The 132,809-nt window shown below is 40.8% G+C and overlaps 2 protein-coding genes and 1 long non-coding RNA gene across 7 annotated transcripts; all 3 read right to left on the reverse strand.

The window, feature by feature from the left end:
* Positions 1-13,967: 13,967 nt before the first annotated feature.
* On the reverse strand, positions 13,968-21,291 carry LOC135310440 (uncharacterized). Its single transcript, XR_010370498.1, has 2 exons — positions 15,389-21,291; positions 13,968-14,352 (listed from the first exon to the last, which is right to left on the reverse strand). It is a non-coding gene; the product is annotated as an uncharacterized LOC135310440 (long non-coding RNA).
* Positions 21,292-24,949: 3,658 nt separating this feature from the next.
* On the reverse strand, positions 24,950-74,381 carry CMYA5 (cardiomyopathy associated 5). Its single transcript, XM_064437922.1, has 13 exons — positions 74,153-74,381; positions 53,699-65,063; positions 51,318-51,413; positions 50,425-50,658; positions 48,337-48,359; positions 46,304-46,422; positions 41,627-41,776; positions 40,444-40,590; positions 37,125-37,269; positions 28,463-28,596; positions 27,610-27,709; positions 26,507-26,683; positions 24,950-25,583 (listed from the first exon to the last, which is right to left on the reverse strand). Exons 1-13 carry the CDS (start codon positions 74,308-74,310, stop codon positions 25,331-25,333), a joined length of 13,101 nt encoding a protein of 4,366 aa, XP_064293992.1. The 5' UTR covers positions 74,311-74,381; the 3' UTR covers positions 24,950-25,330.
* An 8,102-nt stretch (positions 74,382-82,483) lies between these two features.
* Positions 82,484-123,218, reverse strand: TENT2 (terminal nucleotidyltransferase 2). Of its 5 annotated transcripts, XM_064438660.1 has the most exons (16): positions 123,067-123,177; positions 122,237-122,276; positions 120,344-120,527; positions 119,594-119,719; positions 117,066-117,315; positions 115,827-115,941; positions 115,615-115,706; positions 114,370-114,436; positions 108,051-108,120; positions 105,253-105,329; positions 102,366-102,494; positions 98,864-98,907; positions 95,036-95,172; positions 88,714-88,805; positions 84,858-84,937; positions 82,484-82,920 (listed from the first exon to the last, which is right to left on the reverse strand). In XM_064438660.1, exons 3-16 carry the CDS (start codon positions 120,493-120,495, stop codon positions 82,846-82,848), a joined length of 1,506 nt encoding a protein of 501 aa, XP_064294730.1. In that variant the 5' UTR covers positions 120,496-120,527; positions 122,237-122,276; positions 123,067-123,177; the 3' UTR covers positions 82,484-82,845. The 5 variants fall into 5 exon arrangements, with proteins under 5 accessions (XP_064294730.1, XP_064294731.1, XP_064294733.1 ...); XM_064438661.1 differs by lacking the exons at positions 122,237-122,276; positions 123,067-123,177 and adding an exon at positions 123,198-123,218; XM_064438663.1 differs by lacking the exon at positions 122,237-122,276 and having other exon boundaries at positions 119,594-119,710; positions 123,067-123,204.
* Between the last annotated feature and the right edge of the window lie 9,591 nt (positions 123,219-132,809).

A 132,809-nucleotide genomic window follows, 5' to 3' on the forward strand; every position in this document is an offset into this window, starting at 1 on the left:
ATTCTGTTTTTACTGGTTCGGCTGATTTGGCTCTTCCAGGGCTCTTGGTTGCCCATACAAAAGGGGTTACAGTGCCTTCTATCTCCAAAAAGGTGTTGCCTGGTCCCTCCTCACTGTCTTCTGCTGTCTCAAGTAATTCCTGTAATACATAATTTGTGCTTCCCAGGCATTATTTTGCAGGATATGGACTCTTATTTTGTTTTTGTCAAAGGTTATCTGCACTCTTAATTTATTTATCAAGTCCCTTCCCGTTAGAGGTATTGGGCATTCAGGCATGTATAAAATTCATATTCAAACATCTTGTTGCCCATTTTATTTTTAATTGGTTGGAAAAAGGGTCTAACCTCCCACTTTCCCATTGTACCAGCCACAGCCATAGAATATTTAGTCACAGGTCCCTTGCAACCCTTCAATACAAAGTAGGTTGTTCCTGTGTCAACTAGAAATTTAACTACATCGTTTTCCAGCTTAACATCAACCAGGGGTTCAGCTGGGGATTTAATTTCCTCAACCTCTGGTCCCCGTCAGTCTGAATCCTCTTCCATGATCCCAATCAATTCCCCAGGTACCCTGGGGATCCTCCCTTCTGGACATTCATTTTTCCAATGTCCCTTTTCCTTGCAAAGAGCACACTGATCTTTTTCCAATGGTATTCTAACTCCTGATCCTCTCCCTGTACCTTAACCCCTTCCTTGTCCTGGTCCCCTCTTGAAACCTCAACCTCTAACTGGAGCCTGTGCCTCAACAAAGGCAGCTTCCAATATTGCTGCATTCTGGTTCCTAGCTTTTAATTTTTCTTTTTCACTTTCTTTCTTTTCAACTTCCTTCCTACCATCATAGACCTTATATGCCATTTCAATTAACCAAGATGTGGGCACTCCTGACATTCCATCTACTTTCTGCATTTTCCTCCTAATAGCAGGTGCTGATTGTCCTACAAACAAGGTGGTAAAAGTAATTCTATGTGCTTCATCTTCAGGGTCCAGATCTGTCCATTGCTGAGATACTTCACAGAACTGCTTGTAGAAGGTTGAGGGTTTTTCTGTTTTACCTTGTATTACTTGGTACAATTTGGCAAGATTCTTTGGTTTTGATATCCCATTTTTTTATTCCATACAAAACCAGTTGCTGATATTGCTTAATCATTAATCTCCCTGTACTTAAATTCTGGTTCTAATTGGGTTCCTGAGTCAGCATAAACCGCTTAGGTCCATCCCTGGTATTTAGCTGCTCGTTTCGTTCCCTTGCTTTTTCTATAACCATTCTTCTATAACCGATACATGCTGTCAGGATTATCCCAGTAGGATCCAGCAGACTCCTTCCAATTCATCAAATCTGATGTAGAAAAAGGCACTTTTACATGTACTGGGGAACCATCTGGACCCACTGCCTGATGAAGGGGAGCCTGTATTACAGGGTGATGATGTGCTCGAGTTCTCCCTACTACTGGGCTAAAGGTCTCACTGCCCCATCTCCCGCTTCTGTTCCATTTATAACATTTTCTCCATCCAGAGCTACCAATATTTGAACATCCACTTCTTCCTCTTCCCGTTTTAAGCACGTTTTCCCTATGCTACAACCAGAACAACACCGCAAAGGCTTTTTCATGTCATCCATCATCATTAATACCTTTGAATCAGATATCAACTATTTACATTTCTTCCTGGTTTCATGATCATTTCTTAAAGAACAAATCCACATATGGAATCTCATCCCATTTATCCTCCCTTTTACAAAACAACATGAGTTGCAAGAATGTATTATAATTCAAAGATCCCATTTCTGGCCATTTTTCCTGATCTTCCAATTTATACTTTGGCCACCATTGAGTGCAATATTCTTTTAATTTCTTTTTTGTTAGAGGATCCCTGCCAAACTTATTCCAGTGATTTAAGATGCATCCTAATAGGGAGCAAGGGGAAACCTATGCAGATTGTCCTGCTCTCTGTCCTGCTTCCATGATGTTATCCAAAAAGAATGTTTTTGCCAACCATGTTTACATACACTCCTGTTGTCACCGTCCAAACATACACAAAGTTCACAAAATACTTTTTGTTTCCTTTTACCTTTACCTATTGTTTCATGCACTCCAGTCATCACTGCCCAATCGTGCACAAAACTTTACAAAGTACTTTAAGGTCTTTTTACCTTTACCTATTGCTTCATGCACTCCAGTTGTCATTGTCTAATTGTGCACAAGACTTACCAAACACTTTTAAAACCTTTACCTTTATCTATTGTTACCCATGCAATGTCTTTTTATCATGCATTGCACCTTTTTTTGAGTTGCTTACCTGATTCAGATGGGGAGATTACTCATGGAGTCCTCTGAACAACAGGTCAGTGCACAGTTGGAGCCTGAAAAGCAGCTTCTCCCCACCAGCAGCAGGCAAGATGATCCGGGCAAGGATCACAGCAGTCCCATCTGGGTCACCCAAAACTGTGGTCTGAAAAGCGGATTTGTCACCTGGTGTGCAACGAGTCACTAATCACACACTCAGGAGAGACCTTGCTAATTCATTTCAGGGTTGCGCAAGCCTGGGTGCTTGACAGCTTTCCACAAATCAAGCACACCAAAGCTGGCTACCTCATTATATTTATACAATAAGTCCATACATATTCTACCTATCTAAAACATATTAATTCTAATCTACATAGGTTGCATCACTCCTCTTGGCTCCGCTTCAGACTCTTCTGCGCATGCCTTCCTCTCTTTGGGGGTCCTTACAGGTTAAGTACCCTAACCCTTTTTACCCATATATGGTCACGTGTTACACAAGGACAATTTAAGGCTATTTGCTCTTGCCAACTTTCCATAATCATCTTCTCAAAGGAACACTTGTCCTTGATTAAATGGATAATTACTGATGGTCAAGATATCCTGTCCCTAAGCTTAGGTTAAATATTAAAGGAGTCTAGATACACACTAATTAAACATATTCAATACCTGTTCTTATGCCTTGAAAACTCAACAAGACTCTTGTGCTTCACTATTTGTGCCTTGCATCAGCTGAACACATGTCCACGGCTGGCCTGTAATTACAGTACTACCAAATGAAATGAATTGAAGGGAGAGTAAAAAATATAATACCCAAGCTGGAATTGAAAGCATTTGCTTTGAGGAAGCATCCTTTTGTTTGCAAGATGGAGCATCCAAACCCTTATTCAGGAGGAAATGCCTCAAAACTTTCTCCATTTGGCATTTGGTAAACATCAAGTTTTTAAGCAGTTCAGTCTGAAATGGGCTTTTAATGTTAGTTTTAGAAGCCACCCTTCTAGTAAATGTGCTGTCACAGGCCTGCCACAGAAGAATGGCAAGAGACCAAGCCAGCATAAATTGCTAATAAATTAATTACTTGAAATAAATATATACCACAGGACAACCACTTGCTTGGTTTCCAGTTTCAAAATGATTCCCAGGTGATTAGAAAGCAGCTTAAGAGAGCTGTGAATACAGAAGGAAAAAAAAAGAAAAGGTAGTTTGGGTTTTTTGACAAATTTTGTGGTGCCCACCAAGGCAGGTAATGCACTGATGTCAAGAAAAGTTTAACAGAGAGTTGAAGGAATTACTGGTTCTTTGGTTACCACCTGTGCATCACAAGAGCAGAGGAAAGAGAATAAATAGTTTTTTGAAGCAGACAAGTAATTTCTTGCATGCCAAACACATTTCAATGCGTTTTACATTTTGGACACTAAGGTTTTAGTTAACAACAACTGAGTTTTACAGAACAGTCTCTGGAGAAGAACAGTTCTCCAGAGTAGAAGTATGCTGACCTGCTAAGCAAATGTCTGGAGGGCTGGAAACAGAATATATTTTAGGGTCAAGAAAATAAGAGATCATACTATTTGCTTTTTCTTCTTCACTACTTTAGTCTAGGAACAATCCCATTACAAACATCATTATGGAGAAATTGTCTAGCTCTTGCGCAAATAGATTATTAATGAAAATGTGTCCTAAGAAGGCCGGCTAAGGTTTCCAGTTGACTGTGTTTCAGTGTCACATAATGTGATTTTGTTGCACACTGATTACTGAGGAAAAAGTGAAAAGAGGGAACTCTGAGTTAAAAAAAAAACAGAGCCATTTTCTCTGCAGGCAGAACCACTAAGGGATAGACATTTCCATTCAACAGAATAATAAATTGCATTAGCCATTCAGCTGCTTATGGTCCCAGTGCAGTGGGAGCAGGATACAGACTCATTCTACATGCCTTTCTTCTGCATGAGCATTTTTTTTTGAGGACCATCTGTTCTGCATATCAAATTCATAAAAGAAAAATATTTTCAGTTTTAGAATTTTAAATCAGTTTATTTCCCTCTTCCCTTTTATTGGACTTCTTGTGGGTCCTAATTTTAAAGTTATATTTGATATTAAATGTCAAAGAGTATGTTGAAGTGAGGAGTTGCATGTCCAGTTAGGGAGACTGTATACGCTTAAGAGTTTAAGGATAAACCTTCGGACCCAAGTCCTTTAGTGCTCCTTCTGCTTTGGCTTGCTGCAGCCATAGCAGAAGCAGTGTGATGGGGGCCATTCACAAACTCCCTCACAGATCTCCTGAGGCCCACTGTCTCAGATCCTGGTGGGAGGCAGTGACAGCTGTGTAGCCATATGTGAAACCAGCTAAGAAGCAGCAACTACCTGCATAACTTTTTACCGGAGCTAAAGGCCCAGGCTAGGCAGTACAAATATGAATTCACCATCCCTTCCCAAGGGCTCAATTTCTGTCAGCACAGAGCCTGGCCTGGATTTCCTGAGGCATTTAATGACAAGTAGCAGAAAAGAAAAGTCAAATGGAGAAATAAATCAGAGCTCCACTGGTGGTGGCTGCTGCTGCCTAGAAGTGAAGAGGATCACAAAAGAGAATGAGGTTTGGGCTGTGCAGAGGGCAAAGGACAGCATCAAGGAGATTAAAATATCTTTTTTATGCACCTGCAGCATTGGAGCATAAAAGACTTGACTGCCAGACGGCCCATCCCAAACCTCAGGAAGATGTGCTATGCTCCAAACCACGATCCCCAGCCCCATGGAATGGCAGAGTAATTGCAAGGTCACTCCTCTCTCATGCTATTTTTTGGCAAAGGAGTGAATTTGTTTTCCCAAAGACATGATCAGGACTGATTCAGACTCCCTGGTATTTGAATGATATTGGAAAGCTGGCCTCTGTAGAAGCTAACAACTTTAGTCGTTAGCATAGTGAAGGTATTTTTTGCTACTGTTCCTGGCATGCATTCAGAAACATTACTGTACCACCAAAATACTTAAATAGTACATTTTCCTCAGAGTGGATTTTCAGAGGGCAGCATCTGGAACCGACCAAAATCTATTAGAGACTCACTTAACACGTGCAATTCCTGACCTCCAGTTCATAATCACTGTCCTCAGCTAAGTAGATCTGGATACTGAGTTATTCCTCAGATCTTTCAGTCTGTGTCTAACAGAAAAGAGGGTGAGACTCCCGGGGTTTCCTCTGTGTGATTTTCCTTCTGGAACTATCACGCAGTGTCTTTTCTTGCATATCACATACTACATGATTTTCAGGACAGGGAATGATCACTGCTGCCCTCTGACAGACAAAAAATTTAAACCAGTTGTGCAAGTGCACACCACTGTGATACACACAAGACCACACTACCATTTTTGCACCACAAAAAAAAATGACCAGCCATGTCTGGCACAGGTTTCTTTATTTTATGTGACTGATCAGGCTGGTCCAACAATGGCAAAGTCACATATGAGCTGGAAAATTATCTTTCCCTCTCCCTTTCTCTCTTCTATACAGAGCACTGCTATGAGAGCATAAAGGTGGATGAACTGCCAGTGAGCTGATCTAGATTTCTCTTTCAATACCAATGAGAGGATATTCCTCCTGTAATCTCATTTATTGCTGAAAACTCTATTTTTCCAAAAGTGTATAGCACCAGCTGAACTAGTTCTTTCACTATTTCTTGATGTGGCATACCAGAAAGTAAAAAAAAAAGTAGCACTGTTTTCTTACCGCTAATTTTTTTCACCAGCTACATGAAAGCAAAAGATTTATATAGCACAACTGTCCTAATCGAAGGCCATATTTGTGCAAAATTAATCTTCTCAACAGCCATCAGACATAACACTGTTTTTGAAAACAATAAAATTGTAGGGTTGGGATCCTTCAAATTGCCACTCAAATGAGTAAAACAAGAAGAACTCCAGTGGGAAAAGCAAAAATACACCTAATCTTGCATCCTGACAGCACTTTCTGTGCAGTTCAGCAGTTATGTTCTTCTTGCCATATATTGCCCTCTCATGGACAACAGGTGACCAGAAACAGTGACAAAAGAGAACCTTGAAAAAACCCTATTGTTTACAAAATATTTATTAGAAAGTATGTGCTTCTTATCTCTAGAATACCCAGGCGGAAGAAGAATTATTTTCTGAAGGAAGAGCTGGAGGCCAGAAGACTTCGTGTGACTGGGCTGCTACTCCAGAGCTCCATGGCTTCGATGCTGGACAGGAGCCCCTGCGAGAGGCTTTTGACAGCCTCAGTGACACAAGGCTGTTGAAAGACAGAAGCAGAACCTGGAATTACTATTACAAAAAGGAGAGAGTGAAGATCCTGAAGAACACAAACAAGTACTTTAATTTAAGGTAAGAATATACAGTTTTTCATGTATAGGGTGGGAACGATCTGTTTTGCAGCAGTATTTTGGGAATGGCTCTGTAGATTTCACTGTACCATAAGCTAAATAGCGTTGTGCTACTGGACAAAAAGCAAATATTTTTGGGGAGTACATAAACATAAGTAAGACTTAAGGAAACAAACTCTTGTTGACTTGGTACTAGATGACCAGTTCTTGTATTAGGCAGTAGAAGTCAGGAAAAAAAAAACCACCCTTAAAAAAAAAACTAAAAAAAAAACCACAAAAAGAGCAGACTAGTTGGTCTTGTATTAGGCAGTTCTTGTATTAGGCAGGAGAAGTCAGGAGAAAAAAAAACTAAAAAAAACACAAAAAGAGCAGACTAGTTGGTCTTGTATTAGGCAGTTCTTGTATTAGGCAGGAGAAGTCAGGAGAAAAAAAAACTAAAAAAAAACCAACTGAAAAAAAAACCCACAAAAAGAGCAGACCAGTTGGAGAACATACAGAGAAAGAAAAGTTGTTCAGAGGTGTGGAAAAATATAAGTTCTGAGGAAACTGAATAAAAATTATAGCTAAGCAAATAAAAGGTTGATCAGAGACACAACAATGTAAAAAAGTGTCTGCAAACTGGAAGATCATAGATCTTTCTGTATTTCACTTGTGAGAAAGGACACTGCTTATATGATAGCAAGGAACATTTACATTTGGCATAAGGAAAAGGTTTGGCGCCACAAGGAACATCAAGTACCAAACTGCTTGTCAGAGAGGTTACAGAATTTAAAATCTTATTGGATAAGAGAACCTTCTGGAGCAAAGGGATGATGAATTCTGCACACCAGCCTTCAAAACTGTAGGCTAAAAATAGCCCTGAAATGTTGCCACAGAGACTATAGAAGATGCTGGTTAAGACTGCCTTAATATTTATTGAATGAACTCCAAGGTAACTTCTTAATATTCACAGAAAGGACCCTAAAAAGTGGCAGAGCAATGAAAATCCCACATCAAAATGTATGTATTAAAGGATAATGAAAATGACCAAAAAACCTGAGAAATGTGAGATAAGTTAGCTAGGATGCTATCAAAGATTTAGAGTCAGTTTTTAACACAGAGAACATTTGAAACACAGCTGAGAAGCACATTTTTTCCTTTCCTCCTCTCTTTGTATACTGTGTTTGTTTTCATAGCAGGGAAAGATGCAATAAGAAGGAAAGAGAAAGAGCACATAGTCTTTACCCTCCTGTAAGAGTTGCAAGGTTTCAGTGGGAGCGCAGCTTAAGGCGTTATTGATAACCCAGGAAAAACATCTCTTTGCCAGTGATCCTGCAGCTGTAGCATACTGTGAATGGACTGTGTCAGACATGTCAATATGCCCAGTACACACTGGAAAATAATCATTGCTCCCAGCTTGGCTCAGTAATTGCTCCTTTACTTCATCTGTCTCTCTGCAAGGCTAGTTCTAGAGCTCTGGAAGAAGATTAGTAGACACTGCACCTAATACAGCAGGTGTCCTGTGGTAATTTTACAGGTAAGGGGGACATATCCCCAGTACACCAGGCAAGTACTGAGTGTCAGCTGGTGCCAGCTCCCCACTAGGTGCATGGCCAGTATTTCTCAAGGCTGGGCTAATGCTACCTGGACTAAGGAAATGAATAAACTTAACTGAAGTGTACAAAAGAGGACAGACTTTCAGAGCAGCCTGTGTTCTGACAGCAGGACTCCTGTTGCAGACCTATAAGCAATAATCTTACTGAGGAAAGAGGTGAGCCTTCCTCATGTTCCCAAAGCACCAGGAAAGTCTGCAAGTCAGTGGCTGGCTCTGAGCTGTGCTTGGTTCAGACAGTAACACAGATCATGGTGTGAGGAAAAAAGCCATTGGTATCTTCTTGGAGATGAATGTGCTGAGAGCCACTCACTTCACAGTTTCAGCTCTCCTCTTCTTCCCTGGATGGAAGTCACAGCAACCAACTCCCAAGCCGCAAAGGAATTGCTTTCTCTTGAAGAAGCTCTTGGTTGCTAAGCAGTAACTATGTGGGCATTAGACCTCCACAAAATCTTGGGGATCTGCCTCACCAGAATGTCAATGTGAAGCTCAAACATCCCACTGAGTTATGATTGCACGCACGGTTTCCATTATATAGTGCTAATATTACTGCAGCAGCTTAAAATAGTTTTTTTGAAGGGGTTACAGAGGAGGCTTTTGTTGAGAGCTTGGGCAGGTGGATTCAGCATGGTGATCAATGGTATGAGGTCTAGTTGGAAGCCGGTAACTGGCAGTGTACCCCAGAGCTCAATACTGGGTCCAATATTGTTCAGCATCTTTATTAATGAACTGAATGATGAGGCAGAGTGTACCCTCAGCAAGCTTGCTGATATGCTAGAGGTCAGGCTGCTGCCCAGAGGGACCTTGACAGGCTGGAGAAATGGGGTGACAGCAACATCAAGTTCAACAAGGGGAACTGCAAAGTCCTTCTCCCAGGGAGGAACAAGCATCAGTATATGCTGGGGACTGACTGGCTGGAAAGCAGGTGTACAGAACAGGACCTGGGGGCCCTGGGGTCCATCAGGGCTGCGGACCTGCACCTGGAGCGCTGCCTTTGTGCAGAGCCTCCACTGGCAGCGGTGCTGCAGATCCTGCACGGCAGCTGTGGGCACCACTGGAGACTCCCAGCCAGTTCCTCTGCCTCCTCTGACGGCCTCCGTCAGGTACCCTGTTCTAGCTCGAGCTGTGCTGGCTGTCTGGGGGGAGCAGAGGGGGCGAGGGGTCTTGGACTGTGGGCAGTGTCCCTGTGGGCAGCTAAGGGGGACAGGCAGGTGGGGAGGGCAGCCCTTGGGGCTGGCTGTCCCACGGGGCTGCTTCTGCTGCCACTTTTCAGCCCGCAAGGAGACCCTTCAGGAGGCCCTTGCCTCCCCTCTCCCACCGCTTTCTGGTGCTTTCTTTGCTTTTCCATTCCTAGTGTCAGGAAATCTCTGAACATCTCTCTTGGCAGGTCATGGCCTCAGCTACAGAGGAGGATCTAGAGCAAAGCAGCTCTGCTGTGGCAGCCTCAACCAGCCAGCTGCAGCAGGCAGGGCAGCAGCAGGCAGCTGCAGAAAGCCGCTGCTCCATCTGCCTGGGTGAGATCGACAACGCCGCCTACGTCGACGGATGCCTCCACACCTTCTGCTTTCGTTGCATCCAGCAGTGGGCTGCCACAAGAGCTGCGTGCCCACTCTGCAGGCAGCCCATCCACCGCATTCTGCACACGGTGGTGGCTGACGATGACTACCAGGAGCACATGGTCAGATTGTCAGCCCACCAGCGGAGAAGGCGGGGCAGGGAGCAAGAGAGCAGCAGGTCCCCGCAGCGGCGCTACCACCTGCGCCCAAGGCCCACCAGCAGCGAGCCTGCAGCTGGCGGAAGGGGATCTGGGGGGAGGCCCCAACGGGTGCGGGGTGTCGCAGCTCAGAGGTCCTCCAGCACCTCTGCCCGGCAGGCCGCAGGGGAGCGCCCGGCCAGGCAGGCAGGTAGACGAGCCCTCCGCCACCATACACAGGTGACGAGACAGTAGATAATTGGTTTAATGGAAATTTAATAAAGGTTCATGTGCTTTCTGTGGCCTGTGTCTTTCAAAACTAAAGCACAAGCCATTGCAGGGCATGCTTTCCAGCCTCCCCAGCTCCCCCTTCCAACCACCAGGGCAGGGCTGCCCAAGCCCCTCAGCCATCAGCCAGGCCGCCTGTCCTGGAGACCTGCGAAGCAGGGTGCCGTGGACAGAGGCCATGCTGACAGCCCTCTCCCTGCTGGGCCCTCCTGCCGGCACCTCTGCACCCAGACGGCCCCTGTCACCCTCCAGTCACAGCCTCTGGGCCTTTCTCTGACACTCCTCTACCACAGCAGCCCAACTCCTCCAGCTGCAGGCCCCGCGGCTGTGGCTGGGAGGCAGAGAACACTTTTTCACCCTGAGGGTGATGGTGCAATGGCACAGGTTGCTCAGAGAACTGGGGGAGTCTCCATCCTTGGAGATTTTCAAAAACCACCTGGACATTGTCCTTGGCAACCAGCTCTAGGTGGCCCTGCTTATTAAGTAGGGGGGTTGGAAAGATGACCTCCGTAGGTCCCTTCCAGCCTCAACTATCTGTAATTCTGATTCAGGTGATGGAGCTTTTAGATCAGTAGATTTTTTGGATTCAAGAGGAGATAGCACTGTTTTCCAAAGAGGCATATCTAATCAAAGATATAGACCCATCTCATCTCTCATTTGAGTAACTAAGTAACTCAGAACTATCTGGCTCAGAAGCATTACCCTGTCTTTTGCTGTTCTCCCTGGAAGTCCCACGCAGGTAATTTTTTCTGAAAATTAAATACTCTTGCTCTCCCTTCAACCTCAGTTATAAGAACTGGTGTGCTGACATAAAACTGCCCAAATACTCAGTAGGGCCCCCAGGTCATTCCAGGAGTGAGATCAGAGAAAACAGTGTTTTAAAAATTAGTCAGTCCTCTTTTGAAGCCATACTTGCATGACGTACTCCCACACATGCATTCTTGGTGTAGACTAAAGTAGGAGAAAGTGAGAGTGCTTCTCACACTGCTGCAGTCACTGAATTAGATACTTGCAAAACCAGAAATCAGTGCTGTCACTACAGACTGCAGGAGAAATGGGAGAGAAAATGTGATACTTGTCATGGCTGCTAGTTTGCTTACTTGTAGGTGTTACTGGTTGTAAATGTTACTTTTGGTGGGTGTAAGGGCACTGCAAGCAGAGTATAAACATTTTAAAAACAAAAAGAAATCATGTACTGGCTAATCATGAAATGTAGGTAGGATTGAACAAGCTCCTGGGTGACTGTTATTATGCTTACCACACTGGTGAGCCAACTAAACAGTCTTTGCTAGCCAAGCAGGCATTGTTCAGGAGGAATGATATACTGTATACTCTGGTGCCATACCAGAGCTGGTCTGGATTTATAGTACAAGCACTTTCCCCACCCTGGAGAGAATGGGGAAGCTTACAGAAGAGATGACAGAGTGCTAGCTGCACACAGCAAGTCAAGAATTTCCATATGAAGCAGATTTTAATTTTAAAAAACTGCCTATTTGTCAAAGCTGGACTGTGCAAATTTCAGTGAGACTTGTAGAACAATAATTGCACTCTTCCAGAATTACAGCAAGAGACAAGCAGCTGTGAAATTGTTGAAAGTCGAGTGCATGTCACACTTAGCTACCGTTTTGGCTGTGGTTAGGAGTTGTTGCTTTGTGGAAACCAGCTGTTTCATGTGCCAGCATGTTCTGTACTTTTTCTGCCACCTTATTTGAAACTTGCCATTCTGTCATTCCTGGTTTTTTGTTCCCCTAAGTGTAGAAGCCAGGGGCTGAGAGGGGTGAGTTTACTCTGCTGCACCTCTGCAGGGCTAAGAAAGCACATCTGCACTCCAGCATCACGGTCCTTTTTGCACCCCCCACCTCCCCCACCCCCCGCACCTGCCTTTTGTTGGCAGTCCTGAGAAACTGGCCCTGCTGGCAGAATCTGTCTTTCTTCTCCCTGTTACCCTTGTTTTGAAGTTTTATTCTCCTTTGTCTACAAACCAGATGGCAAGCCTCAGCTGAAGCAGGCAGTGAATCGAAGATGGCTGATCCAAGGAACCCGGGTACATCAAGCTGTAGTGTGGGAATTGTCACTCTGGATTCATCCCAGTGCCACGAATCTGACATAATGTTTGCTTTCCAACATGTAGTTATGCAATCCATTGGGTTCATATACAGTCTAATTAACTGTACATTAAAAAGAGGAGTTAGATGTGCTGTTACATGTCTGTACTTGTTGACAACAAAAAGCTCCTGGTTCTAATATCCAGCATACCTCTCTTGCCAATTTGGTCCTTTCTTTGTGCAGTAAAAGTCAGCATTCCCTTCTTCCTTGGGTTTTGACTCTATAACATCTCTAAGCTTTCACTTCCCTATGCTAACCTCCTGCTGTCTATGCATGGGTGCTGCCAGTCATGGATTTGATGTTTTGTTAGCATCCTCTTGAGGGTTACAGCCATGATGCCTTTACCTTTAACCCATTACTTCATAATCCTTCATGTCCTTCATAACCACCACACTGCACATAATAGACCTGCCTTGCAGTTTCAAGACAGTATATGAGCAGAGCATGTGTACCATCTTAAGACTCAGATACTTATCTATAAAAGGCAGGTACTATTTTAAGCTTGGAATATTAAAACCAACATGTTTAACTTCAGATCAAAACTACGTTAATTAACAGAAAAGTTTCACTAATGTAAAGATCCTAAATCAGCTAAATCAGAAGCATCAGCTTCTGCTGGAGAACCATATAATAGAAGTATATGGCCCTGAGCAAAGAAATGCAATTTTTAACTTGGGGTCAGTGACACAATGGGTTTGTTTGTTTTGTTTTCTTAATAAGCAAGAAATGCCCCAGTTTAACTTCAAAAACTGCTTTTATACTCTAGAGAGTAATGGCCTTTCTGTATCTGGGCAGGCTATCTGTATGTGTGATCTCCAGAGGTCCATTCCTACTCCTACCATTCTGTGATTCTGTGATGCTGTGTGATTCTGTGTAATTCTGCATAATTCTGCTGTGACTGAGCCACAGCAAATTCTTTACCTACCTCAACACACATTCTTTGCTTAAAAAGGAAAGCCCTCACTTGGTACATGAAATACTGTTACGGATTACTTCCTAAGCCCTGGCAGTCAATTAACAGTTATTTATACTGCTAGTGGCACATCTTGTATATAGCATTTTTATTAATATGTGTTTCAGACAAAAAAAAACCTTCATGGGTAAAGAAAATGATACTGGTAGCCAGAGTGGGACACCAACACCAGTGGATGTGTTGGAGTAACATGTAAAGCTCCCTCCATTTTTACAAAGTAGTCAGTGTTTATTTGTACCTGTTAGCTTTTTTTTTCTGATGGCTGTGATTTGTCCTACGAGTATAATTTCTCAGTAATGTTTTTAAGAGAGCAGGAAGCAGACAGACACATCTCTAAACCACAACTACAGCATTAGGTAAAATAATCTCTGTTAATTTTACTTCAAAATACAGTTTTCTTTGCGGAGGATGTGAAAATAAGAGTTGTGGGACTACATATGCACTGTGCCTTCTGAGCCAGGCTCATGAAGTGATGTGAGATAGACTTTTACAACCTCAAAAGTCTGGGCTATATAAAGGGATGCTCAGATAAAGGTGTCCTTTTGCCAGCCCCAGCATTAAAAGCCACACTGGCTTCTTGCTGGCTGAGCAGAAGCCAGTTCTCTCCTGTGCCTGTCATGTCTGGGGTCTACTTCTCTGTTCCTCACTCCTCAGTAACACGGTAATGTGGTGTATTGAAAGGCACGGTCTCCGGCTGTGGTGAATCGAAGACAACTTTATTAAAGCTAAGCAAGCTTTTACACCCTCTAGCTGGCTGAGGCAACAGCCTGTACTCGAGCTTCAGTACCTTTCCGTTGTTATACAGATATAGCTTACACGTGCTAACTCACTCCTTTATCTGCAAGATCAGGGTTTAATTGCTAACAAGACACCTAGGTACAAAACCCACAACATTCTCTGCATTCCTTCTTGTGTCTTACTGCTTTATCTCTTCCTCCCATGGCTTTCATCTCATGCTTTACTGCTTTATTTCTTCTTCTAGGGCTTTCTTCCAACAAGCATAGTTGTGTCTTTTCCCAGGGTCGTTCTTCCGTTCTTAGTTAGCTAAACTTGCTCCAGAGATATCCACATCTCTCCCTTCTGTATTTATAAAAAAAGGTTGTTTTAAAGCTCAATTTATCAAACTTTGTACACATCTTAACAAACACGGTACACAAATCAAAATACAATCAAAAATAATTAAGCATCCTGATCCCATTTGCAACAGGCCACGTAGCCATCCTGACACTTGTGCAAAAAGACTTTGAAAGATATTAAATCCATCGCTTTGTCATAGTTTCTGTACTTGATCACATAAAACATCAATACTCTTGTGAATAGATTCTGAATGGTCAGATAAGTTCATACAACAGAGTCCGTCAAAATCGTGACAACCATGACCTTGAGCTAACAGTAAAAAAATCTATAGCTGCTGTATTTTGAAGCATTGCATGTCTAATTGAATCAAAATCTAGCAATAATCCACTCAAAGCTAGGGAGGTTGCATTAGTTTGTTTTGCCAGCCAACAGCCAGGTTTATTTAAAGTAGCCAATGCCTGAGCTGCAGCAATTCCAGGTGCTAACACAGATGCTGCTATAATTTCACTAGGATTCCAGAATTCCATATCATCTTTACAATTCGAAGTATAGGCACATGTGGCTCTTTTTTGGCATTTTGCTTTCTTCAATCTATGAGTAATGATCATGGATGTATTAGGTGTTAATAAGCTCAATCTACCTATGATACAGGGTCCTCCTTTTGCATATGATGGAATTCCAGGCCATGCATGGTCTCCACAAATTAAAAATAATCCTGGAGGTACTTTGAGTGGGTGATTGTTAGATCTTGATACATTTCCACTAGTATAATTACACCATAAGCTAGCTTTTCTAAAAGCTCCTATTGTTGCATTTAGCCTTTGGCTCATTGACTGATTTTTTTCCCATATAATTAAAATAAAAGCAATAATCCATTTTTACAGCACCTAACAGATCTAGTTCCTGTGGTTCAAGCCCACTAACTGGCAGGCATAAGGCCCAGCCACCCCAGCTATCAACCATGGTCTGACTAAAAGAAATTGCACTCTTGTTGAGCTTGTGGGATGGGCCATTGATTTGCCTCTATGGGTTGACGCACCAAACAAGTTGTAAAAGCATTTTCTGGAGAAGCAGTTGACAAACACAGCGTATCTTGTCCTGTTTTGTTTGCTAAGGTCACTCAAATGTTTGTTTTAGGTTGAGGTGGTATCCATACTGCTGACGCAGTCATCATGTAGGTGATAATGGTGGCTGTGACACAGATGCCTTGGTCCACCGGGTAGGTACCCATCTTGGGCCGGAACCTGGGGAAACACAAGTATATCCTCTCCCCCATGTTATTAGAGGGAAGGGTCCTTCCCATTGATTTGTCTCTAAATTTTTTACCACCACTGAAGCTTTATTATTGATTTCAGGGTGGATTTGTGAGTTAAAATGGCGTTGTATAGGAGGCCCGCCCTCTGTCCATCAATTAAAAAAATTCAAAACATAACAGGCTTTTGCTACTTGCTCTGTGGGGATAACTCTTGGGTCCCCCTTTTTTGTTTTTGTAATATGTGTTCATTCAATAATTACCTGTCCTGTGGGTGAGTAAGGAAGGCCCGTAACATGTTTTATTCCCCATTGTTGAAAAAACATCTGTTTTATATAATGGCCTGGGCCATTATATGTTTTGATGGTTTTTGGAACTCCCAAGGTTGCAAAATCTATAACAAAATGCCAACACATATCTTTAGATTTTTCACCTGTGTGTTCTGAGGCATAAAGGCATGAGGAATAGGTATTAATTGACATATGGACGTATTTGAATCTACCAAATTCTGGTATGTGAGTAACATCTGTCTGCCAAATTTCAAGTGAGGATAATCCTCGTGCATTGATTCTAATTGAAGGTGTAGGCAAAACATGCTGACAATCAGGCCATAATTGCACAATTTGCCAAGCTTGGTCTTGTGTTAGTTGAAATGACCTTTGCAAGGAAGTCATGAGACAGAGGGGCTTTCGTGAAAGGATCTGGTAATACTGCAGCGCCTGCAAGACGGTCTGCCTCATTATTTCCCTCACTGATAGGTCCTAGCAGGGAGGTATGTGAGCAAACATGTTGGATAAAGTATGACTGAGTTCTTCTATCAAGAAGCCATTTAAGTTCCCAGAGAAGTGCAAATAGCTTTTCAGTTGGTATTTCTTTTAAAAATGAGTGTTCAAGTCTGTAAACAAGGCCTGCAACATAGGCAGGGTAGGTATTACGTTAAATGGAATAGGCCATTTTTTGAAGTCACGGACTACCACACACAATTCAGCTATCTGTGGTGAACCTGTGACCGCATGTATGTCACTATTCCACTGACCTGTTTCATTTTGCCAAACAATCACAGCTCATCCCATTCTCCCGGGCCCATCAGTGAATGCAGTAAGGGCGTTTGTTATGGGAGTAATAGCCAATTGTGAAGTATACAATAGTGAAAGCGAGTTTAAAGATTGTATATGTGTTACGGAAAGTGAATACTTATCTGTCCTGTATAATCCACCAAAGCACACTGAAAAACAAAGGATTGGTGAGTTAAAAAGGTTAATTGCTTTGTATCAAGGGGTAGGTAAATCTTGTTTGGCTCTGTACCATCTAAAGCCATTAAAAGCTCTCTCCCGTTTTGAATGACCATGGATATAATCTCAACAGCCGTCGTAACTGTCTTCCCAAAGTCATGGGGTAGAAAAATCCATTCTAAATATTAATGGATTTATGTCCTGTGGAATCCGTTGTGCTATCAAACCCATAAGGTTGAAAAGCAGAGTAAAAGATAAAAAGACTAATTGGATAATTCAATTTTCTCCTATTGGCAGCCTGATTAGTCAATTTTTCTACTACTTTGTTAAGAATAGCCTTTGTTGGGGGGGTGAGTTCCCTGGGAGATGTTAAATCCATATCTCCTTCTAAAAGTTTAAAAAGGGGGTGCAGTTCCTCTGTAGAAATTCCCAGAAGAGGACGGACCCAATTTATGGTCCCCAGCAATTTTTGGAGATCATTCAAAGTTTTAATATCTGTTTGTAAGGTTATTCATTGTGGTCGAGTAAGTAGATCTGAAATCTTCCAGGCTAAGTACTGCCAAGGTGATGTTTCCTGTATTTTGTCTTTTACAATTTTAAATCCTGCGCCTAGAGCTGCTTGCACAATTTGTTGCTGGACTTCTTGTGCTTGCTCTTTTGTTTGTGCAGCTATTAAAATATCATCCATGTAGTGATATATAAAACCACCCTCAAAATTCTTTCTTATTGGACTTAAAAGGGCTTCAACAAATTGCTGACATAATGTTGGACTATTTTTCATGCCTTGGAGTAACACTGTCCAGTGGTATCTTTTATGGGGTTCTGTGGCGTTGACAGACAGGACTGAAAACGCAGATCGTGGTGCATCTTGAGGTGCAAGTGGTAAGGTAAAAAACCAGTCCTTTAAATTAATCACTGTAAGAAACCACATTTGTAGTATCATTGATGGGGAGGGGAGTCTGGGTTGTACGGCTCCCATATCTTTGATGACTTAATTTACTTTTCTCAAGTCATGTAATAGTCTCCAAGAATTGTTTTTGTTTTGGATCACAAAAACTGGTGTATTCCACAGGCTTGTGGTAGGGCTGATAGGGCCAGATTCCAGCTGTTTGTTTACCTGTTTGTGCAGTTGCAGCAGCTTTTCTTTTGGGAGGGGCCACTAATCTACCCAACCGGTGTACCAGTTTTTCAGATCATTGATGGGACTTGCTGCTCCTGAACAGTGGCCCCTAAGAAAAATCCGTGCTTACCTGCATGCCCCTTGACTTAGACAGTCCCTTCCCCAAAGGGTAACAGATCCAGGCAACACAAAAGGTCTTACAGTGGCTGTTCTGCCTTCTGGTCCAATGATATTATTGAGTATTTGGCTCCGGACGATGTCTGCCCAATGATTCCCGACAAGGAGATGTGAGCAGCCATTAAAGGCCAAATACCAGGCCACAGGGATGCAGGAATGACTGTAACATCTGCGCCACTAGCTATAACCCCTAGTATGGTGAGTCTTGTTCCTCCTGCCTGTAGAGTACATGATAATTGTGGTCGACTCACTGTCAATTGTTGGGTCCAATAAATTTCAGGCATCTCTGTAGATCCAAAACAGCCTGTATCCCACACAACTTGGCTTGCATTTGGTCTCTGGGGTGAAAGATAAACTAATTGCACAATTTTACTTCCTGTGGGTATGGTATACAGTGGCACTGGACTCCACGCCATTATTTAAATTTTGCTTTTGTAATTGGCATCAATAATTCTGGGTAATACAAAAAGCCCTCTTAATGTTGTGGAGGACTGCCCGGTTAATAATGCTATCATTCCATGACCCAAAGGTCCATAAGTGCCAGTTGGAATTAGCACAAACGAGGTGTTGCTAGTTATTGTTTCTGCTAAAGTGGCCAATTCTACTCCGGTGCTGCCAGTGGTGCTGGCACGTAAGCGGCGGCAGCTCCTTGAGGGGGCCAGTCCGAGGGGTGACTTGTTGTCATAGTGGGACTCCTCCTTGTGCTTTGCTTGGGGTTTCCGGCAAGGTCAGCGACTGAACAGTTTTGTCAAATTTGGATCGACATTGGTTGGCATAATGTCGTAATTTACGACAGCATGGACAAATACCCCGTGCTCCACCCTTATTTGTATTTGCCTGGGGGCAATTTTTTCGAAAATGCCCATATTTGCCACAGGAATAGCATTGTTGCAACTTTACTGTCGTTGCCGTAAAAGCCTCGGGGAGTAAAGACAATTCATGCTGCCTGGAGCCTATATTCATACATGCAGTAACCATATCATCAGTGCTAGGGTTTTTCAAAGGTCGTAAAACCTTTTAAAAGTCTGGGTTAGCATTTTCAATTGCAAATTGTTTTAAAATACAATCCGGAGCGGCCTCATTCTCAACTTGTTTCTGTACAGCATCATTAAGTCTATCCAAAAATTTCATAAATGGCTCCCCTGATTCCTGCTTTATAGGAACAAAAGTTTGTCTTTGTTTTCCGGCTTCTGGAACTCTTTTAAGAGCGCAGAGCGCAAGTTGTTTATCTGCTGCAAGCCTTCGGGAGGGATTCTAGCCTGAGCTGCAGCACTGCCGTGATCACCCTCCCCATTAACATATTCACATCAACGTCTCGCAGAGTTTCGCTGACCCAGCGCCAGATTTTCTGCAGCTTGAGTTCTAGCAAGCTGTCTCATTTTTGATTCCGACACAGTGTATTGCATATCAGTCATAATAAGCCGAAACGTAGTTGTGAAATCATGTGGGTAAAAACAGAAGTATCACAAAGAGACTGTATCAAGTGGGTGGTATATAGAGCGCCGAGTCCATGATCAGTTTCCGTATGCCTGAGGTCTTTTATAAGGTTATAAGAAAGACCTTCCCAACGTGGTTCCTGTTCAGGAGCATATATTACCGGGAAGGCTCCCAAAATATCCACATCTCCCGCCTGCTTTGCCTCCCTTCTTAGTGCTGCCCACCTATCATGAGGGTCTGGGGGATAAAAGTCAGGCTGCTTTTCAGGGTCTGTTCGCCCTGGATCAAATGGATTATTCGCATCATCATCAGAATTATTAGGAGGCAAGATCGCAAAGGCATCTTTGTGCGATATTACTCGCGGCTTCACAACACAGTCTGCAGGAGGGGGTGCCGGCGGTGGGGGGGCTAATGGTGGTGCGGACTTCTCTTGCCCGTCTTCCGCCCGAGAACTAACATGCGCCTTTAAAGTCTCAAAAATCATCCGCCAAGAAGGTAACAAACCAGCCGCAGTTTTATCATTTCTAGTGGCACAGACTCAAGAGTCTGACCCCAACTTTGTCCCAGATTTCGGGATCATAAATATTATGACTGTTTATGGAGGGATCATTTTTAGAAGCCCAAATAAGGATTTGTTGTAACTCTTCATTATCCATTTTCTTTCCATGTCCCTTCAGAATCTTGTTAAAAACTTCTAAAACATTATTTTGCTCTTTTGTTAAATTCATCCCCATAGTTCTCAGCTGCTTACCTTCGTCCTGCGAAAGGTAATTGAGCACCCTGTTAACGCTTCCTTGCAGCATCTGTCCTGAAGTTCAGCTGAGCTACGCCGCCGGATCGACAGCTAGTCGTTTAAGGTCCCCGCGTTGGACGCCATTTGCGGCGTATTGAAAGGCACGGTCTCCGGCTGTGGTGAATCGAAGACAACTCTATTAAAGCTAAGCAAGCTTTTACACCCTCTAGCTGGCTGAGGCAACAGCCTGTACTCGAGCTTCAGTACCTTTCCGTTGTTATACAGATATAGCTTACACATGCTAACTCACTCCTTTATCTGCAAGATCAGGGTTTAATTGCTAACAAGACACCTAGGTACAAAACCCACAACATTCTGTGCATTCCTTCGTGTGTTTTACTGCTTTATCTCTTCCTCCCATGGCTTTCATCTCGTGCTTTACTGCTTTATTTCTTCTTCTAGGGCTTTCTTCCAACAAGCATAGTTGTGTCTTTTCCCAGGGTCGTTCTTCCGTTCTTAGTTAGCTAAACTTGCTCCAGAGAGATCCACACGGTAACAGCTGGCAAGTTGAAATTCAGCTAACTGCATTAATGGTGTATGACAATCTGTAGGTGACATCCATTTCTGCTTACAGCACTGTTTTTTTTAGGGTTGAGAAGAGTATGCTTTAGAAATACAGTGTCTCTGTAATACAAGTCCTGAAAAGGAAGGTGTCATTTCTGCACGGATATTTTCCAGAGCAGAACTGCACTTGAAACAGTGCATTTTCTAACTGTTGACAAAATCACTGTGGGTCTGGCATGGACATCTGCTCCATTTTCTTCTAGGCTGTGCTCCTGTAGAAACTGCACTGTGGGGTGGTCTCTGGTCAGCAAATGCTACTTTCCACGATGGCAGAAAATTGGTAAAACTCAACATGAAAAATGAAGGTACTTTTCTAGTCCAATCTCCCTTCCACAGCATTTGGCTGGAAGTGGAAGAGATGCTCTCACTTCCTTGCTGGTTGTGCGACTATCTGAGCATACTGAGCTTTTTGATAGCTAGTAAATCCATCAGCAAAATGGCAGTAATGTAATAGTGACTCCACCAGAGAATGTGATTTTTCAAATCTAACTTAAACTTCAACATGGCAGAAATCCATTTATTATCCTGAAATACGGATGATTCAAAAAGATAATAATTTCATATTATTCTGTTCCATGGATTCCATTAAATCCATCTTTGCATACCTATTCAAAACACTGCAGTGCTAATAGAAACCATATTTCACAGGTATATCACAGACAATATCACAATACTGTGGATTTAGCAACAGTTTATTGGTACTGTGCCATACTGGGTCTAAGTCTTACAACAGGCCTAGTGGTAACATGTAATAAAGTTCCACGACAATAGTGGGGAGGGAGAGGTTTTTATTGTACCTGTTTCTAAAATAAGGCTTCACTAGACCATTTTGAGTACAAACAGGTCAATTTCAGTGGTATCACTCTTTTTAAAGAGCAAGGGCAAGAGCAAAGTTATGCCTGCATGCATGTGTTGTGGTTTGGAGATGCATTGCCAAGTTCCTCCACCTGACATTGCATGGAAGCATTAAACTCTCTCTGGAGCAGAAAGACCTAAGCAAGGTTTGTGGATCAATGCCGCTGATGCTAGCAATATTCCAGTTCAGCACTATTTTGACAGTAGAAATTAATGGTTCTCTTCTTACAGTGAGGCCTATATTCTCATCTCAGCGCCTAAGGGTTTATGAGCCTAATCTGAAACCTGCTGAAGTGAAAAGAAATGGTTTTCCTCTTAATACAATGTATTTCAGATCAGTCCAAATACTTATTAACATTATTAACATTAATATTTACAGTGTTAGCCATCAGCTTTTGTACTTTCACAATGAAAATAAACCTCAAATTGCTGCTGAACTCTTTTACAGTTCTTTGTGTAACTCTTAAATTGTATTTCTATGTAATTCTAAGCATGGAATGACAATCAGACTGTGTACACATACCACACAATCCTGTCAGCATTTGCACATAGTCTTAGATACTATCAGGAAAGCTAACTAACATCCTTTGCTGAAAATTAAGCTACGCTGTTTTTAAGGTATTTCTAAATGCTAAACTCATCAAGAACCAGAAAAATACAGTGACTGGGAGGTTTTTTACTTTCTCATCTAGTGTATTTTTACAAACTATGATGGCCAGAAAAAAATGGATGCAACAAGCCTCAAAATCTCAGTTCATTTGAATGCAAAGTCATATGGACTGCACTGTACATTCAAGCGTCTGTGGACAGTTTTACCTTCTGGAAATTAAATTCCTGAACTTGGTGCCTCTTGGTGCCCATCAGGCGAGTAAAAGAGCACAGCAGATGCACCTCTAGGCTTTCCAAGAGGGGCGTTTTCACCATGTATTATAAGTCCTAGCAGCTTAATTGTGGCTTTCAGGAGAGCTGCTGTCCTCACTAAAATGAATTTTCCCCCTGCACTGGATCTTAATTCTTGCATACTGTTCTTTGTTAAGTGTGCACTTCGTTCCATCTCCCCAAACAAGATGTTCTCTCTAGGCATTTCTTTATCTGGCAGAGCTGAATGCAAACCAGATTTAGACATTCAAATCACTACTGTTTAGGCTCTCTGACACTTTCACGGTCAAATGATATATCCAGCTTTCACATGAACAGTAAATACACTTTATGATACTGCCCAAACCAAAAGCTGAACCTTATACAAAGATTGGCAAGAAAACAGAGGAGGGCAGTTTTTCAAATGGAACCAAATATTTCTAAGAATGAAGTGCCTCCAATAAAAACATCTTGTCTAGTTCAAATGTTGCAGTAGTACCTGAGTAATAATGCATGACAATAGGTGAGGCTATCACTTTTCATGTTAAAGCTGCTATTTATTAATACTCAGTTACCTTGGACAAGACTTTCATTGAAAAAGCCACCCAAATAATTTCATGTCATTTTGCTCTCCTTCTCACTTGATGTCCCCTTGGCAATACATCACACTGGTGTCTATGAAAGAATCCCACACTTGGGACAGCAGTGACCAGGGTGAGGGGAACACGGGTAAAATTTTCACAAAGTTGATATTGTTCAGGTTTAGTTCAAAGCTCCTCGTTAAGCTCTGGAGATTGCCAAACCTCTGGCAAGCTCACCGGCTGCAGGAGCCTGAGGAATGCACCCTGCCAACACCACTGATCTGTCTCTTAGTTTACCACCCTGTGTGATAAATGCTGTGTGAGTTTCCACCCTGCCTTCTGCTTCCTTCTTCTCTGCCTTCATGATAATGCTACCCTCAATACCCATTCTGTTTTTCTTTCCCAATTAATCCTGGATCTTTTTCTCACCATCCTGCACACATCTACAAAACACTTGCTTGAGTCAACAGGGCACTACCTTGCTTTTTCATTCCACTCTTTCCCTGGCAGGGACTCCGAACTGGCACTTTTAATTGAAATGCCAAAAAGGAGCTCTGGCTTAAAATAAATCATCACAGGATCCTGTTTATCTCGCCTCAACTATCCTGCCCGAGCCTGCTATGACAGCATAGCTTGGGACACCAAGCATACAGCAGGCTAAAGCAGCAAATCACAGTTAAAACACAATTAAAACAGCAGCCGCAGGCAGATCTTCTGAGCATAAGAAGTAGAAGCCTCCCTGTAACTCATTTAAGTCCTTTCTTCAGAAGTAAACCCTCTCCATTAGACTCCTGAAATCTGCTTTACTTTGGGGAGTACAGCTTTTCAGCTGAGCTCAGAAATTAGTCTGGCAGTGTAGTCCCCTATGGCAGAAATCTCCAGAGCAGGCACAGCATGAAAAGCATTACCTGCCTGCCTTAAGATTAATTTCCCCCCTCCCTTCAACTGCAGTTTGGCACCACTGGCACTTCTGCATTTAGCCCTTGGAGCAAGTGAGAAGACAGCCATACCACTGAAGTGTGAAATGCTTGGAAAAATGGTTTGAAAAAGTCACCTTACTCCTCTGCTGGCATTCTTAGCCTGCCTGTGTTGATGGCCCTGAAATACTGCACCTCGCTGGTGTGATGCTGGTGCCAGTGTTGATAACAGGAGGGAGCAGGGAAGATGCAGGAAAATGTCCACAAGCCTGAAATTAGGAGCCGCAAATCATTAAGTGCAAAGGTAAAAAGCCGTGATGAAAAAGGGGTGATCTACGTGAATGTCACTGGCAATTTGATTCTTCTCTAAGGTCCCAGGTGGCAACCTTCCCTTCACCATCAAAACCACCTAGCCAACAAATTAAGGCTGAAAAACGTAAGGAATACTTTTACCACTACTACCAAGTTTCCTTATACATGTGTTTCATGAGTACCTATTTACAGGTACAGACATTTACTGACAGTCAGGTAGCTGCCTGTAGTCTGCTGTGAGCAGAGTAGGTAGGTGTTGCATACTCAAACTTTACATGACTGATATGTAGACCAGCCTGGGACTCACTCATTTTAGAAATGTGCAGGTTTCTAAGTTTCCAAGTTTTCTTGATTTGTGCATTTAAAGAAAAGAGTTGGCAAAAAATAACACAAGATACATTAACCTACAGAATGATTCAGTGGTTGAAATTTTTGTACAGTTTGCAAACGTATCATCTTGGATTCATGCTCCGACTGTCCTGGCAAATGATGAAATGATGGCTTTCATATTTTGCAGTGAGAGATGCATTTATTTTATACACAGGCTCATCATCAACTTTAAAAAGACAGCACGGTCATTATTTTCACAGGGAAAGTACATTTCCCCCCTTTAAAGTTCATACCTAACAAAACTTTTTTCCCCCCTCAAAAGCACTGCTGTGTATATCCCTTGGTGCACATTGTATCTGAAGGAGTTGATTTTCTCTCCAGGCTCAGGGTGATTATGTGGCTGAGCACTAACTACAATTACTGATGATGTGAGGGAGAGCTCTGTGAGTGGCATTCATCAGTGAAGACTAGACATCCCTCCCTGATACACCCTTCCCCTCCCTGTCCCTTGATGCTGTAATTGTCAATTTTCCTGAGAGTGCGAAGCAAGGAATTAGCTGTGCTTCACGAACTCTGGCAGCTCCATGCCTGTGCGCAGGGTAAGCACTCCAGCCTTCTCCAGGGCAAAGACTGGGTGAGCAGCATCAGTGAATTTGTGCCTGATGGCGAACAGCACCAGTCCTCTCTCTGCATTGAAGAACAACAGTCTGCCACCACTGTAATCCAACAGGATGCCAATCCTGGCCGGGTGTTCCGTCACACAGACATCACTCATCACACCAGTGTGAAGAAATCTGAAAAGAAAGCTGCAGGAAAATGGAAACCAAAATACAGTGAGCGTCTTCATGGCAATTTACCAGAAATAACCTACTGCTAATTCCCACCTAGTAACAGGTCGCTGTGTACAGCAGTGTACCACGTGGCAACAGAATTTTGCTCAGTATGAAAGCAAAGTGAATGTGGCATCACTTCAAAACCCTGCCTAGCATGCTGATGAGCCCTTTCACTTGGCATCTTTGGACTGTCAGGATAAAAGCAGACTTGCTGTGGTCACATTCATCTATATCTTTCTTATTACATGTCTGTGGGGATTTAAGCATGAGCTCTGCTTTGGCAAAACCCTTTGCATCTCAGATGTTTCATTTAGGTAGTTATGTCCTTGCATCTCTATGATTTCACACTAAAAAAGCACACTTGTTTAGATCAATAGCACCTTTACACCATTAACATGATTATGCCTTACAAACCTCCAAGCAACCTGACACTGGCCCACTGAAGACTACCCAGGTGCCCAGCAGTCCTGCCACAGTGGCAGGTGGGTGCCTGTTGTTGTGGAGGACAAGGTAGGAGAAGGCATTCCCTATGGAGTCTTGATGTCTCCTGCAGATAGATATAGATTCTAAAATGACTGCATTTATGGAAATAAATACGCTTGCTGGGATTTTGTGAAGCAGTTCAGAAAATGAGCCTGGAATGACAAAGCAGTGGCTAGGTGAAGGGCAGTAAATTGGTCTGTTTGAGATTAATTTTGGGTTTTTTAAGGTGTTTTATAAGATCTTTTGATTAAGAGGAGGTCTAAAGTTCCTTTGTAGTTGTCCTTTTGTTATTACTCAAATTTGCAGAAAGAAAGCAGATAGGTCCTTTCTGCTCTTGTGATTCTTGAAACTGGCCAGCTTATTTACATGAAGGACAAGTAACTTCCCAAGCAGCTAGATTGACTCAGCTTTACCTGGTTTGTGTAGGACAGCACCACATGCACCAGGAGGTATCATTCAGCCCCAGAATGCTGCTCTGTGATGGCGCTTCATAGCAAATCCCAATCCTGTAGCTTCTGCAGGCAGAGACAACAGTTTCCCAGTAATGACATCCCCGAGCAGGTAGCAGCTCACCCAGGACTGAAGGAAACCTGTTTGTAGAAGGGATGTACAGTAAAGTGAGTTTGGTCGTAGACCAAGCGTATTGTGATATTTCTTATAGTCATGTCATGCAGCTGCGTCTAAAATTACTAATGGATTTCATTCTGTTCTTCTAACTGCAGTGCTTTATTAAAGATTTGAATGTTGTCACTGAGAGTAATTTCATCTTTGCACTGAGATGGACTCATCTTGAGGACTGAAAACCATGCAACTTTACCCAAAATGATGTGAAACTGGCAAAAGGTGACTTTGGAGGTGAAAAAGACCTCAAATTTAGCAGGCTTCTTCAAACTAGAAAGCATGGCTGTTTTAAGTAGACAGAGTGGCAAACAACTTGTGTGAATTCAGATGTAACAATAAAAAAAAGTGCTTCAACCAGTAATAATCCCTCATTATCTTTTAAGGCGTCCTGTCAGTATGGCACAACTTATGCAAGTGGAATTGAGCTTGTAATGGAACTGATAGCAGTGCATCAAAAAAAATAATGTTTGCAATGGGTAAAAAGATGGATTACTTCTACCCATGGTATTTCTAAAAGTAAGCCCACAAATATGGCTGCCTTGGGGCAGCAAAAAGTTGCTTTGAGACTGAAGAGCTCTGAAGGATTAAGCAGTGACCATGGACTGAGGCAAACCCAGCAGTTCCAGTAGGTAACACTGCCTTTGACTTTCTGGAGGTTCCTCAGTGTGACACTGAACTCTCACCAGCACCTACATCAATGCTGCTACTGGCTTTATTAAGATATTGCAGTGCTTGAAATGGGGGGTCACACAACATCCAGGGGCTACATGCCTGAAATGATTCAGTTCTACAAAATTGGTTAGTGCCATGTGAAAGCTACCTACAGGCAAATAAGAGAGTGAGAGATCCATCCTGAATCCCGCAGGGTGGTCATGCTCATCATGCTACTACTCACCCAGTGAATTTGGCTTTCTCAGGAAGGCATATCACCATTGCATTGGAGGAGATTTGCAAAGCGGGATGGGCTGTGTCACTCAGCAGGTGAAATCGAGTTCCTAGTACAAAGAAACACCAGTTCTGACAGGCTGGCAACGTTAACATGAGATGAATCATAAAATGTTAAGCAAGAATTAGTGCCATCTTAGCTGGACAGAGCTGTGTCTACTGGCAGGTAGGAGCTGCAGAAAATTGGGTGCAAATGCAAGTGTGCTCAACTGGGATGGCAGTGTATTATTCAGAAATGTAGCTAGGTGATAAAGAAGCCTTCAGTATTCAAGAAGGCTGAAAAATTTTCAATCGTTTTTTCAAAATAGCAAATTTTAATTTTGAGGCTGGTTTGGAAGAACCATACATGATTTAACACTATCTGGAAATCTCTAAGTTTAAATAATCCATTATATTTTAAAGCTGCACTCTATGCTTCCTCACCCCTGAAATTCAAAGACTGTAAGGTTTTAATTGCAGGCTTTTTTAAAGATCATGGCATCTTTCATAAGAATGTGCTCTGCCAAACTCAAGCAAACCGAGGTCCCTGTCATATATTTAACCATTTGATATCTCTGACAGAATTGTTTTTGCTTCTGAGGTCACATCAGTTTTACATTGACATAAATCTACCAACTCCAAGTTCAACTGCAGTAGGCCCTGACTGTGCCAATTTTAATCAGATAAAATACAATCCCTTTCATCTCAATAACTTGCTTACTCCCTTATCGGAAAATTCAATTACGATTTCCAGAGCAAAATGCCATCTTTGGCTGCTTTGACCCTCCGCCCCATTGTTCTTACATCAGAAAATGGTAATCTACCTTTAGTTGAGATGAGAGCTGCTTCACTTTGTTCACTTGTCCCAAATGGGTTGACAGCCCTCAAGTAGAAGAAATAGTTCACATTGGGTTCCAGGGATACTTTCAGTTCAGGTCTCTTTATACCAGCAAAAGATCTGCAAATTTTGAAGATTTTCATACATGAAAATGTATGCAGATATCCAAACCAGGACAGAATAATTTATGGAAGCAGCTAAGCCACCTAACAGTATTGTTGACTACTGAAACAACAGGCATCACAGAGAAACTCCAAATCAGAAAGGCAAGCACTGTTTTCACAAACAACTGGGTTATGTAGGAGATTTGGCATCCTCCTTACTTCACCTGACAAATTTTCAGGCCTTTGTTCCTGTACCACCTTCTCACTCAGTGCAGTCATTTGGTGTAACGCTCACTTCATGCTCATTTTGCAGCATAAGTCATCACATAAAATGCAAGCAAGCAGCACAGAATCAATTTCTCATCCGCCTCCTGTAATAAGGCTGCATTACAAAATGAACAAGCTTCTGGAAAAAAAAAACCACCTTTGTAATTAATTCAGTTGCGTGACAGTGAATATGCTTGTTGTGTTTGTACTGATCCAAAGAATGGATACCCTTATCTGAGACTTCACAGAAACTGCATACTTCTATTATGAACTTCTTGCTCACAAACTGCTTATGAACAAAGTCTTGGCTCTGTCTCCCTCACGGTGCTGTGCACTCTAACAGGCTGGTTTTGCAAGAGGCAGCAGCAGGGGAACTGCCTTTGCACGGTGCCGTGCTTTGACTAGGTCTCTCCTTTGTGGTGCCTCAAAAGCTCCAGCCCTCACATCCTCCACTGCTGATGTCTTGACACACTGCAGGAAAGCAAGAGTCAGCACCCACTCAATCTGCTTCACAGGCACTTTGAAGTGCTGAAAGTACTAGGAAGATGTTAATTTTATCTTCTGTATTGTCAGGAGTATGAAAGATTAGCTTAACAAATTCTCATGCACTGAATCCTGATTTTCCTCACTTTTGCCTCGTATGATAATGGCAAAACCAGACAGTGTATACCCACCACATTTTATGCCTGCAGGTAAAGACTGCCTGTCTTTACAAATCAGATATTTTCCTCCAAAAAATGGAGGAATCTTCAAGGTAAGTATTTGAATTTTGAAGCGTAATACAGATCTTTTGAGATAACCCCCCTGTGCTCAGCGCTGAAAGACGATAACCTCGGTAGTGTGAGGAAGGGCTAAACACTGGAGTCTTGCTCTGCTCTCCAGCAAACTCACAAACAGCAGACATTCCTTTGGAGAGCATGCAAGGTGCTTTCCCTTCCACCCCTAGGTTTGAGAGTAGAGCTCAGGAGGGTCTCCGTCCTCCAGGTAATGTCTCTATGGGGAGCTAGGTTAAACAAATTACCTTTTCCAGCACTAATTACTGTGACCCCAGAAAAGGTAAGTAAGGCAGGCAAGTCAGCAGTCAGATCAGATCATCGCTATTCATTTGTAGTGACTGTTTTTCTGCATGTGTCCCACCAGAGAGCAGTGTAGTCGGAAGAATAGTATGTGCTCGTCCACCAGGATTTTTCACATGCCTGTTTCTGCTGCACTTATCACATAAAAGTAAAATCCCACAGCCCTACTCACACCAAATTTCTGCAAACACCACATAGAGCTCTGCATTTAGGAGGGTGCATCCTGGGGGAAGACTGGTGCATCATTCTTATTAATTTGTAACAGGTATTTTGTACTGACAGCTGTCATCGAAAGTGATTGAAAGCATTGAGAAAAAGCACTGGGTGCTCCTGTGATCTTTCTTTTTTTTCAATTTGAATGAATTTCAGAGAGTTTGGGGCTCTTAAGTGATCAGTCCAAGGCCATGCTGCCTTTGGGAAATGCGCTACATTAATGCTGGATCTGATGCAGTAAATAGAAGTGGGTTGCCAAAACACGCTAGCAATTGCATGGTTTGCTTCACCTTCGTGACTAACCAAAGCCTCGACCACGAGAGCGCTTCAGCAAGGCACCAGGAGTTTGGCAGGCTGGTCAGTTCTTACTGAAAGGTTCAGGGAAAGGGTGCTATCTGATGAGTTGCCTGATGAGAACTTGAGATCTTTACATATGAAAGAGGAAAAAGGTTCATTTGAGTATAGGGGACAAGAGAAAAAGGAAAGATTAATCACATTAAAATACAAGATGGAAATTGAGCAAGAAGCAAATGTAAAAGAGGTGACAGAAAGGAAAATAAGGACTGAAGCAGTGACGCAGGAAAAGTGGGGACCTAAGCTTTGAAGAAACTCGTCCATGCTTCTAGACAAGCCTTGCCCAGTCTTTTCCTTAAAAGCACCATCCTGGCATTTTTGGTGTGAATCTGAAGCACAGACCACTAGAAAGAAGTTTTGAGCCAACAGTTAAAAGTGAGATGAAAGGAGGCTTTGCTAAGCTATTTATCAGAAGCTGTTTGTGGCAACATGTAAATCAACATGACTTAAGCACAGTGATGCCCTCTATATGGCTCTTCTGTCTTCTGGCAATCACCATGTAAGTCAGTATCCTTCCAAAGAAATTAGGAGATCTCCTTTTTCACTATGTGCTTTTTAACTGATGACTAGTTGATAAAACACAAAATTGTTTCTAAATCCAAGTAAACAGGTACATTCTGGTGTAATGAGTAGACCCAGGGTATTCATATTCTGGAATCTGGGTCCCAGAGCCTGGGTATTTAGAAAAGAGTTTGCATCCAGTCAATTGCAGAATAGGGTCTGCCATCAAAGTTAAGACCTGGGTCTCTTTCAAAACTGAAATTCTTCAGATCAGAATTTGGTTGCATGTTTAAATCTGAGAGCAACTCTTTTCAGTTTTAATAGTGAGACAGAAAAGTCTGGACTTTAAGCAGATCTGGCCAGTAAAACAGTGATCAGATTTTCAAGTAGCATTCTCTGCTTGGTAATCTATTTTAGCCACCTTTAGGCTGCCTAAGAATAAAAGCCCATCAATTTTAGCAACAATTAATGCTTAAAAAACAGTCCCTTTGCTGCCAACTAATGAGACAGAATATGTTAACAGGAAGGAATTTCATTTGCAACACTGTGAGCCGGCTCCAAGCTCACAAGAGGCTGCATGCGAAGAAGAAATAGATCTTGCTATTGCCTTTCTTCCAGTTTCAAGGGTAGGGTGAAGGGACAAAGTAAATACTGAGGGGTCCCCAGAAATCACTGTAGTTTGTCTTGCTTCAGGCTGACCCTGCAATCAGTGATAAAAAAACAAGGATGAGGAGAAGGTATGATTACCGCTTAGCTTACAGCATACAGGTTACGCATTGGAGAAGGGAAGGGAAAATGCATCCTAACTGTTGGAGGAAAGTCTGTTTCGTTTCCAAGTTCTTGTAACAACCATTGCAGCTAGATCTTCCTCAAGCTTGCCTAAAGTATTGAACCAGGTCATGAAAGAAAGAGAAATCAACATAAAACTTTTTTTCTGTCAGCTATTTTCTACTTTAAATATACCTGCACACTTTATAGATGATTGGAAATGTAATAATGTTATTATCAAAGCATAAGGCATCCTAGCATTTAGCCAAAATATTATATTTTCACTGTCCCCACAATGTCTTGGTATCATGATACAAAATTCAGTGCAGAGAAATTCAAGAAATATTTGAAGTTAAAACATGTTAAGTATCTCCTCTTAATCCCTCTCTTTATAAAAGGAGTCTTTGAGTCTCAAAATCCAGTCTCCAAATTTCAGGTACATGTTCTACAAAGCAGAACTGGAAGGAGTTACAACTTTCTTCACCTTTAAATTGCCAAGGAATATTATAGTAGCAGCTGTCTGTTAAAGTTGTGATTTTCCCTGCTTTAGGGAAATCTGATGCTGTGTTTTGATGCATGTTTCTCGCATCAGCACCCTCATTTATTTCAAGGAAACAATGCCTTGAGGATAATTTTTAATATTGCATGAACCCAGCAAATTACATGCTTCACAGTGATTCAGAACACTCTCTGTGCTATAATTGTCATCTCCACCCCCATGATCCCGCTGAAACAGCACCTCCAGACCTATGCTGGTACCACATATGTGGAGTTAAAGGTGAAAGCTTGCAAGTTTCTCAAGATATGTGTAGAAGCACACAGAAGAGTTGTACCATGGGTGGAAAAAAAGCTCTTGAAGCTAAAAATAAAGAACAAACAGCTCTGAGTTTGCTCCCAGCTGTGCTGCATGCTTGATTTCCTCTCCTCTGTCCCAGCTCTGGCTGTCTTGGCCTTAGATCAGCAAAGCAACACCTGCAATGGTCTTTGCTGCTATCTCAGATGGCAAGTCCAGCACAGCCAGAGAGGATGAAGATTGCCTATTTTCTACACCTTGTTTCCTGAGCTGGCAGGACAGTCATGTGGGTGATGCTCAGGAGAGAGGCTTGCTCCCCTTTTTCCAGTGTTAGACCTGTTCTATGGGTAGATGGAAAATCTTGGTCACTAGCAGTTCTGGTCTTGCACTGGTAGAGCAGGTGACACTCAGTCACTTCCACTTTTACGAACTCACTGCGTACTGTACTAATTTCTGACTCCCTGAGACTTATAGATTTGTCATTATGTGATACATGGTTTCCAACCAAACAACCCACACACCTAATCCCTGGACTACATTTCTCACAGTTTTCCATCTTCCACCCACAGGTCCATTGACTTCTCAACACAAAGAGGGTGAATGGCAAGAAAAATAGCAGAGCTCTGGAAACCGGAAGAAACATTTCAAAGCCTCATAAAGGTCCTGGAAACAGAGTCAACCCAGGAAGGAACTTTACAACCACAGCAGCAGGTCAGGGATTCATTGTTGCAGAAGATTTAAGATGGCTTTCTATGAAAACATGTCCTTCAAGTGGCAAGCTGTCAAGGAGAGAGAACCCAAAGGCAAAAATAGAGATTTTTAAAAAAATGTTATTTAGAAGGAAACTTTTAATGAGGATTTATTTCCAAAGGCTCTTCAAATTTTCTACCTGGGGAGCTCCAGAACTGCCCCAAGGACCTCCTTGGAGATATTCAAAAGCTGCTTAGGCAACTGGCTCTAGGTGACCCTGCTGGAGCATTGTGCTTGGACCAGATGACTTCCAGAGGACCCTTCCAACTTCAACCATCCTATGATTCTATGACGTGCCAAAAGCTACAGGGGGCCAGCTTAGACATGTCTCTGGCTGTCTGATGGGAGCATTTCTCCCTGCCTGCTCTCTTGGTGGTGTCCCTTGCCTTGAATGAGCTCCCAGAGTGACATGTGCAAAAGCAACCTTACGGGATGGGACCATACGGCTTTCTCAGGACTTCCCTTGGATGTCGTTCCCTGACCTCTGCTTTCCCACTGTGCCCCTAGCAGCAGTTTTATGAACTTTCCAGGGCTTCTGAGAACTGTGTTTGAACTCTCACCCAGGGACTGGGAAATAAGTCAACTATGGGGGATGCTGCAAGCATGAGAGGCACAGGCTGTCTGTCAAAGGGCTCCATGTTTGGCTAGTTTCCCAGATGAGCGTTGCTCAGGAAACATGCAAAGGACAAACTCCAAGCTTTCAAGGAAAGCAACCAGAAGAAACTAAAGCATTTCCAGGCCCAAATGCTCCTAGGCGTTCATAAAGACAGTTTTACTTCACCTGATATAAATACCTAACATAGGAACACTAAGTTCCCTGAGGTACTTCCAGAAGGCAGCTTCTCACTATACCAACTACAGAAGGAATTGATTTCTAGTCCTTACTAGCACCCTGAGGGCCTTGGATGGGAGCAATACAGTCAGTATGCTTCATCTGTCAGTGGGCTCTTTTTTCCCTGGCTTTATGCAAAAAATTAAATTGAAATCTTAAAAAAAAAAAAGAAATAATCTCCCCATCACTAAAACCTCATTGCCATTATAGAAGCTTTCGAGGGTAATCTCAAGGGGCTGCTTTTGGAAAATGAAAGAGGGGCATTGCTTTGAGGGACAATAAGTGGTAAAAGATGCTCTTTGATACTATAAAAAGAGGTCAGAGCCCTTCTACAAATACAGACATTTAAACTACAGCAATTCTGAAAAAATCAATGGTTTTCTCCTGTGAAAATTTTTCACACTTATCACAGTAAAAGGCCAGCTTCTGCCCACAGGGAGGCCAAAAAGTCAAATGGGACCCAGTACAATTATAAACACGTTAGCTTTTGCACAAGGTTACTTGAGAAAGGGAATGGGTCAGTTCTGGAAGATTTTTGCCACAGTTATCGCCACATGAGCAAACTGCTTGGTGTTATTGACACCTCGCTTACAGCTTACAGAAACTGGCACACTTTCTAGTTCGATTTTGAGAAAAAGAGGCAATCTAGTTAACAGCAAAGAAACTTGAGGGTGAACACACAGCACAGGTTTTGGGAGCAGCTACATTACCCCTGACCGACTTTGGCAGGTTGACAGGGCCCATGAAATATGTATGAAACAAAGCACATCATGGCTGCCTTCTGAGAGGCAAGGGAGCTGGGCAAGACCTCTCCTTGATTGCATTATACAGGACACTGGTACTGCATCCTCTTCCCTCTCTGCCGCATCTCCATGAAGTCCATGTGAACTAGCCCCCGGGTGAAGACCCTAATCAGGCTCCACAGGAGGTGAAGACAGACAAACTCAGCTGGTCTGAGGCTGTTCCACAGGATTCCGTATGGCATGTCATCCCCCACTCCCAAAGCATCTCAGACCTCTGCAACTGTATTTTTCTGGAATATTGTTGTCATTGTTTAAAAAACAAAACAAAACAAAACGAAACCAAACCCCAAGCCCCAAGAACATACAGAGCACCATATAATTTTCTCTGCATTTCAACACAGTGCATGGTTTCATGGCTCAGTGTGCCTACGTTGCTCCCTGCCTTCTCCTCTACGCAGCACGGACCTAGTGTAGCCTTTTGACACTGTCTCCCACAGCATCCTCACAGGCAAGCTAAGGAAGTGTGGGTTGAATGAGAGGATGGTGAGTTGGATTGGTAACTGGCTCAACCACAGAACTCAGAGGGTCGTGATCAATGGAGCAGAGTCTGGTTGGAGGCCCGTAACTAGCGGTGTTCCCCAGGGGTCTGTGCTGGGTCCAGTCCTGTTCAACATGTTCATCAAGGACCTGGACGATGGGATAGAGTGTACCCTCAGCGAGTTTGCTGATGATACCAAGCTGGGAGGAGTGGCTGATACACCAGAAGGCTGTGCTGCCATCCAACGAGACCTGGACAGGCTGGAGAGCTGGGCTGAGGGGAACCTGATGAAATTCAACAAAAGCAAGTGCAAGGTCCTGCACCTGGGGAGGAACAACCCCATGCACCAGTACAGGCTGGGGGTTGAGCTGCTGGAAAGCAGCTCATTTGAGAAGGATCTGACCGTGCTGGTGGGCAACAAGTTGACCATGAGCCAACAACGTGCCCTTGTGGCCAAGGCGGCCAATGGTATCCTGGGATGCATTCAAAGGAGTGTGGCCAGCAGATCAAGGGAGGTTATCCTCTCCCTCTACTCTGCCCTGGTGAGACCACATTTGGAGTCCTGTGTCCAGTTTTGGGCCCCCCAGTTTCAGAAGGATGTGGAACTGCTTGAGCAAGTTCAGTGGAGAGCTACCAAGATGATCAGGGGGCTGGAGCATCTCCTGTATGAGGAAAGGTTGAGAGACCTGGGTTTGTTTAGCCTGGAGAAGAGAAAACTGAGGGGGGATCTTATCGATGCCTATAAATATCTAAAGGGTGGGTGTCAGGATGATGGGACTAGGGTCTTCTCATTAGTGCCAAATGACAGGACAAGGGGGAATGGGCACAAGCTGGAACACAGGAAGTTCCACCTCAATATGAGAAAAAAATTCTTTGCTGTGAGGGTGCCAGAGCAGCGGCACAGGCTGCCCAGGGCAGTTGTGGAGTCTTCTTCCCTGGAGACACTCAAAACTCTCCTGGACACGGTCCTGTGCCCCCTGCTCTAGGTGTGCCTGCTCAAGCAGGGGGGTTGGACAAGATGAGCTCCAGAGGTCCCTTCCAACCCCTACCATTCTGTGATTCTGTGAAACTAGAGAGGTTCTGGCAAAAGCAGACACTACCCCGAGTTTGAAGGCTGCTCCTTGGGTTACTTGTTGACCCCTGTGGCATGTCTGCAGAGTTGGGCAGCGCTGGGCTCATATGTGCTTTGGGAGGAATCTGCCCACATACCCAGACACTGCAGATGGGTCACCCACATTACTGGGACACCTGTATTGCCCTTGCTATGCCCCAAGCTGGCTCCTACCTTGTTCACAACAAAGCAGAGAGCAAACCGGGCCGGGCTTCTCTATCCTGCTTCTTCCCGTGGAGCTCAGATGCCCTTCCCTGCCCTGCCTGGGTCCATGGCAGCTGTGGGGCAGCTATTACTTCTCTGGCCAGCACAGCCGTTCAACTTCTGATTGGTTGCAGACACCGCAACATCTCCAGGGTTTTGGCCCCAAATGAAAGGGACTGTCCAGGTAAGCAGAATAAAAAGGAAGTATTTTTATGTCTCAGCCTAATCTCATAGATTAGTGTCTGTCCTGTAAATTTCTCAGCATGCAAAACCAGATCTGTTCCTTGTGTGGTTGAAGGCAGAATAATGTCTTGCGTAAGGACACACATTCTGGGGGACATTCATTAGCAGCTGCCTAACCTGACCAAGTGGCACGTGCGACCGCAGCACTGACCTGAGACCTTCTCCTTCTGGTGAGTGCTGTCGGCAGTACTCCAAGGTGAAGGACTCCACCAATGCTGAGCTGATGCACCAGCGGACGGTGGCCGTGTCCCAACACACAGTGCAGTCCTCGGCCTTGATGGTGGGGACAGCAGGCGCTGGGGACACAGAGACACATTAGCAGTACCACAAAGAGGGTGCCAGCAGATGACACAGGATGTTCGTGGGGGAAAGGAAGAGTCACCTCCCCAAGAACTCATGGGTTAGTTTTGCCTGTCCAGCAATGATCTTTTGCTTGTTTGTGTTTCAGTGGCAGAGGACTACATTATGGGGAAACAAACTCATGCTTGGAAAGTCACTGTGAATATTTGTGCATTTCTGCACTTTCTTAGAATGTTTGTGCAGTTTCTTTATGCCTTTCCTCAAGCGTATTTTCCTCATTTCTGCCAATCTTCAAGGAGCAGAGCACTATGACAGTACTGCCTACAGCTCTCCCTGCATCACCTCAAACCTGTCCTCAGCAGTCACTTTATGAACTGCATCAGAAGCAAATGTGCTGCTGCAGAATTGACAGGAAGATGCTGACTTTCTGCTTAATTATGTCCTGTTTATTTTTGCAATGCTAAAATGTGGTCCTGTAATTTCTCTTTTTTAGTGCTTCAGTTTAAGAACTACAGGCCCAACTGCAAGACAGAAAACTGAATGTAAAATAGTGCACTGAATGCAAGTAATCAAAAGTTATTGTGTTAAATTGCACATCCAACATCATAAGCGGAAAATGGATTAGTTGTATACACTTACTCTTGCCCTTTCCAGGGAATAGCAACATAAATGAACCTTACAACTTGTAGCTGAGACTCATAGAAACAGCCTTAATATCAATCCTTAAAAGAAAGGTTATTAATTTTAAAAAGGTCATAGAAAGTTATTTTGCTTTGAAAGGCATTGGGTTCCAAATCTAGGTATTCAGCAGAAGAAAGAATCTGTGGGATAGATTCTTACCTGGTAATACATCTGCATAGCTCTCGTAGCAACAATCCCTTAATTATCTTCTGACATATTTGATTATTGTTTGTTTTTAAATGCATTTCTTTCTAAAGAATGAAAATTTAATAGCTAAATACCCTAATACCTGCATTCAGCAACTTACATACCTATAGTTACGTGCAAATAGTATGTCACAAGACATCAAGAATTTTGTTTTTTTTAATTTGAAATTATCTGTTTAAAGAGTAGATGGAGTCAGCATACCAGAAAAAGTTGTTACAGTGCTTCTGAAATATTTTTTTTACAAATTAACTGCAGTTAGGATATATAACTGATTTCCTGGTAATATTCCAGCACTCATATACATGAATTTATAACAGGCAAAAAGCTGAAAAGAGTAAGTTCTTGCTCTGTCCCTCAGATACCAGGTGGGAATCACATCGATTTTGAACAACAGAAGAAGGTGCATTCACTTCTATGTCTTTAGGATTGCAGAGAACCTTCATCGGGAGATCATTTTAAGATGGACAGGGAGGGGGCAGATAGATAGTTGCTGTCTTCAGCATCATTCCCTCACCGAAAATATTGCTTGGAAATAGCATGCTCCCCAGGGGAGGGGAGGACAGGCTGTAAATTTGGGAGGTGGAGGAACGGGATACTGGAGCTTCTGGGCAGGATGCTGCAGCATCACCCACCTGCATTCCCTGCAGCTCCCCAGGCCCACTGCCACCTCCATTGGTGCAATCCCAACAGGGAGACCTTGGGGGGTCCCAACACCTGCAGACACACAGGTTTGATACACTACTAATGTGTGTGTTCCCTTAACTGCATATACCAGCAAATTATTTTCTTGTATGTGGCACCTTTTAATCTGAATGATTAAAAATAAATTCTCTAAATTCTTGCTTCTGAGTTCATTGGGCTACTTGAAGAATCGAAGTATTCTGGCTTTATATCAAAGTAGCTGGGCTTACTCTGAAGAACTGGTTTCCATTACTGGTGTTCATCTTTCCACCTCTGATGTTAAGGGAATGCAGCATTTTTCCATCAGTCAGTGCTCAGCGGTATCCCCACATGTCCAAAGGGAGTTCGCCTCAGCTTGAGGGAGTGTGTTTAATGAGTCCTTATTTGATCTACTTTATTTGTTTTCTTAAAGAAACAGACGAAAGGAAGGCAAAGACTCAAGGAAACTAATCTCTTCAGAAGGCTTCAGTTTTGGGAAAGAGAATGGTTAGCCTGATGCCAAAAGGCAAAGACAGCTCTTAAAAATAACAGCTTCAGAGAGGTGAGACCCCCTTTTAAAATTATGAATTATTAGTTAGTAATAATTCATTATTATTTGACCATTTTGAAAGAATTCTGCACCATGCTTACAATTATATTGTTGAGGCCATAAATTTTTAATTTCTTCTTTGAATTCTCTGGAAAATCATCTCTGCTAAAAATAGCAAAGTGAATATCAGGGAGAATTATCAAGAAATTTGAAGTCCAGTGGATTAAGAAAAAGCCTTGTAGCTGTTGTTGCTGACAAGTGTTTTCAACAGTACACTCAGTGTTGTACAGAGTTACTTCATTACGAAATTGTTAAATACCCTTGTCTGTATTTTGTGACTGCAAGAACAGAATGATCATTTTTATCCTGTAGCACTAAAAAAATTGTCTGGCAAGAGGGCCTCAGACACAAGATTTTTCACCTTTCTCATAATTCAAGAAGCAATAGTTTTGTCAAATTATTAAAGAAATTAAAGCTCAGAAAAATTAGTCAGTCAAATGAAGCTTATAAACAATACTCATCTAATTACTCATCTTAATTTGTAACACTTAAACAGCAGCAAACTCTCTCAGCCACACCTGAGACTTGTGTCTCACTGAGCTAGACACAGCATATAACAGCAGTAAAGCAGGCCTTCCCCTGAAAAGTTAATTATTTAAATGAATGTAAGTAGATGTATTTGGGAGCATGGCCGAAAAGCAAAAACCACAGCCATCACCTCATTCTCCACAGGAGAAGGAGCAGCAGGAGGGAGCTGCTGGGTGGCTTTCCCAGAAGTGCCCTGGAGCATTGCGGCATGTGCAGAAGATAAATTCATCATATGCTGCCCCAGTCACGAGGCCTGGAAATGTCTTCAAATCTCAATGCCTTCAAGCTTCCTCCCAGGAGCAATTATGATGCTATCTCTCAGCAAAAAGGGAAACAACTGCGAGTTCCTGCTATCTGGCATATGGGCTAAATAAAGCAGCTGCTTTTGTTTCAGTAGCACTATGGACTAGAATTGGCCTAAGGACCTGAAGCTTATAGTAACCAAATGCGAAAATAATAATTAAATGCCAAAATATGTACATACCCGTTTTAAAAATGGCTTTTTCACTGGGTAAGCTACAGCCTGTACCATTCACAGCCATGACCCACACACTGTAGCAGTGATCTGGGTCCAGGTCCTCCAAAATGCAGTGGGTCTCCTTCACAGTCACTCGGTACTCTTCCACCAAAGCTAGGAGGAACACACATACACAGGGGATGTCACACTCATGTGTTGCACTGGTAGAGCCCATGACTGTGCTTCTTGACTAACATGTAAAATCCAGTCAATTAAAAAATCAAGAAAGTGTTACAAGCCAAGATCTGCAGATTTTACTCTGGCTCAGTTTTGACAGAAAGTTTCTGACGTGCTCTTGAGTGCACTCAAACCCCATTGATCTCAAGGGGACATTATGGCCCTCAGTCCTACTGAGTACTAGGCTGCAAATTTGGGACATACAATCAGCAGTTGTCAACCCTGGTGTCAATGCTCTGCAACGTAACAGTTTCCCATAATGGACTTTATAGCCCTGAGCTATAAATTAGCTATTATAAGAAGTCCTTCATTAGCATCATTCAGCATACACACACATCTCCCCACATACACATGCACACATAGATTTGTGCAGAGCCCAGTTGGTTAAAGTGACTTTATGATGAGTCTGAGCTTCTTAATTAATGAGCATTTCAATCCTCTTTCTCAATTTCATATTTAACATTTGGAATATTTTAATGTCATTTTGAAGAAACATCATTGTCTACATGTGGAAATAATGTGGAAATCTTGATTACCTTTTTCTGTAATTTTTAAAATTATGACACATTTCCAAAGTACATGCAGGGCCCCAAAGCCCTAATGAAGCCCACCCTTTTGGGAACTCTATTGCAGTACCCACGGGGCAGCATGGACACATCCTCTCTGAAGGTCAGGCTACTTCACAGAAGGGCACCTCAATACAGATGTTGCTGTTTCTCTGCAAACAACTGCCCTGCACTTTATCGACCATGATATTTATCTTGTATTTTGGGGGACAAAGGGGAGGAAAAGGACTGGCTTCTACCTTATGCTCTCTTCCACCATTACACATCCTTAGTCCTACACACCATGTCTTCACAGTGCCTTTTCTTTCTGCATCCTGGGCCCTCCCCTGCAGTTTGGCCTCTGCTCTGGTGACCCCAGACCAGAGAAGAAAGTACTCCTGCTGTTGTGAAGGCAAGACCTTACGCACCGCCTGTGTCTTTGCTGGCTTGTGGCTCCTCCATACAGTAGACCTGGAAGCAGTTGATGACATCGCCGTCACTCACAGCCCAGTAAACAGCAATGGAGGTGCTGGTGGCCGAATTTGGTTCCTGAGGTACAACAGTTGGTGTCTGTGGGACTGAGAGGAAAGTCTCCCATTGTTATTCACCTTCCTGTATTTTCAGACAAATTACCTACACATTCGTGAGGCAACCTGGTTGCTTATTTTCACTCAGGTTGCTTATTTCCACAGAACAAGTACAGCAAGTACATGAAATATGGATAATACTGGTGCAGTTTTAGAGCAATAGGCCCTCCTAAAATAGGAACAGAAATGTTAATTGCTTGGCATCAGAATCTGGCCATTTCCCTCACAATCCAGACAAAATAAGATCTAGTCCTAGTACTGGGACCAGCTGAACACAGCACAAAGCATGTGCCCACGCCTTTCCCAGCTCTTGGGGTCCTTTCTTATGGAGCAGGACCATCACACAATGAGTCATGGCATGGCTGCTTGTTTCCGACCTCCAGAAGGGAGGCTCCCAGGGCATTGGCAATCCTGGACATGCACAGCTGTCCTACAACTCAAGCAATCCCTCTCCTTTCCCCTGCAGACCCTTCAGACACAGGGAGAGGTCTCCAGCTCTGCACTCCACTTTGAGGCACACATGATGATGAAATCCCAAAAGACTCTTGATAACTTCAGGCCACCTCATCAGAAAGGCCAGAAGACCCTGGAGCCTAACACAGGCTCCTTTGGGTGACCACCTTCTCTATTACCTGACCATGCCTTGCAACATAAGCTCCAGGGGAAAGGACAACCTATGAAGGGGATGCTCATGAAAGTGGAGACTGAAAGCACTTTTTTGTAGCAAACAGCATGGGATGGCTCACTGATGGGGAGAGGGAGCTTACAGAAGAAGAAAGTTTCCTCCAGAGGCAGACATATGTAGCTGATCCCAGAAAGGTGGGTAGGGGAAAGGACGTGCCACACCAGGAAAGGATTCATGCAGTGTGTCAAATCCACTGAGATTTACAGCATCAGGGATGTGCTTTAGTTAAAGGAAGATTCATAGCTCCCGCACTAACAGCCTGGGGAGCAGGAGGCTCCCTGCAGCCTTGTGTCCACCCCTGCCCAGAGGTGTACTCCTACTGCAGGTTCACTACCAGGTGCTCCTGCCTGGAATAGTCATTTTCCCCATAGACCCAGTGGACAGAGTATCCTTCGTGTGCAGGTGAACTCTAGCTCTGCCAAAGCACCTGAACCTCACAGGACAACAAGGAGCATCCTTCACAAAGAGTGCTTCAAAGACCTCCAAGGTTCCCCAAATTTCATATAAACTTTGTCTCCTGATTGGCACAGATCCATCCCTGATAAGATATTGTTTCCTTCTATGATTATGGGTTAAAAGAGAGGGAAGGGAAAGAAAGAAGCCAAAATCCCCAAAAGATGTTCATTGTTAAAGTGATTGCAGGGAACGAAAATATATGGTTCTATTTCTTCACCCAGTAGATTTCCATATTGCATGAATTCTCTTAGAATCTCAGCAGAAAGCTTTTGCCTTTTTTCTGTTATCTTCATAGTAATGATGATGATCCCCTGTGGCATGAACAAGGCAAATGCAGATGCTGGCTGTTTCCTTATGGTTTTCACAGAGACCTACCAGTACAGTAGGATTACATCTGCTTCCCATTGAAAAAAATTATCCTTCTCATTGCTAAAAACAATCTGAATTTTGTCTTTTGACTTCATCTAGAGCTGGTCAATTTAAAAACTGATCATATTTAGGAAAAGACTTCCGTTCAGTAGACCCAGTGGGGAAACCAGCTTTTTTTTTCCCCACGAAGTTGCCTAGAAACCGCTATTTATGATCACAGAAACCCCACAAATGCAAGATTTATTATTATGCCAAGTTGGAACAGAAGCTAGCTTAATGAACGAAACTTCTGAAAAAAAAAAAAGAAAGATAGATCAAAATTCAGTTTGTTAACATTGAGAAGTATTTGGTTTCTAAATTCCTGTTGCATAATATGAAACAAACTTTTGAAAGAAGTATTTTTAAAGCAAGAAGTTGAACTATTCTCTTGAGAAACAGAACATTTATGTTATCAATGTGCAAGTCCTTTTAAAATGGATTTTAATCAAAGAAATTAGTTATTTGTACCACATTTGACTAAATAATATTTTTCAACAGAAAAGAGTGACATTTTCTCATCAGTTCAGTTTTCATTGAAGAGCTGTGATGTAAAGAAGAATGTCTTTCACGCTTAGTATGCACAGCTCCCAGGAGGAGAAATAATAATCCCCAATATTTTATGGATATTTAGCCCTTTCCAATGTAATGAGAAACAACATTTCCTTGACTTTGTGGACTTGAAGAAGAAAGGCATTTTCATTCCTCTGCGACTTTAGTGGAAGATTATTACATTCAGAAAAGGTCCTTGACTTCTGGTATAAAAGGGCAGGACTCACGGCAGGCTTTGGAAATAATACTTTTTCAATTTTTAAATTTAATACACTCTTCTTGTAGCACAGCCTGGGTTCTAGTATGCTCAATGTCATACTGCAAGGCTTTTTTATGCTTATGCATTTGTTAACGAGGTGGCTTACATGAAAGGAGGAAGGATTTGATGGAAAATGGCTTTTCATTAGCGGATATGGACAATTTAGAAATGGAGGGTGTTCTGAAGGAAAGATGTTTCTGAAGTGGTGAAAATAAAGTTCTATGAAATTGTTCAGCAAAAGACTATACTTTCTGACAGAAAAATATGTATATTGGAGAAACATGGAAAATTCACATTTATTTCACAAAATTACTTCAGTCAAAAAAAAATTCTCAGAGCGTCTGACATTTGCCTCCAGTATGTGATAAATGATGTGCTCAAGGCATTCAGTTCAAAACAAAATTTCGTGTAGGCATTTATCTCTATTTTCATTCAGGAAGGGTGTAATCTTGAAAAAAAATATATTTTGTCTACTGCTTAACAAAGTAAAAATCACAATAGCAATTGAAATACTTGGTAGTGGAAGTAACGAATGAAAACCTGGTATTTTATAAAGAGAAAGAAAAGAAAGTATAAAGGATGAGAACTTTGAAGGTTGCTTGCTAGTGGACAGCCATTCACTTCCAGCTTGTCAAAGCAAACTGGTCTGGAGCCACTTGGTGTTTGGCAAACACAGTAGCTAATGCAGTTCAAACTGAGAAGTGGATCTCAGCAGTTTGGGGAAAAACATGTTGGAGTGACTTGTGTGAAAAGTAAATACAGCATGACAGGGTCTGTCCTCCTGGATACCTTGCCCATAGGTAGCAGCCCAGGAGGAAAGAATGGTTGCATTCATGAGACTGCAAGAGGGAGTTTAGGAACTAAACCAAGACACGTTAGCACATTTGCACCACTAAGTTGACTCTGGCTGAGAGTGGGTTATGAAAAAGATGATTTTATCTGACTTCCTAAAGAAATGAGGCTGAGATAATGCTGCATGCATAAATGCCTGTCCAACCTCACCTGAGAAGCTCTGAATGCCACAGGCAAATTCATACAACTCTGAAAAGGAAGTTAAGGTCTCAGAGATATTAATTTCGTCTAGGTCTGATAAAAGTAGTGGGGTAGAGGAGAGAGGCGATCTCCCCACAGTGACACTACTGAGTGTATTCCACTCTTATTAGACACCAGAGAGTCTGTGCAGGATAGCACTTCTCAACTGTCCCACTAGGCACTTGAAAATCCAGCCAGGAAACAAAGCATCTTAGGGAAATCTATGCTCTAGTTCCAGTGCTCAGGGACTGAACACATGAGAGAGAGGCATCACTTGGAAAGCCAGAGAGTGACTACGATGGCAGTGCTGCATGTGATGGTGACTAGGATGTCATAAAGCATGACAATGAGGTGTGAGCTCCCAGACCAAACCTTCTCTTGAGAAATAAGCACTGGAGTGAGACCCCATCATGAGGAACATGAATCCACAAACTGGTGTTGACAAACTCTTCGCTGACAGCTGTCCAGTTCTGGCTAATTTCTATAGGTACATGTACAGGCAGAGCTGAAAGCCCACACAGGCAGTCTATTTACAGGATATGAAATATCAAATAGAGGTGAATAAAATCCCTTATCGGGTGCAATTTTCACCACTGCCTTCTGAAGCAGAGGCTGTTTCCAGCTATAGTTAACCACTTTCCCTTCACATCCCATGGGGGTTTCAGGTGCCTCTGTTCACTTGGCACAAGCCCAGGGACTTCAGCCACAGCAAGCTCCCCACTCTCCTCCCCACACCAGCAATGATAGACCTGCCCTCCATGGAGGAAGAGAGCTCAGGAGACCCTTTGATTGCCTCTTCTGTCCCTGCCTGCAAGAGTACGGCAACTTCTTTAGCCCTGGGAAATTTACAGATAGAGACCTTCTACTAGTCTGAGGTACAGATATCTTAAATGATGCAAGAATCCCCCACTTTAGCACTTTTCCCTCTGTTGCTTATCTTAGTGTCCTACTATAATATAAGCCAAACACTTGTGCACAATTAGACTTCATTTTACATTTAACTCTGATTGCTAATTACATGGTTTACAAATCTTTACTTCTTAAATAGATTCTGTTTTTAGCTTCATAAAACTTCCAAAGCATTGCCAAAACATTAGTTTTTGTAAAGACAATATTCAGCAATGCTTACCAGCCACCCTTAAGGAGTGCACGTTGCTTTGTCCTGGACTGTCCGCGTAGTGCTCAAACAGTGAAAAAGCACTGGGAACCTTTTCTAAAGAGAGAGTAGTATCCATGGCAGAAAGTAACCTATTTGGAAGAAAACACATAGATGTAAAAATTCCTTGTGGTGTCACATAGTTTCCAAAGGCCAGAAGAAAAGACCATGCAACATATGCTTCTCTAAATATTTCCAAGAAACTTGAGGACAACATGCAAGGAGAAGCTGTTTCTCTGATTTTGAATATTTAAAGTATCTTGTGATTCAGATCAGGAGTGCAGAGAGAGGACAGTTGACCCGTGAGAATTTGAATTTCATAGCAAGGCTCCCGTGAGCACAGGACTTCAGACTTACTAATGCAGTGCCTTTAAAGGTTACAAACCTTAGAGCTAAACTACAGCAGCTGACTCTAGAGACATAACGTAAAGCAGCTGCTTGTGACACGCAAAAAAAAAAAAAAAAAGAGAAGGAAGATGGATTCCACTTAATTAGCCTGTATTTGCTGAGTTTATTATAGGAAAAAAACCCCAACATATTTTTAACTCTGAGGCAGAAGCAGCTTCAAGGAAATTAGATTTTTTTTTCAGGGCAACTGAATTTTACCTTTCACCCCTCCTTTTTTTCAGTCACCAAAGTGGTTAATTATGCATAATCTTAACAAAGCACAACAAATATAAAGTATACTTTCTTTAGAAAGACATGCATTGTTATATAGACTCATTCCTAAAGTTTTTTAGCAAGTCAGGTATTATCAAAGTAACAACAAAACCCATGCACAAAATAGAATAAACTTTAAGTTTAAGGAAATAAACTTTAAGTTTAAGGAAACTTAACTTTAGGGAAAATCTTTTTGTTACGTTATACCTGCTCAATTCTTATGCAATCAACTACATGCAGATATATGCCTGGACTGTCAGCTTTGACTTAGAACAGGAGACTCCAAATGTATAGTACTAATTCTGCAGACTAATGGGAGCCATGAATGGGGTGGCTTGTGCATTCCTTTCAGACCACTCTCCTGGGAATTTGACCACGAACTGGAACCTCATGTCATTGTTATACCCTGGTCCACCAACATGTGTCAGCACATGTATCACTGTGATGGCTGAGGCAGCACTGACAAGGGTATGTTTGATATGCACCACGTAATGTCCAGGCCCTTTGGGCAAAGCCAGTGATGGTGTGCATGCAAAGGAGGTTTGGAGGCTTGCACAGGAGAAGCCTGCAGCCAGCCTGTCTGAATATTTGTAGTTCACCCTGGAAAATTTATTGGGGGAATATGGGCTTGTAATTGAACATTTCTCTCATAAAGGATGAGTCTGACCAAAATAACTCCCTTGAGGAAATCACACGTGGCAGAGAAGTGTTTGCAATTGCATGTATTTACTGATATGTGCAGGCGGGCCAGGATGCAGCTGTGATGAGGCAACAGCTCTCTGAAACAGCCTGAATCGGGGGTGCCAATGAAGAGGCAGGGGAAAACATCATCCCATAGTCTCCTGATAAGCTTTTGAAAGCTATTTAATCTCATGGTTTTTTCTGTAATTGTGTTCAGAAATATAGCCCAACAACTCCAGCCATGTGAGTAACACTGCATTATAACCTTCCAGAGACCAGGTAATACAGACCAGACTAGTGAAAAAAGAACAAACAGTGAGGGACGAGATGGAAGCATGGTCAAAATGTTTTTTTGGTATATGTGTGTATAATAATAACTACAAGGAACATCTGTTTAAAAATGTCTGGGTAGAGATATAAAATTAAGCTGACATTTTAAAATGCCACTTGTTTAATTGATGTATTACAGAACACGTGCAAAACACTTCAAAATCAGTCAATTACAGCAACAAGTATAAAACCTCTTAATTTCATTATTTGCAATGTTTATAAAACTAGCCATGAATATTAGCAGTGCGTTTTCAGAGCCTGCAAATACTAAATGAAGCATCCAGCATGCTAGGCCTAGTACTCACTACAGTGCACTTAACCCATACTTCATATACCTTTTATTCAATTCTTTAGATGACTAAAGGAGGAAAAAAAGAAATGTATTAACAGTTTTCAAAGCCCTGAAAATGTTGAAAAGCCACTCATCTAACCACCCTGCTACTCTCTACAGACATAATATGCACGTGGCTTTATTGACTTGATATTGTCTGTGATGCTGCTCATTCACACCAGCAGAGAATCTGGTTTCTTAAGTATATTCCACTTCTTTGTAGCTACAAAGAAGATGGAGAGTCCCTTTTTACAAGGAGTCACAAGGAGAGGACAAGGGGGAATGGACACAAGTTGCTCTTGGGGAGATTCTGATTGGACATGAGAGGAAAATTCTTCACAGTGAGGACAGTCACCATTGGAATAATCTCCCCAGGGAAGTGGTTGACTTGGCCACATTGGACACCTTCAAGAGTCATCTGGACAGGGTGCTGGGCCATCTTGTCTAGCCTGTGCTCTTCCTAGAAAGGTTGGACTAGGTGATCCCTGAGGTCCCTTCCAACCTGTGTTTCTGTGATTCTGTGATTCAAAGCTCCAGCTCAGCAGGCTATTATAGTCTAAATCTGGTTTTAAACTCCTGATGGGTCAGTATTCAATATCCAGGTTTAAAGACACACAGTCAAATACTTTCTCAAACCAAGGCTTTTACAGAAAGAAATCACTTGCACATTAAGAACACTTAAATCCAAATTCTGGCTGAAATCTCCTTCATAACTTCTGGTTACTAGAACCTGCATGAGATTTGTACTCATGGAGTGAGAGTTTCTCCCGTGCTCCATGAATCTTCAGCAAACATTTCCTGACTCATGGACAGAAAAACTCTGTCCCCTATCACTAACAGAAAGGGACAGGGAATATAATAATCTTCATACCCCACAAAAGAATTTCAGATTACAAAGTTATTTTTTTGCCAAAGCACTCATCCAGCACCTCACAAAGTTCAGGAAAATAAGATGTATTTCTCATCCATTCCAAAATAGCCAATCTCCCATGGCATTTATTTGGTTACAGGATACTAAGACATTGTGTACCTTGGAGCAGGGGAGAAAGCCAAATATTGCTCCACCATTTCCATAATTACTGGCATATGGGCTGGGGGTTTGCATTTGGAACGCTATTTTATTTTGCATGAACGATCAGTCTTTAGACAGTAATTTGAACTTTTAATGTCTTGCATACCAGGATAGTTTTTTTGCAACTTCCAGACTACACACTAATTTCGTAACAGTAGAAGATCATTGTCCCGGAAATCCCATCCCCTTCAAGATTGCTCATACAATTCTATAAAGGAGAAAGTGTCACAGCCCATGTAAGGACAAGTCTTGCAGCACAAATCCTGGAGGACCCAGGCCATTAATGATTAACCTGCAAGGCCCCCTGACACCAGCTTATGACTGATGACTGTACAAACTAGGTAAGTCAAGTCATGCAGATTCACAAGGGATGTTTTTTACATTCAGAAAGGACCATTACAGACATGCATCTCACATGCACATTCCTAAACCTAGCCCATTGCTGTGGTTTAACCCCGGCTGGCAACTAAGCACCACATGGCCGCTTACTCTTTTTCAGCAGTAAATACTTATCACAGCCTCAATAATTTGAGTACATAACTACTGTCTGTGTCTGCTCATTAAAAAACAAAACAAAACAAACAAACCCAACCAAAACAACAAGCCCCACAACTCAACGACTCTGCTTCCGGTTTAGGTAATTTTAAAGTATACATTTTTTTTCACCTTTATTTTTCATAAAGTACCTTTTACCACAACATTTCTTACTCCTCAGGGGACAATTAATTCTAGATAAATTAGCAAAGTGCCTCTTAGCCTTCTTGTCACAAAACAAGACAGAACCATTTTAATGGCATAAGACACATTTTCATCCTATACATCATCTTTGCAATTCTGTTTGAGCATTCACAGGACAAAAGCAAATGATCTAGCAGTTTCAGAGTGGAATAGCTGAGCTTGAAGGATTTAGCTATCTTAAAAAAAATGAAGGTAAATAATTCCTTCTCAGCCTAGGTACTGTGTAAGTCCTTTCCTAACTAGTATTATAAAACCTACAGTATGATAGCCATTTTTACTTACATTTAGGAAAACAAATCCATCAAGTTCTTCCATTTCTTTTACTGTTGTTTCCAAAGTTTCCTTTGCTGAATCAACAGTTTGCTGGAAGTTAACCATCTGCTCATACAAATATTCCATTTTCATCTTCTTCACTTCTTCGAAGTTCTCTGATTTCTCATCATATTGCATTATCACTTTCTTAAGCAACTCTTCATTCTGCTTTTCCAATAACTCTGCATTTTTCTTACAGTTTTCCTGCAAAGTAAAAACAGATGTAAATTGATCTGCAGAATAAAATTACATTTAATGAATACACAGAAACTCTCAATTACTCATACATGAGCCATCCACCAGACTCCTTCTGGCATTCTGAGAATAAGAGAACTTTATTTCTGTAAGCAAGTTCATCTGGGAGAAATAACACTAAAGAAATACATTAAAAACAATGGCAGATTTTTTTTTTACTGTTAGTGTTTAAAATTAAACTTTTATATCTAAACATTGAGACAGGTAATCTGACTACAAAAAAGCTAAAAATCCATACTTTCAACTGAAATTAATAGAGTACTCAAGGCTTAAGAACTTGGACATTAAGAAGGTAAGACATTGGGCAACTCATTTAGATGTTTCACACAGGATTCTACACAAAGACAAAAACAGTGTGAGTTTTTTATAAGCATAAACAAAATTAAGGGAACTTTTCCCTCGGTGCTTAACAGACATATATTCCACTTTGCAATAATGTGCAAAAAACCTCAATCCTTTTATTCCCTTAAAGTTAACACCTTCCAGTGGGAGAGGTCAGATTGAGGACTGGAGAAACAGTCTGTTTTAGTTGAAGCAATGACATTACCAAACAAAGGAAGCATATCTTAGAAATAATTTTGTAAAGGGTAAGAAAACACTGGACTTACCTCAACAGAGTTAAATAGCAATTCAATATCACTCACAAACTCTTCAATCTTCATTGACTTTTCTTCCAGTGATTTTAGCAATTCACCTAAGTGATCCTGAAATTTAAAATGTTTCACTAACATAAGCACATTATTTTATACAATTTTTACACACAACTTAGTTTAGGTGAATATTTTTTGGTTTGCGATGAGTCCCCATTGGAACAATTGCTAAATCAAGTTCAAGTATCTCACTGAATACAAAGACAAGCACAGAAATAGCAACTGGAACAGTCACAAAACTGTTTCCAAACAAAAAAAAAGTGAGTGCAGTTCAACAAGGTGCTGAGTGTCTATACATGTTGTGGAACACTACAAATTCCAGTGCAACTTTGATAGAGACTGAGGGTACTCAGAGCTTCATGAGGGTCCTCAAGAGATTGCAGGAACAAGCCCATAAGAAGGCAGATAATGCAGTTAATTATGAGGCCAATAGGTTATGCAGTGTCATGATTTTTTATTAGAATTTTAAAGATATTTCCTATAAACCAAAATTCCTCAAAATCACTGGTTAAATTAGATGTGGAAACAAAAGCAGTCCAAGGGACAACAGGCATCAAAGACAGAACTTTTCCTTAGTCCTTCTTGACCTTTCATGAAAGCAAGGTGGCTGTCTGCTCAGGTGCAATTTATAATTTATAAAAGTACTTAGTCTTAATTAGCTGGCATAAATCTGAAAGGAAGGTTAACTTCCTTTGATAACAGCTTCCTATTACAGCAAACTTCTACAGCTAGATCTGTTGAAAACTGGCATATGACTTTCCATTAATTAGCAATGTCACATTTTACTGTACAATTGAAGGCTCATTTTATAAATATTTAGGGCCGATCAGCAAGATTCAGAGGAAAACTTCTGTTTGTCAAGATAACCTGCAAAATCTGACAGATGCCATCCATAGTTCATTTCATTTACTGTGAAGCTATGTTCCTACACTTGAAATTCAGGAGGTAAACATTTTGCTATCTTAATGTTTTCTCAGTAATTTTGCAGAAGTAACAAGAAACATACAAATGCTGTCTCAGAGTAACCTGAGCTCTGAGTGCTAGAAATCATGTGAAGCCAAGCCTGTGTTGTGGTCAGATTTAATATTGGCTCCATGTCTGTGCTCCACAGCCAGGGAATGATATCATGTGACATTTATCTGCAGCTTGACTTACTGCAATGCAGGTACATTTAAGGGATGGCTGGGGTCTGTGGCTTTGTTACTGGCTTACTGCTGGTTAATTATCACTTCTAAGTCAAGCATGAATGGCCATATATAAAAAGCAATTCTGCTTTCATACATCTGCACATCATGGAGACACTTTGTAAATGCTGGTATTTGAAACTGCCACATTGACTCCTCCTACCTTTAATTTATCTTTCTTGCATGTGAGTTAACATAAAGTTAACATAAATACAATTGATACAAGCCCTTCTGGAATTTTAATGAAACTACACGAACTCTGTATTATTGTCAACCGAACATACGCCAGGAAAGAGACCTCATCTTTCAGGTACTGGGGTGAGATTAAATAGCTGTTAACCAAGAACAGAACACCTGTATATTTGTAGATGAAAAAATCTGATATGTGAAAAGTAAGACATGACATACATGCTGTTTTCACAAGCAGAACTGCCCTTCAGTGAAGAACATCTTCCATAGAAATGAAAGCATTTTCACTAGTGCTAGCAAAGGACTAGGCTACTGAAATGGATGACATTCTTATCTGTCTTTTGGAGTGGTACAGCTTAGAGATAGTGGGAAGAAGTAGGACTTGATAACTCTTACTTGCTCTGCAGCTAAAACACTATTGGCACAGACGAACATGAACTGAACAGAAAATGAGGATGGAGTTTCAAGAAAACTGTGTAGTCTAAACTGTCTAACTCTTCTAACATCTCCAAGCAGACAACACACGTAACTGGGGTGGGAAACACTTTATGATGATTCTGGTCCCCACATACGGAAATTTCTGTACCTTGTCAAGTGAAATGAGCTGCTCTTAAAATTTGTTTTTCATAGAAACAACACTTTTACCATTTCTTCTCCTACACATACAAACCAGAACAAACTTACACAGGTGAACAGGCTAAAGGATGGAAAGTCCTACATATAAACAAGATCATTCAAACTTATGAACAAACAAAAATGCTGGCTTAGAAGGCTAGGACTCTAGAGAATACCTTAATAAGATAGTCCCCCTTCAAGATCTTTAAGAGGTGTTTAGGAACAGTTTTTATTTTATAGATACTGTTATTTAGGCTCCAGACTGCTCTCTGAAGCCTCTCCTTTGACAACACAGGATGTCTAGAGAAATTAGCTTCAGTAGCTCCTTCTGTCACCCAAATTAATTCTTACCTTCATCTTGGTTGCAGCATCATCTAGTGTTGTGACTTCATGGTCTTTATGTTCTCCAAAAAGCTTGTCAATAGCAGATATTGGACATTTGCAGTGGTAACAATATGTGTCTGCTTGCATTTTCTTCAGTTCTCTTTGTGGGCTCTCAACTTGAGGAATGTTTGTTGCTGATTTTTCAGGATACATCACCATGAAGCCTGAATCTTCAAGCTCAACAGGTGTTCTTTGCTCTGGCTCATTTACAAATTCATAACTATCACCAACATGCTCAAAAGAGTCCTTGTCTTCAAATAATAGCTCCTCATGGGTGAATTGAGATGATATTTCATCTTGCAAAAGTTCTTCTTGTGTAATCACATCGTAGTCCATTGACTCAGCAAGATCTTCATAAACATCAGGGTGTTGCTCCTCTCTTTGCAAGTCTGGCTTCTCTGTTTGCTGAGTGATAGGGACACGTGAAAGATTTTCCTGGGTATACTGATCATCTTCGCTGTCTTCAACAGGAGTCTGGATATATGAGACATAATTTGGCGTTTCAGGAATTGCTGTTATTTCATGCTGTTCTTCCTGCTTATTACTAGCTTCTTGATATGCAGCTCCCTGAAAATCCACTAGTTGACTATACAATGCTTGATGACTTGATTGCTCTGGCAACTCCTCAGTTGTTTCTACAGGTACATTTTCTTCTTCTCTTTGTTCAGTGGTATCACTTCTTGCACCTGAAAGAATTACTTTGCTTCCAAAAGGAATGGCATGCATTGGTTTAAAAATTTTTGCTTGAATGTCACTGTCAACCTGGACTTTCTCTCTCTCCACAACTCCCCTTTCTGCCAGAACCTCAGTTCTTCCATGTTTAATATCTCCAGACCCCTGCTTATGTTTGTCCTCTGAACTCTGAAATGAAATTCCTCCACTAAAGGACTCATCCTCTGGTATCTGATCCTTCTGAGGCCCTATGGCCTTTCTTGGAATTTCATCTTTAAGAATATATTTTTCAAAATATATTCCTGTTCCATCATCTGTGTCTGAATTTCTGCTAGGGAAAGACGCATTAGAATTACCACTTTCCTCATCAGAAGGAGTCTCATCCTTTGTCTTTTCTCCTACTGCTTCTGCATAGAGATCCTTGTATAGAAACGACAGAGCAGGTGGTTCCTCTAGAAGTTCAGGATTTACTGTAGCAACAGTGGTAGGAAACAACAGAGATCGTTCTAGCACTCCTTCTTCTGAATCAAAGAGTGGGGTCCCTGGTGACTTCCGTTCATCTTCTACATTTGTAACCTTTTTACTGCTAATATCAATTGATTTCTGCAGAGGTAAAGGTTTTGGAGCATCTGCATAGGACTGCATTTTGCTTTCTCCTTTCACAGTACCATAGAAGACTTCATCCAGATCCTCTAGTAAGGAAAACTCCTCTTCCAAAGTATCCACCTCAGCACTTTCTTTAAAAGACGTAGCTTCTTCCACAGGTTCATTGGGATCTTCTGTAACAGGAAACAATGAACTTGGTCTCTCAAAATGTGGCTTAATTGGGGATTTATCATCTATCAATGTATATTTTTCAAAATAATCCATATCGGCCATACCATTATTAGGATCCAGTGCATTATTATTGTTTTCTGGCAACATGGGATTTTCTTGTTGTGTTACTTCAGTTTCCTCAACATCATCATTTTTGACCAATTCTTTTTGTTCTTGGCTTTCAGACTTTCCCAAGCTTTCAGAAATTTCTGTGGTTGTTCCAGAAGCTAGGGTTGTATGGCCATCATCAGCTAATTTTCTTTTAAATGACGGATTTGTTTCCAAGTATTCTAGTTTATCTGGCATGTGTTTACTTTCTTCTTGATCAACAGAAGAAATATGTGTAGGAGCATGAATATTGAGTATTTCATAACCTTCTGAAATTATATTAAATAGATCTTTTTGTTCAGTAGGCTCTGGAGCATGCTGACTGTCTTCTCCACTTGCATGTTCCATTTCTTCCTCTTCTCCCAGGTAATGCTCAGGCACTTCAGGCACTTTGTCTACCTCTGGATGTTGCATTGCTTCCTTTTTTGTGGGGTTTCCAATCCCAGTTTCATGATCTGGAACTTTGTCTGGACCTGGATTATCTCCTCCCAGAGATGGTAAAACATGCCTTTGTGGTCTGTGACTAGTTTTTGAGGACACTCTGTGGGAAATTTCACTCGACGCTGAATCAGAAACTCTAAACATACCTCCTTTATTCCTTGTAGCATCATGAACTCTAAGTTCTGTGCAACTTGCAGGTGGGAATTGTTTTGATCCAAAACCAGAAGTTTCATTTGGAGAAAGTTCAATTCCTTGCATGTCTATTTCTGTAGCTCTTATTGGACTAATTGAGCGGGCTTTCACCTCTTCTGCCAGCCAGCTAGCTAGCCCAAAAGATGGAATATCTGGATTCTGCTTTTCATCAGAACTAGAGCTAATGGACCTCATCTCTACTGAAGAAAAGCTGCCCTGTTCACCAGAATAATGCCGAATCTTGTGCTTAACAGTTTCATAAACAAGATCTGATGAAACAGCTCCCAGATGCTCTAAGGATGTATGATTTTGGTCTGCAAAATATGGTTGCATTTCACATCTATCTTCTCCTTCAGTATAAATGCTTGAAGCTATGCTAGGCTGCTTTCCAAGCATGCCTACTACATCAGATAAAGATGATGGAATATTTTGTTTCTCTTCATCATCATTGAGAACCACCGATACTGACTTTTCAGGTAACATATGAAAAGGTACAAATGAATCTGATAACACTGCTTGTCGGTCTGCTGCAGCAGTCACCTTTGACTCTGTGGTCACTGACCTTGGCACTGTCTGCACATCAGGTTGCATTTCTTGCTTATTCTGCTCAGTAGTGAATTTGGGGGGACTTCTTAGCTGCGCTGATGACAAACATTTTGGGTCCAACAAACAATCTTCATATTCTTGCTTGTCTTGGTCTTGTATGTGTGTTAGAGACATACTTTCCAACTGTACTGTCTTCATGCCTTCTGATTTAGGTGAATAGAGCTGATTTTTTTGCAATTCTTTTTCATCATGTGGTGGAATTACATGTGTACACTCTGATTTTGCAGACTGGGGAATAAGTGGCTGCATGCTTTGCCTTTCTTGTTCAGCAAGGGACCATGTGGGAACCAAATACTCAGAGGCTGTTTTTGAGTAAGGTGGAATTTCTTGCTGACATGTTTCGTCAGCTGAATAAAATGGAACTGAAGGGTCAGACTGCAGTTTTGAAGATACAGTTAAATAATCTTGACTTTCTAGAGTTTCTGCTTTATGTGTAGAATATGATAAATTTAATTGTTCAGTTTCTAATCGCGTAGCTGTGTGGCTGTAATGTGGAGTCTGTTCTCTCTCTGTTTCAGGTAAAATTACATGTTCAGCCTCTGACTGTGCAGCCACAGGCAAATGTAGATGAATTATTGAATTCTCTGCTTCTTTTCTTCCAGAGAAGAAACCTGATGCAGGCTGGGCAGTTTCTGACTGCTCTGTTTTACAGTGGGTGTAAGATAAATCTAAGTGCTTGGGGGACAGGCCTCCAGTTACAGGTGAAGACTTTGGACTTCCTTCTGGTTTTGTTTCAGAGACAGAATGTGAAACACCAAAAGGTACAGACACTGTTTGTTCAGTAAGAGATGAATAAGGTTGCCTCTCTGCTTCCTCAGTGGAAAAGGATAAATCTTGTTTAGTTTCCAACTGAGCAGTTAGAGATGAAGTAGCCTCAGTGTCTTGCATCTCTGAATACCCTGCTCTCAGCAGCGTTGTGTCATGGTTTTCTGGTTTGTCATTAGGACTTAATAAATCTGATTGTTCCAAGTCAGGTTGTGCAGTTCCCTGCTCCTCAGTCTTGCCAAAGGTGTATGATACAGAAGGTGTTTCTGGTTGCTCTGTTTCAACTAGAGAGTACTGCAAATTAATGCACTGCAGTTCAGGTTGGGCCCCATCCCTTTGCTCCATTTCATCCGTGAAACATTTCATCTCTGGAAACTCCAGCTGGGCAGTCTGTGGTTGCTCTGATTTGCCATAGGAGTACAATAAATCTGGTGGTTTCATTCCATGAGTCTCTGCTTTGCCAAGAGAATATGATAAATCTGGACATTTTGATTTTACTTGTTCCATTTGCAACTGCTCTGCTTTTCCCGTGGAATATGAAAAATCAGAAGGCATGAACTCTGCTTGTGCAGTTTCCTGTTTTTCTGTTTTGCCAAGTGAATGTGATAGACCTGGTTGTACTAAGTCTAATGGTGAAGCTGGTTCCTGTTTTTCTTCACCAAGGGAGTGCAAAAAGCCAGGCTGGGCTGTTCCCTTTTCCTCTAGTTTGCTGAAGGACTCCAAAAGCTCTGGCTGTTGTAGTATTTTTTGGGCAGATTGTGAGTGTTCTGACTTCCCAGCTGGATAGGATAAATCTATTTCTTCTACCTCTGATTGTTCAGTTTCATGGTGCTCTTGCTGACCAATAGAAAATGACAAATCTGGATGGTCTGATTTCTGATGTGTAACTTCCTCTTCTATTTCTCTGACTGGGTAAGATAGCTGTGGATGTTGCAGCTCTGGCAATACCATTTGCTGTTCTCTTTTGCCAGAAGAATACATCAAACCTGTATGTTCCAGTTGACCTTGCACGGTTTGCATTTCATCTGTTTTACCAAGGCCATGTGTTAAATCTTGTTGCTTTAAGTCTATTTGTGCTGCTTCTTGTGACAATGTTTTGCAAATGGAATATGATAAATATGGAAGTTCCTGCTCTGGATGTGCCATTCCTTGTTGATCTGTTTTTCCAATGGGATGGGGTGTTACAGGCTGCTCTGATTTCCCTTGAGTAGCTGGTGGCTGCTTTACTTTGTCACTGGAATACAACAAACCTGGATGTTCAAACTCTGGTTGCACTGTTCCTCGCTGTTCTGTTTTGCCAGTGAAATGTAGCAAGTCCTGATGCTCTGTTTCCACGTGAATTGTTTGTGGTTGTTCTGTCTTTCCAGGGCAAGATGATAAATCTGGTTGTCCTAAACCAAGTTGTGTGGTTTCTTGTTGCTCTGTTTTGTCAGTGGAATATGCTAAATCTGAACGTTCCAACACTTGTTTTGCCATTTCTTGTTGCTCTTTTTTGCCAGAGGAATACAAGAAGTCTGGGAATTCCCCTTCCAGTGGAGCCCTTTTTGGTAGCTGTGCTGTGCCACAAGAACTTGACAACATGGGCTGTTCCAGTTTCAGTTGTACTGTTTCCTCTGGGTGTAACGTATAGCTTCCCCTCTCCTGTTTGACCTCTAGTTGTGCACTTCGCTTTTCTTTACTAACAGAAGAGGACAAATCAAAGTGTGGTACTTTGCTCATGGCATCTGAGACATCAGGGTGTTCAGCCTCCAGTGAGGCAGCCCATGATTGTTTTGTTTTGACAAAAGAATGCAGCAAATCTTGTTTTTTTAGCTCTGGTTGTGTTGTTCTATGAGGTTCTGCTGTGCCAACAGAGAATGACAAATCTGCATTTTCTGATTTTCCTTGGGAATTTTGCAGTCCTCCTGTTTTCCCCATACAGCACCACAGCTCAGGGTGTTCTGCCTGCATTGCTGCACCTTCCCATTGCTCTTCTTTGCTGAGAGATGATGAAAAATCACCTGGTTCTTCCTGCTCTGGTTGAATCTTCTCTCGCTGTACCATGGCAGTGAAATGCAGTGAATCTGGATACTCCAAATCCACTTCAGCCATTTGAGGTTGCTGTGTGTCACCAACTGAACATGATAAATCCATCATCTCTGCCTCTGTTTGTATAGTTTCATGATGTTCTAACCCTCCAGCAGATAAATCTGAACAGTTTGAGTTCACATGTGAAGTTTTTTGTTCTGCCTCACTAACAGAATAAGACAGCTGTGAATGTCCCAATTCTGGCTGTGCTTTCTCTCCTTGTGCAGATTTTTTGAAGGGACACAGGAAGCCTGGCTGCTCCTCTTGAGCAGTTTGTGCTCGCTTTGTTTTGCCAGGCCAAGATGACAGATCTTGTTCTCCTAACCCCAGTTGTGTAGTTTCTTGTATCTGTGTTTTATCAATGGAATATGACAAATGAGGATGCTTTGGATCTGGTTCTGCCATTTCTCTTTGCTCTGCTTTTCCACTATGAGGTGATACATCTGGAGCTCCTAGTTTCTCTTTTGCAGCTTGTGGATGCTCTGCTCTGTTGACAGACTGTCCCTTATCAGGGCATCCCAAGGCTATGTGCTCCTTCCCTCGCTGCCCCATTTCATCAGCAGGGGATTCCAAGTCTGTGTGGCCCAGCTCCAGCTGGGCAGGTGGGAGCTGCTCTATTTTGTCACAAACATACAATGCCTCCACCTGTTCCAACCCCAGCTGGGTCACTTCTTGCACTTTGTCAAGTGCTAGACTAGGGTGTTCAGGTTTCAGCTGTGCTGTCTGCAGTCCTTCTGCTTCAGAAATGGAATAAGGCAAGTCAGGATGTCCCTGCTCTGGTTCTGCCATTTCTTCTTCTTCTGCCATACCCACAGCATGGGTCAAATGTGGAATTTCCACTTCTGGCTGAACCATTTTCTGTTCCACTTTTCCACAGGGGTAAGCTAAATCTATTTGCTCTGATTCGCGTCCTACTCTTTGTCGTGCCTCTGTGTTGTCCAGAGAATATATCACATCAGCCTGCCCTGCCTCTGGTGGGGCCATTTCATCATCTGGCCTCTCAGTGGAAAATATTACATCTGGTTGTTCCAAGTCCTGGGCATGTTTTAATTGCTCTGTTTTACTAGGAGAACATGGTAACTTTTCTTGCTTGAACTGCTGTTTTGTGGTTTGCTTCTGCTTTTCTCTGCCAACAGAAATTTTTCTGTGTTTCTGAACCAACACTACGACTTCTTGTTGGTTTGTCTCATCAGTGAAACATGACAAATCAGGATGCTTCATTTCCCCTGGTGCAATTTCTGGCTCATTTGCTTTGCCAAGGGAATATGTCAAATCTGGATGTTTTGACTCTATTTGTTCTGTTGCTGTAAAAGCTCTTTTTCTGGCCATCTTAGGCAATTCTTGATATTTAGACTCTAACCCTTGTGTTGCTTGTTCTTTGGCTTTATGAAAGGAAAGTGATAAATCTGGATATTTTGAATCCAATTGTGAAGTCTCTTGCTGGGTGTTTTGGCCATCAGAACATGTCAAATTTGAGTATTTAGATTCCATTTCCATACTTCCATCTTGTGCTGCTTCACCCAGGGTTCCTGGTGAATCCAAATGTTCTGACTGTCCTTGTGTTTCTCCCATGGAGTATGAGAGCTCTGGATGTCCTGACCCCTGCTTTGTGGTGTCACCTGATTTTGTTTCACCACTGTCACATGAAAAATCTGCATGTTCCATCACCAGTGGTGCAGTTTCTTGTTGCTTCACACGAAACGGTAAGGTTGGATGTTTCAACTTTTTTTGTTGTACAGCTTCGTTAAAGGAGTATGATCTGTCTGGATATTCTGAACACACTTCCATTTCCGGTAGAACTTCTTTTCTGCTGGAAGATGGCAAAAATGTTTGCTCCAGCTCTGGATGTACTATTTCTTGTTGCTCTGTTTTGCCAGTGAAACTTGAAAGAAATGGTTGTTCTGATTTGTGTTGTGTCATTTCCTCCTGCATTTCTGTACTTACATAGAATGTCTGTTCTGGATATGCTGTCTCTGTTTGCATTTCTTCTTGCATTTGTTCGCTGAGCAGATGTGGCAAAGACAGATGCACTAGGTTTGGTTGAGCTGTTTCTTGCTGTGACAAACTAATTTGGTCTATGACCTGTGGCAGTTCTTTCCCCCGGGTTTCTGGCAAATCTGAATACTCCCTTTCCATTTGTATAGCTTTATCTTGGGCTGTTTCCTGCTGTTCTAGCTCTCTTTGTACTATATCTTGTTGTTCCATTCTGCCAAAGGAACACGACACATCTGGCTGGGCCACATCCACTGGTGTGGTTTCCTGTTCCTGACTACCAGCAGTGGAACAGGAGGGAAGTGACTGCTCCTGCTCCAATTCTGTCATTTCCCAGGTCTTTGCTCTGTCAGTCAAATGTGAGGAACCCAAAGATCCTGACTCCACCCCTTCTTGCATTACTTCTCCAGCAGTAAATGAGAAATCCCTAGTTTCTGAAGCTAGTTGTACATTTTCATGTTGCTCTACGGCACTAATGAAACATGATGGCTCTGGACCTTTTAAGTCTTTTTGTACAGCTTCTTGTGCTGTTTCTCCATGGGAATATGGCAAATCTGCTTCTTCCAGGTTTGGTTGCAATATTTCCTGTTCTTCTGTTTTGCAAGTAGAATGTGTCATCTCTGGCTGTTCTGTCCTTAGCTGTGAGGTTTTATGTTGCTGTTCTTTTCCAGTAGAATATGACAGAACTGGATGCTCTGACTGCAGTCGAGTAGTTTCTCCTTGCAATCCCTTGGCACAGGAATACAGCTTACCTCCAGGATGTGAATCCTGCTGTACAGGCTGTGGCCATTCTCCTTTGTCACCAAAATAGGATGTAAGAGAATTGTCCACATCTACTTGTGCCAATTCTTGCTGCTTTGTTTTATTTGTGAGATATGGTAAATCTGAGCGTGCTGTTTCCAGACACCCAGTTTGCTGTGTCTCAGCACTTCTGGTGAAATCAGATATACCTGCATGTACCAACTGGAGTTCTGTAGTGTTTTCTTTATCTGATTCTTCCATCAAACATGAGAAAGCTGAAGGTACCAGTGCAAACTGTGCTGTTTCTTCTTGCTCTGCTTCTTCAGCGAAATAAGACTCTGGCTGTTCCTGTTCAAAAGGAACAGATTTTTGTTCTTCTGTTTCTTCACTGGAAAATAAAAACTCCTGATGTTCTATCTCCAGCTGTGCACTTTCTGATTCCTCTGTTTCTTCCTTGGAAAAAGAACAGTCTGGATGTGCCATCTCCAGCTCTGCAGTCTTTGATTCCACCATTTCTTCTCTGGAGTATGAGAAATCTGGGTGGTCTGTCTCCAGTTGGGCACTCTCCGATTCCTCTGCTTCTTTCCTGTAAAAATAAAAGTCTGGATGTGCCATCTCCAGCTCTGTACTCTCTAATTCTTCTGTTTCTTCCTTGGAAAAAAAATCTGGGTGGTCTGTATCCAGGTGGGCACTCTCTGATTTCTTTGTTTCTTCCATGGAATACAAGAAATCTGGGTGCTCTGTCTCCACTTCGGTACTCTCCAATGCCTCTAATTCTTTTGTGGAAAAAAGCAATTCTGGGTATTCTGCCTCCAGTTTTGCACTCTCTGCTTCCTCTGTTTCTTCCCTGGAATATGAGAAATCTGGACGTTCTGTCTCCAGTTTTGAATTTTCAGATTCCTCCATTTCTTCCCTGGAAAAAGAAGGGTATGGATGCTCCATCTCCAACTGTGCACTGTCCGATTCCTCTGTTTGTTCCTTGGAAAAAGAGAAGTCTAGATGTTCTGTTTCCAGCTGTGTTCCCTCTGATTCCTCAATTTCTTTGCTATAATATGAGAAATCTGGACGCTCCATCTCTATTTGTGCACTCTTTACTTGTTTGGCTTTTTCGAGGGAAAAATCAGGGTGATCCAAATCTACTCCTTTATTTACAGCTGAAGTTTTCTGAGTTTCCTGTGTTTCTGTGTGAACAGGATATGAAATGCCAACATATTTAGAATCTATCTTTTCAGGAATAGGTAAATTTAGTTTAACTCCTTGCTCCTCGGATACTGTTTGCTTCTTTAAGTGAACAGTTTGCATTTCTGGTGGTGGGGTCTTTTGACTCTCTTTTTTTTTAGCAGAATACAATAAACCTGAATACTTGGTTTCTAACCATGCCGTTGCTGATGAATGACACTCAGTTTCTTGCTTCTCTGTTTCATCTACAGCATATGATAATAGCACATGTTCAGACTCATATTGTACCGTTTCTGATGACTGAGAAATTATATCCTCCTGTCTTGTTTCAGATAGAGTGGAATAGATGGATTCAGCTGATGGAGCACTAGGTAAGTAAGACTGAACTGCAGGCTTCTGTTTTTCCCTCTCAGGATGTTCTGACATGGATGCTGTAGGCAAAATAGGTTGAGTACTTTGTCTACCTAATTCATTAATAAAATCTGCTGAAACAGACTGTGGTGCAGAACTGGGCTGAATTTCCTGCTCCATCGGTTCATCCAGAATATCTGATGGTGTCAGCAGGGATTGGTCTGTCTTCTTGTTTGCAGTTTCAGCTGAACAAAGCAACACTTGTTTCTCTGATTTAGCAACGGATGCTAACGAAATGGAGGCTGATGGCTCTGTTACTGAAGTTTTGGCTACAGGTGAATAACTTTGCTGCTTCTTGGCTTCCTCAGGAGGCCAAGACTTCAGTGACTGTCCTGATACTTGATTTGGAATCTCCAAAAGAGATTGCCTGTCTTTTCTTTCTTCAGGTTGAAGAGCTGTTTCTTCACCAAAGCTTGAAAATCTGCTTGGTTTATCTTTCTTTTTAATGGGTTTAATACTTTCATCTTTATTAGTAAGCTGTTTTTCAAGAGGTGTTGCTGGTGAAGAATAGCTTTGATTTGCATGTGCTGTTGGTTGCTGTCTTTGCTCCCTTCTTCTCTCCGATGGTGTTTCGACATTTCTACTTCTTGCTCTCTGGAAAGGTTTTGGATATGTTGCTTCTGAAAGTGAACTGTACTTCTGCAATCTTTCTTTTACAGATGTTTCAAAGTACTGTTCAGAGTCTCCTGAAACTGAGCTGCTTCTCTGGATTCTGGTTTTCTCCAATGTTTCAGGGGCTGGCTCAGTTCCTCCAAAAATTGAGTTGAACAGCTGGATTCTAGCTTGTACTGGTCCTCCAAGGATTGGCCCTACTTTTCTCAATCTGCTTTCTCTAAATATTGATCTTATTGGAGCACGTTTTACTGGCTTTTCTGCGATGTTCTCTAGATCTTCTTTCTCGTCCAACATTTCCTCTTCTGTATCTTGTGTTTCCACTTGTTCAACATTCAACATGGATCCCTGCACATCTCCTAGAACAGTTCTTGGTTCTTGCCTCTGCAGTCCAGAAGAGTCACGTTTCTTATTGCCCTGGCCTCCCTTCAGGTTTGTAGCCATTGACACTCTATTTGAAGGTTTACGTTTCCTTTTCCGAACAATCTTACCTTCATCCATAATAAAGATAACTTTTCCTGGAGGAGAACCGACTGGTGAACTTTCCATGCTGTAAAGATCAGAAGTTGTACTAGTTTCTGAAGCCCAGGGAGTAGAAGATCTGCTCGAGCTGGTTTCCCAGGTTATCCCACTATCTTCACTTTGAACTGTTACCATAGAAAAGGAAGGGTTAGTCATGATGTACTGCAGCTTGGGTTTCACATCTTGACTTTGAATAAGATCTTTTAAACTAAAAAATAAAACAAAGAAAGAACAAAGAAAAAAAGCCGTAAAATCACACAACAAATTAAATTATTGCCAATCTAAATTTTTGCTTTAAAGCAAAAATACTTCTCAAAGTTGTAAAAATACTGCATGTGCATAAATTTTGGAACACAAGAATAAGCAAAGCCATATTTAATCTGACAATTTTTTTTAGGATAAATTTTTGTAAAGCTGCATGTTGTAAGGTTAGTTCCGTGAAGGGGAGGTATTTACATGCTCTTGACAAGGCAGGAAAAACAGTCTTTGATCTGACCTTGTTTTGCCAGTGTGAGTTTGAGCTGATTCTGGGGCTACTCTTCAGTGCCTGGTTATCTCACAGTATAATTTAAACCATGAGATTTAAACACTTATAAGATACTGTCTGTGTTTTAATAGCATCCACACTTACTTTACCTACATGTAAATGATTACATAATGCTCAAAGGAGTAAAGAATCTAACGCCAGTTTGTTACCATCTTCTCAGATGTTTCATCCTCTAAGCACTCTACATATTTAACAAAGTAATTTAGAATACATTCAATAATAAAAATATAGCCTCCTTCCAAAACAAAATAACAATGTTTTGTACAGCTAACTTTAAACTTTATATGGTATGCAATCAGTACACTATCATATGCTGCAATTAAATCTCTCTGAGTTTAAAAAAAACAGTCTGGAGAAACGTTTTATAGGAAGTTTTAGGAAAAAAACAGCCACAGAAATAAGGGTGTAAAGAATAGCAAAAGCAATTAAAAGACAGTATTTTTTTTTAAAAAGTATTTTTAGGGTTACAATAGTTATTTCAAAAAAAAGCAAAGACAAAGTAAACACTCAACCCCAGTATTTCTTGAGTAGACAGTAGTTCACTTAGGAAAACTGTCTTAGTAGCTGATGGAAAGAAAGGCAGAGTATCTGCTGGCAAAGGCAGAGGCTTCAGTAGAGCAAAAGAAGTGGTGAAGTCTCTGTCACTCCCATGGAAGGATGCAAATCTACAGCCACACAAGGCCCTACTTCCACTGAACAGAGGGAACGGTCACTTTCCAGGTGAGTAGGATAAAGCACTTCTTCAGGACGAGTGAAGAAATCTGGCTCCTGACTGTGGGATTGGAGAAGCAGGACCTGTCTGACTGACTGCCACAGGCTGCAGCCCAGCACTGAACGGGTGCCAGACGTGCCTGAAGGCTGCAGAGGTGGGGAGACACCCCTGAGGAGCAGCTGGCATCTCTCCGGAGGGTGCCAAGCACCTGGCAAAAGTCAGAGGTCTTTGAAGGAGGAGAAGAAGAAATCCTGAGGACAGCTGTAACTGCTCCATCAAACCAACTCTCTGAACTGCAAGGTTTTTGTAAAGGACCCTCAGCAAAACTGCTCAGTACCTATCAGAAACAAAAAGCTAATCCTGATACTAGCAGTGCTGACCTTATCTTTCCATGAATTTGCTCTCCAGAGCACAGCCACAAGAAGGGCTGCCCTGGGTTGGCCCATGCTGAGGTCCACACAGACTTATGTGCAGACCATCTCATCTCTGGTGTCCTTGGTGCTAACTGAAGACTGAAGTCACCCTGTGGAACAACAGCCTGACCAGATGGTGGTGGGACAACATGGTATCAAAGTCCAGCGAAGGCACTTAAAGCCAGTTGTGGTGACTGGGCTGGCCTGGAGATTGCGACCAGCAGGACAGCTTGGACTAAAGCCCACAATTCAAAGTGAGTCTGACAGTGCAATACTAAACAATCTTACCTTAGCCAAAAAAAAACCCCAAACCAAACAAAACAAAAAACCAAACCAGCCCCCAAACAAATACAAAAATTCAGCTGATTAGCTGTCTTGGTGCAGTACTCTCTAGCAAGGCTAGCTCCGTAAAGTAAGATTTACAGGACTGAGGAAAAGGCGAAGCAAATAAATCTATACCAACTTTGCTGCTAACTTTTCCTTTGCCAGTTTCATAGCTTGGCATTAGTTTGACTTGAGCATAGCAATAAAATAAAATAAAATAAAATAAAATAAAATAAAATAAAATAAAATAAAATAAAATAAAATAAAATAAAATAAAATAAAATAAAATAAAATAAAATAAAATAAAATAAAATAAAATAAAATAAAATAAAATAAAATAAAATAAAATAAAATAAAATAAAATAAAATAAAATAAAATAAAATAAAATAAATCAATAGCAATAGTACTAAGGAAGATTTCAGGTCTTATTCATGTCCACAATACCAGATGCCTAATAATTTTTTTTAGATTTTTCAAGTTCTAAATAACCCTCACATATTTTTTAACCTATTTTTCTGCACTACTTGGTGTTACTAAATAAAACCCCATAAAGAATAGAGTAGCATTCCCACTTCAGCTGATATTAGTGAATAAAATTGGACTGCCCTTGCCCTGCCTATGCAGAAAGCTTGGATTATTCACATCATTGTCTAATTTCCAAGGTTGTGGTCTCAGTCGTATTCCTCTACAGGGCAACGAGGCGGTGCTTTCTATTTTTAAAACTGGAATGAAAGACACATAATTCAAGCATTTTCTCCCAATGTACTTCCACCTGCTGCCCTAGTTCTGTGTACAATTTGCACGCTGCACATTAGAAGCTGAAAGATCTCTCTCTAGTCAGAGGAATAGCCTTTGCAAAAAGATGACATATTGGGTTTGCATGGCAAGGTTTTGGTAGCTGGGGGCACTACTGGGTTGGCTTCTGTGAAAAGCTGCTAGAAGCTTCCTATGTCTGATATAGCCAATACCGGCTGGCTCCAAGATGGACCTGCCACTGGCCAAGGCTGAGCCCATCAGTGACAGTGGTGGTGCCTCTGGGATAATGTATTTAAGAAGGGGGAAAAAAACCCTGCACAACAGAAACTGCAGCTGAAGAGAGGAGTGAGAATATGTGAGAGAAACAACCTTGTAGACCCCAAGGTCAGTGAAAAAGGAGGAAGAGGAAGTGCTCCAGGTGCCGGAGCAGAGACTGTCCCACAGCCCATGGTGAAGACCAAGGTGAGGCAGGCTGTCCTCTGCAGCCCAGGGAAGCCCATGGTGGAGCAGATATCCGCCTTCAGCCCGTGGAGGACCCTGTGGCAGAGCAGATGGATGTGCCTGAAGGAGGCTGTGACCCCATGGACAACCCACACTGGAGCAGCTCCTGGCAAGACCTGTAGACCCTAGGAGAGGAGCCCATGCTAGAGCAGGTTTGCTGGCAGGACTTGCAAGCCCATGGAAAGGACCCACACTGGAGCAATTCGTGAAGAACTGCAGCCTGTGGGAAGGACCCACATTGGAGAAGTTCGTGGAGGACTGTCTCCTGTGGGAGGAACCCCATGCTGGAGCAGGGGAAGAGTGTGAGCAGTCCTCCCCCTGAGGAGGAAGGAGCAGCAGAGACGATATGCAATGGACTGACTGCAAACCCTGTTCCCTGTCCTCTTGTGTCACTTGCAGGGAGGAGGTGGAGAATTCGGGAGTGAAGTTGAGCCTGGGAAGAAGGGCGGAGTGGGGGAAATGTGGTTTTAAGATTTGGTTTTATTTCTCATTATCCTATTCTGATTTGATTGGTAATAAACTAATTTCCCCAGGTTGAGTCTGTTTTGTCTGTGATGGTAATTGCTGAGTCATCTCCCTGTCCTTCTCTTGACCCACAAGCCTTTTGTCATATTTTGTCTCCCCCGTACAGGTAAGGAAGGGGGGTGATAAAGCAGCCTGGTGGGCATCTGGCATCCAGCCAGGGTGAACCCACCACAGACATTCACAAGGTTGCAGATCCATAAATGCAGATGAGAAGCCACTGACATCCAGGGAGGAAAGCTGGTACTGCCTTTTTCCATGTATATATTTCTCACCTAATCTGTCAGCACGTATGCTGTCAGTCTGTTATTTCCATGCTAGACATTGTCTCAAACCTTAAAATTCTTGAAGACACTGACAACTGGTTTTGTGCTTCCTGACGTAATAGTTCAAAACCAAATTTTTCTTATTGCCTCTTCCTGCTTCTCACACTTCTCTGCTTCTCACTACAACTTCTCTCCTCTGTCTGCTGGGATTTCAGGTTTCTAGTCCAGCCTGGAAGGCTGGGTATATGTTCCCTTATGTATCATACCAGGGAAGAGTTTTCACCTCCCCAGCTGATGAAGCAGTTGTGTTCAGGCGTGCTGAGTGAGGTCTGTCCACTGTCACAGAGAAGTTTAGCCAGCCCACCAGCTTTCTAAAATCCTCCAGAGCCTCCCTTCATCTGCTTCACATCAGACTTTGTCACGCCTGGTATCTTCAAAACTTGTTGCTGTTTGCTGCATAACACCTCACAAGCTGAAAACAACCCCGATAAAATGACCGAGAAGTCAAGCTGTGGCGATGGCCTGCACTGACAAGACCTCTTATCCCCTGAAGGCTCCTACTTGAACCCTGTAGGCACAGTGCAGGGAAGGTGGAAATTGGTATGGGCCAGCTTGCCTTCCCAGTTGAAGGAAATATTTGATTTTTCTGTGTTTGTTTTTGTTCTGTACACTCCTGTCGTTTCTGCCTTTACCATGCTCCTTCTTTCCCCTGCAGCAATCTATATGCCCAGGCAGTCTCTGCCTATTGCTCTGCATTTCCTAGGGCTATAGCTCATCCATTTCCTTCTACAGAGTAAGAGAGTTAGGAGCTACAGAAAGTCACTGTTTTAAACCCAGCCTTTCACTTGCTAACCTACTGCCAACTTCTTTCAGTGTTAATGCTTCCCCTTCTGGCAACACAGTGGCTCATGCATCTGTCCAAAGTCAAACGAATAATTATCTAAAAGCAGTAAGATTTCTGCTTGAACTGCTACAAAGCTGATATTTATAAAGAGTAGCTGGGAGCCAAGAGCTGGACCAGTCTCAGACATTTTGTTCCATCCTCAACATTTGCAAATACCTAGGAAGTGACACAATTTGCTGCAGTGCTGGTCAGTTTTCCAGACATCAGGTCATGGCATGGCCTGGTGGCATTGCCAGTCACGGCTTCGCGTGCTGCTTGAGAAACTGCTACACCTCCATGCCCCAGAGGTCTGCCTTGCTCCTGCATTCTGGATTCTGCACTGTACAGGACACGGAGGGAGCACAGGTATTAAACAAACACTTCGGTCTGGGTGGGTGACTTCCTTTACACAGTGATTTAATCACTTTGTTGAGACCTAACAGGGAACTTCTCAAAGTCTGAGTGTTATTTTAGATCCAAACTGCAACCTAGACCTTTAACAAGGATTTAGTTAATGTTATCTAGAAGGCTGAAGGGAAACAAAACATGGAGTGAAGTGTATTTCCTGGTTGCAGTTGCTGGCGGGGGCCAGGATGCAGGGTGGGTGTGCCAGCCACACTCTCCTCACTGCAGCTCCGCCACTTTCATGCTTCACCCCCGCTGCCCTGTAGCTCCAGCCTCTGCCCCACCACGCAGGGTGCTGGAAAGCCTCCACTTCCCGTCACCCTCGCCTTCCCCATGTGTGCACCTGCAGCTGGCAGCAGACAAATGGCCCTGCCACCCCCTTCCTCCCTAGCCCCAGGCAGGGGCTGCTTCATCAAGGAAACTAAAATCGCACACCCTTTCCCCCTGTCTGTCTTTGCTTTGGGGAGAGCATAGCAAACTTTTCCTTGGGAAGGCAAATCCCCAGCGCTGCCCTTCCCAACCTCCCATTTGCCATCATTCCACTCCTTCGCTCTCCTGGATGCTCCAGAATCCCCCACACATGGTGGGCAGGCTCCTTCTCTGCTTTGCTTCCCCTTTAGTCTTTTTCATGAGTCATCCTAAGCTAGACTTAGCTCTGAAGCTTCCACACCTCTGTTTGTCTTGTAGAATGTCTGCTTCATTTAAAAAAAAAACAACAAACCCAGAACTCCAGGTCTTTCTCCCCATTTACTGGTCTTAGGTTATCACTAAATGAATAGATAAGATCAGCCCAATACCAATTCCAGGCAAAACAGCTACCTGCAGAGCCATTTTTATGTAAGCCCACGCACAGACACATCCAGAGACCTTCCCACCGCAAAAGGAAATCAGCTAGGAATGGTCCAAGAGACAGAACCATGTCAGAGCAGCTCACCCATCATGTGGTTGTTAGAGACACAGATATTCCACTGGGTACGTAAACCAGTTAACCAGTAAACTATCTTCCTACAGGTAGACTTTAATCTCACTCTCACCAATACAAAAATTAAAACCTATTAACTTCATGCTCATGTTTGCCTTAAAACTCACAATACATACTTTCAAAATATTTTCCCTGTTTAGACCATTAATTCTACATGGATCTAGAAATAAAAGACATCTGCCATGATCTGTCTATCCCAGATAGTAAAATGCTCAAAGGCAAGAAATTATTGCACGAACCCTCTGAAGATCAGTGGGTTATTTATGAAGACAAGGACATGATGCTCTATCCCATCTTTATAATTGGTTCTAATGCCACACGTTAGTCTCATTAGTTGCATAAAAACCTGCATTCGGAAGCCAAATTACTTAAAGACTACATCAGAAAGGGTAATAAAGATGTGAAACCCAAACTCCTCTGCTTTTTATGTGCATGCATCATAATTTTGGGGCAAGCTTTTGGGATTTTACTCCCTGCGGCTGCTGCAGAGTAACTGGTGTGGAAGTGGAGCATGTCGGTCAGGGCTCAGGGGTTAGTGTCGTGAGGAAACACCAGGGCTCTTCTGCTTCTGTCACGCAGGCACTTGCTGACCTTGGGCCAGATATCTTGCTGCATAACTCTTATAAAATAGGAATGAGGATATTTAGCATGGTTGAAAGTTGGAAACAGGAGCCAGTGGGGAATTTCCCACTGACTGCAGTGTTGCACAACCAGGTGCTGTTCAACTGCATGCAGAGGAGGAAGACAAAAGCAGCAGAGAGCTTGGAGTTGTTAAAAATAAATTAATGACGGCAGGGTCCAGGACAGGCTGGCTTCAGCCAAGTTTGCATATAGGTTACTTCTTCTCTAAGCTACATTTCTAGAGCACAAAAAATCCCCAAGCCCAAACAAAAAAAAAATCCTGTTCTGCAACAGGGACTTGAAACTTCTTGTCAACAAATAATTAGCTTACAGACTGAGTAAATAGATCTCAGGGGCTTGGCCCAGCTGTTCTTGCTTAGCCAGCACCTCCTAGGACCTCTGCTCAGGCACTCAGCACAGGAGAAGGTCGTAAGCTCAACAACCACACTGACATTTGCAACAACAAAATTTAAGCAGTTGAAGAATCAATTTTATTTAACTTTACTAAGCTATTGCTGAGCGCTTGGTGCAGTTACCATGTCTGTGCCAAACCCCAAATTTAACATCTCCTTTACACTAATTAAACTAATCAAATGGATTTAAATATACTCAGTTACCACTGAGCACAGCTGTTAAAAACCTCTCTGGTAGACTCTGACCTCTCCTATTAATAAGATGGTTAAGGATAGAGATGAACTCTGCAATTCTTAATATAACTGAGAGCTAAAGGGAATGGTTGCTGTGATTTAATTAAGCAGTGAGATGCAATACCTGAGTTTGGATTGCAGAGGCTGCCAGCCAGAAGCAAGACCCAGCTGCAGGGAGCTACTAACAGGCACCCACAGGGAAGCTATCCTCTGAGCATGAGCCATAAATAACTGCAAGGCTACATAGATTTCCCTCCATTTAAGGGAAAAGTTTGCCATTCCCACTTATCTTTTACAATTTCAGTTTTATTATTACCCATTTAATTGCAGATTGCATTAAAAATATCAAATCAGTTGTGATGGTTAGCTGTCTGCAGTGAGTAGCACCACTCCACTGACTTCAGCTGGTTTTCTCACAGGGTTGCACCCGTGTGCAAGCAGCATTTATCAGCATGTAACCCCTCTCTCTGCCTGTACAGGACTGAAGAGTCAATATGTCCCTTGGGAGAAAAGCAGCATTGCATAACGGAGGTGTTCCACCGCTTTGGAAACCCAGCTCTCTATTCCCCCTGCAAGGAGGTTTTCCTACTGTCCTGGGTTATGTTTCCTTGTTCGACTTTCATTCCCACAGTACTCAGGGTGGCATAGGCTGCACAGGGCCTCCCCACCTCTCTTCTGCCATCTTTTTCTCTCCCAGTGACCATCAGCAACGCGAGAAAGCGCTTTGAACTGCGATACACACAGAGTGGTTTGTCAATGCAGGATGGCTGCACCGCAGTGAGGTTTTAGGAACTGTATGATCCAAATTTCTTAAAAAACTTATTTCTGGAAATACCTCACAACTGTCAACATTAACGTCTCTGGTTCTTCCTACAGTATCCACCCAAAACTGATAAGCTTTACTCAAGACAAATAAGAAATCTTGTGACCCTATACGTGCTGTGGGAGTGTCAGGCCTCGCTCTCTTTTTGACACCACCAGTGCTGGCACAGCTGGAGGAGTCTGTCTGCATGGATCAGGTTGCAGACTCCTCCACATCCTGAGCATGACCAGGGCCATGCACTGGGCACCGCGCCACTGTCTCACTCCTTATTTTCGTGATGGTAGAAGTGCAATATTAAGACAACAAACTGTTTCTGTGCAAGAGTTATTAAGGGAGGGGGGAATCAAAGTGATAAAATATTCCTCATTGCACCCCAAAAATCAGCCACACAAATCATGATGGGAGATTGCGAGCATATACAACTAATTTTTCCTTTTTTGGGGAAGAAGAGACTGAAAGGGAGGGACAAGCGGGAAGGGAGGAAGGACTGTAAGAAGGAACAGACTTTAGTGCACTATTATACTCTTCAACCATTTTCTCCCTGGCAAACAAATCTGCAGAGCACTTAAGATGTGTGACAAAGAGTCAGCCAGAGAGGGAGGAGCAGAGGGGGATGCCGCTTGAGCTGGCACACCAGAGGATCTTTAAATGGAAAAGCCTTCAGGGAACTCAGGGCAGGCACTTACTGCAAAACACTTAATTACAGCCATACCCATTCAAAACACCCCCAATTAACAACTCACCCCCATTTTTTATTTGCAGCAGTTGAGGAAGAGAAGGGGTAAAGGCACTAAAACCAGCAGCAGGCCCCAGTCCTGGCATTCCCCCTGGCTTGTGCTTTGGGAAGAAGCTGCCAGCTCCCCACAAGGCTGTGAGCCCCTCCAGAGGCAGTACCTGTTAGTCAGCTCCTCTGCTTCCTCCAGGTCCACAGCCGCCGCCGCCTCCTCCTCTTCTTCCTCTTCCTCCTCCTCCTCTTCCTCTTCTTCCTCATCCTCTACAAAGGATGAGGTCTCAGATGCCTGGTCGCCCTCGGTGCCACAGTACCCCTCCATGCCCTTCACAGCTCAGGCCCTCGCCAGTGATTTTTACCCTCGACCCTGTCCTCCCCAGGGTTGCCTGAAGCAACTGTCATCCCCAGCAGCTCTCGTTTCTCCTAACTCAGGGCAGTCTTTAAATAGAAGGCAGCAAAGTTACAGTGCCAAGTCGCTGCTGGTCCTACCCTGGGTCCTAGCACCAACCGGGTGCGAGGACACGTGGTAAAACCTGATGGCCATCTTATATGGCTGCTTGCCCCCTGGGCCTTGCTGCCGCTGCCGACGAGGTGCTTTTACAACGGAGATGCAGCAGCTGGGCAGCATCAGGGAGGAAGGGGCTGGGGTTCCAGCAGATCTTCCCAAAACAAGACTAGCAAATTTGGGGTGGATGGCACAGGTGAATCGGAGGGAGTTTTCTTCCAGAAAAGTTCATTTAGCATGTTCAAAAGCAAGTCCACCCCTGGGCACACTGAGGCATGCAGAATGCCTCAAATTTCAGCTAGGGAGGTCAAATACAATAATCAGGGGATGAGCTTAGGACACACACCTTTAGTAATTAATACAGTACCATAACAGGTATCAGATGCCCTGTCATTTTTAACAGCACACAGGGAATGTATTTGAACCCCCAAATTTGTCACAGTGTTATATCACAGAACACATCAAACTTCCTCTTTGAGTGGACTTGAGCAAATTTTCATTTAAAGCAAAGACAGGCTACATTACCATGTAGGGTTTAGGTTAAGCCATATTTTCTTGTTCTTATTCTGCATTTCACAGCCAAAATGGAAATATTTCCAACCTGTACTAGCCAAAGTAATGACTTTTTTTGTTGTTGTTGTTATTTTCTAGAAGAGGGGGAGAAGTACCAAAACTCTGATCCAAAATAAAGAAATTCCGAGTTATTCCAGGTATAAAACATTGTATATACAGTATAAAACTAATCAGGTTTTTTGTTGTTTTTCTTCAAATAAATAGCTGGTTATAAATCAATCAGTGAACTCTTCCTTGTGTTATAAGTACAGAAACACTCAAGCAGCTATTTCTGAGTACAAGCTCTCTCTGCAATGCTAAACTAAAATTCTATTGACTGATTCACTTGAAGTAAAATATTTCCTAAACAGTACGAACAGATAAAACCTGTCTGCTCTCTTGACCTACCCACTGATGTACACAATTTACAAGGTCAGAACATAATTTCTCAAAGAAGTGTACTTGAAACAGGTACTAAATTAAACTACAGACCTTATCATGAGCACAGAGGTAATATACAGAGCACCATGAAATTTAAGGTAGAGGACTTCACATTCTTTACACATGGAAGAGGAGAGCATTACAATCTTCTAGAAATGCTCATATTCAGCATACATATATTATCCAAGTCTTAATCCAGTCTTCCACACAGCAACAGGAAGATGAGTACCCTTTTACCAGAACCCCTTGAAATTATTTCCAGATCTAGTGCTCTCCTTTCCATACTTCTGACAACTTAATTTGACCTGTAAGTTGACCAAAATAGCATATTCTTTCATGTTCTGCCTACAAGCATCATGCTTTGTAAAATTAATGAGGGAAAGATTTATATCAAAACACACAAGGATTAGAGAAAACAAGACAAACATAACAAAAACAAATGCTACACAATACTGTGAGATAACCCTGAGCACATAGAGTCTATTAAATCAAGAGCAACGTTATCTGATGGACTTAAATTTAACACCAAATATACTGTGAATTGAGTCCAGTGACTCAAGTTTAAGTAAAGCACTGGTTTCAAATGAGCATTTGGGACGCTATTCACAAGCACTAACTTCAGGTTATCTACAAATCACCTAACATCCTTTTATCATGGCTGCCCATTTTCCCCAATTAACCATGTCATCCTTCAACTGGAGGCTTAGAATCAGTTTATATTGAATTCTTTAGAAGAGATTTCTTAAAAATAACCCCTCATACTGTCAAAGCACCTTCAGATACAGAGGCTACACTTACACAATGACACTTCAGGAGTAGTGAGAGTAAGAGAGCTATAAGAGAAACTTCAAGTTTCATGGTATACAACCTGTGCTAGTTCTGGCACTACTGTTACAGAATGGGAAACTCTTGCTAACATTTGGTCCTCCCGTACACCTCTGAGCCTGTTAATTGAAAGCACTACTAGAAGACTAGAGAGAGTTCCTAAAATCCTAGACAAGACATTACTAGTTTCTGACATTACGTATGGTGAGAAATGACAGGCAAACCCAATGCCAAAATGAGTAGTCAAATTGGTCCTAAAATAAGGCACAGAGCTGAACTAAAGCATTATTATTTCCAGGTAGTAAGAAGCCTCAGAGAAGTTAGCATCTTGCACACATGCTGAAGCCTTGGTCAGCTGCAAAAAACACTTTTTACCAAAGGTCTCTCAGAAAAATTTCCTGCTAGGGTGTACTCCAAGGCATAGGTGTGTGAAGGTTTTTATTTTGGAGTTGAGGAGAAGGGAAAACTTCATGCTAACACCAAGATTTATGATAGCCATTAGTGAATGTCTCAGTCTGGATACCTGCCTAGAGTGGATGAAAATCCAGGTCGTTAAACCTCTGAACAACGTCAGACTATGCAGAATTGAAACCAAAGTTAAAGTTAAAGTTTACTCACTGCCCCCAAACCTTTTATTTTGTGGTATTTTATCTGAAGTTTTCTGATGAAGGTTGCAACCCACCATTTAACAAACATCATTATGTTCACTCACTGTCATTCCAGTTGTCTGGCACTTCCACGGAAAGTGGTGCTGCTCTTCTTTGCCTTGACAGCAGAATAACATAACATGACGTCTGGTGAAAGTTGTTTTCCAAACCTCTCAGACTATTTTTTAATATGCAAGAACGCTGCCACTTTCCATGCTCTTTCCAGGTTACCCACTAGCTTCATTTGCTATAAGCTAAACCAGCCTACAACACCTTGCATCTTGCTTAGTTAATACAGTAAATTAGTGGGGAGTTCTGCATTCTTACAGAGGATGCAACAAGCAGGCTTGTCCCCAGAGAGTTGGGGAAAACTACCATCCAGACTTTATATTTCTGACTATAAATGTAGCTTATCAGTGTACATAATTTGAGAAAAGAACGCCAGGCCATTGCGGTTATAGGTCTTGGCTTGTATTAAAAAGATCACGGAGTTGACAGGTCAAGTTTTACAGAGTTGCATGGAGGTACCACAGTTTTTTTAACTCACTATTTTAAAACAGTTAGGAAGACGTGGTTTCAAACATAAAGCAGTAATTTGTGAGATATGGTGACACCTTATGTAATGCAATGCAAACTTGTAAGAGATAGACACGCATAAAGTTTTGTGCCTCACATCCAGCTCACTTTTTGCCAAGTTTGAACATGCATGTCCCTTCTCAGTTATCCTACAGTGGGAGAGTTTTACATTATCTACAGAAGGAGACAGCCAGCACTTTTTCTGAAAAAGAAGCAGCCTTCCCCTGTCCCCAGAATCTATCTAGGGCTTGTAGAGCATCTTTGAATCCAGAGATCATCCTCTACTAAAAACTTGTGCTTCCATTTTACATAAAGCAGGTCAAAGTGGATGTTTCACTGAGACCAAGTATGCCATCTTATAAAGAGGAAGGGCAGTGAGGGGAAACGTGCGTGAAAGGAGAACATTTTAGTGGATTGCTAGCATTGGCTTAAAACTAAAAGACTGCTTAAATTGCAGAAGGAAGCTGTTTTAAGAAGCAAGCCAAAAATCTTACATCGACCAGATCATCATGAAGTGTGTAGGAAGTAATCTCACAGCAGGCAAATAGTTTACAGTTGCTAGAACTTCTAAATTGAAAAACTTGACATAAATTAGAACTTAAAAGTCTGCACAAGAAGAAATAATGCTTGTTATTTTAAACAGTTGTGAGGATTTTCACAGTCTCATTACAGACGGCTATAGATGAAACTTTTACTGTACATAGATACAGTGCAGAACAGCCATATATAAGTTTATGATTTGGGACAGGGGCTTTGCCTTTACAGGGCTTTTCCTTTTCTACTTTGTTATAGGAATTACTTTAAATATGCAGTACAAAGAAATATAAACTGGAAAAATAAGCTGCATCTTCCATATATAAACTTTATTCCACTAGACAACATACAAAATATTAAACTTAAAAACTTTAAAATACGAATTTGACATCAATGGTAAGTAGTTTAAAAAATGAACTGGTCTTCAATAAAAAAATATATGAGAGGCACAAATTGTGCTACAGCAGGTCTAAAAGAGGCTTCACAACTTTTTGGAAAAGCTAAAATTTTCAGTATTACTTATTTAAAATCAATTTATAGTAGCTGACCAATTTAAAATATGTATCCAAAATCAAAACAGAAGCCCAGCTTACTGTAGCAGTGGTGGTGTTGTGGGGTATTTTGGTTTGTTTTGTTTTTTCAAAGCAGACATCGCTACTTCAGATATGTAAAAGGAAGCACTAAAAATTACCTTGCCTACTCTGTGTGAATATGAAGCATTTATGTATATTGATTTGTCCTGTTTTATTTCAACTTCTTTGTAGAACTGTTGCTTGAAAATTCCAGTTTACAGTTCTTGATATCCAGAACACTACCAACCATAATCTAACTTAATTTTAATAAATTATTGCCTGTGTTCCATGTAAAAGGGAAATAAAACTGGAAAGTGCCAAGTTAAGCATCATCACTTAAGCAGATGTAAAACATGGGCTGTCTGTTCATCAAGAAGTGAGTACTGTGTGCAATGCCTCAAGGATATTGTGACAGGGATTCACGAGAGGTTTGCTGTCTTCCAGGAGCTAAGATCCGAGACACCACTGAGCGGGTGCCACAACTTGTCAAAACCACTGATTATTTTCCTCTGTTACTCTTCCATGTGGGCACAAATGATGCTGCAAGCCAGAGTCTGGGTAGAACTAACCAAGACTATAAAGCTCTGGGAAAGCAAGTGAAAAATATTGGTGCCCAAGTTATCTTCTCCTCCGTACTACCTGTTGGACAAAAATGGGTGACTAGAAATAGGTAAATAATGCAAATCAGCTCCTGGCTATGTGGGTGGAGTCAACATGAGGGTTTTAGCTTTTATGACAACACGACGTTTTTCAACAAACAGGCTGCTAGGGACAGCAGCCTAGGGACAGGTGGAGGACTCCTCCTGTCTGGAAGGGGCAAGGGAATCTTCGGCAGCAGGCTGGCAAACTTGGTGAGGAGGGCTTTAAACTGAGGAACTCGGGGGGAGGGGGACAAACTGGCAATGCTAATGCCATCACACACAATAGGGGAATAAGACAGGACAACTGAAGCAGTGATAAAGGTGCTGTGGCGGCCTCATGCGATGGCAACCAGGAGACCAACCACCTCAAGGATTTGCATAGCTGTAGTGGGTCCTTGTACACCCATCTGGGGAAACCTGTGCACTCAAGCACCTTTCTGAAATGCCTGCACACCAATGCAAGGAGTGTGGGGAATAAACAGGAGGAACTAGAGACCTGTGTGCAGTTGCAGGGCCATGATCTCATTGCAGTCACAGAGACATGGTGGGATAGCTCGCATGACTGCAGTGCTGCCATGGATGGCTACAGGGTTTTCAGGAAAGACAGACCAGCAAGGTGAGGTGTAGAAGACACTCTTTATCTGAGGGAGCAACTGGAATGCATCGAGTGCTGCCTTGGAGGGGAAGGAGAGTAAGTTGAGAGCTTGTGGGTACAAATTAAGGGACAGCTAAATATGGGCAACACTGTTGTGGGTGTTTGCTACAGGCCACCTGACCAAGATGAGGAAGTTGATGAAGCCTTCTACAGACAGCTGAAAGCAGCCTTGCAATCGCAGGCCCTGATCCATGTGGGGGATCCAACAAGGCAAGATGTGCTGCTGGACCTTATCCTAACAAAAAAGGAAGGTCCGGTTGAGGATGTGAGAGCTGGGGTAGCCTTGGCTGTAGTGACCATGATTGACTTTAGACGATGGTTGACTTTAGGATACCGCGAGGTAGAAGCAGGGCCATGAGTTAGGTTACAACCTTGGACTTCAAGAGGGCCAACTTTGGCCTCTTCAAAGACCTGCTAGGAGGAATCCCATGGGCTAGGGCTTTGGAAGGCAGGGAGGTCCAAGTAAGCTGGACGGTATTCAAGGACCACTTCCTCCAAGCTCAAGATTGGTGCATCCCCAGGAGGAAGAAGTCAGGCAGAGGAACCAGGACACCTACATGGATGAGCAAAGAGCTTCTAGAGAAACTCAAACAGAAAAAGGAGGTTCACAGTATGTGGAAAAAGTGACTGGCCACTTGGGAGGAACACAGGAATGTTGTCAGGGTGTGCAGAGATTCGATGAGGAGGCCAAGGCCCACTTGGAATTAAATCTGGCAAGGCATGTCAAAGATAACAACAAGGGCTTCTTTAAATACATCAGCAGTAAAAGGAAGACTGGGGATACAGTGGGCTGAATGCTGAACGAGGAAGGGGCCCTGGTGACACAGGATACAGAGAAGGCAGAGTTACTGAATGCCTTCTTTGCCTCAGTCTTTACTGCTAAAGCTGGCCCTCAGGCATCTCAGCCCCTACAGAAGAGAGGACAAATCAGGAGAAAGGAAGCCTTACCATCAGTTGAGAAGGATTGGGTCAGAGACGACCTATGCAAACTGGATCCTCACAAACCCATGGGCACTGATGGGATGCACCCGTGAATGCTGAGGGAGCTGGCAGATATTCTGCTGAGCCACTCTCCATCATCTTTGAAAGGTTGTGGAGGACAGGAGAGGTGCCTGAGGACTGGAGGAAAGCAAATGTCACTCCAATCTTCAATAAGGGCAAGAAGGAGGACCTGGGGAACTATAGGCCAGTCAGCCTCAGCTCCATCCCAGAAAAGGTGATGGAGCAGTTCATCCTAGAGGTCATCTCCAGGTATGCAGAGGACAAGAAGGTTATCGGAAGTAGTCAACATGGATTCACCAAGATCATGCTTGACCAACCTGATAAGCCTTCTACAATGGCATGACTGGCTGCGTTGATGAATAGAGAGCAGTGGACATTGTCTATCTTGACTTCAGTAAGGCATCTGACACTGTCTCCCACAGCATCCTCACAGGCAAGCTAAGGAAGTGTGGGTTGAATGAGAGGATGGTGAGTTGGATTGGTAACTGGCTCAACAACAGAACTCAGAGGGTCGTGATCAATGGAGCAGAGTCTGGTTGGAGGCCCGTAACTAGCGGTGTTCCCCAGGGGTCTGTGCTGGGTCCAGTCCTGTTCAACATGTTCATCAAGGACCTGGACGATGGGATAGAGTGTACCCTCAGCAAGTTTGCTGATGATACCAAGCTGGGAGGAGTGGCTGATACACCAGAAGGCTGTGCTGCCATCCAACGAGACCTGGACAGGCTGGAGAGCTGGGCTGAGGGGAACCTGATGAAATTCAACAAAAGCAAGTGCAAGGTCCTGCACCTGGGGAGGAACAACCCCATGCACCAGTACAGGCTGGGGGTTGAGCTGCTGGAAAGCAGCTCTGCTGAGAAGGACCTGACCGTGCTGGTGGGCAACAAGTTGACCATGAGCCAACAACGTGCCCTTGTGGCCAAGGCGGCCAATGGTATCCTGGGATGCATTCAAAGGAGTGTGGCCAGCAGATCAAGGGAGGTTATCCTCCCCCTCTACTCTGCCCTGGTGAGACCACATTTGGAGTCCTGTGTCCAGTTTTGGGCCCCCCAGTTTCAGAAGGATGTGGAACTGCTTGAGCAAGTTCAGTGGAGAGCTACCAAGATGATCAGGGGGCTGGAGCATCTCCTGTATGAGGAAAGGTTGAGAGACCTGGGTTTGTTTAGCCTGGAGAAGAGAAAACTGAGGGGGGATCTTATCAATGCCTATAAATATCTAAAGGGTGGGTGTCAGGATGATGGGACTAGGGTCTTCTCATTAGTGCCAAATGACAGGACAAGGGGGAATGGGCACAAGCTGGAACACAGGAAGTTCCACCTCAATATGAGAAAAAAAAATTCTTCGCTGTGAGGGTGCCAGAGCAGCGGCACAGGCTGCCCAGGGCAGTTGTGGAGTCTTCTTCTCTGGAGACACTCAAAACTCTCCTGGACACGGTCCTGTGCCCCCTGCTCTAGGTGTGCCTGCTCAAGCAGGGGGGTTGGACAAGATGAGCTCCAGAGGACCCTTCCAACCCCTACTATTCTGCGATATAGTCACACTTTCACACTGTTCCGTGCTGAATGTCTTTATTTTGCGGCTTATATGTGTCTGAGTTAATGATTATACAGATTGTGAAAACAAGTCAGTGTATCCCCATACTTTCCTTACAACCGATCCATTCTTGTGATTTGGTGTTTTATTTTCTTCTAGAAGTCAACACCACAAGCATTTCCAGAAAACCTATCTTTGAATTAACAGCTGTATTAAGAAATGTGGGTAATAAAATATGCTATCTTTGTTATAAACATTTCCTTAACAAAAGTTTACAGAGAAAAACATGTCATAGAAAAAACACGGGGAAATTGCCTCTTGATTTTGATACTGTTCTTTTTTTCAGCAGGATCCAATAAGAAGAAACGAACTTCTTCCACTTATCTTTTCTGAATGGCCATTCTTAAAGGTAATATACAGTTCAGGTCCTTCTTGTCTCGTAGTACCTGCCAAGACTGGGTAAAAAAGTACAAGGTTTTATAGACTAAATATCTTTTCCATTAATACTTAAATACCATTGTAAGCATTAAGCCTCACAGATTCACAAAAATATGGTTGATATTTTTCCCATTCTAGAAAAGAGGTTTGGTTTTGTATGGGGTTGTGTTTTTTTGTTTGGTTGTTTGGGGTGGGGGGTGAGGGTGGGGTTGTTTGGGTTTTTTGTTTTCTTTTTTTTTTTAAGGGAAGAAAAAATCCAAAAGGTTAACACAACACAATGACCTACTGAGGAAGGTACAGTCTTTCAAGAAGAGAGTGGATTTGTGGAGACTGAGATGTTAATGTTATTTAAGCATTACATTGATATTCTGACTGCAAAATCATCTCAAGTTCACACGTGTCAAAGTTCCTGATACAAGATATTATATTCTGACATTTCCGGAACTTATTTGTGTCTTTGAAATACATTTCAATTTTTCATCTGTATTCTAGTGTGAATTCCAGGACACATCTGTCCCACCTGTTAGGCCATGAATGTGCAAACAACTGCAGAGACCCTCCTGTCTTTATGCAGAATTCGTTTAAACCAAAATATGACAAGAAAACCACAGGAAGAGTAATCACTCAAGGACAATGAGACAAACAGATTCCTTAGGCTAAAAAAAGTGCAAGATATTAGTGAATACCTGCAGTTTTAGGCAACTGTGATTCTTTACAGTTCCTACTGAAGAGAAAATTTTTTCAGGGCCATACACTCTAGTATATAGGCTTCCAGACACGTAGGATCTAACAACTGCTTTTACATATTTCAGAAACCCACACAGGTTTGAAAATAATTTTTCAACTGAAAACTCTGAAAAGACAAGTTCACTCTGATTTCACAGAACAGTGAGAGAGCCCAAACTACTTTGAAAACCACTGCTTTAGCAGATTCACAAAACCATTTATGTAAATAAAATATTTTATGAGAATGGTTCAGCACTTTGTATGCTAACATGGTTAAACAGAAGGAAACTGGTATTTCTGACGAGAATTACAAAGCAAAAAAGTAATCCTTTTCTGACTAAGGCAACACCTTATAGCCTTTGTTTTATTACAAGTATCTGGCATTGATTTCCTTTTTGCCAGAGAAGCCCTCAAGATGTTTAAGCACTTGATTAACTAGAGTAAAGAGGAGTCTCCAATGATGGGGGGAGTTAGGGGAGTCTAACTTGGTTAAAATTGGAAGCAATTTTGTGCACTAATCCCTAGTCACAACTACATTATGAATAGTCAGAGATCTCAGAAAACTAGAATTTGAGCTGCAATTACGAATGCAATGCCTATGATAGGAGGCAAGCACAAAAGAGAGTTGGTAGCTAGGATTTTTAGGGAAAAGAAGGATGTTTAACCAAGGTCTAAGTCTTTGCTCGCTTCAAGCACTTCCTTGCATCCTCCCCTGGCTCAAAAGCTCCAGTTTGAACTACTTATGTTCTAAAATTATGAGTGTGGCCACCCAGAAGAAAAGTACCAGTTTAATTTGGTTGTCAAAAAACAGCAGAAAACCATTGGTGGTGATATTTATAAAAAAGGGATAGTAAGAGTATAACATATTATTACCAGTCAAATTCATGTAGGAAGAGATAATGAATGAAGATGAAGTTGTAATTCTACAGCTATTAACTATTGTTACAATTTCATACACACAAGAAAATCTAAGACAAAAGATTTACTATTTCAAGTACCCATTTCAACTTAAGCCTGAATGCTTCATGGCAGACATTAATAAATACTCTTACTAAATAATTACCCATGACAATTTTTAAAAATATGTTTCTATTATTTATATAGTACAAAGCATAAAAATATTCATAACACAAACATCAGAAACAGGAAGGATCATGACTAGCATTTGCATAAATTAAATCCTGAAAACCAAAGTGACCAGAAAAATTAAATGAGATGTACTTTTTACCTGCAGAAATTCAGCTCTGATAGTATCAAACTTCTGTTTTTCATGTACAGCTCTAGCAGTGTTTGTCCCATCAAAGGGCTCTGCAAGATCAAACACAAACATTAACGTGTTAAAAAAAACCCAGAAGAGTCAACATATCATTGCTTCCCAAGAGTGCTTTGAGCGGCTGATTCTACTTTGCTTCTCAATCTTTATTTCTACATAACATCCATCCAAAAAAAGCCCCAAACCCTAAATGATCTAATGGTTTGTAATACACAACAAAGTCAGGTTATTACATCTATTGAAGCACACTATGATTGTGCTGAATTTATGCATCAGTAATTATTTGTTACTGATATGTCATCACAGACTATTAAGCAGAAAACGATTTTGCATATTAAAGTGGTCTGCAACTTACTACACATGTGCCTCTTGGAACTGTTCCCTTTAGATTAACCTCATTCAACAGCTTCTCAGTGAAATACAAAGAGTAGAGTAAAATCTTTACTATAACTTTTTATATAAGATGTATCAACTGCTGTAAAAATATATTTTATCAAATCATACCTATTCTGCAATATATATTCATGTTTACAGGCAGATTTATTTTACTTTAGAATGCATCATACATTTAGATTGGAACAAAATACTGGCAATCAAATAAAAAAGGTACACACTCCTCTGAAGTTAGTCACATAATTTGACAGTTACCTACTGTCACTAAGAATTCCATGTCCTTTACCATGTGAAGCAGCACTGCATTTCTTCTGTGTGTCTTAAATGTAATGTTAACTGTTTCTTTAATGGTAGGACCTTTATGTGCCTCATGTTCAAGATATATATTTTTTTTAAAGCAACAAGAACAAAACTCTTCAGTCTTCTGAAACCATCAGTGGGGAAAAAAGGTAGTCTACTCACAGAAGCTGACTCACATCTTCCCTTTATTCTTCCTGCATATTTACTGACTGTCAAAAGACAAACTCATTCCCTGGAACGCAGCAAGAGTAATTTTGCAATCACCTACTATTTACAACACTACATTTTCTAGCCGTCAAGACAGTGAGAGTCCATCATAAGTTATTTTGTTCCTACACAGATGACAATATTAAAAGAAAAAAAGGAATACAACTTCAATGCTGTTGCTTGAGGGAAAGGCTAAAGGGGATCATCCTTTCAAACAAAAATAAAACTTCAGAACTACTGCAAGCCAAGCTCTGAACAATCATTTTTAGAATCATTTTTAACATGTGGATCTGAAAGATTTAAAAGTACAAGCATGAATCAGGTGCAGCTTAGACATTCTGACCCAGTTTCCCTAGGTGACTGTCAGTTTAATCAGTTTAATTGTCTCAAAATTGATGTTTCTAGCTTTTTCAGACTGTCTTTTTCAACAGGAGAGTGCATGATATTATTTGATATAGACAAGATTTAAACTGAAACCAGAATAGTTGCTAGCAATTTAGCGCTTCTGACAAGGAATGTTCACAAACATTAGCTTAAAGCAGTGTTCTCTGTATCCCCAAAATGATAATAGCCTGCCAGATTTTAAACCGTCTGAAAAGAGTATCTTTACTGTATCTGTTTCTCTAACAGCAGCAACACAAGTAAATATCAGACTTACAGCCAATAAAAATTGAAACAGAACAAATTTTTTTCTTTGAGCAAGCCTAATATAGTGCTAGACACAATTATGGCAACTTGCAGGCATAGACTTGTGTAGTCTATCGACAAATATATTTAAAATACTAAAAAAATATATGCAATGATACCAGTTACTGAAATTTTAGTCTGCTAACTGGAAAATCTGACAAAGACTTGGAAACCATAACATGCTGACATGTTTAGCTAGCTTTTAAAAGCTTCTCAAAGTACACAGAAGTTTATCTACGTACTTTGTCAAACTAGCTCTGCTTAACAGCTATTATAAACATGAAGCCTACTTTGGGTTGAAATAGGAAATCTAATTTTTCCCTTCCAATTTAGAAGTAAAAAATTGATATGTGAGGCTAAACCCCACTCTCACTAAAGTCTTGAAGCATGTTGTAACAGGAAGGAATCAGATGTGCCACATATAGATAATTTTGCTTTTTTGATAGTGCAAATGCAAGATATACTCTTAAGGAAAGGTTGTATGTAATTAAGCCCACTTAATACCATTCTAAAATGGCTATTTTGTATGTTGATATTCTATTTTCCAACCTGTCAGAAAGAAAACCTAGTTATTCAACCACTTTGTAATGTCATTAAAAAAATAAAATTGAGAACTTGAAACAGACCTCAGCAACACAGCAGATCAGTATCATGTGACAGCAGCAGACACAGCTGCCCAGCATTCCCACCTCCCACATTCAGACCAGAGCCTTGGCAATGCCTGTACTGCATTATCTCAAATCATTTTAGCTGTGCAGAATACTCTAATTCTCACATTTCTCAACTCTGGGACTGTAGAGCCAAGCGTGCAGTCATCTCTCAGTGTATTTTTTCCTCCCTGACTGGTAGTTGATTTTTCTCCCCAGAAGTAAAAAAAAGAACAGGAATTCCATCATGTGGCTTCACACTGCCATCCATATGATTACAGCCAAGCTGGTGAGCTCTGGGCCACAGAATAACTAACTTCACCATTAGGTAATTATTCTCTGCTCAGAGTAGCTAGCTCACATGCAGGAAACTACATGCACACACATGGGTGCACTCCCATGCCCAGTAGTCTTGAGGAACGTCTCTCCAGCCACAGGACTTCTGCCTTATCCCTCTCCTCCCCCAGGAAAGTTTTTCCACTCTCTAACTAAACTCTCTCCATATAGTTTGGCTCGTGCCCAAGTTCTATTCCTGTTTTATCCTAAAACTTGTAGCCTTGATACCCTGACTCTAACAGCCTCCATTTATCTACAGCCAGGGCCCAGGCCACCTCTCCCATTTCAAACCTGCCCTCTTCACCCCTGTGTCCTAAACCACCTACTTCTAATTCTGCTCCAGTTCCACCTTGGTTCCTTTTCCACAGTTCCTTATACAACCAATTCCCCTTCAGCCGCTGCATTCTGATTCTCACTCCTCTTTATCTCCTTCTGTTCACTGTTTCCAGTTACACAACACCTCTCGGTCACTTTTCCTAACATGCCAATCCTACTCTCAGTCTATTATCTTCTCTTTCCTTGGTCCAAGCTTCATCTCCTGTGCATGCTACCTGTTCATCTTCTCCGTTTAGATTCCCCATGGCAGTTGAAAGGCATCAAGAACACATGAAGCAGGTTCCCTGCAGTGCTACTGCCCAGTTCAGCCTGCACTAAGAAGGCTGAGACCTGCAGCTCCAAAGGTAGCCTGGGTTTACCCTCCAGTTCTGGAGGGCATCCTAACAGTCTCTGCAGAAACTGTACATTCACAAGCCAGCCAAAAATAGTAGCCACAAGGGGACTGACATACACGTAATCTAGTCACTGCTAGGACTTGGGATGCCAGAGCATTTCCAGAACAAAGAATGTTCTTAGAGAGGAATCTGAACGTGTGGCTGCTGTGTTTTTTCAGAAGCTCAATCTTGGCAAAACTTAGGACTATTTCTGCAGAGCAGAAAAATACACACTACTCTCGTAAAGGTCATTCCTTGTCAAAGTCCTAATCCATGTTCCAAAAGTAACAACGCAGTAAGTGTTCTTGAAGAAGGTCAGGAGAACTATTTTTAGACACCATAGAACTTAAAGCTTCCTTCTCAAATGTTTTTGGCAGGACTGCTTCCAAAACTATTTACATTTGATAAACTTCATTTTCAACATAAATGCATTACACATACATTATTAAAACACAACCAAGGTAAAGTCTAACAGATGTATATATTTAGTGTCTTAATGGTTAAAAATTATAACGCAGCTTTACATTTTACCTTCTACACAAATAAACTTGTTTCTCCATTCAATACCATCAGGTCTTGGAACAGCTTTGGCCTCACGAACTGAAATCATTTGATGGTTCCAACTAGGAAAAAGGAAAAAAATTTGCAGAACTTTTAACACTTGATACTAAATTAATAACATCAGTTTACATTAAAAATTGTTTAGTTGCTATGTCGTAAGCCAGGATAACAGAGTACTTTATAAAAATGAGTAATTTTGTGTAACAGTCTAATCTTCATAATTTACAATGTAGGAGTAAGGAATGATGGGTAGGAAATGAGAAAAATTTTTCACAAGCAGAATTGTAGTTATGAAAACATCCACAAAACAGACCATCATAGGTATCCATGAGTAACATATTCACAACAGATTATTTTTTTCAAAAAACAGCGTCAACCTGAATGTGGTCCCCTACATTTAAGTTCAAAAGAAATTACAGACTCAGATCTATCTTTCAGAGTTTTCTGTGGGAAGAACAAGAATGTAAGGAGTTTACCTGCACATGAACTCAAATACTGCATTCCATTTAAAAAAATATTCAACAGTATATATATAATGATAGCTTGCTTAGAGGCCAGCATTCCTGGTGCAAGGAACCTATTATTAGAAAGCACTAACACTTTGTATATTCTGAATTTTAGATGTCCTAAAAGTGTAACAGCAAAGCAACAACTCAAATACGCATTTGAAGATATTCTACTTCATTCTGCACGCAATGGTACAACAACAAAACCATAGGAAATGATCACACTGAAACAGGAACAGCATGCAGTTTACAGGGCAATCTTTACAATGTGCCAAGCATCTTTATGATGCTTGGCACAATGATATGCCAAATATATTGCAAGCCAAAGCAGTCACTTGCAGTTTTATGTTCTTATCTACCCAGTTTTCAGCTGCTCTTAACTAAAACAGGGAACTACCATACCAGCAAGCTGCCTGGATCACCAGCAATGCATCACCATATGCCCTGACTAAATGGGTCTTAGAAATAGCTGGGTAGCGTGCTGCTACCTGTACTGCTGTTATGTACATCTGACATGATCTCCTGACTGAATCAATCTTTTGACATAATGCAGGAAGAGAGGCGCTTGGCTAGATGCATCAACCACCTGCAGTAAATCTGTAAGTATCAATTGTAAATCAAAATACAGTTTATAATTAATCAGTTAAATTTTTAAGAACTCTGTGCTCCCTATGCTACAGGTCAGCTGTCATAACTCCATTAAGTCAGTGGTGATAAGACAGTTTTATACCAGCTAAAAATCCATGCCTGTAATTCTACAAATTATCTTGGATACAACTCATGATTAAAACTACTTACAAAAGTGAGCTGTTTGAATAACTATACTTCCACAGAACATGTACATTATTCTTCTATTTAAGGATATGAATAGGGCCTATTTCAAAAAAGGTGCAGGACACAGCATATGAAGCAGTTTAGGATACCTCAGATTACTTATTCACCTACTGCTGTGTATATTTAGATTTCTTTTAATGTATTCTTTAGAAAATTGGTACAGGTGATGATCATTTCTAGCATTCAATGCAAACTAAAGCTTTCACTCTAACCATCAATCTCCCTCTCCTGAATTCCCATAGTAGACTAATTTTGCAAGCATTAGAAATATTGTGAAGCACCAAATACTTTCCTATCATGTCTTTATTTAATAAACTACCATCAACACAAGCTTAACAAGAAATTCAGATGAATTGCTCAAAAAACCACCCAAACACAAAAAAGACAGGTGGTATTGTTTCATTTCAAACTTAATTCTCTCAACTTCTTTTTTCTCTAGGTTATACTTGGCTTGATTCCTCAGCAAAAAAATAAATGCATTTATAATACACTGGTTTAGCGAAAAGCAACAAAAGTGACATTTCTAGCTATTTAAACAGCTTTTTATTTAAACCTGAAACCAACTACTTTATCCAATAGTCTCATTAAGCCTTCACTAACCCTGCCTTGATACCAAAGTCAGCCTGAATTAGAAATTAATACCAATAGTGTATCTATTTTAACTGTTTTGGCTTGCACATGATAACTTCATTATTGCCAATACAAAGCAAATATTCTCTGCGTACACACTTTCAATCCATAAGTTAACAATAACCATTTGAACAACTATTTCAATTATCAGTTATTTCTGGTGTCACTGCCCATATTAGGTATGTGCTCCTCATGGAGAAGGCAAGAATTTGAAAGAAAAAGACCATGCATTTCCAGGTGTAAGTGTGTATGAGTACACTACAAACCGATTAAAAAGGATATCTTTTCCAGAGTGCTCTTATAAGCCAAAGCCACTTGCATAAACACACTAAGATGGGTACAAGGTGCAAGCATATTTAATTCAATACACTATGAAAAATGATCCCTTTATTACCTGACAAATTCTACCTTGAAAAGAGCCATGAGCAACTGTATTTTATATTTTGTCATGGTAATGAAACCAATCTTTTATCATGTTCAACAAATACAACTTAATCAGTGAATGAACTTAAACAACTGCTACCTCACTGGAAACAAATTTAAGAGAAGTGTCGCCCCAAAGTACAATCTCCAAGTTCCCTAGCAGTTAACTTCAAGGGAGTAAGGCCTTGCATCAAGGTCTGTCTTTGTAAAGAGACATCCAAGTGAAAACCTGCTGCCTTCACTCACAGCTGCAGAAATGAAACCAGACACTCTCTCCAGAGGGCCTGGTAAACATGGACCAGTTTCCAAATACCTTCTTTTGAGAACACCTCCATACACTTCTCAGTCACATTCACTATGTGATCAGCGTACCTTTGATAGTTTGAAATACTTAAAGTTAAAATGGAGTTATAAGCATTCTTTTATCCAGCTGCATCATGCAAAACATTACGTAGACTCTTAGGGCAAGCTAATTATACAGCCATGTCGGCAAATCATGCTTTGTCATACATAGGGTCTAAGTCCAATATATGCAGCAATTTCCAAATCATATTTCTCGTAACTTATTAAGGTGGATAAAATACTTTTTATGAAAACACAGAAAATCCCAGAGTAGGACTGTGGAATGTGCACTGGATAAATACATGGTAATCAGTAATTTTCTGAAAGACCTTATAGTCTAAGCAAAGAAAGCAGATTAAAAGCATAAGGGAGAAAAATACAACACAAGGACAAAAACTTATTCATGGCTGCACAGCATGCAAGGTTCCTGCTTCTTCCTTTGTGCCACTCCCATTTCTTCCTTTGTGCCCTACTCTTTGGGCCAATCCTGACCTCAAATATTATTCACTACATCAAAAAAAAAGTGTAGATTTTTAACTGAAATACCTACTAGCCTTTGCTAGACTGAGGGGGAAGTTTAAAACAATGTATTTCCATCTTCCCTTCATCTTCCTGGGCAATACATGTAAAATACTTGATCAGTTATGCATTCCAGGCAGGTGGTGTCAATGACTCATTCTGTCCAAAATTATGATCTTCACACATGATCTGATCATTCTTGACTGCATGCTGTTCTTCCAGCAAAACAGATCTTGTGTATCAAACCTGGTAGTGTTGAGTCCTACTCCATAGACAGGAATCTACAAAAGTCACTTTTATGAAAATTGAAGTAGCATCCTCTTTAGTAATCTTTTCATCAAATACATTACAGTTTAGAAGCGAAAATTCACTGGCACAGTACAGGTCATTTAAATGTGACCCAACTTAGTAGTCACAGTATCTGAAATATAATCTATTTTACAGGGAAAGCAAATGCTGAGAAAAAATATTTATCACAGCAATGAAAATATTCAACACATTCAAGAGTAAAATACTAGTTATTCCATGAAAGGCAGAACAGAGCCTTGTGTTGTATTTAACTCCTATCCTCATTCCCACTGATAACATCGTTTCCACCAGTAAACTCAAAGCAAAGATAACAAGATACTGTGGATAGTATGACACTGCACTTGTTCTCACCAGCTGGCTATCACACACAAAAATATTTAAGCACTGTGTCTGCCTGCCTTCTCCCCAGCAGGAGCATTAATTTGGGTTTTCTTTTCTCCAGCCAATTACCAGTTATTATGAAACTATATGGAATTTTAGTATCTTTGAGACATACCTCCTGTGCTCCTTTCAAACACGATTTATAGCTGTCAGGGATACACAGATAGTCAAGTAAACAGTACACCTGACTAAGTTTTATTTCTGTAGCAGAAAGAGTTAAAAATAATATCAGTTGTTGCATTACGTGTGTCATTTCTTGATATGATGTCTCAGCTATGTAACATTTTCAACACAGGAATTCTAATGGCTATTTTTCAGAGGTTTGGGTGGGGGCTTTTTTCTTGTTTGTTTTTTAAACAGAATATCACCAGTCAAATGTTTAAACGCTTAACAGGTACATAACAGTGGAAAATCAAGTCAGATTATTTTTTATTTGGTTCACTGTTTTTTAAATATCTTTTCTTCCCTTCCTATCTTCACTGTCCACTCTTTCAAGCTTTGTTTTAACCAGAAGCTCCCCTGTGCCTCTGTGATAAAATTTAGGTAACATTTTTTTCCTTATTGATGAAAATGAAGAAAATACTCAGGGATTAACATCAGTTCAGGTACTGATATTGCAGCATTTTTAGTCTTCATACCCCTTAGTGTATCCTGCATGTCTTAACAGCAAGTAGAAAAAAGTCTTCCTGGACCAGCTACTGATTCATGCAGAAATCTGCTCTTGACTATGTTTCACAAGCACCCAAACCAGAAAGTTAAGTATTTTTCCTGCATTTGGACAAAATCTCTGCTAGTTTGCACAGTGTCATGGTTTTAGCTGGGATAGAGTTAATTTTCTCCACTCTAGCTGGTATAGTGCTGTGCTTTGAACTTAGCATGGAAAAAAAATGTTGAGATAACACACAGATGTTTTGGGCTGCTGCTGGGTAGCGCTTGTACTGGTCAAGGACATGTCTAGCTTCCCGTGCTCTGCCGGGTGCGCAAGAAGCCGGGAGGGAGGGGGCACAGCTAAGGGAGCTGATTCAAACTGACCAAAGCGATATTGCATATCATGTAATGTCATGCCCAGTATGTTACCTGGGAGGAGCTGGCTGGGGGAGGCAGGCAGCAATTGCGGCTCAGGGACGGGCAGCATCAGTCGGCGGGTGGTGAGAGGTTGTATCGTTCGTGTTTCTGTGGTTTTTCCCCCTTTTTTTCCCCTTTCCCTTCCTTTTCCATTTTATTATATTAACATTGTCATTATTATCATAATCATTATTATTATTATTTTATTGTAATAATTAAACTGTGCTTATCTCAACCCACAAGTTCTTTTGCTCGTCCAATTCTCTTCCCCATCCCACAGGGGTGGGGAGGCAGTGAGCGAGCGGCTGCGTGGTGTTCAGTTGTCAGCTGAGGCAAAAAAACCCCAGTCTATTTTTGGCGCCCAACGCGGGGCTTGAAGGGTTTGAGATAATAACAGTTGCTGGTGACAGCATTGATTCATCTGCTCAACCCCAGTGATGTTTTCTTACGAAGATTTAATGATTGTTCACTTCTTACGTCGTAGTAAAATATGAACACTTCAAAAGTTATGAGTATCCAGCAGTTACATTTTACTCTTCCTCGAGGAAATGGATAGGATGCACATACACAGGACAGCAACATGTATGAACCAACTGCCTGAGAAACAAGTCCTTCAGAAGATATTTAAGCTTGTTGAAATACAAGCTTTTGATATTTTATACAGCAAAGTATTTGTAATCTACAGCTTTCAGATGCCCTCAAAACTTTAGCTTCTCCCTCTCTTCTACAAGAAAGTCCAGATGCCAAAATTAAACTCAGATTCCAGCAAACCAACACTGTTAGTGAACCAATTATATCCGGGAGAATTCTTCATTAGCTGTGGCCTATATTGATGTATATTATAGTCAAAGTAAGGAGCAACCTGGTCAGTCACTTCCATTGACTCAGGGTGACAGAGGACAAGCACAGCTATTAAGGTCCAAATAATTAATATCGCAATCAATACCTTGAACTACAACTAAGAACGGATTTTTCTCACACATGTATAACCAGTTTTATAGTAGTGTAATATAACTAAACCCAGCTATTTTTAAAGGACAAACCTCTCTAACTTCTGGCAGCTGTTTTACAGGATAGGATGCTTGACTAAGCTAAAGATGTCAGACACTCTTTATCAGCATTCCTGTGGCCCTTTAGCCTTTTCACCCATTCCCTCTCCACCAGTTACCACTCCAGCATTGCTACTATTCTTTCTCTTCAAGGGTTATAAAGTGTTGATATATTGAATAGAAGAAATCAAAGTTTTGCATATTCTAGAACACTAAGATGAGCTTATTACTTACTCGAATTCTGTGGCATAGTATTTGAAGAAGCCTATTAACAAATCTCCAAGGCTTGATCCGTTTTTCGAGAGGTAAGGAGGAATGGTACATGGAACTTGATGAACAAGGTGCAACTGCGTAGCAGGATCAAAAGATTCCTGTCAAAATAAAATCAGAGAGTATGTATACACATGCACACGCACACACACTGCCTTAATCTAGGTGTGTATATTTTTCACAGAAAAAAAGCTGCCTATCGTTTGCTTATTAGAAGTTCAAGGACAACTTACACCCTTAGAAAAGTACTCTTTCTCTTGTGCTTCTCTGTTAGATACTAGTTACTCCCCCTGAACTCAGGTAGAATAATCTTGACCAGGAGCGTCCCAGATCATTTCTTGCCTTCTGTTTACTGTAGAATTTTAACATGGGAGAATCTCTGAACCAGGCTTGCGTTTACATGCTAGTAAACCAAATGAGCAGAAGCTCAGTAAGGTAGCCTGCACTGAGCTGGCTGCAGTTGAACTGAGATAGGGTTGTGAAGCTAATGCATTTATTGCCAAGTTCCCGTAACTGTGGTACAGAAACGATCCAGAAGGAAGGGCCAATTTATTTTTCCCACAGCACAGAGTTAAAATTGCATACGAAACCCACTGGCTCTAATATGAACCTGCATCCTCCCACATAATGAGTTCAAAGATTGCAGCAGCACCCCCTCTAGCCAACCTATCTGAAAGAAAAAAATTTAAAAAAACAAAGGAGTTATCCAAAAACGCTGAATACACACATACAGTGTTGAAGCTGAAGTATGCCTTTCTTCAGCAGGCTGATGGGGTGTGGGGGTGAGGGGAATAAAAGAAAAAGCCAGGTTCGCTATAAACAAAAGTCACTATTGGCAGCTTAAAAAGGAATCTACACAGGACTAAATTAACATGGTTTTAGATGTGCTATACTGCTTGGTGCCCATTGCATCCTTTAGGTTCTTCTGAGAGACAGGGGTACATGGCGGAAAGCATATGTTCTCTTGCCAGAGAAACAATTTTTAAAACCAGGATACTACATTTCACATCAGTGTTGTGTATTTTAAGGAAATTAATCCAAAACACACAAGAGCAAGCTTTACATTCAAATAAAGAAATACATCTAGGTAAGTTAGGGAACCTATTCAGTCATTACTGTATCTCCCCTCCCAGTCCTTTTTATTTTAAAGAGTAGTATCAGGCATGACTCAAACTTTATAGTACTAGAGTATCACTGGAAGCACAATACACTGTAATATTGTTTGCACGTTCACAGCCCACAGTGCTTCCTCTGAGAAAAATATGGTTAGCAATCAAACCAGGAGGACTGGAAAGTTTGGGACTCCTGCCCCCTTTTGCCAATCCTAGCAAAACTTCCTGGAACCTTGTGCAACACCTTCTGCAAAAAAAAGGCCATTCTTCAGCTATGGAAAATTTTAAGTCTTGCTCTCACGTGATACAACACTGCATATAAATTATTATAATAGTTAGCAGAGCTCAGAATTTTACAGCTTACAATCCAGCAGAACACACCAAAAACATGGAGACAAACATAAAAAGCATATACACATCATATAAAGATCTAAAGGTGGAACATTTGTTCCTGTGTTATACAGTATATAACATAGTTTTAAGCCCAAAGGTAATCAGACAGATACTAGAGTGAAAGTCAATCCATGCCCATTCCTACAGAAAGCTGTAGAAGAGTCACAACAAATGAATTTAGCATTAGCAGTGTAACAGCTCATGAGGAAAGCGACACGGGGATATACTGAGTCACCGAATCTGCCTTTTGTTTCTCACTCAAGGTAAACATCTCTCTTTTACATGGCACCTACAATTCAAAACAAGCAGTTTCCTCCACAGTGTGTAAGTATTTCAGGCTGCAGAAAGAGCTGCAGATATACGTGTAGTATTAGGATGGAAGACAGAGCTTTGACAAGCTACAAGCACAAGGTTTCTTTGGTTTCTTTGGATACTGACATTTGCCAGTGCTTTGTAATTATTACTGCAAGCTACAAGACCAGAATTGTTTTGGCAAATTTCACATTTTCATTTTAAATTTCTTTGCAATATCAATATTTAGAAATTATAACATTCACAATTTTTAAATACTTAATCATATTCTTAATGGAGACAGTAGACCAAAAATGTGTTTTCAAATTTCTAGCATAATTAAAAAAAAAATCTTAATCCATAGTTTTGATTTGGTTTTATACTAAGCATGTATAAAATATTCTTTTTATTTTATTAGCACTCCTAGAATATTTAGTCCATTCTCCAAAGGCAGGGTAACTAAGAACACCACCACCACTACAATCTACACTGAATCAGGGTAAAAAAACGCTATTCTTACAGCAGTGTTCTAGAAAGACAGGAACCTGCAAGTGATTTACCACTTTTACACGACACAAGATAAAACCTTGCATTTAGTATCAATTCATCAGATTTTCCAGCTTATGGTATTGTATACTTTTGCTTTAATCATTTAAGCTGTTAATATTTGTAACACTGCTCTGAAGGCCTTTTTACAGTTCATACACTACCAATATAAATGTATGCATTATTACAGAAAAGTCAAAAGTTACCAATTCTTAGTTGTTTTTTTAAACTACATGCTACACATACACCAAACAGAAAATACTACAGCATATGAGCTTTAAGTAAACATAATCAGCAAATATAGCAACTCAAGAACCCTACCAGACAAAGCTAAGTCTACAAGAAATGAAAAACAGCTTCAAATGTTTTTGAGCACTAATAATGAAGAAATTAGAAGGTATATAGCACAGTAAAAAATGAGAAGAAAAAATAGAGACCATAAAAATTTAGCACAGGTATCCCTAAGCACGTTTACAAAATAGAAATAAAACTGCAGTGTACTGTAGCTCAAAGCTTTCTTCTGCATGTCAATTATTCTAATTACCAAAAATGGCTGACACCACAGTATTTCCTCCCTGAGATATAGTGCCATCAAATACTCCCATTTCAGCATTACAGGAAATATATGCAAAAGAATGGCTTTCTGATACTACCTCAGCACAATTATCAGCAACAGTAAAAACCATATGTAGACTGGGGCATAAACTATGGCAACTATGAATAAAGAAAAATTTAAAAAGTGACATGTGAGAGGAAAGGTAAGGAGGAAGGAACTGAGGAACTTCTGTAAATTATAGCATAGAACTATTCAGCAATAGCTCTTTTGTCCCCAGACAAGTATTTAGGAGGGTAGCTCTTATTTCTAGGTAATCTTTAGATTAAGTCTCAATAATTAATGCTGCAGAGGCTCAAAGCACGCCGATTCACAGAGTTCTCTGGAAATCAACAGAGTATGATCTGGACATAATAGCAAAGTCCCCAAAAGCTGTCTTCTTGTTGGACTGAAGCCAATTTTTGAGTGATCTCAAAAGCTTCCTTAGTAAACATATCATTCACTCTCTGCACCCAGAAATATCAGGCAGCTCAGCAGCTGTGGGAAGGTACAGAAATGGATGCAAAAAACACTACTTAGCGTATTAAGAAATAAGAATCAGAAAGTTACAGATGACATAGGGACATTTTCAGACCAGCATAAAGAGCATTAAGTCAACAGCTCTCATTAGTACTCATTTCCAACTGTGTGTGAAATCTTATATATAACAGACTGTTTCCACTAAAGAAATTATCACAAGCAGTAAATAACCTTTTTCACACTTATGTTTAGTGTATCAATGACCAGGGTAACAGACTGTGTTTAATTTAATGCATTAAAAATATCTAAGAATTCATATATTTTAGATAAGCAGATTCATACACATATGTGACGTAGTAAATCTTAAGAAACACTTACTGGATAATTTTTTTGAAGAGATGGAAGAATGGGCTCAGGTAGGGCTGCAAAATAAATTTAAAGTTTCTGTGATTCATGTAAGTCACTGGAAAAAATATCATATTAACTACACCAAAGGGTTGGACTGAAATTCCATCTTAAAATCATCTATCAAGAACTTCACTTTCATACATTTTGTAAAAATAAAAGTTATTCACCAGATCTTTCTTACTCTGTTTTGTATATGGTAATACAAGGAGTTAATTCAGCTAAGGGCAACCGTTACTAAGGTACTACTACTTGTACGAGACATAAAAATTCTATAGCAGCTGGGTACGACTTCACTTTTAAACTTCATATTAATTCATAGCTACAAAAAACTCATCTAGATCCCCTAAAGGAAAAAATCAGTGTGTCACTCTTTTTTCCTACGTCTAATACAATATGATTCTATCACAGCATAGGAAGTCTCCACATACTGCAAAAGTACACATTCCTCAGCTGCGAAGTACTACATACTGAGCCTCCAAAAGTAACCTAAAGATAAAATGCCCAACACACTTAGTTGGCATTGTTCGCAAAATCCCCATAAAATACATAAATACAGTCTAATGCTGTTAGCTGGTCTACTAAACAGCAAACAGGTTATAAAGATTATGCAGACATTAGCATAATAAAAACACAAAGTGAACAAAATTGTAACTTTCATGAAAGTCATGGATGGGGAGAGCATCTATTGCACAATACAAATAACAGGAAAAAAACTTATCTCCCAGGTTAGGCAGTCCGACAGAGAGACTGAAAAAAAATTCCAAAGAATTCACATCCTACTCAAGCCTTAGAGCAGCGACAGAACTGTTAGAGCACTCATACTAAAGCTTTAACGTCATGTCTTCAGCAATTTTTTTTAAACAATTAGCTTACACCATTCACTAGGGAGAATGATAAATTCAGTACACAGGACTTTCACTTGGGACTTCATTCAGCCTTCAGACAAGGTCTCACAGGGGATGAGATGTTACAGAATCCTTTTTCCAGAGGGACTAAGAATCAGAACAGCAGGATTCTCAGAACATGCTTGGGACACCTTCAGAGAGTATACTACATTAACTAGCAGGACTGCTAAGAATATGATCACTGCTGCTTTAATAATGTTTTCATTTTATTTGTGGGTGTTTAGAAATATGCAAGAGCATCTTATTTCTGCAACATCTTGGAGAATTTCCAGTTTTCTAGTAGAAAAGGCTGATGAAGCAAAGGTGAAAGGCTCCTCTTTGCTCTGTAGACTGCTGATCCTTCCCAGGCAGTTGACTGATCCCAGTTTTGTGTGAAAAGGATTTGAACTTTTTTTCCCCTTCCCTAGACAGATGTGGTAGCTGCCACAAGAGACTACAGCAAATGCCCTCATGCTCGCACGGTTAACATGCTGGCCAGCCTACATATTAGAACTTCCTTGTAACTCCTACTCTCCTTCCTTTTGTACGTTACTTTTATACACAGATCAGTAATTGGCTATCCATGACTGCACACAGCACCCATTACAGTCTCTAGAGTAACTGCAATACAGTCAAAATAGATTTGGAGAATAAATCTCCAAATGAAAAGGCCTGTTTCCATTAAAAGTGTTACACTATCAAACACTTATCAAGTCACAGTTAAGGTGGTCACTAATTGCTAGACCATGTAAAAATACTTTTTATCCTCTCCTGCTTCTGCTTCACCTTTGCATAGCAATCTTCACATCCAGTAGTTCCCAACATTTTCAGTCTTGTATCTAATAAGCACTTTGCCATTTTTAAGTTCATTGTCATTTCATTTCCTCCAAATCAACATTTTTGTTTGAATGATTTTTTTTCCCACGTGTGTATTAAGGATCTACACTGAAGCAGTCACCTACAGTATGGTTTCAAAGCTGTGACAACAGCCTTGGCCACATTTTCATTTCTTTCCACAGGAAACAAAGAAATCTATGGAATTCCACCACAGTAGTTATAGATTAAAAAAACACAGGCACTGAATACACTAACTTATGTCCTACTGCCCTCATGACTGGTACATTAACAAGCACACAGTCAAAGAATTCAGAAGTAACCCAGCCAACTGGATCCCAAATACTCAAATGGCCTCCCAGGTCCTCTACAATAGATACTGTTCAGCTGAAAGCCAGCTACCAGCTTGAGTCAACTATCATAAAAAACTTTCCACCCTAGTACAGAGTTTGTATAGCTACCCACTCTACAGCAAGTACTCCAGGCTAAGCAAGCTGTCAGAGGAGCTAAACAATATTTCTACCTGATTTAAAAAAAAAGTTAAAACCTACACAAACTGACAAAGGGGAAAAATCTAAAATGAGAGCCTACACAATTTCTCCACAGATACGATTGTGCTGGTTTTGGCTGGGATAGAATTACTTCTCTATAAAATGTCAAGAATCAGTTGTCATTAAAATAACATGAACAAGAATAATCAGGGTGTTACAAAAATATTAGTACAAAGGTGTAGAATGAAAGCAAGCAGCAAAATACAGTCTGTACATGAATTGACAGGAATTAAGAAAATATTTCTACAGGCATGTTACTCCACAAGATGTACACTTCAGGGGTTCCTTGCCTTCCTTTCTGAAGCCACTTATCTCCCAATAAAGAACCAAGAAACTCATACTGAGCTAAATGGTATCTTAAATTATAATCCTCAAGTCTTAAGCATGAACTGCAAACTACAAAAATCGCAGACACGGACTTCCTATAAGGAAAGAAAGAACTAGAAGAATAAGCTCATTTCAACCTATACCTCAAACATTTCTGGACTGCATGGATTTCTTGAATTCTCAACAGGGATCCTTAGTTTCTCATGTAAAGCTCTCCAGCTCCATACAGATGTACAACGTTTCAATATAGTGAAGTCACAAGAAAAGATGCTACCACTGTCAATCACATATCCCATCTTCTAATCATCTTTGACATCTGTCACCTTAGACCAGTAATCAGTAGAAAAAACCTAACCACGTGGTACTGCATTCTTGCATATAGATGTCCTCCATGTTCAGTCCTTTGCTCACCAGAAGACAGAAAAATGACCCCACAGCATTTGTTGTCCCTTTGAATTTTCTTGGAAGCGTAAACCAACCAAAACAAAAAGGGTAAACCAAAAAATAAAGGGTAAACGGAAAAAAAACCACTGAAATTGTTATGTTTAGGTTTTCCCCTTTGCTAAAGGTGGATTTCTGTTAACTAGTGCTTGAGTTTATTTTATAGTTACATAACGTCCTGCAGGTACATTTTTTTTTACCTTTTAAAAGTAAGCTTTTTTTACCTTTTAAACATAAAAGGCTGGGAACTCAGCCTCCAGAGAAGAGGTCCACTTCTTAAAGAAAAATGTAGCATTAAGTGGAATAAACCCACTTTATTTTCAGATATTTCTGTGTGGAAGATGACTCCTCATGGTGTTTAATTTTATTAAAGAGGAAAACTACACAAATATGAACTCAAAAGGGACAATTTCAACATGTTAAAAAAATACTTACTCTGTAAATAGTGCAAAACCATCAATATAAGGGTATAGCTGCTTAAAGTACCACGACTGGCATCATTTATGTCATGAAAACTTGCCCACTTCTTAACAACAACTGCTAATGGACGAACTCGATTCTCAACTGCAAGCAAAATAAACACATCTCAAAAAAAGCATATTTAACCAGACAGCAATCAACTAACATTTGTTTCTATTTGATCAATGTGATACTCTTGTATTCTAAGGTTACTTTTTGCAATCATTTTACAGAATTTGCTTAGTCATTCTACAACTACCATCTATCTTACAAAAGTCAGAAAAAATTATTTGCATTTGGAAGCAGTCTTTTGAGAGAAAGATAAGTAAGATACTGTTAACAGTAAGATCCACAGACACATTACAAGGGGTATGCCAGGTAATTTGCAGATAAGGCAAAACTGCATGCATCAGTCAATGTAGCAGTGTCACATTCTACCTTCAAGTAGACACAGTAAATGTAGTAGTTAACATTCTATTGTTAGGTTAGTCCAGTTCATTGTACTAATTTTCCCTGAATTAACATTGCTGTCAGAACAGACCACACCTAATTTTTTTTAATTATTTAGGTTATATAAACTTTGATGACAGGGAAAATAATTCTCCTGGTTGGAGGACACAGAGCACATTCTTAAGTTTTCCCCAGGATCCATGAAAGCAGTAAGCCCTGTATACAAATATTAATTTTAAATTTGCCTTGTCCTCAATAGCTTTTTATGGTGATGAGATGTGGGATACAGTACTCATTAAATCAAGACATATGCTTTTCATGAGGAAAGATATAAATACAGTTATATTCCAGGTAGGTTCATCTGAATGTCTGGGGAATATAGACAGCCTTGTAATTAAGGTAGTAATGTGTTGTAGGGAGACGTCACTTACCACCACCTCCTAGGGACCTTGCAGCTTTCTTAATTTATTATTTGCAGATACGTGGAAGCAGACCATCAGCTCAGTCAAGTGCCTTATGATGGCCTTGCAATGCCTTATATGTTCTGAGCAACCCCTCAAGAAAATCGTCAGTAGTGTCATTTGCTCAAAGGTCGAGCTTCCACTAATTGAAAAACACCTACCATCAATTGCTGCTTTAATTGCAGACATGCCTCCTTAAGCAAACAATTGATAACACAACAGCATAGACTTCAGTTTCTAGCTCTCCTTAATCTACCTAAATTTTCTGTGGACATTCTGCTTCACTTTGCCGTATCATCTTTGATGTCTTCTACAGCATCTATGCACCAACATAGAAGGGCTGATTTCAAAAAAAGACACAAGCGTATCCACAGAAATATTTCTCATTTTATCATGCTCACTAAGATAACCAGCCTTGTTTCCTTGAGCATCGAATTTGTTCTGAACAGAGACAACACAGAGACCCATACATCTTCCACAGGAGAGATAATTTGACCTTTTCTTCTCCCACACACGGTGAAGCCCTTCAGCCACAAATTTAACTGGGCAGGCTAATACTTTTAATGCTGTTCACCCTGGTTGATATGACTTCTAAAAGTACGTAAACAGACTGTCTGATAATTTTGCTTGCCCCAAGTCACCCGAGAGTTTTCTGGGCCAAAGATGACAAGACTGACTATGCTTGATATAGCTTGCTTATTGAATAGGTCTAGCACACTGAGAAGATAGGCTTGTGATTGAAAAGGTTCTTTTAGCTACTGACTCCTTGATCTCAAGAAAACAACAGTATTTATCCTTAATCAGGAGATATGAAGTTAATTTTGCTGACCTTATAGAAGTTGACACCAAGGCAGAATGGAAGAAAAGGTGGGACACTAGGACCCCTCCCACTGCTCTTCTTGTATCTGGACTTGTCTGCCCTACAGTGATTTGCTGAGAGGAATACGGGAAATCCGTGGCAGAAGTTAGGAACAACTATATCAATATCAGACTTGGGGAAGTGACCCCTCACCTACAGCCGTGAATTACAAAGATTATTTCCCTAACCTTTTTATAGCTTGAAAGGGGATCTTTCTCCAGGAATACACATTCCTGGACGTACGATGAAATTACAGTTAACGGCTGATCCAGGACAAGTTGTAGACTCTCTTAGTAACATGCGTGTCAAACACTGAAACTACTCTGACTGAAATATTAGTAAAACTACTGAAGCTAACTTCTACTGATAACTTCCTACCCTAAATAGAAAGGAATTCCTGTATACAAGAACCGAAGAAGTTGGTAAAGGAAGAACCACAAATGGCCTAGAAGAATTAGCCTGAGGTCCACTCCTGTATTTAACTGCAAATGACATTATGATGCTAAATAAGAAAACCTTCCTTTAGCACCAAGGTTGCTGCTATTATTATTTCACCTTCAGAAGTCAGTTTCACAATCTCTCCCTAAAATGCAAACTCCTGAGGAGACACAAACCAGTTTTGTTCTGGGGTTAGTATAAAAACTGAGCAGCATTTTGGAGTTTCCAGGGAAAGACTCTGTAACAGCATATGGACACAGCCAGCTATCGGCCACACATACCTACCAGTGGCTGTAAGGAAATAAAAGAAACTGGAGATATACCACTAGATAATCATTAGTATAATGTTCTCGTTATCTGCAGAATACTGAAGATGCCCCTGTAGCAGATATGTGGACCTTAATATGAAGAATCTTTTAATATAATAATATTCAGAAGATAACAATTAAAAAAATACTTAGCCTATATACCAGTTTTCTCCATATATTTAGAGTGAGCAACAAGAAGTTATCTTAAAGCTATCTAATGCAGCTCATTAGGTAACTATATATAGTAACCTACTATATTCAACAGAACTCTAATAGTCTATCAATACCAAAATACAAAGTTTAAACACTAGCGTTTATAGAAATAAGAAAATACATTAAAAACTTACTGTATGCGTAGGCTCTCAAAAGGAATGTATTTCTTATTCCTACAACATTGTTTACATTCAAGTCAAACTCCACACAGCTATTGGGGAGGAAAGAACAAAATAAATCAAGCATCATGGTACTCAGTTTCAGAATATTTATTACCTACTTAGTGACAGAGGTGGAGAAATATAACTTCAAGATAACACCCTAGGAATTTTTTTCAAACAGTTTTGATACTGTGATTTCTACTCTACTTTTGTTTATAGTACTTGAATTGCTAATAGACTTGAATTCCCTTGTTATAAAAATGTAATTGTTGTTTTAAATAAAGAACATGTGTAGATCCAAATTTAGAACTTAGGACAACTTAATATATTGAGTATGTTTTGGATTTTTAACAAATCTTTCTCCCAACTAAACTTGTATTGCATGATTTACTATGCACAATTTTTGATGCCAGGAAGGATTCCCTGAGGTATCAGTTTAGGAAATCATGCCAATGAACTGAGAAGGAGAATTCGAAGAGGTCAAAATGCAAGAATCTCTTTTCTGCAATGACGGTCAGGGGGAATCAGCAAGCACTTTGAAATGAAAACTGTTTATTAGGAAATATTGCATGTTTTGTGCTAAAACAGTTTTAATAATAGCACAAAACAGTTAACAACAAATAAGAACAAGGTAAACAAGTACTACATGGTTTACTTATACCACACCCTGCCCAAAGTTTGAATTTCATACTGCATATAGAGCTTATCTACTCACAGTACTCAAGAAGTGATATTCAAGTTAATAAGCTATAGCAACACTGCAACTCACAAAAGCCTATTACTGGCGAAGAAGTAGCTATCTACAACGTACAGCTACTTCCATTTTACATAACAAAGTCTCATTCACATAGCATTTGTTTGCCTAAATATTCCTTTAGATTTTCTTGAATTATTTGAAGGGGAACATGGGCCTGGAACTTATTAAACTGGATAAAACACATTAATTTGATGCCTATAGAACTCTGACATCACTAACTACTTTAAAACATTCTTTGCATCAAAAATATTACATAATTTTAAACCTTTAATATCAAGCATGACTTAGATGTTTTAGGAGCATAGTACATAATAGTATGGGAAATAAACAAGCTTGAGCTACTGCTTGACAGTAGGAAAAATAAGCATGAACAACAATAAGAGTATTAGTTGTATATGCAAATATAAAGAACTATGTCAGGCTGCATGTGTAATTCCAATTGACAAGATTACTATTTACCAGACGCTGGTTAAGCAAGTTCTATTGCAGTTACTTTGTACTTTAATAGGCACATTTAATAGATGCTTCGATTATGGCAAGTGAAAAAGGTTTTGTATTGTTGGGACTCAATTTCTACCAAAAGCACTAAAAGGAGTGGAAAAGAGCCAATTGCACTTCAAATGTAGCAGAAGAGGAAGCTTTTGCATCCTTGTAGTACAGAAATCTTATTAAACACAGGCTTGTCTGGTAGCAGAGCCAGCATTGGAATTATTTCCTGAGAAAGACTATAAAAAAAAGATAACCCAAATTTTAGCTTGACAAGCTAATACTTGCAGAAAGCAAGGGAGGAACAACCTTCCGTACTTAGAGGAGAAAGTTACTAGATAAAAATGATTCCATTTTTTAAAAAGTAGGCAAGTGTACAGAAGTGAATATGGGATTAGGTGTAAATGAATAAAGTATAAAGCAAAAACCCTAACAAGTGTAATCTCAGATGCAAGAAAAGCTTAAATGGATGATATTTATTAGTTCAAATTGTAAACATGACAGATTCAGTTTTGGAACAGCAGGGTTTCTGCCCTGATAAAGGTATATTGTGACAACACGTTGTGATACGCGTTTATAAAGAGAGGCCAGAGAAGTGGACTTGTTTGTTTTTGAAAGACAGAGACAGGGTTGCAAAATTTTAGAAGTGTATAGGCAGGGTAAGAGTTGTTCAAAGTCCTATTTGCAAAGAATAGTCAAGCTATGTTATTATATGAAGGTGACACACAAGTCTTACAAAATCTAAACCCATAAATATAGGAAGATTTGAACATTACTCCGACTCCCAACCAACCTGAGTGCTTTGCAGAGTTTTTTCCTTTGTCAAATACTTTTATCAAGCACAATAAGAAATACGTTGTTCTCTGTCCTAGTACATCCCTTGATTATTCATTTTCATGTGTTACAATGACTACAATAATACACAACACATCCATTTCTCTCCAGTTACTTCCCCCTTCTAAAAAAGGTCATTAAATTAGTACCAACACTGTGAATAGAACATGTAATACTACTTCATTAGAATACCTCCCTAGAAGACATCAGAATATACTCTAAAATGAACAAAGACTTTTTAATTAAGAACACATCATCGTAAGAAACTAAAGTTTGTTTTAGTGTTGTTTGTATAGTGTAAATGCTGTGAATTAGTCCTTAAGCAGCTCAATAGTTATGTTTGCACAACAACCAAAATAATCTTCCACAAGTTTTCTTACCACTGTTGTTTTTCTGTCACAAACCATTCATCAACTGGAGTCCACTATGTACAAATAACCCACAGAAATACATGATGTACTGCTAGTAATTCACATCACAGAAACTAAACAGCATCTCAATCACAAGAGGTGTTTCAGGCCATCAAGGAAGTAAGCTGACGGCCTCTGCACACTAGCTGTACAAATCTGCAAGACAACTATAGTACAACACAAACCAAGCATGACTTCAGTTGGACTACTCACATGGACAGTACACATATGGAGTACTTCCCCCATGTCAGAGTCTAAAAAATGATGTTGAACAGAATACTTGCCTGACTTTATCCCTGAACTTCACTATTGGCACTTTTGCTCGAATCAGCTGAGGTCGCTCAATGTAACTTGCTGAAGGGAGAAAAATACACAATTAAGTTTCATGTAAGATGCTGATCTTAAAATAAGATCCTAAAGTGGAGTCATACTGACTGATTTATAGCAAATAGTAGCTTATTAAACTTCGCAAAAATACTGTCAGAAGGGTTGTGCTAATCTATCTAACCTTTAGCAACTGCAGCAAAAATACAATCTAGGAAAGCACATGGGAAAAATGCACTAAACATTAGAGAAAAACAGTAATGGAATATTTTTCTGTGGGAAGTATATATAAGAAATTTAAACATAAGAAATGCAATTTTACAGTGCTTTCACTGAGCAGTACTTGTAAGAGAAATCCTGCAGAGTTGTAACTAAGGTTCAAAAAGAAGGGAGCAAGAACACATCCATCCAGGGTGGCCAGACACTTCAGCACAGCACTACATTGTAGCAACAGGCACATGATGAGCTGCATACCTTTTCATCATGTATAGCTTGCTTACGGTTGAAATTATGCATGTTAATGATCAAAACATATTAACATAACTGTGTCTTCACTATGCACTGATTGTGCTTAAAACACCTTTAAAAACTCTATTTGACTGATAAAATACATACCAAGAAATACATTTCCTACAAAATTGTTACTGAAAACACTTTCCATCAAAGATGGGGTAAGCTTTATTTGCCTTTTGCTTTAATGATGATAGGTCATGCAATAAATATACAGTCACAGGACTGCACCTCAGATGATTATCCACACAGTATAGATAGACACACAAGCTCAATAGCAGACCATCGAAACCCAAACATACTAAGTTCTGCCAGACTCGTACAGTGCCACCAAATGCACCTTTGCAGTCAGCTCCCCAAAAGTGTCGCATCAGCCATATTATCTGCAGTTTCCCTGTTCTTGATGATACCTCAGTCTATACTTAGTAGTTGTCCATAATCTTGAATGAGAAAGTAATGGAACAGACAAGGAAAAGCAGAGCCCATAGGTTACCTGATATAAATGTGGGCAACAAGCATGATTTTAGTAATTTCTTCTGTTCCAAAATCTAGGAGCACTTGGTTTGCCCATATTTAACACCATACATTTTCCCCTTGCTTCTATAAATTAACCTGAAATTCGCATAAATATCTGTGACAAAGCTAAAAGTAATACAGGCTAAAAATAACCTTAAATAAAAGCTGATCTTCACATTTTTTGGGGGGTAGGGAGAGGTTTTTCTGTCAGTTTGAATAGCAACCTTGATTAAACAGTGTCATCTCCATTTCACTGGGATGACAACTTCAGGTTTGGTAAAATCCTACTGTGCAATATTAAATTAAAACAAATATTACTTTTCTTTTGAGACTTCCTGAAAGTCTTTTATGGATATACACATTTAGACAGATTTGATCTGAGGTAATCCTTTATCTGGATTTGAATGCATTCTATGATCCTAAGCAACACACAGACTAGCACTCAAAACAACATATAATCTTAGTTATTTACTAATTTTATAAGATTCTTCCTTTAAAACTCCAGTCCACATTCCCTGAATGCACAGTCTAGAACAACCTCACAAGTGTCCCCTCTTTCTAGCTGCACCTTCCAACACATCCAAGCATCCCTCCTGAAACATCCAAGAACGCTCTTAAAGTGAAGCTATAAAGCATGTAAAGCTCTCTGCCCCCTTTCCTTTCACTATCAAATTTAAGACAAAGATGGCCAATGCATTAGCACATGGGAGGCGACAGTGGTTATCTATCTTCATGCCACAGCAAATCACCTCTCCTTACTGTGGCCTTTCAGGTGAGAAGGTCAGACATTAACCAAACTCATCCTAGTGGCAGTCTACTTTCAAACGCATCCTTGTCAGCAAATGCCTCCCAACATTTGATGGGATGCTTGTGCAAAATTGATAGTATTAGTAGTAAATCCCAAAACATATTCCCAATATGTTTCCCAGGGTGAAACAAAGCAAAGAGGATGTTAGAAGGTAGTAACTTGCTGTTAGTACCCTCTTTCTTGGCTCATACTGATGACACTATTAGCAGAATCTGTTGTACATTAGGTTACCATCCACAGAAGGGAAGAAACAGTCACAAACACAGGATATGGAATTCTGAGATATATACAGGTTGAGTAAATGCCTTAGTAAACTGACTCTGTGACCTTGAAGCTATGACCAGAGGGGCTACACCAAAATACACATAAAGAACTCCACACGGATGCTCCAGTTTGGGCATGTCTATGAAAGTCACAAATGCCATTTCAACTGTAATGAAAAAGAATACAACCACTTCAAAGAAAACTAAGCACTTTTTCATAAATAAGTTACTTATGCAGAGTTTCTGATTAAGTACAGTTTAAGTCTCTCTTTACTTTTACAGAATAAAAGATTAAGCAACTGTACAAAATCTTAATCCCAAATATGGCGTATGCCAAAAATATATTTAGCATCCTCCACATGTAGCCTGCTCTCATTGATAGGGTTATACTACAGAAAGAGAAGCTGGGCACCACGGAAGTCTGAATCCAGAGTCATGAGGAATCTAGGAACGTACAACCCAGCACAGGATGAATTAATCGTTGATGTTTGGAAATTACTCACCCACCTGCATAGTCCTTCAAGGTCATTCAAGTTCAAGTTCCCATGCTTGTCCTAGCTGTTGCACATTCCCTGATAGACAACCATTAGGTGGACTCCACTCTGATATCCTAGTCTCAACGCTAGGCTAGACTATCCTAGTCTCAAGTTTGTATAACTAAGAAAATTATCTCTGTTATTTATTACAATAGTGAACACCAGTCAACCCAGTACTGCTAAGCTGTTTTTCAAATTAATCCTGCCTACAGGAATCTGAAGAGAGTAATCAGTTTGACATCTACTCTCAGTGGTTTGGATTATGCTCTCTTCAATACCTCATAACAGTTATCACCCCAAATTCACATTTCACATTTCTAAAAGACACTGGCTTTAGCGTACAGTTCTGGGAATGTCAGCTAGCGTTGTAAAAACAGATATGTGCAGGTATCTGAACAAATAACTGGGAAAGTTATATCTACTTTCAAAGACTAGCAGAATATGTAGTTTCTGCTATAGATTATTACTGCTATCCCCACATCTCTCTACTCTAGGAGGAATATAATACATACCTTTAAGAATAAAATGCCCCATAAAACAGTGAATAAGTATCAGAAGTTCTTCCTACTTTATTCTGTGACTAGATTATTCAAAAAACCAACATATCTTCATTTCAGTCAGTAGTCTAGATGCAGAATGACAACACAGAAAAGCCTCTGCTTTAAGACTTTAGATCTGATGGGCTCAAATTCTTTGCTCACACTTGTTACCTTTTGCAAGCCTGAAACTGAAATAAACTGGAGCTTAGATAAATTTCTAATCTACTTCCCAAACCTCCTAGAATGAAACATTAATCTAACAATCACAGTTAACTGTATATACAGTATACAAGACATGGCACTGAAAGTTCTGAAGATTATTTACCTAAAAGAGACTGATCTAATCTGCGCTTCGAATACTTCCTAATTTATCAACTGATCATGGAATTAAGGTCAAATGAGCAGAGAATCACAGTCTTCTTATAGCCTTTATTTTGGAATGTACAGGAGCACCACAGAGTGCAGGAACCAAGAAGATGATGTTAGGAGAGGCGCAGCTAGAAAAAACTTCTCCCAAGTTTCTGAAGTGAAATGATCTGGAAAAAGGTTTAAAAAGCTCTAGAACGCTACCTATACCAAAAATCTCCTCCTTATTTCTTTTGTCCTGTAACTCCTTCATAAAACCAGCCCAAGAATTCCCTCTTAAATAACAACTTCTCTTTCATCCCCCTTCTTGTTTCTCCTACGTCTTGGCACATACCTCATTCGCTGTCATGTTTGGCCCAAACTATGTTTATTTGCATTCTTTCGTGTGAAGCAAGGAATAAGTTTAACGACAGCTCACACATTTGTTGAAAACATGCTGCAGTCTTTCTTCTACAGAAGAAAGAAGGAAATATTTAACTAGTATTGTCCAAGAGCCATTACCTTAAGATTACAGGATAGCATCATACATATTAACTAGACAGCACAAAACTTAAAAATACTGATCTGAAGAAGGTTCATACCTTTCAGGTTGTTAAAAACCACACGCAATGAAATACAGAATATTGCTGGAATGAAATTGCAATTCTTAAAGAAGCTTGGTACAGACAAATCTTAAACTTGCTTGTCCACAGCAGCAGTATACATGCACTGCTAACCCTTTGAAAGTTCCAAATCTAGAATGGTGGTTCAAGTTGAAGTAATGTCTCAAAAGAATTACAATTTCTCCAGGCTTTGTCTTTAAATGTATGTACTTGTAGATCCCATCCTTGATGATTAAGCAGCAGCTGATTTCTGAAGACAGTAGAAGGTAGGAAATCACTTTAAAAACCCTGCAGTTCTGTTAAAAAAGAATTTAGCAGCCAATCTGGAACTGACAATGAACAGCCATTTCTAAGTATGTAAACCTGACTTCACAAACCTGCAGGAGTGCCAACGGGACTCCACCGAAGCAGGTTGCTAAATCGTTTCCCCAGAGGGGAAGAAAAAGCATATTAATCTATTAGCTTCTGAAATCTAGTCTGGAGAAACCACCTCCCTGCTGCACACAACCCACAAGCTGTTTTGAAATTACAGATGACAGCAATTATGTTTGCCTAAATAAGCTTTAGTCAAAAAACTGGACAACCCCCTTGCTTCAGAAGTACTGAACCTTAGCATAGTTGAGCTACAATTTGTAAATTACCTAAATCCAAATTGAAAGACCCACATGGCAAAGCCTTTTCATTTTGAATTGGGAGAACATTTTCAAACAACTTATCAGTTCTATCCACAGAACGTCCATTCACAGGCACAAGAACAGATGGCTAGGTATAGGAATTCATGCCCACAGTGATGTTAAGATTATGAAGAGATGATGTAAGAGGTCTACATACCACAACTAAGAGTCTGACAGGAGCTGTAATATGAGCAGTGTTTTGTCTTGCCTCACCTTCCAAAGAACATTTTGATTAAATGAAGCTGATCAAAGGCACTTGCAAGGTAACAGAGAACTAGAAAAGCATCAAAAATGAGCAATGGCACAAACAAAAACCTTCAGGGATCACTCCCACATAACCATTGTGTCTTTCTGATACTCTTATTCCCTGGCAAACAAACTTCATTATGTCTAAAGCTCTGTCACAGAACACAACCTCCTGGAAAAAAGAACAGTGAGATAAGTTTATTTAGATGTTCCCTTTCTGATCCCTGAAAAAATTTTACCACTGTGCTTCTCAGAAAGTGCTGGAACAATCTGCATCCTACACAAACCCAGACCAAGTTCTAGACTCCTTACGCAAACATCAATTTACAATAGTAATAAGCCATTAAATATCAGATGCCTATATGCAATGGATCTATCAAGTCTCTCCAAGTCAGCTGTTGGAATCTGGGTATGCACACTTGGCAATGAAGAAATTTTGAAGTTTTCTGCTTTTACCATTGCAGGATTGTTCAGAACACCAATATAAAGAGTAGCAAAGAACATATCACAAGTCTGAGAAATAAGGGGACACAGTCATCAATATCAATAAATGACAGGGTCTTTTATAATTCAAAGGATGGTAGAAAAGCCTCTTTGAAGTAGAAGGCTTTCATGTTTAAGTCAAGAAATGCCCATGTGAATTCTTCATCTGAAGGAACTCTAAACAATTACTTAAAAGTATTATGACTTGACCTGTTTCACCTATATGTGCTGGTACTGTCAACTTCTAATATCTTCTTCACTAGGCACTGAAGTTAATTATTTCACTGGTATCAAGGCCCAACCCCTCCCCCCCCCCCAAAAAAAAAAAAAAAATCAGTTCTACACAGTCTACTGTGAAGTGACATTTACAAACTCTTATTGTCCCCAGGAAAGCACTGCAATCTAAGAGAGTAGTAAGACTTCACTAACACACGTTTCCGAAATAGAAATCTTTCCCCGCACCTGCCCAATTGTGGGCCACAATTCTTAAGTCATTTTTAGATGCTACCTGTTCTAGAAGTCCACTAGTTTGCAAGGCAACTGTTATGTTTTTCTAATTACTACCCATCAGCACCAAGAAAAGTAACATTACTAAATATTTATAGCTTTTTTCCCAAACTATACTGTGAGTAGAAGCTAGACAAGACACAAGTAGATGAATTAGTTGCAACTGTGCATCAATACTTCTTCCAGAATTGCCAATAATCTTACCACCTCACTGTACTTGGGAACTTACAAAGTTTGGTACTGAAGAGTTTTTGGATTATGCTGAGTATATGCCTTGCTTCAGTCTTCTGATTTACCTGAAATATGATATCAAAATTAAAGAAAAAAGTTGGTATCTCTCATATAGATATTCCAAGTAAGCATGCTTTATTTTTCAAATAAAATTAACTCTCAGAATAAGACATGGACGTCTATACCAACATATTTCACAGCCTACATACATATTTAGTGCAGCAAAAGTCAGAACAATTCATACTCAATATGCAAATGAAATATCAGACATTCAGAAATCATAGAACATGACGAAACCCTAACCCCACTTATACAAAGGTGTCCTCTCCTTCCTCTGCAATGATGCTTCAATTCTTTCAAAATTATGCTCTATTTAGACTTCTTTTTTGTTACATCTTTTCTCTCAACCTAAATTCTACTCACAAACATTTTCTCACCAGAAAGATTTTGCAAATCTACAAAGATATTTTGCATATCAAATTCCTTCTTATGCCTGCTCACTAAAATTAGTAGCTATGAATATAAATAATGAAATTTTTAAAATTGTACTTATTAAAAGTTGTTCCTGCATCTAAAATGAGTTACAGTTCTCTAAACAATTTTGTTCATTATTCTAGGCAATTTACTTCCTTGTTTTGCTGTGCTTTTTTCATTTACAGAGTGAAAGTAATAATTATTTTTTAAATATTTTGTTGGGTTAAAGGGTTTATAGCATTAAACTCAGATTCATAACATTATTGGGCCCACATTTCATAGCTATTATGAGTGCAAAAAGATGTTATTAAATCAAACAGATTTGACCATTTGTATCTTATTCTAGAATCCTCTAGAATTTGCTCTCTACAACTACCTGGAAGGAGGTGGTAGCGAGGTGGGTGTTGGTCTCTGCTCCCAAGTCACTAGTGATAGGACAAGAGGAAATGGCCTCAAGCTGCATCAGGAAACATTTAGGTTAGATATTAGGAAAAATGTCTTTACTTCAAGAGTGGTCAGGCACTGGAACAGGCTGCCCAAAGGGGTGGTGGAGTCACCATCCGTGGAGGTGTTCAAAAAATGTGTACGTGTGGCACTTCGGGACATGGTTTAGGAGGCCTGGTCGTGTTAGGCTGACAGTTGGACTTGATGACCCTAGAGTTCCTTTCTAACCTTGATGATTCTATGACTCTATGAATCCAGCCTTATAAAAGCACATATATTTTAAAAACAGGATTTGTTTTAAGTATGTATGTTTTAAATCACTTACTGGTTCTTCTTTAACCACCAGGCACAAGTCACAATCACTGCTACGAGTGCCAAATCCGTTTAGTGAGGACCCAACCAAAAAGAGTCTACTCTCTGCAACAGAAGAATCACAGAATAAAAACCGATGTGACATATCATAGTTTAAGAGGAAGGAAGAACTGCAAACCTGAAGAACATTCAAACTGACATTAAGTAACCAAATTCAAAACATACGTGGAAAAAGTCGCTGAATCTCTCTCTGGAGTTCCGTTCTGCAAAGCTCTTTTCTGTTCAAATCACAGGTCTGTTGCTGACATGCTTGAAACAACTCCAGAACCTGCTGACTTAACTTGACACAGACATTGAAAAAATAAAGATACAGAGAACTGAGCATTCTTTCCTGTCAGAGATGCAATTACATGAATCACAGAAGATTGCATTAAAAAAAGAAATACAGCATCATTTCACCTGACCTATTCCATTGTCTAGAGTTTTACCCCACTTAAATTCATATTGAGCAACTCCCTGGAAAAAACTTCTGCAAAGTTTTCAAACTTAAATTTGTTTCATCTGTTATGTCTATCCACAGAAAATAGTTTTTGCCTCATCAGTATCTGCAGCCTTTCGGGGAATAAGCAGTGAAAGGATCAGAGATATCTTCTGCTGACATCTCTAACGCCAACAGTTTGCCTACCAGTAATAGGGAGAAAAATCAATAGTAAACCTGATTTAAGTTAGCTTTCTTTTTTTATCCCACAAAAACTATTAAAGAAGTTGTCAGATCTTTGGTTGAACAGGTATTAACTGTTTCACTTTCACAACACTGTTATATGCTATAACCAACAGGCATTATTTGTACAAAAAACCTTCTCTCATGTTGGTGCAGATAAAGTATGAAGACTGATTAGCCACATGCCTTTTTTTTTTTGATTAAGCACAGTTCCAGCTTTCCTGTTCACCTAAAGATAACCTCCTCTTCTATATTCGAGAACAGCTAGGACAATAACTTTTAGCTCCTTCTGAAGGGAGGCAGCAGACATCTTTACAGGCCCAGAACTATTTATTCAGAAAGGACTTCTCTCTCATTACTAGGGTGGTGGGGTTTTGTTGTTTTTTTTTTTAAATTTTTTCATCAGGAGTATCCCCAGCTCCAAATCATGTGACGAACGGACCACCCCTCCAACTTCTACTTGCTGAAGCAGACATGTAGGTTTCCCAATATGGAAACCAAACAACACAAGCAGAACTACCCCAACCCCCTAAAAATGCTCCAAACCCACACATACACAAGAAGGCTATATAGGACCACAGTAGCAGCTACATTTATTGATATACCTTCTAATGACAGCTCAATGACAGAGACCCATGATACTGTCAATAAACGCTGAAAAAATTTTAGTGGTCTCCTAGAGCACCATTGGACCTGCCCTACTCAGAAGGGGTATGTAAAACACAGGCATAGAAATATATTACCTGATCTTCGACCACTGGGAGCGTGGTTTCTATAGGGTCTGGAAACAAAGTATTGTGCAATGGAGGGACATATCCGGTTAAATCTGGTAAGTAATGTGCATGGAACGGTCGAGAACGCACTGATCCTAGGATGGAGTATCTACGTTCTTCTGGTGAAGGCACTGATTCGTTAACTACAGATGTTTCAGAACGAGGTGAGTGAAACCGCTGCCGTTTGATGTCATGTGAAACACATTGATTACTTAGTCTTCTGGGGGAGAGAGGGAGGGAAGAGGGGGAGAGAGGGAGGGAAGAGGGGGAGAGAGGGAGAGAGGGAGGGAGAGTGATTCCTCTAGTTTGCAAGCTCCAACCTGATTAAAAGACAGTTGCTACAAAGTACAAATACCAATGCCTAATTATGTGACTATTTCACTACAAGCGTTTTACAGAACAAAAGGTGTGTCTATCCTAGATATTAGGCGAAATAAACCTGGAATGGGAAAAGAGAACACCTAACTGCAGAAGTGCAGCTACCCTTGAAGTGAATTTATGCAATTGCTTTACAAGAGTCTCTGTATTAACCAGCTGAAACCTAAAGAGCAAGTTCAGTTAAACAGGACAGCTTGGAACACTGGTCATACTATTGTAGTGACAGCATACATTGGGGTTTTTTGTTTGTTGGTGGGTTTTTCGTGGTTTTTTTTTGTTTTTTTTAAGATACTTACAGTCTATGATTTCTTTCAAATCAACATAAGTGCAGTGAGAAGACTGGTGAGTTCTGAATACCCAGTGATGAATAAAATAAATTTGGTAGTGGTGAGGGGAAAAAAAGAAACTTATTACAGTAGCCAGTCAAAATATAGTATTTATCTGTGTCTCAGATTGTACAGACAGTAAACTGTGTAAGCTGGGCAAAAGAACACACACTATTCATTTGACAAATCAAACTAATTGTTTAATCTACACAGGTCATAAACCTAATGTCTCATTTTCAAACACTAGTCTGTATCTCCTTATTAAGTCATTTGTCACAGGAATTCAAATATATCTGAAGACATATAGTGGTCTTACAGACAGCCCCTTGGCATCCAAACTGCTCATTAAGAAAAAGTTGTACTGAAAGCTGACCAGTGGTTGAATACTGTGGTCCACCCACAGTAAAGAATAAGAGAGGACATTCATCTTTTGTTTATACATCAAATATCACGCACAGTTGCAGTATGGAGATATGAACATTTGATTTCATGCTTTTTAATTAAAAAAATGTGACTATGTGTCAATGAATTAACTGTTAATAAAACTACGGTCATTTCTTGTAGTCAGAAAAGCTGGCATCAAAATAGTTTGGGGACCTGGAGAGATAGTATTACTAATAATAAAAATTTAACTGAAGAGGCCTCAAGTCATTATTTCAGTTTTCAAGTCAGAGAAGTTCTGATAATATTATCTACCAGCAGTCTTAAAGGAACTTGTAATGTTAAATCAAACCATAATGCTGTTTCAGCCTATTTTGACTGAGAAGAACTCTCATGAACAAAAATACAGCAAAAATACCTTCAGAAGAGTTGACTCAAGATCTAAGGATCAACTAGCTGACTGCAAACCTCCTAACACAGCATAGCTTTCCATACACCAGACTGGTCAATAGGAAAAAATGCATGCAGCATGAAACTGGGAACTTCCTTAGTTCATGTGATAGTTATATACTCAACTATAACTTAATACCATATATTTAATGGTACTTATTTTTTCATCTGTTAAATCTGGAAGAGAAATAGCATACAGGAAATAGTTCTGAAGACAGATTATATAAAGCGTCCTATCAGCTGATTCATAGAATTATTACAAACATGTATTAAATACTATTTCTGAACTGATATGGAGAAGTTATTTTTCTAGAATGTTAAAAGAAAATAAAATCATACATTCATCTGAAATTCCTCTTTCTGTTGCAACTAAAGCAACAAAGGAAGTTATATAAATTCAAGTAAGGTTAGTTTTTTTAAAAGAAAAACTATGCTTCCATAAAATTCCTCTTGAAAAAAACACTTATATATGCTTGAATTCAGCACTTTGTATTTGAAAAATAAAGCATCACATAATTAAGAAAATCAGGAGAAACATCTAGTGCGTCCTTAGAAAAACATTACAATTCCCATAAAACATCGAGGTTGCAGTCTTACTCTTACACTGGACAAATTAGCAGGAGGGGAACACTCAATTTATTGACATGAACCCTCTTAGAGTCAAGTACACACAGACCACAGTCTATTATACTATTAAAATAAAACATGTAAGTCACAGTTCTGCAAGGTTCAGCTGTTGGAAGAGAAAAACTACACATACTAAGCCACTGAAGTTCTCAGAAGTGGTTACGTAAAAGCTTTGAAGAGCCATGACATGGCCTCTGTCATCAAAAAAACATTTTATTCAGCATTCTTGCAATTTCTAACAAAATTCGAGTTGCATAAGAAATTTATGTTAGGCAAGCTTCACCATGGGTAGATTACAACCAGAATTAGTCACACACACAGACACACAGAACTTACTTTCTCCCTCGGAATACCCTGGGCGCATCAGACGTATGCACTGGACTGCCATTTATATAAGGCATTGGCTGCAGCATAAGAGCTGGAATAGCTGCAATGTTCCCACTCAGAAGAACCCTGGAAAGACTACAGTCCATAACTGTTACTCATACAATAACTAAGATGCTTTTTATGGATTGATAGTTTTTCTACCATGTGAATATGAAACTCCATAAGCTCTGCCATTTTTTCCTTAGAAGAAATAGATCTGTCTTTTCTAGCCAAAATGAAGAGGTATTTCAGTATATATTTTTCATTAAAAGATAGATTGTCATTCTTCACAGAATGTAAGAAGTTAGCGAACAAATTAACTTAAGGTACTGTTAAATTTAAGAGCCTAAAGAACACTATGGTGTCTTCAAATTTAGCCCCAAGAATAAATGTTTCTTCCCCTTCTTATCTCCTCCCTGCTTTCGCCAGTAAACAAGTACAGTTGAAGACCTTTAAAAGTGAAGTGTGATTTATTAATTCTAATCGGTGCAATGGCATCTCATGCATTATACACAATGCAGGAGAGCATTCATACTTGCAGGTCACCATCAGAAATCATACGGCTGTTTTACACGTGACACCTTCCTATTTTTTAAAGTTTGATGCAATTTAGTGTTAAAAACAGTGAAGAACATCCTCCATAAACAAAAATACTTTTTCAGAAAACCATTAACTTTCTTTTTCTACCCATTCCCCGCTATCAAATCTTACTGTACTTACTCTGCATTCTGAAAATTAAACTGAGTATCAGTAATTTGGTGCCGATAGCGACGAGTAGGTGGCATATTTAGAGGACGCTTATTGAAGAAATTAGTCTGTTGATGTTTTGGAGTGAAGGGTGGATGACCCAAGCTGGAGGAATTTGAGTACATATTCCTTTCTACTTGAACATGTATCCTTCTACCTGCATTAAAAAAAAAAAAAAAAAAAGAGGGAAAAAGACAGAAATTGAAATTCGGCAACAAGAATACTAGTTACCTTTTAAACTCTTGGTTTAAAAAAATCAAATAATCTAGAATATATTTCCAGAAATTGCTTAAAAGAATTGTGATTGTGGGCTAGTTTTATCTCCTTTCAGGAGAAAACACTAAATAAAAAAACTACATACTTTTAAGTTTCACAATTACTACTTCTGTTATTTATGTGTAAGAGTGAATTTTTATTTGCTCCCCTCCATTTTAAGTTTAATTTTAGAAAGATTACAGAGTTTTCATCTCAAGGAAAAGCAGCACGTTACAGTGGAATATGCTTCTTATTTCAAAGATTCCACAACAAGGTTCACAATATGTGGGAAGAAACATTTGACTACATCATAGTCATAGATCATGAAGTAGCTAACCATGAACGATAAGTAAAATTCATTTTTTTCACGACATGATATGCAAAGAAGCAACCAAATGATGAGAGCAATTGGAAAGTAATCTACCAATGCTTTAAGAATATCATATATACAGTGCTATTTTACGTCTGTGCTTACTAAATGGTTTGTGATAGAAAAGTGTATGTTTACTACCTTTTAAATTTAAAACTGATTCTGGCACAACTGACTGGGGTTTGTTTGACTGGGGTTGTACTATTATATGCATTACACATTAGTGTAAAGGTTGGATGAGAAAGAACAATCTTTGCCTCTACAATAGGTTACACTGTGTATTGCATCCATTCTGCAAATCATCAGTATTCTACCTTAAGTCAACTTATATGCTGGAAACAATAAAAGTTCAGGGTTTATACTGGAAAAACCCTAACTGGTTTTAAAAATATTCTTATATCAGTACTGTAGATATCTCTTAGCTGCAGTGAAAACCTGACATTATTTTCACATTTCTTCATTTGTTTTTTACTTCAGTCTCAAATAAGAATCCTGTGAACTAAAAAGACATGTCACTGACAAACACAGTTGTACATGATTGATCTCAGTACTCTGCATATGAATATTTATCCAGTTAGCACAATACGGGGATTAAAACACAAGAGGAAGAAGTTTTTCTGAACTACTTAACTGGAACACTTAGAAGTCATTAGAGCAATGGCAGTGTTTCCCTTATTATTACATAAAATCCTTTTTAACAACCCAACGCTTCAGTAAAACAACTGGAGAAAGTGCTGATCCATACCTCAGCATAGAAATCCTATCACAATACAGTAGTCTAAGTTAGGAATAAAATTAAAGTGTCACTTTTAGGTTCCCTCAATTACCAAACTAAAAAAAAAAAGTATTAATTGCATTAACAGTTACATTAATAGGTAGTCTCATACACTGAAATAAAATCAGTTATTCCTAATGTTACTGTAGCAAGGTCTCACTGTTACCATAGCCTTGAAGTCTTCTTTCGCCTACCCCTAGGAACTGTTGTCATGCTTTAACCTCCTCAGACAGCTCTGTCACAGGCAGTACTAGCATGGAACACCGGCAAATAAACACAAGGATTTCGTTTGTTCATTCCTTATTTCCTGTGGTGACAACCCACACCAGTGAAAACCCACTACTACCTTCATGAACACTGTTGTACTAGCTCCAAGAAAAAGCTGTCAAGATTAATGCTCTCATAGGTTTTTTTTCCCCCTCTTTTTTTTTTTTTTTAAGGGGGGGTGGGGAGAAGGGAGTATTACCTATCAGTGGAAGTTTTGATTAGCATGTTCACTTTCAGTTCTGCTAAAGGAACACAACGGAATTGCACGACAAGAAAGTTACCCGACATTTGCATTTAATCTGAACGATATTTATGTGCAGTCTAAACGTTTCCATTTCTAGCAGAGACGGGCAACGTAACAACTGCTAACGCACCTCACCGGTCTCTGAGCAGACCAGGCGCTCTCAGCGTCGCACACAGCACACGTGTAAGCGGTTAGCAAACAAATTAAGTTACTGTTAAATTGAAGCGGTTTATAGATATAATTCATCAGTAACAGAACCATGCAGCCGAATTCGAGACTGAGTTGCAAAAGTAACGCGGTTTTTTTTTTTTTTTTTTTGTCTTTAGAGTTGTAATACCAGAAAGAGATGTTATCAACAGCAGAAAGAAAAGCAAGGAAAGGGTTGCCTTCCCAAAACTAAGCCAGAACAGCGCAGCGGCACCGCTGTCTCGCAGTGGCTGTAACGGCATTGACCGTGACTTCCAGGTAAGCGGAGTTGCCCGGCTCTCCAAAAACAGCCTCATAATCCCTACAACTCAGGTACGCTTGCCCCAGCGGCCACTTTTTCCAAGCAAACGTGTGCTTTTGGAAGAAGCAGACAAGTAAACGCCGCTACGCTTCCCCTGCCAGCAAGCCCAAGCGCACACGCCGCTCCCGCCGCCGCCGGAGCCCCGCTGCCGCCGCCTCGGCGCCCGGCGGCCCCGCGGGAGGCGGAAGAGGCCGCCCTCCGCCGCTGAGCCCCCCTATCCTCCCTCCCCCGCAGCAAGGGGGGACCCCCGCGCCCCGCCGAGCGACCCAGGCCGGACCTGTGCGGAGGCAGGCGGGGCGGACCCGCAAGTGGCACCAAGTGAGTGCAGCCCCCTCGCCCACGGCCTCCTGGCGGTAGCACAGGGCGGAAACCGACAGTGGCTGCCCCAGCTGAGCGCTGCCCTCTTACCCGGACGTACCGACGCCGACAGGAAGTGGCCGCTCCGCCCGGCGCTGGCGCCGCGGCAGCGGGACCGTCTCCCCCTGGCGGCAGGAGGGGGACATTACCACCGGCGGGCGCGGGGGCCCTCACCGGCGCGCCGGCGGGGGGCCGGGGCCGCTCCTCGCCCGCCGAGGCGCTGGGGATGCGAAGAGGCACAGGCGGGGCGGGGGGGGTGCGTGGTGCTCCGCGGACGCCCTGGTGCTCCGCAGGTCTGTCAGGTGGGGAGGCAGCGGCTCGGGCCTTAGGCGGCGGCGGCGGCTGAGGCATCGTGTCCCTGTGGTGGCGGAAGTCAAGGTCCGGTCTCACGGCCTGTCTTCTCCGTCTCAAGCTGCCTTGAGTCGCGAGTGGCCGGCCCGGCAGACACCCGACGGCCGTTCCGTTGAGCCGAAGGAACGAGGGGCAGGGGGTGCAGCTCACGGGGCTCTGCTGACAGTGGGCTCTGGCCGAGGCTGGAAGATGGAAACAGCTGTGTGGGTATTTTGCTTTCTAAAGTTATTGACTGATTGTAGCTGAACTACCATTCAGAAGCGTGTCAAAAAGATAATATTTGAATAAATAAGTTAGGATTTGGCCACCAGAGGTTGTAGGTGTGCTAGCATAAATCCAAAGTCAAGAAAGGGCTAAAATCCTTGCACTCTGAAGGATGAAAAGTTCAGATGGTACGAGCCATGTCAAGATTGGATCCCTTCCTCTGGAGAAGGACAATTACTGTAAGACAGCTCTTAGCATCAAGTAGGCACTGAAACACAGAGACACCACTGAGGCTTCTGTCTTTGAGAGGGAAGGGGTAAGCTGAGGGCTTGCTCAGCTGAGAGCAGGCCACAGGTGGGGTTGTCATGGCTTAAGCCATGCACAGGTAGGCTTAATGGGTAAGAAAGACACAGCGCATGGGCCCAGGTGTAATGACGCTGCAAATGGACTTGCAAGGGAAGGTTTGGGCTGCAGAAAGAATCCTTCCATCAGGACTTTTTCATCTTGGTCATGGCTTGGGGTCCTTGTATAAGGGTCAGCCCATGGCTATGGCTAGCATTACATTCATGACACACACCCTAATGGCATATATGGAGTGAAGCTGCAACGGGAAGTTTAGCCACAAGGACATTTCCCTTAACAATTTTTTATTTTGGCCATTTTAATACTATTATTACTAATAATATTTGTTATTTATTTGAGGTCTTAGGGTAAGGCTCAGCACATGCCTTAGTTTAAGGCTAGGGTTTGAGTTCAGAGAGAGACAAAAGCCTCAGGTTCTAGGTTGGAGTGGGACTGCAGAGAAGCTGCCAAGGGAAGGTTTTGGCTGCAGAAGGTGGGTTCCAGCCAATTTTAGGGTTGGAAGACAGTTCCTAGGGGTCTAGTTGTGGTGGATTTGCAAAGGGGCTACCTAGGGGACCATTTGGTTTGCAAAAGAATTACCCTCAAAGACTTTGATCAAGGTAATGTTTGAGTTTACCTGGGGTTAAGGCCCTGGGCACTTTTAGGGTGAGGAGAAAGACAGGTCCTAGGGGTCTAGCTGGAGTGGGGCTGCTGAGGGAAGGTTTGGGCTGCAGAGGCCATGTTTGGGTCTGTCTGGTGTTAAAGCTCTGTGCCCTTCTAGCATTAAGGTTTGAAGGGAGACAAAGCCTAGCAATTTAGATGAAGCAGGCTGCAGACAGGCTGCCAAGGTAAAGTGTGGGCTGTCAAACCAGTTATCTCCTGACAATTTTTTCATCTGTGCCACGGTCTGGGTCTTCTAGGCTTCAGGGCTACCTGGCCGCTTTTAGGGTTAGGATTAGAAGAGAGACAAAGCTGAAGGGACCTGTTGTGGTGGGGCTGCAAAAGGGCTACCAAGGGCAGGTTTGTGCATGACAAAGAACTCTCCCCTGAGAACTTTTCCATTTTGGCCGTGGTTTGGTGTCTTTGGCTAAGGTCAGCCCACAGTTAAGATTAGGGCTAGGGTAAGGGATATGGTTTATAAATGTTACAAAGTCCCTGTGTGAATTGTTTTGGAGGTGGGTATTGGTAAGGATTTGAAATGGGAAGTATTGGGATGAAGAAAGAGTTCTCCCCTATGAAGGAATTCAGTCCTGAGAAATCTTAAACAGAGGATGAGTAGTGTAATAGATCTTTAGTTTCATGAGAATCCTGCCGGTCCCCAGTTATGCAGGACTCTGATTTTCATCTGGAACTTGGCCCTCTTTGTATGCTATTTGTTCAGAATCAAAACTTAACTTTTGAGTTTCTGCTCAAGGCACAAGCTTCATGTCTTAACTGTTGAAGTCAGTGATGTGACTCCCAACAGCTAGAGTTACGCATTTGGCCCATTCAGACAGTGTTCTCCAGACCATTTGACCACTCTTCTCACCATAATCTATTCATTAACCAATAACATCCCATTCTTCAAAGCTTCTCATGTTTGCCATGGGGCCTACAATAAATATAACCTGTTTAAATATGCTTGGTAACAGATGACATTTATAGCATCAACATTTTTTGTACAGGGAACAGGAAAAAAAAAACTATTTAGAAATGTATTAACCCAGGTAAAGTAACTTGTGTTGCAGTTTTCCCTTGTCTCGTTTTCCTCAGGTCCTTGGTACAAGGCACCCTGATATTTTGTGTTTGCCTTAATCTAGATACTAAATCTAACTTTTTTTTTTTTTTTTTTTTTTTGGCACAGACTGTTCACTCTTAAGGATTTTTCTCCATGTCTTACCTGCATCCACTTGTCAAAATAGCTATTGGAACAACAACAAAGAAACTGAAAGACCAGTGAAAGAAATTCATGATCTATAATAGAAACAGAGGGTGAATTCAGCCTCTAAAATCTCTAAACAATATTGAGTTCTGATGGATAGAAAAGAGAGTGGTTTCCAGAATTCATTAGCAGAGATGTCTCTGATAAACCAGCTGCAATCTCTCTCATAGAATGGAAACAATTATGCAACATTGAAGTTCCAGTTTGGTGCTATTTGCAATTTCCTGAAACTTTTAGAGCTGAAGGCCTCCAGGTATAGTTGCTGTCTGAAGGTAAATAGTGCTGGAAGGTTTGGTCAAAGCAGCTCAATGTTAAATAGTTCAAGGAGAAAAATGAAGGCAAAGCCCCCTACTCCTCCTCTATTGAAACCTTTGTTTAAGCTTAAAAAATCTGCAAGCTTTTTTCTCTGTCTTGGCACCCGAGAAGGCCTATGGGAACTGAGACAGGTGTATGTTTAGAATGTGCTTTACCTTAGCAAAGAGCCTTATGAAAGAGCATTTGATAATACTGCTTTTAAATGGGTTACCTGATTAAGGGTGATTAAAAACATGTACTCATGTACTCATCCTTTCCCTACTGGGAAATTACTCAACTGTCTTGAAACATCTTTGTTTCAAAACCAGCTGTAATATACAATAATTTATGATGTTATTAGCCTCCAGGACCAGGTCTGAAATAATGAAACTTGTGTCAGTACACTGCTTCATTTTAAGTGTGCCATTTTAATATTTTATACTGAGACCAAACATGGCAAGTATATTAAAATAAGAAATGTAACTCCAGTGAAATAAATGGAACTATAACAGGGATTAGTATGGTGCAGCATCCACATGAAGACTTTTTAATCATGATACCCATATGATATGTTTTGCAGTTTGTTTAGGAATCAGGATATTCTGGGATTGAAGCCAAACCAGAGGCTTAGGTCTAAAATAAATTTTATTTACCAGGCAAAAATCAGCTTTCATCAGGAAAACAATACATGATTTTAATAATGATACAAAGAACTTAAATTAGATGTACATTAAGAAACAATATTTAAAAGGCACAAATAAATTGCTGAAGGTTGGCTGGCATCCATGTAAACATCCACCTCATGAAAAGCAAGATTCAAAAGTTTAGCAAGTGAATACTGAAGGAAAAATCAATCATTTTCTTAACTAAACAAATGCCATATTTTTTTCCCACTACGTAGCATCCTAGTTCTTATATTCAACATTTGGACAGGTTCAGTGATGTTCATGTATGCCTTTATATGCTTTCTTTAGTGCTTTTTAAGTGAAAGATATGTTGATCTATTTATTAAGTACAGTGTTTATGAAATGTAATTAGTGTATCATAGGCAGTGATATAAAAATGTTAAGCAACTCTGCAAACGTGTATGTTGTATCTATGAATTCCAACTTATAAAATCCAAATTTTATAAATCTGCTGTGCTGAATTATAGCAAAATATGTATTTTTTTAAAAATATGTGTTTACAGTTATAGTTAAAAATGTGTCTGCATATGAATAATCTCTGTATCTTCTTCAGATGAATTGTTTGCATTGCTCCATTTTAGATTACTGTTGAAAATACACTGGTTTTGATGAGAATTAAGGCTATTATGATAAATGGTTAATGCTGTGCACTGGTTAAATTAATGAATATATTTGCTATTATAATTTCATTACTTCAGTCCTTTGGTTTTGTAAATTTTGTAATTAAACTCCTTTAAAGACAGGGTTTTTAAAGAAAGGCCTAAGTTGTAGGTTTTCCTAATTTTTTTTATTTTCTCTTTTGTGTGAAAAAAGACAAGTTTTAAAATAAGTAAAGAGGGTCATGAATTTTGATTGAAAACAGTGGATGATGCCTATTAATTCTGCACAGCTCTACAAAACTGGTTTTTTTTCACTTAGTTTTGTTTTAATCCATTGTACTCTTGGGAGGATATTCATGTTCCTCAAGCCCTGAACTAGTCACTAAAGTTTTTGAAGGGTTTGCCTGGTAAGTCAGTTCCTGAGGGTTGGGTATTTAAGAAAGAATTTGATTATTGTTACAAAGGTCTAGTAGATATTTCACTGTGGCCCAGTTCTTATCAGTGGCTGAGAAAAAATTATTTAGGGTTAATGGATCTGGAGGCAATACCTACTCATTAACTTAACTTTGTGCATATATTAACATTCCCAGACTGGGGGACAGACAGATGCAAACTTATTTCTATCTTGAACTAAGCATTTTATACAGACAGTAAGTATTACCTCTATTTTATACTTGCCTTTACTACATTGAGCATGCACTTAGAAGTTATGAGGTCTCAACAAGAATATTGAGATTTGAACAAGTTGGGAAGGTCCTGCTGTGAGTTAATAAATAAAATATGACTTGCTACCTGCTGTCTCATTTTCTAGCATTTCCTATGTGAACTGCCAAAGGTTGAGTAGGGTGCAAGAGCTAGCTGTTGGTGGTTAACTTAAATTCTGTTGTATTACATTTCTTCACTGTCTTCAGGTTTTTATGACTGGTTTTGATTGCATACTTGTTTATTTCATTCAGAAGTTTTCCCATGCTTCAGAACTAAATTTTGTCAGTTTAAGATAAATGATGGCAGTATTATATGGAAAAAAAACTTTATGTAGTTGCTTTGCTGGCAGAGATGGGTGCCTAACGACTGAGAAATTCCTTAATCTTATTCCCCCAGAGTAGATTATTGAAAATACTACTATGCTGGGTATTACAAGTCTCCTTACACAAAAGCTATTGTAAGGTTTGCCAAATTTAAAATATATTTGGCAGAATGAGGAACGTTTTCATCTACCAGAAAAACTCTGAAATAAAATGTACTAGCGTTTAAGAGTTTTTACTCAAGAAGTCAGGACGTTGTTAACAGGTTTAAAGATTGCATTAAACTTTACAATATGCGTAAATGTGTTTTCTTCAGGGCTTTTCTACAAAGCCTTACAATAGGAATAACTAAAACATAGTTTTTACTTGGCATTTAACTAAAGCCTGTAAAGAGTTGGACCTATGTATTTTGGCTCTGAAAACCCAGGTCCCTCTCTCTCAAATTGCTAGCATTTATGTTACTAGTAAGCTATAAAAGTGATTTTCATTTTAAGATGCAGGCAGCCCAGAGAGGTACACATATCTGTGTGCCCATACACACTCTTGCACAAGTCAGTTACAGAAGGCTAATCAAAAGTTATAGGTTAAAAATTGGAACAATTCTGTCTAATGCAGCAGTAATCCACAGTGTTGCTTTTATTCACAGCCAGCATTTTTCCAGGTGCACTTGGTATACGTTCTTTAATGACTTGTAATTCAAATAAAGTAATTTTTCCCATTTTACATTTGCAGGCATGTTCCTTCTTGCCTTCACTTTTAATCTGGCATTTTTTGCCAGAGTTTTACAGCCAGTGTCATAGAGGAAATGAAGCAGGGCTGCAAAGAGAAGCTGCCCAGCACTTTATCTATGAAGAGGCTATCATACATCCATAATACATTACACCAGCTTGAGGCAAGTTCAGTCTTTGTTGTGAGCTATGTATTAGTACACTCTCTTCTGACTAATTTATAATGTTGCTGTGCAAACTTGGTTAGTATTAGAAGCCCTAGAAATGTCAGGTTTCAAAAATGATCCTTCTATTGATAAAAGGATTCAGTGTAAAATACTATATTAAAGCAACAGTGAAGCTGAGCTTTTGAAATTACAAAAGGCAGGAAATGCAGAGTTAAGGTTGCCATGGAAACCGTAACTCTACACCTTTATGTAGGTACTAGGCTATGGTTTGAATTACTTCCTCTTTATACAACTCTATAGGTGTTCCTTTATTATGTGAATTCTAATTATATTGACTGCTATTTATAATACATATTAATTGCACTGGCTACTCAGCAAATATTAGAAATCAGGCATTAGCTGTGGCTGACTCTATCTTACACTCTAATATCAAGGTGACTGTATGATGTGTACTTAGAAAAGAATATTATGGCTAACTTCTCGGCCAAGGTATTAAAAAGTGCTTTTTCTGAGTTAAAATTGCACAATATGGCCATCATATTACAAAGTATCATGACAAGAAGAGAAAGATCTTAGAAAATGGAGGCAGTTTACAGGAGGTAAAGTGAAAATGGTGCTTTATGGACGTTTAACCAGGATGATGGTACAGTTCTTCAGCAAAGCGTGAAAATACAGCAGCTTGGTGAGCAGTATGAAGCCTCTGCAAAGTTTGCATTAGACTACAAACCTGAAAATTCTCTGGCTCAATTCAGGGTTCCTGTATCTGCCTGCCAAAGGGGCAGATTTATATGACGTTTTGTCTTCTCAACTGATATGCAAGGAATGTCCAGATGTTGAACATGAGGAACCTCAAGTCGAGAGACCTGGCAGCAAGCTAACATCTTTAGTATGGTATTTTGAAAGGTGTGGCAAATTGCATGGTATATTGCCCAGAAAGAAGTCCTCTGTCCATGCAAGCAATCCATATGTCTGGGATAATCTGGGTTTTTTGGAGAGAGGGCACATTTGCATCTAAAGTTGCTGGTGCATAAAGTCTGGAAGACTAATTAAAACAGTATAAATAAAAGGAATGCTCTGTGAGAAAGATGTAAAAGGAGCGTCATTAATTTTTGTTTCTCAAACTGCTGGTTGCACTTTAGGCAGTACTGTAAGTATTTACAGAAGATATAAATATTAAGGTGAGCATGATGTTCAGGTAAAGTAAAATATTTATTTCTACGGTTTTCATTGCCAATGACTTATTAGAAAGCCAAAAAAAAAAAGGCTTTAAATGTGAAAGTGAGCACCTCGCTGCCTCGTGATGGCTGCCCCTGCGAACCCTCTGCCAACTTGCTTCCCGCCCAAGAAGATCTTGGGCCTTCCACAATACAGGAGAGGGCAATGAAAGAGAGCTGCAGGGTTTGGTGCTCTGTTACTCCTGATACCAGAAGGTTCAGCCTCGTAGCTCTCCGCTGGACTCTCTGCACTAGTTCCCTGTCTTTCTTGAACTGGGGAGCCCAGAACTGAGCACAGTACTCTAGCTGTGGTCTCACTAGGATGGAGTAGAGGGTGAGGATAACCTCCCTCAACCTGCTGGCCACAGTCCTCTTAATGCACCCCAGGATGGCGTTAGCCTTCCTGGCCACAAGGGCACATTGCTGGCTCATGGTCGGCTTGCTGTCCACCAGCACTCCCAGGGCCTTCTCCACAGAGAAGGCCAACCCCCAACCTGTACTGGTGCATGGTCTTGTTCCTCCCCAGGTGCAGGGCCTTACACTCACTTCTGTTGAATTTCATCAGGCTCCCCTCGGCCCAGCTCTCCAGCCTGTCCAGGTCTCACTGAATGGCAGCACAGCCTTCCGGTGCATCAGCCACTCCTCCCAGTTTTGTATCATCAGCAAACTTGCTGAGGGTACACTCTGTCCCTTTGTCCAGGTCCTTGATGAACATGTTGAACAGGACTGGACCCAGCACAGACCCCTGGGGAACACCGCTAGTTACGGGCCTCCAACCAGACTCTGCTCCATTGATCACGACCCTCTGAGTTCTATTGTTGAGCCAGTTCTCTGTCCACCTCACCATCCTCTCATCTAACCCACGCTTCCTAAGCTTACCTATGAGGGTGTGATGGGAAACCGTGTCAAAAGCCTTGTTGAAGTTGAGATAAACAGCATCACCTTCTCTCCCTTCACCTACCCAGCCAGTCATGCCATCACAGAAGTCTGTCAGGTTGGCCAAGCATGATCTTCCCTTGGTGAATCCATGCTGACTACTTCTGATAACCTTTTTGTCCTCTGCATGCCTGGAGATGACCTCTAGGATGAACTGCTCCATCACCTTTTCTGGGATGGAGCTGAGGCTGACCAGCCTATAGTTTCCCAGGTCTTCCTTCTTGCCCTTTTTGAAGACTGGAGTGACACTGGCTACCCTCCAGTCCTTGGGCACCTCTCCTGTCCTCCATGGCCTTTCAAAGATGAGGGAGAGTGATTTAGTGACAGCATCCACCAGCTCCCTCAGCACTCATGGTGCATCCCATCGGGGCCCATGGATTTGTGAGGATCCAGTTTGCCTAAATGATCTGTAATCCAACACTTCTCAACCAAGGGGAAGACCTCCTTTCTCCTGATTTGTCCTCTCTTCTCTGGTGGTGGGACACCTGAGGGCCAGCCTTAGCAGTAAAGACTGAAGCAAAATGGTATTCAGTAACTCTGCCTTCTCTGCATGCTGCCTCACCAGGCACCCACCTCCCTCAGCAGCGGGCCCACAGTTTGCCCAGTCTCTTTTTTTTTCTGCTTTCTTTTAATACTGAGTAAAGCTACAGCACTGCATAGCAATGAGGCAATGTGTGCAGTCTAGCAAGGTCTTATGTTTCCCTGATTGCAGTTGTGTCCTTCCCTCTGCCATGTACCTGACACTAGAATTGCATGCAGTGGGTAAGGAAAAGGTTGATGTTTCTAAGTTAGTTACCTAAATGTTGTAGATTAAGTAGCTTTCTGCACTTGCCTAGGTGAAGTTAAGAGGTAAGTTAGTGTAAGGGATGTACCATATGGGTATCACTCATGGTAGGAATCATATCACAAAATCCACAGTTCTAAGCAAGCCAAATGCCTTTCAGAAAGTATAGGAAGGTAGACAGAAAGACAGACGGATGGACAGGTAGCTTGTTTTCATAAAATTCTGTTTAGAAGCCTTCTGGTACAAATTAAGGTAATTTTTTTTCTCTCTCTCTCACTGAGCAAAGTTTACCTGTATTTCCCTCAGTATCCCCTTGCTTGCTGCCCAGGAAGATCTCGGGCCTTCCACAATACAGGAGAGGGCAATGAAAGAGGGCTGTAGAGTTTGGTGCCCTGTTGCTCCTGACACCAGA

The sequence above is a fragment of the Phalacrocorax carbo genome, chromosome Z, assembly GCF_963921805.1.
Source record: "Phalacrocorax carbo chromosome Z, bPhaCar2.1, whole genome shotgun sequence".
In the NCBI taxonomy this organism is placed as follows: domain Eukaryota; kingdom Metazoa; phylum Chordata; class Aves; order Suliformes; family Phalacrocoracidae; genus Phalacrocorax; species Phalacrocorax carbo.

Bases quoted from the DNA above. Each gene is read 5' to 3' on its own strand.
- CMYA5 (XM_064437922.1), bottom strand. From the start codon at position 74,310: ATGGAGGGGTACTGTGGCACCGAGGGCGACCAGGCATCTGAGACCTCA. The intron at 65,064-74,152 runs GTACTGCCTCTG...TTTATTTTTTAG, and splicing joins GCAGAGGAGCTGACTAACAG to TTTAAAAGATCTTATTCAAA. The intron at 51,414-53,698 runs GTAAGAATTAAT...TTTAAATTTCAG, and splicing joins ATGCTGCAACCAAGATGAAG to GATCACTTAGGTGAATTGCT.
- TENT2 (XM_064438661.1), bottom strand. From the start codon at position 120,495: ATGTACTCAAATTCCTCCAGCTTGGGTCATCCACCCTTCACTCCAAAA. The intron at 108,121-114,369 runs GTAAGTTCCCAA...TTCTCCCTTCAG, and splicing joins ACTCTTCAGTACCAAACTTT to CAAGTTACATTGAGCGACCT. The intron at 95,173-98,863 runs GTAAGTGTTTCT...TTATTTTGACAG, and splicing joins CTCTTCAAAAAAATTATCCA to GAATCTTTTGATCCTGCTAC.